General features: G+C 37.9%; 1 protein-coding gene and 1 long non-coding RNA gene across 2 annotated transcripts; both read right to left on the bottom strand.

Annotated features, from left to right (window-relative positions):
* Positions 1-1980: 1980 nt before the first annotated feature.
* Positions 1981-65856, bottom strand: LOC128046960 (uncharacterized). The gene is made up of 3 exons (XR_008199278.1): positions 65806-65856; positions 51506-51552; positions 1981-2035 (listed from the first exon to the last, which is right to left on the bottom strand). It is a non-coding gene; the product is annotated as an uncharacterized LOC128046960 (long non-coding RNA).
* LOC128046959 (40S ribosomal protein S15a-like) lies at positions 14965-15381 on the bottom strand. Its single transcript, XM_052639148.1, has one exon. The coding sequence runs from the start codon at positions 15355-15357 to the stop codon at positions 14965-14967; it is 393 nt and encodes a 130-aa protein (XP_052495108.1). The 5' UTR covers positions 15358-15381.
* Positions 65857-144179: the final 78323 nt, after the last annotated feature.

Genomic DNA, 144179 nt, shown 5'->3' on the forward strand with positions numbered 1-144179 from the left:
GAAGAATGGATAAGATTTGGAGAGTGGCAAAAGAAAATCAGATTCCTTTAGCTGAGGGGAACAGCAGGAGAAACAAAGACAAGGTTCCAACTGAGAAGGACCTCCTCAAAGGACTGTGAAACCAGTTTCCTTTGGGAGAAATCCAGTTTAAAGTATATAGGCTTTCTCTTGAGTTCAATGGGAAGTCAGTGGGAGATTGAGCAAGGAATTAATGATTCTTAAGAAATCTAACTTTGAGACCATGTGTACAGCTCATGACTTTCTTTCTCACTCCTTTCCAAATATGCAGCCCTACAATTGCAAAAATTCAAACCAGGATCTTAATACATGACAGAGCCTGAAGGGTGAAAGTGAAAAGTGAAAGTGTTAGTTGCTCAGTCATGTCCAACTCTTTACAACTCCATGGACGGTAGCCCACCAGACTTCTCTGTCCATCTGATTCTCCAGGCAAGAACACTGATTGGAGTGGGTGGCCATACCCTTCTCCAGGAGATCTTCCCGACCTGGGGATCAAACTCAGTTCTCCTGCATTGCAGGCCGATTCATTACCATCTAAGCCACCAGGGAAGCCCCTAATTAGGGTAGTTCTGGTATAAATAGCTATACGTGGCAGGTAGTTAAAATTTCCACATCTAAATGACCAACACTTTTAGCAAAACTATTGTTGAGTGGCCCATACTAATGCTTTTTTTTGGTGCTATTGTTAGTTTTGATGTTAGTTTTTCATCACTACAATTTCTACCAGCATCTCTGACAAAATTTCATTCAAGCTCAACTCTTAAGAATTCCTAACAGGTGGCCAAATATCTAGCAAAAGCATTTTTTAAGTACCACAGTTTCTTAGTAGTTGCCCATTCTTTTATCCTCATCAAACCTAAACTTTGTGTCTCTAGGCTTCTGGACCTTATAAAGAGTGTCAGAACTAAAATATTCTTGCTGAGGTATCTCTCCTCCTCAGGAGGCTTGTTTTGTGTTTTATTTCTAATGCTTTCAGGAATGGTTGTCTTGTGAGAGTAGGAGAAGGTAAACATAGCTGTTTACCTACATCTTCTATCCTAAACTACCTAAAATGCCTATGTTTTGCTGAAAGTTTAATTTTTGTTTTAGGTTTGAAAGATTCATTAACAAAAGAAATCACTTGTCACGAACAATAAACAATTTCAATATTTAACAGAGGATTAATTGACTTAATTTCAGCATACAGTCATTAAAAGAAAAGAAAGAAATTAGAGAAAAGTAACAGCATATACATACATCACCAAATTGGGCTGACCAACATCCAGACTTAAACAGTGCTGAGAAGTCCCTTGTTAACAGCAATCTGGAGTCCCAATTAGGAAAAGGTCCCAAGCAGTGCATTCACCTCATGGGTGACACTTCAAACTGTAGTTTTGGGAGCACCCACTTATAATCTCAGGCCACAAGCTGATATCATCAGTTTGCATGCAAAAATGCAGCTCTGTTTTGTTTTTGTTTTAACTATTACAATGCCGATTGTTTCATTTGGTAAGTCATAGGATTTCTTTAGACTCCAGGGGCTTGGCCACACTCTCAGGGGCTCAAGAATTCCAAGACACACTCTCTTTCTTATCTAAAGTGCCACCTGACTTGCTGTGCTTGCAGGCAGGCATGGAATCCAAGCGGTGTCCAGGCAGGTCAGAAGCAGGTTAGAGGCCTGCTCTCCTGCTTCTGAAGCCTGAACAAGACTTCCTCCACTTTAATTTGTGTTTGTAGAAGAGTTATAGACCCAGACTATCATGGAGAAATCCAAGTAATATTACAAAATGAGGGAAAGGGTGATCTGTTTATAATAAACATGATCAAATCACCCAATTGCTGATTGTTCTGTGTGTAATTGGCAAAGTACAAAAAGAGAACCTCTTACCTTATTAACAGTTAGAGATGATGGAGGATTTCGATACACAAATGAAATACATGCAGTTGGAGTCTGGGTGAATGAAGCAGCCTCATGGTCCTCCTATACTTGCTCGTGTGATTGCACATGGGAAGGATAATACCATATTAGTGATGATTCCTAGACAGTAAAGATGGAAATGTGTTCCATTAACATATTGTTTTTATCATAAATTAAATTAAAAGATGCTTGCTCCTTGGAAGGAAAGCTATGACAAACCTAGACAATATACTAAAAAGCAGAGACATCACTTTGTCAACAAAGGTCCACATAGTCAAAGCTATGGTTCTTCCAATAGTCATGTTTGGATGTGAGAGTTCAACCATAAAGAAGGCTGAGTCCTAAAGAATTGATGCTTTTCAACTGTGGTGCTGGAGAAGACTCTTGAGAGTCCCTTGGACAGCAAGGAGATCAAACCAGTCAATCCTAAAGGAAATAAACCCTGAATAACCATTGGAAGGACTGATGCTGAAGCTGAAGCTCCAATAGTTAGGCCACCTGATGTGAAGAACTGACTCACTGGAAAAGACCCTGATGCTGGGAAAGATTGAGGGCAGGAGGAGAAGAGGGTGTCAGAGGATGAGATGATTGGATGGCATTACTGACTCAATGGACAGGAGTTTGAGCACGCTCCAGGAGATAATGAAGGACAGGGAAGCCTGGTGTGTGGCAGTCCTTGGGCTCACAAACAGTTGAACATGACTTAGTGACTGAACAACAACAACATTTTCATAAATAGACTATTCTTGGAAGCCTGACTGTAATGTGGATTGTCGTTCATACCTCAACCTCAAGGATATGTTACAGTAAAAGGAAAACATGAAGAAAGCTACTGGGTAATCTTCAGCTGGAGAAATATGAGTCAGACCTGAACTCAGGATAACTTCACCTGCCCGGCAAACAAGGCCTGTTCTTTGTTAACTTTGACATTGTTTGGACAGAATTTATCTGTTTGATAGATTACACAGCACTGGTAGAGATATGGTTCAAGCCTTGACCATTAATGCAAGTGAATGCCTACAACACTTAAAGCACATGAACTTAGCTTAACGTATGATAAAAACTTTCTGCAATTGTTTAATGCCTCAGTAATATTTCAGCTACACCAAACTAAATCCTTAACTGACATATTTGATTGGACTGTTTATGCAGGTATTATATGACCTTGCTCAAAAGGATAAGGCCCAAGGCATTTTTAATGTCTACTAATGTGTAATGAAATTAAAAGTCACTTACTCCTTGGAAGAAAAGTTATGAGCAACCTAGATAGCATATTCAAAAGAAGAGACATTACTTTGCCAACTAAGGTCCATCTAGTCAAGGCTATGGTTTTTCCTGTGGTCACGTATGGATGTGAGATTTGGACTGTGACAAAGGCTGAGCACCGAAGTATTGATGCTTTTGAACTGTGGTGTTGGCGAAAACTCTTGAGAGTCCCTTGGACTGCAAGGAGATCCAACCAGTCCATTCTGAAGGAGATCAGCCCTGAGATTTCTTTGGAAGGAATGATGCTAAAGCTGAAACTCCAGTACTTTGGCCACCTCATGCAAAGAGTTGACTCATTGGAAAAGACTCTGATGCTGGGATGGGTTGGGGGCAGGAGGAGAAGGGGACGACAGAGGATGAGATGGCTGGATGGCATCACTGACTCAATGGACGTGAGTCTGAGTGAACTCTGGGAGGGTGATGGACAGGGAGGCCTGGCATGCTGTGATTCATGGGGTCGCAAAGAGTTGGAGATGATTGAGCGACTGAACTGAACTGAATGTGTACAAATGGAAAAATTATTTAGAGAATAGATTTCTAACAATCATCCCTAATGGCTTACAAAGTGCCCTGACACCTTGTGCCGAGGAACATTATCATTATAGTGTAGTTAACACAAGTATCATGTGCCAATTTCATGTGTTACCTATTGTATTTAGAGAAGAATATTGTTCCCTCATTTCATTGGTAATTATTTGGACTTTGATAACCACACCCACTAACTGATAGATTGAGTTAAGGCTACCAAGGGACTGCTATGTGGACCAACTTCTTGCATTTGGGAATCCTACTTATTGGAGAACTCCATTAACTATTGTGAGAGGATTATCTTTCTTAAATCCTATGTTTTTTAAAAATAGCCCCCCTCAATTTGTATGTATTGTAACCAATGACATTCGGATGCCTAACACATGTTGATCTTATATTGGAAGGGGACCACCTATTACTTTCCCCCCCAGGAGAACTCAGGTATTGTGGACACAAATGTTACTCCTTACTCTCTCTAATCCCATATTAGCTTCCCCTTAGAACCCTTATGTAAGGTTTTGCAAGGAATCAAAGATTTACAAAATTTCATAGATAAATGCAATGCTACCTTGATAGAACATTCTGTTGTTACTACTATTGCAGGAGCTGATGTATAAAAACATACTTCTCATTCATGGTGGGGCTTTTTCTTTACTAAATCCCCTACTGCTCAAAAATTGTTTTCTGCTTTGTTTAATCCTTTACTTGTCTCCTTGATTATTCTGTTTCTTTTGACTATTTGGAATTGTTATATAAAATTAAGAAAGCTGCTTATGTAATTCTGCCTTATTCCTGTGCTCTTCAGCCTAAACAATCCTGAGGCTGACTGTTAGGAAATTAAAATGGAGGAAGTTTGTTCAGGTTTCAGAAGCAGGAGAGTAGACCTCTGACCTTCCTGTAAGCACAGCAAGTCAGGTGGCACTTCAGATAAGAAAGGGAGTGGGTCTTGGAATTCTAAAGCCCTGAGGGTCTGACCAAACCTCAGGGGTCTAAAGAAATCCTATGATTCACAAGGTGAAACAAACAGCATTATAAAATTAAAAGAACAAAACAGAGCCACATTTTTGTACACAAACTGATGATGAGAATCAGTTTGTGGCCTGAGATTATAAGTGGGAGCCCCCAAAACTGCAATTTGAGGTCTCACCCCAATAGGGACTCCAGATTGCTGTTAAGAAGGGACTTCTCAGCACGGTTTAGTCTGGATGTTGGTCAGCTCAATTTGGTGATGTAGGTGTACTGTTACTTTTTTCTTTTGTTTTTATTTCTTTTCTTTTAATGACTGTATATTTTCTTTTAATGACTTAATGAAATCAAGTCAATTAATCCTTTAATAAATATTGAAATTGTTAATTGTGTATGACAGGTGGTTTCTTTTCTTAAACAAATCCTTTGAACCTAAGATGAAAGTAAAACTTTTGGCAAAACAGTCTATCATTTCTAATATCTTGAACCAGGTAAGAATCGCATTAAGACCTTTTGAGGAGGAAAAGGAAAAGGATAGAAGAGGATACCATCCTCTCTCATTAAGTGAAAGTAGCCTTTCTCCTTGGAAGATAGAGATGTAAATACTAGGGTAAAAAAATACTAAAGGGAATGAAGTCAAAGCATGGCACAAACTTCAGGAAAGAGGTCCCCTCTGCAGAGGGAGACTATATTAAAATGAAATGCTTTTGGCAAGCAAACAATAGACTCTTGGCTGGCTAGGATAAAGTGATCTGGGTGTAGCAGCATTTTTTTTCCATGGATATATGTACTAGTTTTTTAATGTTGAAAAAAGGGATGCTTAATTTTCAAGGAGGATGTTTTTTGGAAATATCAGGTGGTTGGAAAAAGTCCATACTGGTTTACCCTTTTGGGAGACCATGGCTAAACCATCTACATCAGCCAGCTTCCAGCCTCACATGACCATATATTGAGAGTAAAAGGGGATGATTCATAATTTTATGGGATCCCAGCTTCCAGTGTTGGCCTCACCAACCATTTAATATCTAGAGTTCCTGCCATTTCCATCTTCTTATCCCTAGACATTTAGAAGAATATTGTTTACTAGATACAGTATTTTCTCATTAAGGATGGGGTTGTTTGCATATTATATAATTTCCATATTTTTACTTTAACTTATCTATATAATTATATTTGAATTGAGTTTCTTCTAGACAGTGTATTGTTGAGTCATATATTTTTATCCACTTTGACAATCTCTTTTGTGTGTTCAGACCATTTACATTTAGTATAATGATGGTGTTTTTGGATTTAGACCTGTCATTTTATTATTTGTTTGTTATCTCTTTGTTTTCTTCTCAAATTATTGTTTCTTCTGTTTACTTTCTTTTGGATTATGTGAATATTCTTTTTATATTAAATTTTACTTATGTTTTCTACTATATCTCTGCTGCTGCTGCTGCTAAGTCGCTTCAGTCTGACTCTGTGCGACCCCATAGATGGCAGCCTACCAGGCTCCCCCATCCCCGGGATTCTCCAGGCAAGAACACTGGAGTGGGTTGCCATTTCCTTCTCCAATGCATGAAAGTGAAAAGTGAATGTGAAGTTGCGCAGTCATGTCCGACTCTTAGCAACCCCATGGACTGCAGCCTACTAGGCTCCTCTATCCATGGGATTTTCCAGGCAAGAGTACTGGAGTGGTGTGCCATTGCCTTGAACTTTTTATAGGCTAATCTAGGAATTATAGTATACATGCTTAATTTTCTACAATCTACTTAAATCAGTATTTTACCACATCAAGTAGAAAATAGAAACAGTATTATAGACTTCTCCCTCCTCCCTTTGTGTTGTAGTCATCTTACGTATTATGTCCACCTACATTGAAAGCTCCATCAGACAATGTTAAAATTTTTGCTCTCAATCATACTTTAATAAATTCAAAGGGAGGGAAATTGCCTATTGGAAGCATCCAGATATTTACCACTTTTGTTGCTCATTCCCAAACTTTCAAGTTTCCTTGTAGTATTATTTTCCTTCTTTCTTAGCTATATTTAGGAATTCTTTTAGTGTAGGTCTGCTGGGAAGAAAATTTCTTAGTTTTCTCTCAGCAGAGATGTTTTACTTCATGTCTGTTTCCAAAAGATATTTTTGTTGCATATAAAATTCTGGATTTGAGGTGTTTTTTTTTTTTCCTTTCAGTACTTGAAATTTGTTGTGCCATTTTATTTGTGGTTTCTGATGAGAAATATAGTTATTAAAATCGTTGTTTGTTTTTTTATGACAAACTATTTGTCTCTGGCTATTTTAAAGATTTTTTTTGGTCTTTAATTTATAGAAATTTGATTATGTTGATTATGATTTGGGGGTTTATTTGCTTAGCTTTTTGAATTTGTATGTTTATGTTTTTCACCAAATATGCAAAGTTTTCCTCAAATACATTTTCTTCAGAAACTTTTTCTTTGTACTGCATTTTTCTCCCCTCTTTCTGGTTCTTCAGTGACATAAATGTTAGACTATTCTCTATTGTCACTCATGTCTTTGAGGGTCTGCAAATTTTTTCTTTTCAATTTTTTCCCTTTGTTCAACCTGGATAATTTGTTTTTCTACCTTCAAGCTCATTGTCTTGATCCTCTGTCATCTCCACTTGACTTGAGTTCATCCAGTGAGTTTTAATTATTATACTTTTAATTCTAAAATTTCCCATTGGTTTTCTTTTATATCTTCTACTTATTTTCTGAGAGTTTCTATCTTCCCATTCATTCTAACTTGTTCATTCATTCTAATTTGTTCTTACTTTCTGGACCATTAAAAAAAATAATCTCTGCCTTAAAAAGTCTGTCAGTTAGCTCCAATATCTGTGTCATCCCAGCACTGGCATTTATTGTTTTCCCACCTGAGTTGAGATTTTCTTGTTTCTTCATATGCTGAATAATTTTGGAGTGTATCCTGAACATTTTGAAAATTATATCATAAAACTCTGAGTCTTAATTAAGTTCTATGGAGAATGTTAACATTTTAGGCATTTGATCAATTGCATTCATGTTGCAAGGTCCAAGTAGATTTCCGTGGATGGTGATTTTGATGTCAGTTCCATTTTTAAATCCTTTGTAAAGCCATTTAGATCTATCCAGAATGTATGCCACCCAGTGGCCAGTCTGGGACCTGGGCAGTGGTCTCTCTCTTCATTTAGTTCTTAACTGAACAACTGTTCACTTGTTATTTAAGATCAGATCCATGTATGTGCAACTTGGGAGTGAGCCCAGGAGCTCGCAAGCAAATTTACAGAAGTCACTTAACCGAGTGCTTCCTTTTTCATCATCTGTTACTTTTTGGTCCCTATGGCTCTCCTTTCAGTCCTCTGGACAGAAATCCAGTGTTTTATCTACCCTATTCTGCTGCACACAGTCCACAGCTATATCTATGTTTCAACTAAGAGGAAGGAGAACAGGGAATAAAAGAGCAACCAGAGTTCACCCCACTCTTTTGAAATTACAGGTCCTCTGATTGGAGAGAAATAGTCCCATCCTACAGAATTTAAGTCACCTGCATGTCTTTGGTGCTGCTGTCCTATAGCCACAGCCATGGAGCTGGGATGCAAGAAAACCAAAAAATAAGACAAAAAGAAAGAAAAAAGTAAGAGATTTTCTCCACTTTTTCTAAGAACTCAGAGATCCCTTTCTCATATCAGGTCAGAACTAGAGGACTTCTCCAGTAGCTCTCTCTTTGACAGAAGTCAGTATCAATTCAATATTGATACTGAAGTGTCAATATCCACTTCTGGGTTTCAGGCTGGCTTGAGTCCAGGCTGGAGGATACTGGAGTCAAAAAATGTTAAACCCATTACTGGATCTGTAGTATTTCAAATGATGGTCTTCTTCAATCTGTCTGCTGTTTTTTACTTTCAGAATCTTCAAATAGCTGCTCCAGGTATTATGTAAAGGTTTTATGGGTCCATTCAGCTAGAGAGATAGGTTGAAACATACTGATTTTGCCTTAGTCCAATATTTTTAAAATAAATAAATAACATGAGAGCACAAAAGCAAGAATAAAGTGAACAAGATTGCATGTCAAATTTAGTTGCAAGTAAAAAGTTGATATTTTAGTACTGGGTGCTAAAACTATTCAAATGTTTGCCTCCTGCATGGTAACTGGTAACAAGAGTCAGATATGGATTACCTAGTTCCACACACCAATAGAATACTCAACAGAAGCCAGCATTCATTACTCAGGCTAACTAACATAGCTTATTTGCTTAGCTTTCCTGAGAAAATATCCTTGCTTCTGCTTTCTGCTGGATACATTTATATATCAGAAATCACTTAATAACCACAATTCCTTGGTTAGAGAGTGGGAATTATTTTCAGGTTAAGTGACTTGTCTACTAAGTGACAAACGTTAACTAGATGGATAGGGAGATGTGATTGGCCTGTTGAGTGGAACACTGGGAACTAATGGAAGTAGGAGGATAATTAAGCATTTTTTTCATTCATGGAATAAAGTTGGCATTTATTTTCTATAGTCGCGAGCTACTTACATACTGCAAGCGGTATAAAATGGATGGAGAACTAACCACCTCTAACAAAGACCAGTGTTGACTGACCTTGCTCATTATCCTAACTTTTCCTGAGCTTTCTCAACTTTAAACTCTACCTTTCTGCTAACTTCTGTCTACTTTAGCACAATCTGCCATTCTAGATGGTCTACTTCTCTGAAGCTAAATGTTACTCAGTACTTTTTCCCATTTCATTTATGCTAAAGTTTAATAAGAAAAAAACTACCCCTGGTTAGAATCAGATGCTTACAAAACTTTTGCAAGCCTGAAGTAGCAAAAGTCCCTCATTTTAGATTTAGCACTACAGAGAGATATAGTTGCAGACATCCAGAGTCAGCAATCTGCAGAAGTCTGCTGAAGCTTTCAGAACTCCTTCCTAGCATCCAGGAAGGTGGATGGTGTTAGAAAGCAGAATCTTCTGCAAAAACTCATGTCTAGGAAATCTATACTCCCACCTACTGTCATAGGAGAAAGAATATGTCTTTTGTTTCTCCTGCCTTGTTAGAGTATATGTCATTGGTGCAACACTGAACAAATTCAAAACCTAGGCAAGAGCATCTAGGAAGGAAGTATAGGAAGCTCCCTCCTAGGCCTTCTAGCCTTGACAATACAAGAAGAGGACTAAAGGGGGTATGAAGTATTCTTCATTACTAAATCATAACAAATTCTTCAATATTAAATGCCAACAGTTAATATTAACAAACTAATAATGTTTAATTCTGGTGTAAAAAAAAAACTAAACAAAACATGTTTTTCACGTGGCAAGTCAGACCTTGGTTGGTATAGACCCTTGTGAAAGAATTTCATTAGTCATAACACATTTGGTAATCATATAGATGCAGTGTTAAGTTTTGATTGTGCATGTAGTCTGAGACTGCTAAAAATGATAGCATTAAAAATATAACATAAAAGCAAACAAAATGTAATGTAATGACCCTCAATACTGAGATTATTTTAATTACCAGGAGAGGATGTCTCATTCTATTGTTGGTGTTGAATGATCTATTTGCTACAAATTGTAATGCAGAAAACCTCAGTGCCACAAGGAGTCTATAACTGGAATGAACATTTTGGAAAACATTAGAAAACATTTGAACTCACCGTAAATTGAGTTAATGTGGATAGTTGTGATAAACAGTCTTATTTAAAATTGGTTAAAGAATAGAATGCACCCAGAATTTACAGTAAAATATACTTATGTAGAACTGTAGAAAGCATGACACATTTTTTATGAATAAAGGCATTATTTTTTTTTCATTAAAAAGTCTGAGCAAAGTTAAGGAAAAAATATTTTAACTTGTGGGTATGTTATTGCTTCAGATGTGCATATTCCAATGGTTTCTTTTGAGAAATACTCATTTCACACTTGAATAACAATTTAAAATCTATCATTAGATTTAAAATAATTCTAATGGTCTCAAAATGAATCTTAAGATATTTTCTTAAGCTATGACCAACCTAGACTGCATATTAAAAAGTAGAGACATTACTTTGCCAACAAAGGTTCATCTAGTCAAAGGTATGGTTTTTTCAGTGGTCATGCATGAATGTGAGAGTTGGACCATAAAGAAAGCTGAGTGCCCAAGAATTGATGCATTTGAACTCTGGTTTTGGAGAAGACTCTTGAAAGTCCCTTGGACTGCAAGGAGATCCAATCAGTCAATTCCTAAACAAAATTGGTCCTGATTATTCATTGGAAGACTGATGCTGAAGCTGAAGCTCCAATACTTTGGCCACCTGATGTGAAGGAGTGACTCACTGGAAAAGACCCTGATGCTGGGAAAGATTGAAGGCAGGAGGAGAAGGGGATGACAGAGGATAAGATGGTTGGATGGCATCACTGACTCAATGGACACGAGTTTGAGCAAGCTCCAGGAGTTGGTGACGGACAGAGAAGCCTGGTGTGCTGAAGTCCATGGGGTTGCAAAGAGCTGGACATGATTGTGAATGAACTGAACTGAACTGAAGATACTTTCTCAGCTTTTCAAAATAGGACAACACCTCATCTTCTATTATCTCATATTTCAAAATTTCTATTACCTAATATATTCAGAATGAAAGAATTATAAATTAAACCACACACGTGCACATACATACACAGGCGTGTATACACATAAACACACATAAACACCCCCAAGTGAAGCATTTTGAAGTTAAATATCTTTTGGAGGATGTTAATGCTGAAAAAAAGATGGAATAATTTCATTTCATCAGAACTATGTAGAACAATATTTACAAATAATGGATATATTACTAAATTTATATGTACAGTGATTTTTAAAAGGGATTATAGTAAAATGAAGTGCAATTTTTGTCTCTATAGACCAACGCTGTATCCCAACAGTCTGCTATCCATCTACTCAATTGTTCAATTCCAGTATACTTGGATAGCAGCAGAATTACTGACTTATAACCCAGTAGGTAACAGCTTTATCAACTAGTGCCGTGCTGTGCTAAGTCACTTTAGTCCAGTCTGACCCTATGCGACCCTGTGGACTATAGCCTGCCAGGCTCTGCTGTCCATGGGGTTCTCCAGGCAAGAGTGCCAGAGTGGGTTGCCATGTCCTCCTTCAGGGGATCTTCCTGACCCAGGGATTGAACCCATGTCTCTTAAATCTCCTTCACTGGCAGGTGGGTTCTTTACCATCAACTAGAATACAGTTCTTCATGTGGGGCTCCTTTTGCCTTTACTCTTACAGTCTCCACTTATTACCATAGTTACTTAGATCAGCCCCTTTCCCCTCAACACCTGCAGAGAGGTTGTTTTATGTATTTCAGATATTCTTGTCATAGTCTAAATTCCTCCCTGGTATCCCCAAACCTCCTAAATGATTGTTTTAAATATTGTATACATTGATGTTCACTCTTTGTGCTATAAAGTTCCACAGACTTTGACAAGTGCATGTTCATGTGTCACGATTACATACAGAAAAGTTTTGCGCCTAAAACTCCCTTGTGCCTGATCTTATCCCAGAACCCTTGACAACTACTGCTCTTTTATTTCCTCTACAGTTTTGTCTTTTATAGAATGTTATATAATTGATTATACAGTCTGTATTTTTGCTACTTGGTAGCTCATTTTGTTTTATTGCTGAATAATATTCCTGAATAGTATTCCATTGTACAAATGTACTCCAGTTCAGCCATTCACCTATTTGAAGGATTTCTTCCAGTTTTGGTGATTATGAATAGGCTGCTATTAACATAAGTGTGCAGGTTTGTAAGTTTTTAACTCAACTGGGTGTAACCTAGGTAAATACCTAGGAGTGTGACTGCTGAACTGGATTATGAGACTACTTATGGCATTGCATGAAACTGCCAAACTCTTTCAAAGCAACTGTACCATTTTCTATTCCCAACAGGAAGAGATGAGAGTTCCTTTTGCTCTGCATTCTAAATATTGTCAGTATTTGGTATTATCTGTTTAAATTTTAACTTCTAATATGTATGTAGTGGTATTTCATTGTCATTTTAATTTGAAGTTCCCTAATCACACATGATGTTGAATATCTTTTTATAAATACTTGCCATTTGTATGTCTTTGGTGTGTTGTTTTTTCAGATCCTTTGCCCATTTCTTAAGTGGGTTGTTTGTGTTCTTATTGTTGAGTTTTAAGAGTTCTTTGTATATTTTGGAAACAAGTCCTTTATCAGATATGTATTTTACAAATATTTTCTCCTTTCTGTGGTTTGTCTTTTGATTCTCTTAAAAGTGTCTTTCACAGAGCAGAAGTTTTAAATTTCAATAAAGACAACATTTTATTTCATATTGTGGTTTTTATATTGTATCTAAAAACTCATCATCAAGCCCAAAGTCTGAGATTTCCCTCTGTTTTCTTCTAAAAGTTCTATAATATTGTGATTTATATTTAGATCTAAATACATTTTTAGTATTTTTTTGTTAAAGGTATAAGGTTTGTGTCTAGATTTATTTATTTTTGCTTATGGATGTTGAATTGTTTCAGGACATTTTCTTGAAAAGATCATCCTTTCTCCATTGAATTGCCTTTACTCTTTTGCCAAAGATCAGTTGACTGCCTCTGTGTGGGTCTAATTTATGTATCTGTTCTTTCATCTGACTTAACTTTTAAGCTTTGTAATAAGTCTTAAAGTTGGGTAGTGTCAGTCCTCTGACTTTGTTGTTTTGTATTGTGTTAGCTATTCTCAACCTTTTGCTTATCCACGTAGACTTTAGAATGGTTTCATTGATATCCACAAAACAGCATGATGGAATTTTGATATGGTTACAACAAATATATAGATTGGGTTGAGAAAAACAATGTATCAACAATATTGAGTCTTCCAATCTATGACTATCTTTATACTTCTTAAGATCTTCTTTGATTTCTTTCATTAGAATTTTATACTTTTCACATAGAGATCCTATACATATTTTCTTAGATTTATATTTAAGTTTTGTTTTGGGGGTGCTATCATTAATTGTATTGGGTTTTCAATTTCAAAATCCAGTTGTTCATTGCTGGCATAGAAGAAAACAACTGATTCTTGCAAACTAACTAGCATCTTGCAAACTTGCTCTAATCAGCTATAGTTCCAGGACTTTTGAAAATTTTTCTATAGAGAAGATCATGTCACCTGTGAACAAAAGATTGTTTCATTTCTTCCTTCTTAATATGTATACTTTTAATTTGTTTCTTTGTCTTACTGAACCACCTAGGACTTCTAGTATAATCCTGACTTCCTGGCAAAGCATCTTACTTCTCACCATTAAATATGATGTTAGTTTTAGGTTTTTGGTAGATGCTCATTATTACGAAGTTGAGAAAATTCCTGTCTATTGCTAGTTTGCTGAGTATTTTTTAAATGAATTATTCAATCTTGATTTTGTCAAGTGTTTTTTTTATTAATACAACTATATAATTTTTCTGCTTATACAGTCTTCATCATATGAACCTCAGGGGAGGGATCCTAGAGTAAAACCTCAGGCAACTCTGAGGGAAGCCACTAAGACTGGACTACCAAGATTTTTCAACTCTCAAATTGGTCCACACCCAGCCTCTAGCAATTCATTAAAATTAAAAATTTAATCTTCCAATGAGTACACAGCTTCTGTTCCTAGTGAATTGGTATTTGGGATTCTTTATATTCACCTGTCTCTCCAGATTTCAGAGTGGCAGTTTGCCCTCTGACGTTCTTTCTCTGATGAGTCTAATGAAAGTCAATGAATCTTAGTTTTCTGAGAATGAAGTCAATGAATCTTAGAATCTGAGTTTTTTTCTTGTTCTGAAAAGGGAAGTGGTGACTTCCATGCTCTTTACATGTCAAAGCTGAAACTGAAGGTAGACCTGAATCTCTTCTTCATGTCTACAATCAAGCAACAAGATTTCAAAACTTCTTGTCCAGTCCCTGCATGCATGCATTCTAAGTCACTTAAGTCATATCTGACTCTTCACAACACTATGGACTGTAACCCACCAGGCTCCTCTGTTTATGGGATTCTCCAGGCAAGAATACTGTAGTGGGTTGCCATGACCTCCTCTAGGGGATCTTCCTGGCCCAGGGATTGAACCTCCATCTCCTGCAAATCTTGCCTTGCATGTGGATTTTCTACCACTGAGCCACTGGGGAAGCCCAATCCAGTCCCTACTAGCCAGCTAAGGGTTGATATGCCATCCTATTCCCACTTCCTTGGTCTAACACTCTCTGTGGGCTTGTTATTGTTGCTATTCTATCTTTATTTTTATTTTTAAGGGAGCATTACAGTCCTCTAAGGCATTTTATTTGTATGTATTACATCCCTAGAAAAAGAATCCAAGGATTTTCCCTCCTGTATGTTTTTGTCTTGCTTCTTCATGATCCATGATGCCAGCTGAGGTTGTCAGTAAAATGAAACCAAACTGACGGGATGGGAGCAGGTTATTCTGCCATTTTTCTAGATCTTTGAGTTGCACATCAAATCTGGGGCTGATCACTCCACACTTATTCAGCCTGCCTGTGACGTTCACAACAATTTTCCCAGCCCTGTGATCATCAATGATTTCAAATTCGCCAATGTAACCATGCTTCATCATCACTGTTAGAAACCTGACGATGACTTTGGAGCATGGCCTAATAAGGACCTGGCATTTGCCTCTCTTTTTGGCATTGTTGATACTCTTGAGAGCATCAGCCAGGACATTCATGTGCACCATTCTGGTGGCATGGAAAGATGGTGGAAAGAGCTTTTCTATCTTTAAAGATATGACCTAAAATAATGATGACCACAATGATGACTTAGGAGGACACTCCAAAGGTTTGAGTCTAAGAAAACTTATGTCCTTTGGTTTTTCAGTGTTTTCATGACTGTTCATTAACCACAATGTAATTTTCACTGCTTTATAGATAAAAATCACAATGACATCCCCAGAACATGATTACCAGCTACAGTAACTGAGACGGGGCAAGCTATGTCTTATCTTTTAATGCTTCTGCTACTCAGGTTTTTTCTGTATATTTCTACTCCAGTTAAGACAAATTTGTATATATAATCTTTCTCAGATCAGTGAACTAGCACCAAGACACCAAATTTCCATTAATATTGTTACCTTTTTAGAGATAGCCTCTAATTAACCAGGTTCTGACTTGAGCAGCACTGTTCTGGTGAGGTATGTGCTTGTGTCTAAGTCAGTAGGTCACTTGGTATGTCCCTACCTACTTGCTAGAAATTATATTCTTTATCTCATAGCATATATTGGTACAATTGTCATCTTCTCTGGCCATATGATCTCATTCCATCACACTTGAAACTGATGAAAACATTTCTCATGTTTGGGAAATAGGCAAGATGGACACAGAGGGTCAAGCAAAATGAAGAAACATAAGAATATTTTCCAATCTAAAGAACAAAATAAAACTCCAGAAGCAGATGTTAATGAGACAGGTAAGTAATTTAGCTGATAAAGAGTTCAAAATAATGGTCATAAAGATTCTCACTATTGTCAGAAGAATAATACATCAATAAAGTAAGAATGTCAGCAGAGATAAAAATATAAGAAAGTACTAAAAAAAAAAACCCTACAAAGATGAAGAATACAATAACTGAACTGAAAATTTTAAATTGAGGAGCTCATCAGTATACTAGATCAAGCATAAGAAAGAATCAGTGAACCTGAAGATAAGGTGGTGGAATTCATCCAATAAGAAGAGGAAAAAGAAAAAAAGGAATGAAAAGAGTAAAGATAGATTAAGGAAATTATGGAAAAGGAGCAAGCAGCCCAATATATATATTGTAGGGGTCTCAGGAGGAGGAGATAGAGAAAAGGGGGCAGAAAGCTTATTCAAAGAAATAATAAATGAAAATTTCCTTAACCCATGGAAAGAAACAGATATCTAGATCTAGAAAGCTCAGAGAGTTCAAATAAGAAGAATCGAAAGTGAGCCACACTGTGACACATTATATTTAAACTGTTAGAAGTTAAATACAAGGAAAGAATCTTAAAAGCATCAAGAAAAAAAAAAAAACTTGTTACACACAAGGGAACCTCTATAAGACTGTCAGCAGATTTTTCAGCAGAACATTTTCAGGCCAGAGGGAGAGGCATAATATACTCAAAATGCTGAACGAAGTAAAAATTTCCAACAAATACTCTACCCAAAAAAGTTGTCCATCAGAATTGAAGGAGAGAAGGAATTTTCCAAATAAGCTAAAGCTAAAGGAGTTCATCATTACTAGACCAACTATGCAAGAAGGAAAATATTAAAGAAAGTTCTCCCAACTAAAAAGAAAGGACATTAATTAGATGCAGGAAAATATGAAAGTATAACTCTCACTGATAAAAGTATATAAAAACTTAAATTCAGAATACTTTAATGTTGCAATAGTAGGTAAATCACTTATAAATCTACTATAAGCGGATTTATATTTATTTATTTATTTGTTTTTTATAAAAAACCAAACATATATTTTCTTTAAATTTAACTATTACTTTGATAATTTGTTAATGGATACACAAGTAAAAAGATATAAATTGTGACATCAAAAACATAAAAGGTAGGGATAAAGAGTAAAATGTACAGCTTTAGTATGTGTTCAAAGTTATTATTAGCTTAAAACAGACTGTTATATATATGCAATATCTTATGTACACTTCATGATAACCACAAAGCAAAAACCTATAGTAAATACAGAAAAGATAGAGAAAAGAATGTATTTATGTACTATAGAAAATTATGAACTCACAAAGAAAGAGAGAGAAGAATAAAGGAGTTACAAAAGAGGTAGAAAACAAACAACAAAATGGGAATAGGATGTCCATAACTGTCAATAATTTTAAATGTAAATGAACTAAATTCTTTAATTAAAAAGAAAGAAAAAAAACAAGAATCAACTGTGTCAACTGTATCCTACAAACAATCTCATTTATAATTTCATCAAAAAGAATACAATATCTAGGGATAAATTTGATCAGCAGGTGAAAGATCTGTACACCATAAACTATAAGATATTGATAAAAGAAAATGAAGAATTCAAAATTAAATGTAAAGATATTCACCTTTCATGGATTGGAAGAATTAATATTGTTACATGTCCATACTACCCAAAGCAATCTATAAAGGCAATGTAATTACTGACAAATTTCTAAAGGCATTTTTCACAGGAATAGGAAAAAAATTCTAAAATTTGTATGAAACTGCAAAAGATTCTGAATAGCCAAAGCTATCTTGAGACAGAAGAATGAAACTGGAGACAGATTTTTAAATGACATCACAAAGCTATAATAATCAAAGCAGTATAGTATTGGCATGAAAACAGATACATAGATCTTTTATATTAGAAAGCCCAGAAATAGAATGGAAAGCCCAGAATAGAAAGCCCAGAAATAAACCCATATATACATAGTCAATTAATTTATGAGAAAGGAGCCAAGAGTATAAACTGGGGAAAGGATAATTTCTTCAATAAATGGTGTTGGGAAAGCTGGACAACCACATGCCAAAGAATGAAACTGGGGACTTCCCTGCTGGTTCAGTGGCTAAGACTCCATGCTACCAATGCAGGAGGCCTGGGTTTAACATGTGGTAAGGGAATTAGATCCCACATGCTGCAACTAAAAGATCCCGCATGCCGCAACTAAAGATCCTACATACTGCAATAAAGACTGAAGATCCTGTGTGCCACAACTGAGACCTGGAACAGCCAAATTAAATAAATGAATAAATATTTATTAAAAATAGTAAGTGCTTAACTAATATTAAAAAAAAGAATGAAACTGGACCACTATCTTAAACAGAACACAAAAATTAACTCAAAATAGACTAAAGACTTGAACATAAGACCTGAAACCATAAAATTTCTGGAAGGAAACACAGAGAGTAAATCCTTTGAAATTGATCTTGGCCATGACTTTTTGGATTTGACAACAAAAGCAAAAATAAACAAGTGGGACTACATCAAACTTAAAAACAAAATAACAACAAAAATTTCTGCAGGGCAAAGAAAACCATCAACAAAATGAAAAGGCAACTAACCTACAAAACAGGAGAAAATATTTGAAAAACACATATCTGATAAGGGGTTAATATCCTAAATATATAAGAATTCATACAACACAACAGCAAAACAAATAAACAAATGATCCAATTAAGAAGAGGGCAGGGAGGGCCATAAATCTAGCCTTGGTGAATTCAAAAAAACTGAAATCATTTCAAGCATCTTTTCTGATCATAATGCAGTAAGATTAGATGTCAACTACTGGAAAAAAAACTATTAAAAATACAAACATATGGAGGCTAAACAACATGCTTCTGAATAACCAACAGATCACAGAAGAAATGAAAAAGGAAATAAAAATATGCATAAAAATGAATGAAAGTGAAAACATGACAACCTCAAACCTGTGGGATTCAGTAAAAGCAGTGCTAAGAGGGAGATTCATAGCAATACAAGCCTACCTCAAGAAACAAGAGAAACAGCAAATAAACAGCCTAACTTTACATCTAAAGCAACTAGAAAAGGAAGCAAAGAAGAGCCCAAAGTTAGCACAAGGAAAGAAATCATAAAAACCAGGGGAAAAAAGGAATGAGAAAGAAACGGAGACTATAGCAAAAATAAACAAAACTAAAACCTGGTTCTTTGAGAAGATAAATAAAACAGACAAACCATTAGCCAGACTCATCAAGAAAAAAAGGGAGAAGAATCAAATCAATAAGAATAGATATGAAAATGGAGAAATCACAAAAGACAACACAGAAATACAAAAGATCATAAGAGACTACTATCAGCAATTATATGCCAATAAAATGTACAACTTGGAAGACATGGACAAATTCTTAGAAAAGAATACCCTTGCAAAACGAGGAAAAATAGAAAATCTTAACAGACCAATCACAAGCATGGAAATCGAATCTGTAATCAAAAATCTTCCAACAAACAAAAGCCCAGGACCAGATGGCTTCACAGGTGGAATTCTACCAAAAATTTAGAGAAGAGGCAACACCTATTCTATTCAAACTCTTCCAGAAAATTGCAGAGTAAGGAAAACTCCAAAACTTATTCTATGAGGCCACCATCACCCTAATACCAAAACCAGACAAAGATGCCACCAAAAAAAGAAAACTACAGGCCAATATCACTGATGAAAGTGAAACAAAGTGAAGTTGCTCAGTCGTGTCTGACTCTCTTTGCGACCCCATGGACTGTAGCCCACCAGGCTCCTCCGTCCGTGGAATTTTCCAGGCAAGAGTACTGGAATGGGTTGCCATTTCCCTCTCCAGGGGATCTTAAAAAATCCTCAACAAAATTCTAGCAAACAGAATCCAACAACATATTAAAAAAATCATACATCATGACTAAGTGGGCTTTATCCCAGGGATGGAAGGATGCTTCAATATTTGCAAATCAATCAATGTGATACACCATATTAACAAATTGAAAGATAAAAATCATATGATTATTTCAATAGATGCAGAGAAAGCATTTGACAAAATTCAACATCCATTTCTTCACAGTCCAATGCTTACATCCATACATGACCACTGGAAAAACCATAGCCTTGACTATACGGACCTTTGTTGACAAAATAATGTCTTTGCTTTTCAATATGCTGTTTAGGTTGGTCATAACTTTCCTTCCAAGGAGTAAGCGTCTTTTAATTTCATGGCTCCAGTTACCATCTGCAGTGATTTTGGAGCCTAAAAAAATAAAGTCTTACACTGTTTCCACTGTTTCCCCATCTATTTCCCATGAAGTGATGGGACCAGATGCCATGATCTTCATTTTCTGAATGTTGAGTTTTAAGCCAGCTTTTTCACTCTCCTCTTTCACTTTCATCAAGAGGCTTTTTAGCTCCTCTTCACTTTCTGCCAGAAGGGTGGTGTCATCTGTATATCTGAGGTGACTGATATTTCTCCCTGCAATCTGATTCCAGCTTGTGCTTCTTCCAGCTCAGCGTTTCTCATGATGTACTCTGCATAGAAGTTAAATAAGCAGGGTGACAATATACAGCCTTGACGTACTCCTTTTCCTATTTGGAACCAGGCTGTTGTTCCATGTCCAGTTCTAACTGTTGCTTCCTGACCTGCATACCGATTTCTCAAGAGGCAGGTTAGGTGGTCTGGTATTCCCATCTCTTTCAGAATTTTCTACAGTTTATTGTGATCCACACAATCAAAGGCTTTGGCATAGTCAATAAAGCAGAAATAGATGTTTTTCTGGAACTCTCTTGCCTTTTCCATGATCCAGCAGATGTTGGTAATTTGATCTCTGGTTCCTCTCCCTTTTCTGAAACCAGCTTGAACAACAGGAAGTTCACGGTTCACGTATTGCTGAAGCCTGGCTTGGAGAATTTTGAGCATTATTTTACTAGCATGTGAGATGAGCGCAATTGTGCGGTAGTTTGAGCATTCTTTGGCATTGCCTTTCTTTGGAACTGGAATGAAAACTGACCTTTTCCAGTCCTGAGCCCACTGCTGAGTTTTCCAAATTTGCTGGCATACTGAGTGCAGCCCTTTCACAGCATCATATTTCAGGATTTGAAACAGCTCAACTGGAATTCCATCACCTCCACTAGCTTTGTTTGTAGTGATGCTTTCTAAGGCCCACTTGACTTCATATTCCAGGATGTCTGGCTCTAGGTGAGTGATCATACCATTGTGATTATCTGGGTCGTGAAGATCTTTTTTGTACAGTTCTTCTGTGTATTCTTGCCACCTCTTCTTAATATCTTCTGCTTCTGTTAGGTCCATACCATTTCTGTCCTTTATCGAGCCCATCTTTGCATGAAATGTTCCCTTTGTATCTGCAATTTTCTTGAAGAGATCTCTAGTCTTCCCCATTCTGTTGTTTTCCTCTATTTCTTTGCACTGATTGCTGAGGAAGGCTTTCTTATCTCTTCTTGCTATTCTTTGGTACTCTGCATTCAGATGCTTATATCTTTCCTTTTCTCCTTGGCTATTCACTTCTCTTCTTTTCACAGCTATTTGTAAGGCCTCCGTAGACAGCCATTTTGCTTTTCTGCATTTCTTTTCCATGGGGATGGTCTTGATGCCTGTCTCCTGTACAATGTCACGAACCTCAGTCCATAGTTCATCAGGCACTCTATCTATCAGATCTAGTCCCTTAAATCTCTTTCTCACTTCCACTGTATAATCAAAAGGGATTTGATTTAGATCATACCTGAAATTGATGCTTTTGAACTGTGGTGTTGGAGAAGACTCTTGAGAGTCCCTTGGACTGCAAGGAGATCCAACCAGTCCATCCTAAAGGAGATCAGCCCTGGGTGTTCTTTGGAAGGAATGATGCTAAAACTGAAACTCCAATACTTTGGCCACCTCATGCAAAGAGTTGACTCACTGGAGAAGACTCTGATCCTCGAGGGATTTTGGGCAGGAGGAAAAGGGGACGACAGAGGATGAGATGGCTGGATGCCACCACCAAATCGATGGATTTAAGTTTGAGTGAACTCCAGGAGTTGGTGATGGATAGGGAGGCCTGGCACGCTGCGATTCATGGGATTGCAAAGAGTCAGACACGACTGAGCGACTGTAGTGAACTAAACTGAACTGAACATCCATTTATGATAAAAACTCTCCAGAAAGCAGGCATAGAAGGAATATACCTCATCATAACAAAAGCCATATACAACACACCCATAGCAAACATTATCCTCAATGAAGAAAAACTGAAAGCATTTCCTCTAAAATCAGAAACAAGACACGGGTGCCCACTCTTACCACTACTATTTAATATAGTTTTGGAAGCCCTAGCCACAGCAATCAGAGAAGAAAAAGAAATAAAAGGAATCCAGAATGGAAAAGAAGAAGTAAAACTCACTGTTTATAGATGACATGATCCTCTACATAGAAAACCCTAAAGACACCACCAGAAAATTACTAAATAATCAATGAATATAGTAATGTTGTAGGATATAAAATTAATACATAGAAATCCCTTGCATTCCTATGCACTAATAATGAGAAAACAGAAAGAGAGATTAAGGAAATAATTCCATTCACTATTGCAACGAAAATAATAAAACACTTAGGAATAACTTTACCCAAGAAACAAAAGACCTATACATAAAAAACTATAAAACACTGATGAAAGAAATCAAAGATGACACAAATAGATGGGAAAATATACCATGTTCGTGGATTGGAAGAATCAATATAGTGAAAATGAGTATACTACTCAAAGCAATCTACAGATTTAACACACTCCCTATCAAGCTACCAACTGAATTTTTCACAGAAATAGAACAAATAATTTCACAATTCATATGGAAACACAAAAAAATCCTCAAATGCCCAAAGAAATCTTGAGAAAGAAGAATGGAACTGGAGGATACATCCTGCCTGACATCAGACTATACTACACAGCTACAGTTATCAAGATGGCATGATACTGGCACAAAGACAGAAATATAGATCAAAGGAACAAAACAGAAAGCCCAGAGATAAATCCACGCACCTATGGACAGCATATCTTTGACAAAGGAGGCAAAAACATACAATGGATAAAAAATAATCTCTTTAATAAGTGGTGCTGGGAAAACTGGTCAACCATGTGTAAAAGAATGAAACTAGAAAACTTTCTAACACCATACAGAAAAATAAACTCAAAATGGATTAAAGATTGAAATGTAAGATTAGAAACTATAAAACTCATAAAGGAAAACACAGGCAGAACACTCTCTGATGTAGATCACAGCAAGATCCTCTATGGTTCACCTCCCAGAGTAATGAAAATAAGAGCAAAAATAAGCAAATGAGACCTAACTAAACTTAAAAGATTTTGCACAATGAAGGAAACTATAAGCAACATGAAAAGACAGCCTTCAGAATGGGAGAAAACAATAGCAAATGAAGCGACTGACAAAGAATTAATCTCCAAAATATACAAGCAACTCATGCAGCTCAATACCAGAAAAATAAAAGACCCAATTTTAAAATGGGCCAAAGAACTGAATAGACATTTCTCCAAAGACATACAGATGGCTAACAAACACAAGAAAAGATGCTCAATATCAATCATTATCAGAGAAATGCAAATCAAAACCACAATGAGGTACCATCTTATGCTGGTCAGAATGGCTGCCATCAGAAAGTCTACAAACAATAAATGCTGGAGAGGGTGTGGAGAAAAGGGAACCCTCTTACACTGTTGGTGGGAATACAAACTAGTACAGCTGCTATGGAGAACAGAGTGGAGATTCCTTAAAACTGGAAATAGAACTGCCATACAACCCAGCAATCCCACAGCTGGGCATACACACTAAGGAAACCAGAATTGAAAGAAACACATGTACTCCAATGTTCACTGAAGCACTGTTTACAATAGCTGGGACATGGAAGCAACCTAGATGTCTATCGTCATATGAATGGATAAGGAAATTGTGGTACATACACAATGGAATATTACTCAGCTATTAAAAAAGAACACATTTGAGTCAGTTCTAATGAGGTGGATGAAACTGAGCCATTATACAGAGTGAAGTAAGTTGGAAAGAGAAACACCAATACTGTATATTAATGTATACATATGGAATTTGGAAAGACGGTTAACAATGGCCCTATATGCAAGACAGCAAAAAAGACACAGGTGTAAAGAACAGACTTTTGGACTATGTGGGAGAAACTGAGGGTGGAACGATATGAGAGAATAGCATTGAAACATGTATATTATCATATGTAAAATAGATGACCAGTGCAAGTTCAATGCATGAAGCAGGGCACTCAAACTCGGTGCTCTGGGACAACCCAGAGGGATGGGGTGGGAAGGGAGGTGGGAGGGTGGTTCAGGATGGTGGGACACATGTACACTCATGGCTGATTCATGTTGATGTATGGCAAAACCACAACAATATTGTAAAGTAATTGCCTCCAATTAAAACAAATAAATTTATTTTAAAAAAAGAAGATGGCAAGGAAACTGACTAGACATTTTTCCAAAGAAGATATCCAAATGGCCAACAGACCCATAAAAAAGGTGCTCAACATCACTAATCATCATGGAAATGCAAATCAAAACTATAATGAGATACCACCTCACACTTGTTAGAATGGCTATTATCAAGAAGACAAGTGATAACAAATGCTGGTGAAGATGTGGGGAAAAGGGAGTCCTTGTGCACTATTGATGGGAATGTAAATTAATTGTCACTTATGGATAACAGTATGGAAGTTTCTCAAAAAATTAAAAATAGAACTACCATGTGTTCTAGAAATCCCACTTCTGGATCTATATTCAAAGGAAGTGAAAATAAGATAGTTAAAAGATACCTGCAGCCACATTATTTATTGCAGTACCATTCACAATTGTCAAATACAGAAACACCTTTTAAGTGTCTGTCAGCAGATGAATGGATGAAGATGTTGTTTACATACAAAATGGAATTTTGAAGTCATGAGAAAGAAGGAAATTCTGCCATTTGCAACATGAATGGCCTATGAGATATTATGCCATATGAAATAAGTGAGACAGAAAAAGACAAAAACTACACGGTTTCACTTATCTGTCGAATCTAAATAAAATGTCAAGCTCATAGAAATAGAGTGCAGAAGAGTGGTTGACAGGGACTGGGCAGTCGGGGGAACAGAAAGAGGCTGGTAAGAGTATACAAACCTTCAGCTCTGAGATGAATAAATTCTGAGTACCTAATATAAAATATGATGACTGTAGTTGATAACATTGTGTTGTACAAATGAAAGTTGCTAAGAGAGTAAAACTTGAATGTTCTCTCATATGCAAAAAAGATAAATATATGAGGTGATGGATGTGTTAATTAACTAGATGGGGGATACTTCTATGACCACAAGGCACATATTAAATATTTTATGGTTTTATATATGAATTACACCTGAATGAAGCAGAAATATTTTTAAAAGAAAAAGATAAAAAAGAAAATCAGAGAATCTGCAATGGTAGTGCTTTCTGGAAATATTAAGGAAGAGGTAAAATAACAAGTGTAAAGAATTCATTAGATATTCACAGCTGCAAAGGAATTCTATTAGTCATATTGAAAAGCAGAGACATTACTTTGCCAACAAAGGTCTGTCTAGTCAAGGCTATGTTTTTTTTCCAGTGGTCATGTATGGATGTGAGAGTTGGACTGTGAAGAAAGCTGAGCGCCGAAGAATTGATGCTTTTGAACTGTGATGTTGGAGAAGACTCTTGAGAGTCCCTTGGACTGCAAGGAGATCCAACCAGTCCATTCTGAAGGAGATCAGCCCTGGGATTTCTTTGGAAGGAATGATGCTGAAGCTGAAACTCCAGTACTTTGGCCACCTCATGCGAAGAGTTGACTCATTGGAAAAGACTCTGATGCTGGGAGGGATTGGAGGCAGGAGGAGAAGGGGACGACAGAGGATGAGATGGCTGGATGGCATCACTGACTTGACGGACATGTCTGAGTGAACTCCGGGAGTTGGTGATGGACAGGGAGGCCTGGCGTGCTGCGATTCATGGGGTCGCAAAGAGTCGGACATGACTGAGCGACTGAACTGAACTGAACTGAGGGTGATGTGTTGGGCTTTTGTCATCAATTCCAGCAGCCAACTATGAGTGAAGAGACTTACAGTCTTTCAAGGGTGGCCATGACTTTCTCCATCTAGAGCTGCCCAGAGTTGATCATTGTGATCTGGGGATATAATTGTGATGTTTCTCAGACTGCAGAACAGCGAAAATTACACTGTTTCTAATAAGCAGTCAGGAAAAGACCAGAGAACCAAGAAACATATGTTTTCTCAGGCTCAAACCTCTATAGATTCCTCCTGAATGGACAATGTGGTGATCATTCTAAACATTCTCATAGGTTGAAACTTCTGCCAAAAGTGGCTAGAGGCACATGGCTTGCATATCTTGATAAAGTTTCTAGAAATCTGAAGTTGTGATGATCTTATTAATCCCTTCCAATGTTATGATCTTTTCCAGTCATACCTCTTTTATTTAAAATTTGTATTTTCAGCTCACTTCTTCTCTAATTTTGTGTTACCCAGAGTCTAATTCACTTGTATCTTAATCATGTAAGAAAAGTTAAAGAGGTTAGTGAATCTCTAATGAACACTAAGGGGGATAGGGAGGTTGAGGTGAATTGAGAGATTGGGACTGATATATATACACTGAAGTGAAGTGAAGTGAAGTGAAGTGAAGTGGCTCAGTCGTGTCTGACTCTTTGCGACCCCATGAACTGTAGCCCACCAGGCTCCTCCGCCCATGGGATTCTCCAGGCAAGAATACTGGAGTGGGTTGCCATTTCCTTCTCCAGGGGATCTTCCCGATCCAGGATCGAACCCGGGTCTCCCGCATTGCAGGCAGACGCTTTAACCTCTGAGCCACCAGGGAAGCCCTATATATACACTAGTATGTATAAAATAGATAACTAATGAGAACCGTCTGTATAGCACAGGGAACTCTACTTAATGCTCTGTGGTGACCTAAATGGGAAGGAAATCCAAAAAAGAGGGTATATGTGAATCAGTTCAGTTTAGTTCAGTCGCTCAGTCATGTCCGACTCTTTGCAACCCCGTGAACTGCAGCAGCCAGGCTTCCTTGTCCATCACCAACTCCCAGAGTTCACTCAAACTCACGTCCATCGAGTCGGTGATGCCATCCAGCCATCTCATCCTCTGTCGTCCCCTTCTCCTCCTGCCCTCAACCCCTCCCAGCATCAGAGTCTTCTCCTATGAGTCAACTCTTCGCATGAGGTGGCCAAAGTCCTGGAGACTCAGCTTTAGCATCAGTCCTTCCAATGAAAACCCAGGACTGATCTCCTTTAGAATGGACTGGTTGGATCTCCATGCAGTCCAAGGGACTCTCAAGAGTCTTCTCCAACACCACAGTTTAAAAGCATCAATTCTTCAGCGCTCAGCTTTCTTCACAATCCAACTCTCACATCCATACATGACCACTGGAAAAACCATAGCCTTGACTAGGTGGACATTTGTTGGCAAAGTAATGTCTCTGCTTTTGAATATACTATCTAGGTTGGCCATAACTTTCTTCCAAGGAGTAAGTGTCTTTTAATTTCATGGCTGCAATCCTCATCTGCAGTGATTTGGGAGCCCCCCAAAATAAAGTTTGACACTGTTTCCACTGTTTCCCCATCTATTTCCCATGAAGTGACGGGACCAGATGCTATGATCTTCGTTTTCTGAATGTTGAGCTTTAAGCCAACTTTCTCACTCTCCTCTTTCACTTTCATCAAGAGGCTTTTAGAGCATTGGTCCTAAGATGGCAGAGGAATAGGACGGGGAGACCACTTTCTGCCCCACAAATTCATCAAAAGAACATTTAAACGCTGAGTAAATGCCACAAAACAACTTCTGAATGCTGGCAGAGGACATCAGGCACCCAGAAAAGCAGCCCATTGTCTTCGAAAGGAGGTAGGAAAAAATATAAATGACAAAAAAAGATAAAAGAGGTGGGGATGGAGCTCCGTCCTGGGAAGGGAGTCTTAAAAACAGAGAAGTTTCCAAATACCAGGAAACACTCTCACTGCTGAGTCTGTGGCAAGCCTTGGATGCACAGAGGGAAACATAACAGGTAGGATAAATAAATAAATAATCAAAACCTACAGATTACGTGCCCAACGGTAACTTCCCCAGCGGAGAAGCAACGCAGACGCCTGCACCCACCACTAGCAAGCGGGGGCTGGGAAGGGAGGCGAGGGCTGCTTTGCTTAGAGTAAGGATCTGGCCTGAATGCCCCGAGGGCAATCTGAGCAAACTAACTTGCGCTAGCAAACCAGACTGTGGGATAGCTACCATGCGAAAAGCCCTAAGACACCGCCAGGCCCACGCAGAGAACAAAGGACTGAACAGAACTAGCAGGCTGCAGACCATCCCCCTCCAGTGACAGGCAGCCAGAGCCGGAAGGGGCCAATCGCAGCCCCAGAGAGACATTACATACCAAACTGCAAGCAGGCTTCTTTGCTAAGAATTCTTGGGGTTCTGGACAGTCAACATCTGCCTGAGAAGGTGCGCCGGTTGTACACCCAGAAAACCAAGCGGCAGGAATGGGGGAAGCGATAAGTCGCAGTGACCATGCTCGCCAAACACCTCATCATCTGAGCTGCTCTGACCTGGGAAGGGCACAAAACGCAGGCCGAACTGAGTCTGCACCTCTGAGGACTACCCGAGTGCCTGAACCTGAGTGGCTTAGACCTGGGAGGTGCATGCAGCCCAGGGATGGCCTCGGACAGTTCCAGGTGGAGCAACCTAGAGCCTGAGCAATGTGGGCAGGGAGGGCACATGCTCCATGAGCGGGGACAGGCCCAGTGTGGCTGAGGAACTGCGAGCACACGCCAGTGTTATTTGTTTACAGCGTCCCTCCCTCCCCTCAGCGTGACTGAACAAGTGAGCCTAAAAAAAGTGTCCACCACCGCCCCCTTTGTGTCAGGGCGGAAATCAGACACTGAAGAGACCACCAAACAGAAGCAGCTAAAACAGAGGGAACCACCTTGGAAGTGACAGGTGCAATAGATTAAAACCCTGTTGTTAGTACCGACTACATAGGAAGGGGCCTATAGATCTTGAGAAATATAAGCTGGACCAAGGAACTATCTGAAAATGAACTGACCCCACAATACCCACAACACCACCAGAGAAAGTCCTAGATATATTTTTACTATTATTCTTTTTTTAATTTTTTTAATTTAAAGTCCTCTATTACTCCTTTAATTTTCACTTTTATAATCTACTTTACGAAAAAAAAAGACCCTATTTTTTAAAAGCAAACTTCATATATATATATATTTTTAAAAATTTTTGTGACTTTTTTTTCCCTCTCTTTCTTTTTTTTCTTCTTTTCTTTAATATTGTATTTTTGAAATTCCAAACTCTATTCTAGATTTTTCCTCTTTGCTTTTTGGTATTTGTTATCAATTTTGTACCTTTAAGAACCCAATCTTCAGTACCCATTTTTACTTGGGAGCGAGATTACTGGCTTGACTGCTCTCCCCCGCTTTGGACTCTCCTTTTTCTCCACCAGGTCGCCTCTGTCTCCTCCCTACCCCCTCTCTTCTCTACCCAACTCTGTGAATCTCTGTGTGTTCCAGACAGTGGAGAACACTTAGGGAACTGATTACTGGCTGGATCTGTCTCTCTCCTTTTCATTCCACACTTTTATCCTCCTGGCCACCTCTGTCTCCTTCCTCCCTCTTCTCTTCTCTGTATAACTCTGTGAACATCTCTGAGTGGTCCAGTTGTGGAGTGCACTAAGGAAGTGATTACTGGCTAGCTCGCTCTCTCCTCTATTGATTCCACCTCATCTCATTTGGGTCACCTCTAACTCTCTCCTCCCTCTTCTCTTCTCCATGTAACTCTGTGAACCTCTCTGGGTGTCCCTCAATGTGGAGAAACTTTTCATCTTTAACCTAGATGTTTTATCAATGGTGCTGTATAGAAGGAGAAGTCTTGAGACTACTGTAAAAATAAGACTGAAAACCAGAAGCAGAAGGTTTAAGTCCAAACCCTGACACCAGAGAACTCCTGCCTCCAGGGAACATTAATTGACAGGAGCTCATCAAATGCCTCCATACCTACACTGAAACCAAGCACCACTCAAGGGCCAACAAGTTCCAGAGCAAGACATACCACACAAATTCTCCAGCAACACAGGAACACAGCCGTGAGCTCCCATATACAGGCTGCCCAAAGTTACTCCAAACCCACTGACATCTCATAACTCATTACTGGACACTTCATTGCATTCCAGAGAGAAGAAATCCAGCTCCACCCACCAGAACACCGACACAAGCTTCCCTAACCAAGAAACCTTGACAAACCACCCAAACAACCCCACCCACAGTAAGGAAACGCCACAATAAAGAGAACTCCACAAACTGCCAGAATACAGAAAGGACACCCCAAACTCAGCAATATAAACAAGATGAAGAGACAGAGCAATACCAAGCAGGTAAAGGAACAGGATAAATGCCCACCAAACCAAACAAAAGAGGAAGAGATAGGGAATCTACCTGAGAAAGAATTCTGAATAATGATAGTGAAAATGATCCAAAATCTTGAAATCAAAATGGAATCACAGATAAATAGCCTGGAGATAAGGATTGAGAAGATGCAAGAAAGGTTTAACAAGGACCTAGAAGAAATAAAAAAGAGTCAATACATAATGAATAATGCAATAAATGAGATCAAAAACACTCTGGAGGCAACAAATAGTAGAATAACAGAGGCAGAAGATAGGATTAGTGAATTAGAAGATAGAATGGTAGAAATAAATGAATCAGAGAGGAAAAAAGAAAAATGAATTAAAAGAAATGAGGACAATCTCAGAGACCTCCAGGACAGTGTTAAATGCCCCAACATTCAAATCATAGGAGTCCCAGAAGAAGAACACAAAAAGAAAGACCATGAGAAAATACTTGAGGAGATAATAGTTGAAAACTTCCCTAAAATGGGGAAGGAAATAATCACCCAAGTCCAAGAAACCCAGAGAGTCCCAAACAGAATAAACCCAAGGCAAAACACGCCAAGACACATATTAACCAAATTAACAAAGATCAAACACAAAGAACAAACATTAAAAGCAGCAAGGGAAAAACAACAAATAACACACAAGGGGATCCCCATAAGGATAATAGCTGATCTTTCAATAGAAACTCTTCAGGCCAGGAGGGAATGGCAGGACGTACTTAAAGTGAAGAAAGAAAATAACCTACAGCCCAGATTACTGTACCCAGCAAGGATCTCATTCAAATATGAAGGAGAAATCAAAAGCTTTACAGACAAGCAAATGCTGAGAGAATTCAGCACCACCAAACCAGCTCTCCAACAAACGCTAAAGGATATTCTCCAGACAGGAAACACAAAAAAGGTGTATAAACTCGAACCCAAAACAATAAAGTAAATGGCAATGGGATCATACTTATTAATAATTACCTTAAACGTAAATGGGTTGAATGCTCCAACCAAAAGACAAAGACTGGCTGAATGGATACAAAAACAAGACCCCTATATATGTTGTCTACAAGAGACCCACCTCAAAACAGGGGACACATGCAGACTGAAAGTGAAGGTCTGGAAAAAGATATTCCATGCAAATAGAGACCAAAAGAAAGCAGGAGTAGCAATACTCATATCAGATAAAATAGACTTTAAAACAAAGGCTGTGAAAAGACACAAAGAAGGACACTACATAATGATGAAAGGATCAATCCAAGAAGAAATATAACAATTATAAATATATATGCACCCAACATAGGAGCACCGCAATATGTAAGACAAATGCTAACAAGTATGAAAGGGGAAATTAACAATAACACAATAATAGTGGGAGACTTTAATACCCGACTCACACCTATGGATAGATCAACTAAACAGAAAATTAACAAGGAAACACAAACTTTAAATGATACAATAGACCAGTTAGACCTAATTGATATCTATAGGACATTTCACCCAAAAACAATGAATTTCACCTTTTTCTCAAGCGCACATGGAACCCTCTCCAGGATAGATCACATCCTGGGCCATAAATCTAGCCTTGGTAAATTCAAAAAAATTGAAATAATTCCAAGCATCTTTTCTGACCACAATGCAGTAAGATTAGATCTCAATTACAGGAGAAAAACTATTAAAAATTCCAACATATGGAGGCTGAACAACACGCTGCTGAATAACCAACAAGTCACAGAAGAAATCAAAAAAGAAATCAAAATATGCATAGAAACGAGTGAAAATGAAAATACAACAACCCAAAACCTGTGGGACACTGTAAAAGCAGTGCTAAGGGGAAAGTTCCAGAGAAGGTAATGGCATCCCACTCCAGTACTCTTGCCTCGAAAATCCCATGGGTGGAGGAGCCTGGTAGGCTGCAGTCCATGGGGTCGCTAAGAGTCGGACACGACTGAGCGACTTCACTTTCACTTTTCACTTTCATGCACTGGAGAAGGAAATGGCAACCCACTCCAGTGTTCTTGCCTGGAGAATCCCAGGGATGGGGGAGCCTGGTGGGCTGCCGTCTATGGGGTCGCACAGGGTCGTACATGACTGAAGCAACTTAGCAGCAGCAGCAGCAGCAAGGGGAAAGTTCATAGCAATACAGGCATACCTCAAGAAACAAGAAAAAAGTCAAATAACCTAACTCTACACCTAAAGCAACTAGAAAAGGAAGAAATGAAGAACCCCAGGGTTAGTAGAAGGAAAGAAATCTTAAAAACTAGGGCATAAATAAATGCAAAAGAAACAAAAGAGACCACAGCAAAAGTCAACAAAGCCAAAAGCTGGTTCTTTGAAAGGATAAATAAAATTGACAAACCATTAGCCAGACTCATCAAGAAACAAGGGGAGAAAAATCAAATCAATAAAATTAGAAATGAAAATGGAGAGATCACAACAGACAACACAGAAACACAAAGGATCATAAGAGACTACTATCAGCAATTATATGCCAATAAAATGGACAACGTGGAAGAAATGGACAAATTCTTAGAAAAGTACAACTTTCCAAAACTGAACCAGGAAGAAATGGAAAATCTTAACAGACCTATCACAAGCGCGGAAATTGAAACTGTCATCAGAAATCTTCCAGCAAACAAAAGCCCAGGTCCAGACGGCTTCACAGCTGAATTTTACCAAAAATTTAGCGAAGAGCTAACACCTATCTTACTCAAACTCTTCCAGAAAATTGCAGAGGAAGGTAAACTTCCAAACTTATTCTATGGTATTCCCATCTCTTGAAGAATTTTCCACAGTTTATTGTGATCCACACAGTCAAAGGCTTTGGCATAGTCAATAAAGCACTATGTGAATACATAAGCTGATTCACTTCACTATATAGCAGAAACTAACACAACATTGTAAAGCAACCATACCTCAATTTAAAAAAAAAAAGGCAGGAAAAAATAATGTAGTCTCTACACATCAAAGCTTCTCCAAAATAAAAATCCTATATAATCCTACATACTTTCAGTGAAACAACCTATCTGGTGTCACATCCATTCTTTCAAAAACCTTAATTACCTCATGTATTAATAATGATCTGGGTTCGATTCCTGGTTGGGAAGATCCCCTGCAGGAGGGATGGCAACCCACTCCAATATTCTGACCTGGAGAAATCCATGGACTGTATATCCATTGGGTCACAAAGAGTTGGACATGACTGAACAACTTTCACTTCATTATTAATAATATTTATCCCTGAAGATTTGAGTAGACTATCTTCAGTCTGAGGTAGAACTTACATTTTGTTGCCTCATTTTGCAGCCTGTACATATTGGTTCAAAGAACTAACTCTGGAAATTTCAAGAGATATATTTAAAGAATCCCAAATAGTATCCTGTCACATTCTTTTATCATGTTTAGCTAAATGCCTACTCTGGCCTATCCATAATAAAGAAGGTAGACAATTTTTTTCAACAAAGATGAGTATGTTATTTTCATTTATCTTATCTATTTTCTTTCCAAACACACATAAGTCCTCTATTCACACACATCTCTTCTTTTGGAAAAAGAGTTATGGTACAGGGCGAGTTTGTACTGATATTAAGACTCAGAGGACCACTGAAATTCTCTCCTTGGTGTTTAGTGTTTCATTGGCTGTCTGACTCTATATTCCTGATGCTTTGTCAATGTATCAAGCTGTGTTTGGAAAAGAACTTGTCCAAATTCTCCTTTTCACCTCCATTTCATGTAACTGGTGATGGCATGGAAATTCTCTTCAAGGTAAACATGAAGAAACTCTAAGGTGGTAATACTTGCCCTTCAGTTGAAATAATTACCTGGTCTTTACCGACTGCAGACTTTTGGGTGTTGATAGAACACATTCGGCAGGTTCTTCTTAAAAATAGGTAATGATCCTTTAGAGGATGAAACCCCACTTCATAACATGCAATTTTGCTAACCACTCTGTTTAGAAAACTGGGCTCCCTCTGGTTTCCCAGCGCCGGTAGCTCTGCTTGACGCATGAGGTTGGAGCTGCGTCCGTCATGCCACTTTAGATTACTGGATCTCACAGGATGCTACAAGGCAGACACACCCCAGGCTGACTCACTGAGTGGGAAGTTTAAAAAGATGGTTTTCCTCAGCCATCAATTAGATAAACCACATTTTCCAGGAGAAAAACAGCATCTTGAAAAGTTCTTTACAAACAAAGCTCTCTTGCTCATAATGCTTTCGGTCATGTTTTCTTGTGAAGGGAAGTATAACTTTAACCTTAATTGCACTTACAAATTAGCAAGTAAAATATAATGCCACCCTTTCCCCCGTCCTTCCTTCCTTCCTTCCTTTCTTTTTTTTTCCTTCAAAAGGAGACCCTTTCATGATTTTAGCTCTGGTAAAATTAGAGCTTTCTTCCTCTTTGCCTCTTCCCTCAAAGTTGTGGTTTTGACCAACCACGTGGTGAATAAGTTATAGATGCCTGAGCTCTGTTTCCTCTGCCCTAGTTACTCTTCTTTATACATTTTCTTTCTACCTTTTTTGCAACCTCCTTGAAAATATAGTGGGGAAAGGACATTTTCAGATTGTGTCTTTTTGAAAATGGCAATTTGTATTTAAGATATTTGTTAGGAAGAATTAAGCACCAGATAATAATTTAAATCTCCTTGCCTCATGTTTCTCCAGTGCTGGCTCTGTGTTTGCAAAGTAATGGATAAGTGTCTCTCACTGTACTGTAGGATTCCAAAGAACAAAGGGCATGTTTGTGGCTTCTATCTCTTGGTATACAAAATACCTAATGCACATTAAGTTACATGTTAAAAAAATAGACCTTCTTTATCACATAAATGAATACATAAGAGAAAAATACATAATCAAATAATTTTCACAAAATATTTTGTACAAAATCTCTTGTTCTTACTCATCCAAAACTTGAGACCAAGATGACAATATTATCGCTTGGGATTCCATACTGATATTCTGGGTCTGAAGATCCTTTGTATATCCTTTTAATATTGATATCTAGACGTGAGACCAGCAGTTGATCATCTCCATCCCTTTACTGTCCTACTTTTGGGTATGTGAATATAAGGATCCAGGATCATTAAGGGATTCCCCTGCTTTCTGGTCTCTTGTGCCAAGTCACTTCAGTCAAGTTTGACTATTTGTGATCCTATGGACTGTAGCCCACCAGGTTCCTCTGTCCATGGGATTCTCCAAGCAAGAATACTGGTCTCTTAGATTGGTCTTTATTGGAGTCAATTTACAGCAGCCAATGGTAATATGTGCTCAGTAAATTCAGATGAAAGCAGTGCCAACAGGTAAGAATAATGTAACTAGGTTTTCTTGTGTGGATATGTGTGTGGGTGTGTGTCTGTATTATCCCATTTAGGTCTCAGAATAATTGAGAAAGTTATTATCTTCACTTCACAAATGAGAAAATAGCAGCTGGTTCAGATAAGTAGTTTGCTGCAAGTCAGAAAACAAGTTTTTCATTCTGGCTTCAAGATGTGTACTCATAAATATTAAATAATGCTGCTCCTACCAAATTATATTTCCTCTCTGGTATTAGATATTCTGCCACTCTTTTCCATTTGAATTACATTAGCTATTTTTGAAAATTTATTTTACAACAGAATAGTAGTAAAATAGACACCATGGAGATAAAGTCTGTGCCCTTTGATAGTGGTGTTATGATTCCTGTGTTATGGATGAAGGCATCACCACTGCTTCTTTAGGGGATGGGGCAGGTTAAAACCTGCCGCCCCCCACCCCTGGGACTAGGGGAATGGGGCAGGTGAAACAGGAAATACAGTTCTTAATATGGAATGAACAAAACCATCCAAAGCTTTCCATATCACCACTGTCTCCTTGGGTGTCCTGAGCTCCATCCTATATTTTGAGAGGCTTAGGAACACACCAGGCCTATGGGTTGGATGCCTACATATGGTAACTCAGACAAGCCAACATTCTTCAGACATAGCAGAGCACTCTCCTGTTGAACAATCAGAGGGCATACAGGCACCTGCAATGGGTGCTCACCTGGAATAAAAGAGATGGCCTCTGAGCATCACTGGCTCAGGTCCCAAAAGGCTTTGGGGTGCCGCATGGTGCTAACATAAGAAAAAATAAGAGCAGACTTTGTATATTGAGCCTGTTCCTCTCCTTTAAGCACAGAAGGTCTCTCCCAATCCTCCATCCTACCTGTCTACATTCTTCTCTATCTCCCAACCTATATATTCTACCAACTGTTTCTGGTCAAACATTATATGCTTTCATATAAGGCAGCTTTAGGATCCTATTCTGGAAGTCAGTGCTGAGCACTGTTTTCTATGAATGTTCCATAGGTTCCAAACATCCTAATGTTCTCACAGGTATCAGATGGAATAGGGGAAGTTTGTGAATAAGGAAAACAAGGGGGAAAAATCATATTAGTATGTTTCAAAATATAATATTGCACCTAAGACTCCAGAGGATCTTACAGAAGGTCTTAATGTATTTAAAGGCTTTTGAGAATCATCATATTAGCATCATGTTTTCAGAAGTTGTTTTTCAAAAACTGAAGTTGCCAAATGCTGAAAAATCAATCCAGTTTTGCTAAATTTATGCCATCTTTTCTATTGTAAATTGATAATTATATACTCTACTGACCCTGTCCCAATATATATGAATTTCAACGAGCCTTTTTATAAGAGAAAGTCTTTCTGATAGAAAGTTTCTATCATTAATCAAGGGTAACTACAGATGAGTAGGTGAGAAGATCATTAGTGAGCTTGATTCAGCTTGGAGAGGAGTTTCCAGAGTTGTTTCAGTTCAGTTCAGTCGCTCAGTTGTGTCCTACTCTTTGTGACCCCGTGAATCACAGCACACCAGGCCTCCCTGTCCATCACCAACTCCCGGAGTTCACTCAAACTCATGGCCATCAAGTCGGTGATACCATCCAACCATCTCATCTTCTGTCATCCCATTCTCCCACCTTCAGTCTTTCCCAGAAGCAGGGTCTTTTCCAATGAGTCAGTTCTTCACATCAGGTGGCCAAAGTACTGGAGTTTCAGCTTCAGCATCAGTCTTTCCAACGAATATTCGGGACTGATTTCCTTTAGGATGGACTGGTTGGATCTCCTTGCAGTCCAAGGGACTCTCAAGAGTCTTCTCCAACACCACAGTTCAAAAGCATCAATTCTTCGGTGCTCAGCTTTCTTTATAGTCCAACTCTCACATCCATACATGACTACTGGAAAAACCATAGCTTTGACTAGACGGACCTTTGTTGGCAAAGGTTTTTTAATATGCTGTCTGTTTTTAATATGTTTTTTAATATGCTGTCTAGGTTGGTCATAGCTTTTCTTCCAAGAAACAAGCATCTTTGAATTTCATGGCTGCAGTCACCACCTGCAGTGATTTTGGAGCCCCCCAAAATAAAGTCTGTCACTGTTTCCATTGTTTCCCCTTTTATTTGCCATGGTGATGGGACCAGATGCCATGATCTCAGTTTTCTGAATTCGTTGAGTTTTAAGCAAACTTTTTCACTCTCCTCTTTCACTTTAGTCAAGAGGCTGTATAGTTCTTCTTTGCTTTCTGCCATAAGGGTGGTGTCATCTGAGATTACTGATATTTCTCCCGGCAATCTTGATTCCAGCTTGTGCTTCATCCAGCCTGGCATTTCTCAAGATGTACTCTGCACAGAAGTTAAATAAACAGGGTGACAATATATAGGCTTGACATACTCCTTTTCCTGTTTGGAACCAATTTGTTGTTCCATGTCCAGTTCTAACTGTTGCTTCTTGACCTGCATACAGATTTCTCAGGAGGTAGGTCAGGTGGTCTGGTATTCCCATCTGTTGAAGAATTTTCCACAGTTAGTTGTGATCTACACTGTCAAAGGCTTTGGCGTAGTCAATAAAGCAGAAGTAGATGTTTTTCTGGTATTCTCTTGCTTTTTTGATGATCCAATGGATGTTGGCAATTTGATCTCTGCTTACTCTGGCTTTTCTAAATCCAGTTTGAACATCTGGAAGTTCAGAGTTCATGTACTGTTGAAGCCTGGCTTGGAGAGTTTTGAGCATTAAAATGATAGATTTATCTTAGAGGTTGCTTACTCTTTGTTGTAGCCATAGCTGTCAGAGACTAAAATTTCTTTACTGTCTTTGTTTACTTTAGTGACCCCTGTTGACTTTAAGTTTCCATAGAGATTCTTTCTTAAGTAGAGTCTGAGCTTTGCAGTTCTTTTAGCTATAATTCACTGTTATGTTGGAGCCCTATCCCTGTGGTGGTAAGATGTGGAGGAAGGGAAATGCTCTAGTGCTGTGATTAAGTCTTAGTCTTCAGGGAGCCTATGCCCTAAACTGACTTTCACAAGTACTTCTTAGGTCCCTGCTCCAGTCCTGTCCATTGATGTGACAGTAAGGCTAAAGGGGGCTGGAAGAAGATGTTTTTCCCCTTCTCCCTAGTCACTTAGGCTCTGGTAAATGGTTTACCTTGAGGGAAGGCCTTTGTTAAGGAGGGCCAAGAGTTCTGAGTGTATCTCAAAATGATTACTTTCCCTTCCCCCTGCCAGAAGCACTGGAGGCAAGGTGGGATGGGGTTTCCTCTGATATTCACCCTAAGAATCTGGTTAGGTCCTTGAGGTAAAACTTATAAAATGTGAAGTTTATCCATACTGAGCCTCCAGCAATCTATCAATGACAGTTTTAAGTATTCCTGTCTATAACATTCTGTTCCTGGGCTTCTGCTCCCATATTCTGTGATTCTCAGTTTCTACCACTTTCTAGATTTTGTGGCACCAGTTTGTCATGTGACCTCAGTTCTCAGATGGATCTAGAAAGAGTTGTTGATTTTTCAGTTTGTTCAGCATTTTTCTTGTTTTGAGAACAAGAGTGATGACTTGTTCCAATCTCTTTATATATCAGGCCAGAAACTGGAAGTCAGAAAGACAGATTTATTAATATATCTAGTTTAGAGAGAGAACAGTAGCCCTGATACAGACTAACTACATTCAAGAAGTGAACTTCAGGTGTAGTTAACTCACTTGAAAAATCATATCCAAATAATAGTGAAAGGGAAATAAAATCATCGGCAAATAAGGATTATTTAAAAATCTGAAAACTGGTATACCTCAGAATTAGTACCACACTGCTTGCTATACAGGAAATTTATCCATGATTGCTAAGCTATCCTAACCACTACTTTCGAGATCTAGATTTGTAAAACATATAGACAATATCAACAACTGATATTTTGTTACTTAGATATACATTGTAAAGTGATTTCTAACGAGGTACCAAGAATTCTACCACATAACAGAAATATTTGGCAATCTCCAGCCACTGTTGGTAGAAATTCAGTAGGTATATTCTTTCTCATAGATAATAATGCTATATAATTTGGTAAAGTAAAAGTACTATGATTCACCTGCCAGTGAATTAGTGCCTCAGAAAATACCATGAAATGCATATTAGATGATTCAAAGTCAATAAAAATTTTCCCACAAAGAAAACATCAGACCCAAACAACTTTATAGAGTAGTTCTACCACACATTCAAGGAAAAAAATAATTTCAAGTTTTTACAAAACTCTCCCAAGAGGATACAGAGAGAGAATATGCCCAATCTCATTTTATAAGTCTAGCATTTTGATGTTTAAACCTGACCAGAACAGTCAAATAAATGAAAATTATGCAATGATCACACTATTGAACAAATATATAAAATATAAATGTGTGCATCCTAAGTTGCTCCAGTTGTGTCCAACTCTTTGTGACCCTGTGGACTGTAGCCCACCAGGCTTCTCTGTCCATGGAATTCTCCAGGCAAGAATAATGGAGTGGGTGGCAATGCCCTCCTCCAAACAGAAGTAATTAAATAAAATATTAGCAGTTGGCATAAAGCAATATATGTTAATACCTCATCAGTGAGATAAGTTTATCCCAGGACTGCAATGTTGATAACAACAGAAAATCATTTAATATAACTTTTCATATTATTACAGGAAGAAAGGCAGATGATTATCTTAATAGATGCAGAAAAAGCATTTTTAAAATTCAATATTCATATATGATTTAAAAGAAATCTTAGCAAATTAGGTAAGCATGAAACTTCACTAATTTTATAAAAGGCAAACATAAACAGTCAAACAAAAATATATATTAAACATAAACCTAATGATGTCATGTTGAAGGCATTTCCATTAAGGTCAGGAAAGAGATCAAGATGGCTGTTACCATCACTTCTAGTCAACCACTGACTATGGGATCTAGCTGATGCAAACTAGTAGGAAGAAAAGAAACAAAGGAAATAAGAAAGCAAAAGAAGAACCAAAAGACTCATTTTTTACAGATGATATAATTTTCATCTTAATGTAACAAAAAAAATCTAAAAGAAATTTAAGAAAAATTAAGGCATTTAATAAGAAAGTTTGGCAAGTCTTGATATAAAAATCAGTTGTATTTATACATCAGGGATAGCCATTACAAAGCAGTTTTAAATAAGGACATTTTCAATGGCAACTAAAAATATAAAAATACTTAGGAATAATTCTATCAAAAGTCAGGCAAACCCTTAATGGAGGAAATTAAGAAATTTTGATAAAAATCATCAAAGATGATTAAACAAGAGAAATAACCTGTTCTTACAAAGACTCAATTTTGCACCTATTAAGCCACAGATTAAGTGACTTACAATAAAAATTCTCAAATGGTTGTAGAGAGCACTGCAGTGCTTCAGGGCCTGGTAATATGTATCAGCAGGAGGTGGTAGAGAATGCAGGGAACTAGATTCTGAAGGTGCTGGATCAACTGGGTCATATAAAATTGGATGAGAGAGTTTTTTTATTTGGAAACACATTTCTACACTATATGATTTAATCCCTTAGCAAGGATGCCAGGAGACAATGTTATCACACTGCTAGGACAGCTCTTTGTTGTTGTTTAGTCACTAAGTTGTGTGCAACTCTTTGTGACCCCATGTATTGTAACCTGCCAGGCTTCTCTGTCCATGGGATTTCCCAGGCAAGAATACTGGAGTGAGCTGCCATTTTCCTTCTCCAGCTTCCTGCAAGGGATCAACCCTGCATTTCCTGCATTGGCAGGCAGATTCTTTACCACTGAGCCACCAGGGAAGTCCCAAGGATAGCTCTTAGATGCCCGGGGAAACCAATAGTACTTACTAAGTGAAGTATAAGTGCTAGAACTGCAACAGCCAGGAGAGGATCAACAGTTCACAGAAGTGGACATTCCAAAGTGGATATAGCACATAAAGCAAAAAGCTGTCATCTGACTATATTCTACAGGAAGGCCTGAAAGAGCTTCCATTTATTAGAACAATAAATAATGTTCTGGTGAGACAGGGACCAACATCTCTGAGAAGCCCTTTAACTTGGGACTGTCATTAGAGAACTGGGCTTGCAGACAGCAATTGGGGGTCATCCCAATGTACTAGAGGCTAAGATGTGTGGCTTAACCATTAGAATAGAAGAGGACACAGTTATCACAAACAATAACAAATCAGAATGGCAGCCAGGAGCAACCATGGAGATATTTAACAGAATGCAGTCTTCCAAGTGGTCCAAGAGATGGACACTTTAATGATCCAGACCCACTGGGTTTAAGCAGAAACTGGGTGATTAGGAGGTAGGATCTTAGAACATCACAACATCAGGGCACTCTGGTAATTTTTCTAGTCTTTCCTCAAAGGATGTAAAAGCTATTATCAGAAGGGAAAGGGAAAATCCAAATATATTGAGAACTGTTGGCCATAGGGCCATAGGGGCTAAAGTAGCAAGTGGTATGCCTTACTTGGGATGAGGGCATGTAGAAGTAAAGTAATAAATAAAAGGAATTTTGACCCAGGTCTAGCTCACAGAGTGTCCACTGAGTGTGTGAATCCAGTCAATGGTCATTTCTCTCAACCCTGAATTTAAAATGTAAACAGTATACTTGGTAGATGGCATAACCTTCACATTAATCTCTTGATCTGTAAAATAACATCTGTCGCAATGGGGAAAGCCAGGTTGAAGACTCTGAAACTTCTCTCCTTCATGCAGCTAAAATAGTAAGTTACAAAGAATATTGCACCTTGGAGTGAGGAGGGTGGATTGCCAAAGATGAGTGCTACCATTAAGGTCTTAAAGTGTGCAGGGATAGTAGTCTCTAGAATATACCCATTTACTTCACTTGTGTGGCTCCTTCAGAAACTAGATAGATCCTGGTGGATAACAGTCTACTGCAAATTAAACCCAAGAATACTGTTGCTATGCCAGTTGAGGTATCTTTCTAGAGCAAATTATCACAGCTTTAGGTACATGGTATTTTGAATTCACATGATAACACCCATCAGTAAGCATTCACCATACAAGAAATGTTAAACAGTCAATAGAGAATATAGTATAAACAGCTGACCTCAGCCAGCCCCTGCCATGGTCTCCTCAGTACTAACACAATGGGCTTAAATATGAAGTAGCTGTGGATGCACCTGACAAGTGTTCCAACTCACCAAAGCTAATCTAGCTACTGCTGATACTAGATATTCAGTCTTCTGGAAACCAATTCTAGACAACCCAGTTTAACATAACTCTCAAGAAGAGCAAGCAGACACTTGGTGGCAGGTTGATTACACTGGACTTCTTAGTGACTGAATTGTGTCCCCCCCAAAAGATATGCTGAAGTCCTAACACCTGGTATCTTTGAATGCAAACTTGTTTGGAAATAGGTCTTTGAAGATGTATTTAAGATATAAGTTAAGATAAGGTGTCATACAGTGGGTTGGCCCTTAATCTGACTTGTATCCTTAGAAGAGGAGAAGAGACACAGAGACAGACACATAGAGAAGAATGACATGTGATGACACAGAACTGGAGGTAAGACAATCATGTGACCACAGAGGCAAAGATGGGAATGATGTAGCTATAAACTAAAGAACAGGAAGCACTGCTGACAACCACAAGACATGGTTAGGAGAAAGAGCCAGGAGAAAGAGCATGGTCCTGCCATCACCTTGATTTTAGATTTCTAGCCTGTGAAATTGTGAGAAAATAATTTTCTGTTTTAAGCCATTCAATTTGAGGCCATTTGTTACTATAGCCCTAAAAACTAATACAAGACGTTTCACCCTTGGCAAGGGATTTATTTCCTCTAAAACTGATACGTATTATGGGTATGGTTTGCATTGCCTGCCTGCAGGACATTGGTCAACACAACTGAAAGCTTACAGGGATTCACCAACACAGAGCACAGCATGCTACCTAACACTGCCTTGGACCAAGGGTCCCAAAACAGAGGCCTTCAGGGACTGAGTAATAGCCATAGTTTTACATTCAATAAAACTCCAGCTATTTTCTTAGTGAAAACACTCTCTGGGAACCAGGAGCTCTATACCTACAGGTTGCAGAGATATATCCTGGAAGATGGCATCCCATCTTTTCAGGGCATAATCTTCAAGTTGATGCCTCATTAGTACCTCTGAAAGGCCATCCAGTTGCTGTATTAGGCCAGCATATTCTGGATAGTATGTTTTGTGATAGGATCCATGGGTTCCATTGGACATGTGTCTACACGTTGTACCATCTTTGGCACATAGGCGATCCTCTGTGTTATTTCTTGCCACTCCCTTGCTGAATGGTGACAGTAAATAGACAAGTACAGGAGCCATGTCCTGAGAAGGGCAGAGAGTCTCAAACACTTAGGGATGAGGGTCTGGGTCATGCTTTGTATAAGTCACCTGGACCAGTAGAGGTGCTGGTGAAGGGTGAGGAGAGTCTACAAAGGGTGTTGGAGAAGTGGAGTTACAAGTTGTACCCTTGAGTAACTTGAATAATTAGTTAATTGCATAAATAGGTATGATGGGCAGTTAATTCAGTTAGCCTTCCTTTTATATATTTACCCGCAAAACAGAATAAACTGAATCCTGAAGGATCTCAACTGTGGTGGGTGCTATAGTATACCACCTGAATCTACCATGGCACTCGTTCCTCAAGCTGCCTGGACTGTTGACTGCTGACAATTTATAGTCAACTTTCTCTGTAGCAAAGAGAGCTGAAAGGGGTTGCCTTACTCCAACATTCTGTTCCCCTTGGAAAAGCAGTCTACATGGAACATTTGACTGATGTGGGGGTTAAAAGGTCTGGCTCCTTTAACTCAATTTAGGACATCTCTGAAGAGTCCATGTAGCTTCATAGCTCCTCATGATATCTATTGAGGCCTCTAATAAAATTGCATCATAGCCAAATGTCTCCTTCTGTTCCATCTTGCTTGTCTCACTCCTTTCTCAGGCGCTGACCGCATAGACTGCATAAAGGGCATAAACTGCTGCATATGAATCCCCATCTGAGTCTGTATCTCAGGGAACTTAAGCCAAGACAAAGTTTTACTATGGCATTTGAGAACCTGATCTTAAAATTTATATGAGAGAGAAAAATTCAAGAACGTCATGAAATTGCTAAAGAAGAAGAACAAAGGTGGGAAATGGGTGTCGTTGGTGGTGTTCTCTGCACTATCAGACGTCAAGACTTATTATAAAGATGTAGGAAATGAGACAGTATAATTTTGCTATGCCGCTAAGTCGCTTCAGCCGTGTCCAACTCTGTGCGATCCCATAGACGGCAGCCCACCAGGCTCCCCCGTCCCTGGGATTCTCCAGGCAAGAACACTGGAGTGGGTTGCCATTTCCTTCTCCAATGCATGAAAGTGAAAAGTGAAAGTGAAGTCTCTCAGTCATGTCCGACTCTTAGCGACCCCATGGACTGCAGCCTATCAGGCTCCTCTGTCCATGGGATTTTCCAGGCAAGAGTACTGGAGTGCGGTGTCATTGCCTTCTCCGAATTTTGCTATAGAAGCAGATAAATAAAAGAATAGAAAACTGGACATAGACTGAAACATACATGAAAACTTGAACCATGAGAATGAGTCTAAGGAAAGATGAAATGTTTAGTAACTGTGTTGCTAGAATTTGCTATTTCATACTATAGGTAGAAAAAAAATCCAACTGGATTAGTAAAATATAAGGAGAATATCTTTCTGACATCAAGATAGAGAAGGATTTTCTAAATAAGACACAAAAAGCATAAATTGCAAAGGAAAAGATTAATACATTCGATTGTATTAACATTAAGCACCTATTGTCCTCAAGAGTCACCATAAACAAAATAAAAACGTAATTCACAGACTAGAAAGATATACTTTAAATTCACACAGCTACAATAGAGTAGTATCCAGAATACACAGAAACCCTACAGATCAGTAAGAAAAACTAAAACTTCTTTTTTTGAAACAAAAGACAGAAGCAAATATCTTTTATAACATAAATAGAAATCTTTAAAAAAACATTTTATAATAAAATAAAAGTTGTCTAAAAATGTGTACCACCTAGATATACATGTTTAGCCAGGAGATGTACAGCACTCATGCCTTTTGCTCATCTCTGTACATTTCTTTATTCTTTCCAGTGACTTCAATCCTCATGAAAATCTCATCTTAAAAATATTCTTAACATATTCAATATTATAACTAGCAAGCAAAAAGTGGTTTTATCTCAACTAGATCTTCAAGCACAGTTCTTGAAACATTAAAATTCTTCATTATGCTTAAGAAGCACTATATAAACACACATATGTATATACATATAATAGCTGTCAACATGCATTTTATATGTTTAAACATTATAAATGGTAAAATTTATTTTTAAAATTAGCTGATGGGGAATTTCTCAACCAGTAGGAATTATGGTAGAAACTGCCTAGAAAATATCAACTAGAAATGGAGGATTTAACCATATCCCTCTCACTTTGCATTAGTCTAGAAATATTAAATATGTTACCATATCCTGCCTTTCCCCTCACACTGATTCCTTGGTGTTATCACCAACATTTAGAATCTTTTCCAGCAGAACATTAATTTTCTATTCCAATTCTCCTCCACATAGTGCTCCAGACAGCCACTATCAATTCTTCAGAGCTGGCAAAATAAATGACACTTATTTGCCATCTCTACTCTAGACCAAGAAGCATAATAAAATAGACATGTTTAATTTTAGCCTTCAGGAACATTTGTTCATACAAATAATATAGACAATATATTTTCCCTCATCGATGAGCACCCTTATTTGAAATCTGAAGCACCAAACCCAGAATCATAAGGACTTTGAACACTGGTACACATGCCATCTTTTAATGCTAGAAAAGTTTGTTTTCATAAAAGCCAATCTTATTTTTAGTCCTAGTCACTTTAGTCACTGTAACCAAAATTATGTAAACTTTCTAAATAGACTAAATATTCTAAAAATACAGTAGAACATCAGCCTCCACACCAACCAAGTCACAATATGGGTGTCTGGCCTAAACCCACAAAATGAGAATGATGGGAAGGTCATTTATCAAACTGCAGGGACCATAACACACTCCCACCCCTGTGTTGAAACAAGGCAATCAAATGGCTGTTACTCAAAGTGATTCCATTATCTTTGGGAAAGCATCACTGCATACCTGAAAATGCTGATCATATTAGGCTTATTATTTAAATTCCATGATTATATCCATGTGTGTTTTGAACACTTTTCCATACTTTGAAAAATAGTAACTATTTCCAACTTTGTTACTATGTTTTCAGAACCTCCCTTGAGGAAATAAGAATGTGACATGGGCTGTGGAAAAATAATTTGTCTCAATCTATTTGTTATCACTTATACTGCAGCCTTGGGTACTTAGATTGCTAAATGAACAACTGCTTTGACCATCAGGAAGACTTGGAATGATAACATCAAACATTATGACTTTATCATCTCCTCTTGCAGCTTTGGCTAATGGAGGTCCCATCACTGATGCCTTTAAATCACTGAAGCACATTTGGTAAAACAGAGAAATGTGTTTTCCTTTTTGTTGTCACTTGCTATTTGGAAAAGCAACAAAGCCAAGCTGCTGCCTTACACCTGCTACATAACTTCATTTACTTTAAAATATTTCAGTTAGGACAATGTCTGGTTTCCATGCTCTAGAAGCAAATTTTTAAAATATTTTAAATTGCAAGGTCTAAATCCTCACCTTTGTATTTCTTGATTAGAAATGTTTTCAGTGGTGAAATTAGTGGTGATCAAGCTCTGTGAGATTAGTGGGGGTGCGCCACCCTTTCAAATATAGCCTGTAAGAATTTGGTGAGTCCAAATTTCTAACACTTTTGCAGCAAGTAAAGCCTTAGCACTAAAACTCCATACCCTGCTATAGCCCAACCCCTCTACTGCAATGACTTAATGGAGGATTTTGTTATCTTTACTGACTGAAAAACAAATAATCTTGGTGTTGCCAAAATTTTTTTTCTTGCATTTCCCTTGCAATAAACCTTTAAAGAAAGGTGCTCTTAGAGTATAGTGAGGGCAGGGAGTAAAATTATTGCAACATTAAGTGTCAAAAAATAAAGTGTAAGCAAGATTAATGCTGATCAAATGGAAAATGTTCCATTTGTGGAATATTATGCAACATTAGAAACTATTATTAAAGAATAACTAAGCTATGTAAAAGTGACTTGGGACATGAGGGTATTCTAAAAAGTGTTATATGAGGAAAATGGTCTGTGAGGAAGAGCATTTAATATTCCATTATTATAAAGCAGTGTATAGTGTATGTGTGTATGTGTGTGTGTGTCTGTGTGTGTACATGAAATTACAAAACAATACATAACATGGGGCATTAAATGAGAGAGATGAGTGTAATGGGAAAGTGAGGTAAACAGAAAATAAAAGCTGGGAAAAGACTGTAATATGAAATTTCATTTTGTATGACATTATGGAAAAGGTGATGGCACCCCACTCCAGTACTCTTGCCTGGAAAATCCCATGGACGGAGGAGCCTGGTAGGCTGCAGTCCATGGAGTCACCAAGAGTTGGACACGACTGAGCAACTTCACTTTCATTTTTCACTTTCATGCATTGGAGAAGGCAATGGCAACCCACTCCAGTGTTCTTGTCTGGAGAATCCCAGGGATAGGGGAGTCTGGTGGGCTGCCGTCTATGGGGTCGCACAGAGTCAGACATGATTGAAGCGACTTAGCAGCAGCAGCAGCAGCAGCATATGTGCATATGTATGTTTACAGAAAGTGGAAGAATAAGGTGATTTTCTACCAATGACTTATTGTTCATGGTACACTAAGTAGAAAAAGTATCTTGTAATGAGTATCTTATGATCCTATTTCAGGATAAAGGGAATAAACCACACTTCTATGTGGATATATCTATGGCCATGTATGCTCGTATGAGCAAAAAATGATACACAATAAGATCTTTAGGGTCTGATCTTGGGTTGGGGTGGATTAATAGGATGTGAGGTGCTGGAGTGTGTGATTATTAGATCTGCCAATTTTTGAATTGCATTGTGTTGATTTACATATTACAACACAAATGCACTACTTCTGAAATTTGAAAATGGGCAAATCTGAGACTGTGGATATCTGAATGGTTTTCTAAACAAGCTTATTTATTTAAAGAATTTATTAAAAAAATAATAATAAAAGCAAAAAAAAGAAAAAAAGAAAAATAATAATAATTTATTTTAAACCATTAACTTCACTAAATTCACCAATGTACTGAGTCCTAACTGGAAATCCTTAACTTAGTTCCCTATTTTGGCCAAAGAGTGCTTAAAATTAATTCATTTGTAGTACTAAAATTTTTAAGCAACTACTTGACTAAAGCCATTAAAGCTGAATCATGTTCATTTCCATTTGATCATGTTTATTGTCATTTTGGGCTTCCCTGGTGGCTCAGCAGTGAAGAATTCACCTGCAATGCAGGAGACATGGGTTCACTTCTTGGGTCAGGAAAATCCTCTGGAGAAGGAAATGACAACCCACTCCAGTCTCTTTGCCTGAGAAATCCCATGGATAGAGGAGCCTGACAGGCTACAGACCATGGGGTTGCAAGCTGGACACTCACTAAACAACAACAAATTGTTGTTTTTGCATAGAAGTAATACTTCTGATTTTTAAGTGCTGACTAAGGAGAATTACTAAAAATTAGCATTTATGGAGCTGCTTCTATATGCCATACATTACAGTTTTTTTTGGATCTATAATTTATATTCAGTAAAATTTCCCCTTTCAAGTGTACTTTAACCATAAAAGTCCTCCAAGGAACAGATGCCAAGATGGGAATAAACATGTATTATATTGGCAAGTGTTTGCTTGTTTGTTTGATTGACTTTAGTTATTGTAATAGGAATTTAGTTGTTTCCCATTGATATCTTTTGCACAATCCTATAACCACAGGTTTAATTTGTAGAACAAATTTACTTTAAATAGCTTTTCCATGGCAACTCAGAGCTGGTCTGATCTTTAAAACGGTGCTTGTAGCCACATGTGACCTATTATTGCCAAAATCCTGAGTCTTCCTTGAGTGACAGTGGGTTGTGCACGTGGTTGCTCAGAAGCAGTGGAGCACGGAGTGTATTTCCTGGCTAGTTCCTCAGTTCAAGGATGTGATCAATATCACAAAAACTTTCAAAACCTTCTACTGACTTATCTTTGCATAGTAGGACTATGCAAAGAAAATATGGAAGAGTAGAAAATAGAGAAAAAAGTCACCCAAACACTATTTAGTAAGCACATAAATTTAAGTTGCAGTTATGGCAGTTGAGGGAAAAAATTATTGAAAGATAACATCAATAAAAAGCTGGGTGAGGCTACTGTAAAATGAGTTGTTTATTTATGTAAATTTTCTCTGTGCTTCATGTGTAGTGGTGACATTACTAAAAATCAATTTTTGGTTTTTAGCAACCTAGATGTCCATCAGCAGATGAATGGTAAGAAAGCTGTGGCACATATACACAATGGAGTACTACTCAGCCGTTAAAAAGAATACATTTGAATCAGTTCTGATGAGATGGATGAAACTGGAGCCGATTATACAGAGTGAAGTAAGCCAGAAAGAAAAACACCAATACAGTATACTAACACATATATATGGAATTTAGAAAGATGGCAATGATGACCCTGTATGCAAGACAGCAAAAAAGACACAGATGTGTATAGTGGACTTTTGGACTCAGAGGGAGAGGGAGAGGGTGGGATGATTTGGGAGAATGGCATTGAAACATGTATACTATCATGTAAGAATCGAATCGCCAGTCTATGTCCGATGCAGGATACAGCATGCTTGAGGCTGGTGCACGGGGTTGACCCAGAGGGATGTTGTGGGGAGGGAGGTGGGAGGGGGGTTTATGTTTGGGATTGCATGTACACCCGTGGTGGATTCATGTCAATGTATGGCAAAACCAATACAGTATTGTAAAGTAAAATAAAGTAAAAATAAAAAAAATAAAAAAAATTTTTGGTTTTTAGGACCACAGTATAAAATTCAGAAGAAATAAGAACATGTAGACAATATTCAATCTTCTACCTTTATGATTCAGATTTTTGTAAAATTAGTGGAATGATTTGACTGAAAACTAGCATTATTAATCATAATATGACTTCTAAAGAATTCACTTGATGGAAGGTGGTAGGGAAGGGAAGTTAAACAAAATCTTTCTGATGTTGTCTTTAATGTTGTTTTGGTCTTTTATTTTCAGCAGGGATTAGAGTGCCATTAAGGAAGTAAGAAATGTAGAGAAATGAAATTGTGTGATTTATGGATAAATAACTCAGTAATATGACCCCAGTGAGACCAAGGGGTTGGGATTTGAGGGTAGGTTTGAGAGAATATGATTTGAAAGCTATCATTTTTTTTTCTGTATTTTTTGCTTTTTAAATCTAGGGTTACATTTATTCCTGAAGAAGGTTATCAGTAGAATACAAAAACACAGAATCAAGAACACAGAAACTAGTCTTTATTCCAGACCCCTTGTGTGTATGTATGTGTAAACTAACAAGTTATAAGCTCTAGAGAGCTTAGAAAAGGCATCCTAGCCTCTATCTAACCAGAACACCAATGTTTATCTACCTCTCCCATAATTAAAATCACATGTCTGACCATATGCTCTGGGTGAGGGTTTGCTTACCTTAATGACTGCTTGTAAACTACTTGGCCACTTAAGTGTCATTGGCTCTGTGAATTGAATCAGAAGGGAGAAAAGTGTCAATGTCAGAATCCACTTTAGGCATTTAAGCTGATTCCACAACTTATAAAGCCGTTCATATAAACAAATTCCAACCTCAAATATTTTTTTCCTCACCTCAGTCCATCAAATTGCAAGTTAAGTACTAATTCTGGTTGGTTAAATAACTCAACAGACCGAAAATATGTAATCATTACCTTAAAGTGCAAATGATTTGCAAAATTTCACCTAGATGTTTTTATTCATGTCATGGAAAATTATGTATATTACCATTATTCAATATTTAGTCATCAGCCACTTTCTAAACAATTTGAAATGTCAAGTCAAATCTAAACTTTCTAAATTTTTAAGTGTTTAATTACACTAAGAAAAGAAAAATAGGATGAAATTATTCAAAGCTTAATTCTTAGACTGTTGAAAGGAAAATGTAAATTTCAACAATTTCCAATAAGTTCAAAATCAGAAGTTAATTTTATTTTTCAAGTGAACCAAATTCTTCTGTTTAAATGTCAATCTATTCATAGAATTACAAACTTACTGTATTCTAGAAAAGACTTAGATAATTGATACAAATATTTAAAAATAAATCATTGATATTAATAACATACAAAATGTATGCATTCTAGATAAGTGATTCCATTCAATTGTACATTTAATTGAAACATGTTAGATTTCCAAACATAAGTTTAATTTTTTCTTCCCAAGTTTGGTCAACTTTGACTTAACAAGTAGTGCATGCCTGCCTGGTTCTACCCTTTTACTCTACTGCTGCTGCTGCTAAGTCACTTCAGTCGTGTCCGACTCTGTGCAACTCCATAGACGGCAGCCCAGCAGGCTCCCCTATCCCTGGGATTCTCCAGGCAAGAACACAGCAGGGGGTCACCATTTCCTTCTCCAATGCTTGAAAGTGAAAAGTGAAAGTGAAGTCGCTCAGTCATGTCTGACTCTTCGTGACCCCATGGACTGCAGCCTACCAGGCTCCTCCGTCCATGGGATTTTCCAGGCAAGAGTACTGGAGTGGGGTGCCATTGCCTTCTCTGTTTTACTCTACTGGAATAGATAAATACCATATTAATGAAGTTTTAGTATTTGTTTTAATTCTATAACATACTTTATCTTACAATATCTTTTGTCTTTACTTTTCAAGTAAGGGAACTATTTGTAGACCTTAATTCTTGACTAAGTAGATGGAAGCATTTCTTCACAGGCATCTGAGATATAGTAATATGACTATGACCAACTTGATAAATGTACACCAAAAGACCACAAGACATTTACCCATGTAAATTTAAGAAAACAGAATGCAAAGATAGGAGGAAGAGAAACAGAGAGAGTAAAGTGAAACTAGCTTACGTAGAAATAATAAGTGACTTTACTAAAGTGGTTTGTGTCTTGACCTACTTTATTTTTTATTTATTTATTTTTTAATTTTTATTTTTACTTTATTTTACTTTACAATACTGAGGAAGCTATTTAGAATGATCATATATTATGCCAAACTTCTTATAAAAGTTAGTGAACCCACTGGAGGAATTTTTAGGAAAAGGTTTAGCTTTTTTCCTTCCCCTGTATATATGATCTAGACTTGTAAATGGCATGACTGGATTTCAGTGACTGGCATCTGCACTGTAAATTCATCAGTTCATTATTAATTATATTTTGTCAACATTTTTTTTTAAAAACTTATAATGATCCCCTAAGTAAACCATTCATTTTGATAGTTACTGAGATTTTAAAATTAAATTGGAATGGAAGCTTCAGTTTTATAAATAAAATAAAATAATTAATTCAAGAACAATAGTTTTAATATCACATATACTCTTTTAGAATCAGCATCTGATGAAGTGTTCTGACTTTCCATGAAAAAATGAGCATTCAAACTAAATTTTGTATACAATTTCTCTGCAAGCTTGTATTTTGACATGAAAGTTTAAAATTTTTAAAGTAAAAGTTGGGATCAAGTTAAAGAATATATGCATGCAATAAGATCTCTGAGTGATTATGTTTATCATTGCAAGACTGAGCACAATTTGGCCCAGATTCTTAGGAGCCAGGAGAAAATAGAAACCCTAGCTATGATGATTCTTATAATAAAAAAAAAATGAAACATAGCTCTTACGGAAAATGAAGTTATGCCTAGTAATAAAGCATAAACAGCTCCCTCTGGGACTATTTTGTAAACTTTACTTTGGAAGCTGCATAATCTTAAATTTAATAGTAAATTTCATACAATTTATTATTTTGGCCATTTAATTAAATAAGAGAGCATAAGATTAGTAGGAACCAGGAAGCCTATTGATCATCTGAATCATAGAGAACAGGCATTCAACTCACCCAGTTGTTAATCACTTTTATTCTTGGACTATGTGCCCTAAAATTATACTTCTTCCTCAAAGTTGGGCTTTTATAGGTGTAATTCAGATATCAGCCCTCTGAAAATCTCTGCTACATCTAGCCTATGGAAGGTAGGTAAAGATGAAATAAAATATGTATTTTAAAAAGTCCCGAAGAAGAAAACCAAAACAATAAAATTAGATATAAAAATTGACAAACTTTTCTAAAATTTAGGATATACCTATATATATTTAAATATGCTCTGAACGTACACATTGAAAGGGTACATTATGTGCCTGGGAAAATAGACTGAGAACACTGAGAAAATCTAACAAAATTATAGGTCATTCAAGAAAGTGAGTAAATTCTTTTGACATCTGGATTAAAAGTCTAAATCATGTAAAAATGAAAGAAAAGCAAATTGTTAAGAATCCAACAGCAAAATTTTATGCCTTCTGGGGTAAACCAAAAATGAAAATCTGAGCCAAGTATTTTATATTCAGATAAATTGTTTTCCAAGTGTAAAGTCAAACTCTTTTCAATATCCCATGAGTTAGTCCTGAGGTATCTACTAGAGAATTAACCTTCAGACAACTAAAATGACTGATATAAAAAAAAAAGTAAAAAAAAAAAAAAGTAAAAAATAAAATAAAATAAAATGACTGGTAATATATAAGGACTGGTGGTGAGCATTAGCATACAGTTTTAATTGTAGCACTATGAATAAACAATGATAAAAAAGAAAGTACATAATGCTTGCTCTTGAACAGGTCTCAGTAATTGATGATCTTAAAGGTAGTGGTGGTTTAGTTGCTAAGTCTGTCCGACTCTTGTGACCCCATGAACTGTAGCCTCCCAGGTCCCTCTGTCCATGGGATTCTCCAGGCAAGAATACTGGAGTGGGTTGCCATTTCCTTCTTCAGGGGATCTTCCTGACCCATGAATTGAATCCAGGTCTCCTGCATTTCAGGAAGATTCTCTACCAACTGAGCTACAAGGGAAGCTCTACTACGTAATGTACCAATTCTAAAGCTGACATCTTCCCCAGGAGTATACAGTAAATGGCAAGAAGGAACAGGGACAGAACATAGACTGCTTTAAACATTGACTTTGAAACCATGCAAGCATTTTATGGGCTTCCCTGGTGGCTCAGACGGTAAAGAATCCACCTGCAATGAGGGGAGGCCTGGGTTCGATCACTGGGTTGGGAAGATCCCCTAGAGGAGGGCATGGCAATCCATTCCAGTATTTTTGCTTGATGAACCCTCATAGACAGAGGAGTCTGGCAGGCTACAGTCCATGGAGTCACAAAGAGTTGGACAAAAAAGTTAAATCTCTAAACACTGAAGTTAAAATGAGATAAATGAATCTAAATGGGTAACTAGTTACTGGCATAATAACACAGAAACTAATCAAAATAACTTAAAAAAAAAGTTTTGGGCTGTATATCCCTAACAGTATAGGCCCTAAATGACAAAAATTGCTGGAAAAATTTAAACAGTTTTTTTAGGTGAGTCAGAGTATTTGCCTGCCAGTGCAGGAGCTGTAGGAGACACAGGAGATGCTGGTTCAATCCCTGGGTGGGGAAGATCCCCTGAAGGACGAAATGGCAACCCACTCCAGAATTCTTGCCTGGCCACGGACAGAGGAGCCTGGAAGGCTGCAGTCCTTTGGGTCGCAAAGAGTTGGACACAACTGAGCACACACGTATATATGTTTTTTCAGTCATATTATAGATAGTAGTGATTGTATTGCAATTGAAAAATGGTAGGTATGTAAAGTATAATTCTGTGATCTTGTAATTCTGTAATTCAGTGTCCTTCACAAGCAAGATTCTTGGCAAGGGAGAAAGGAAAAACAGATGTCAGAAATAAGAGATTAAGTAAAGACCTTTTAGTCCTGAATTTGAAGTATCAATATGAATCAATGATATTTTTACTTGAAAAAAACTATTTTCTAAATTTTTCAACTGAAAATTCCCATAAATACTGATGCACCCATTAACAACGAGTACCTCCAGCACCTAGAATTTAGTGCTAAAATCTACTTTCTTTCTGAAAGGAGCCAGAGCTCCTTGGAGAAACAGCTAATTCCAGGACCAGGACAGGAAATGTACAGATCATGTTGTATGCTCTTGTCACATCAAATAATAAGGAAGCTATCAAAGATTACTAGGTTTATGTCAAAGATTTGGGAACCAACTTGCAGAGACGGTCAAAGATGAGACAATACAAAGACCAATGAGAGGAAAAAATACTTCAAAAGATTGAAATATATCAAATAAGTTTAAATCCAGGAGTTCATAATGATAATTAAAAATTTATCAGCAATTGAAAGACACTAGTGAACCAACTCATTATCTTGAAAACTTATAAACAAAGAACTACTGGATAATGAAATAGAAGAGTAAGATTTCCTTTTTTTTGTTGTTATTTTGGCAAATAAAAAAAAAATAACTGATAGAATTAGAATATCACTGTCTTGTAACCCAAAATGAAAGCAGGGGTCCTCAGGCTTTTCGGCACCAGGGACCAATTTCGTGTAGACAATTTTCCACATACCAGGGATGGGGTGGGAAGGTTTGGGGATGATTCACGTGCATTACACATATTGTGCACTTTATTTCTAATCTAATGCTGCTGCTGATCTGAGAGGAGGTACCGTGGATGGCTGGGAGGTTGGGGTCTCCTGAATTAATGGATCTAGGCATACAGTTACTGCTAATATCAGAAAGAGCAAGATAACCAGATAGGTGTCTCCTGATGGAGGAAAAAAGTGCCTCCTAAAAAAAAAAAAGTATTTTCAGAAAATCAAGTCTGAACCTGGTCAATCCTCCAGATTCAAAGACTAATTTATAAAAAATTCAGAAGGAAGAGGAACACATTAAACTATACTTTGGGGATATAATCAGCAAAATCCTATAGGACATGCAATCAAGTTTCTTCAGCAAATACATTACAAAGAGAAAAAAAAAAGACGGAGTCAGAAACCAATAGATGAAAAGCAACTTAAAATGAATATATTAACCAATCACTACATGTGAGCCTTGTTTGGATCCTGATTCAAACTAGAAAAATTTGTGACATTAAAGTGATAATTGGAAATTTGAACACTGAATATTTGATAATATTCAGGAATTATTAATTAAAAAAATATGATCATGATATTGTGTTATATAAAATAAGTCCTTTTCTTTTAGAGTTACATACTGAAATATTTGTTCATAAAATAAAGTGTTATCTGGAATTTGGCACAAAATAATTTGGCAAGATAAATATAGGGTAAGGGTACTTTGTTGAAGCTGGATAATGGCACATAGGGAGTTTACTACATTGTTCCCTATATTTTGGGGGCTAAATGTTCAAAAATAAAACATTTAAAACAAAAACCTGCATGGCACTGTCATGCCCTGAAGGCACTTGAAATATCTGCAATTTTCTCTGTTAAGGAGTTATTTCTTTTCCGCTGTGTCTGAAAAAAGCAGCCAGTGCTGCATGCGAGACCAGCGAGGGTTAAAGAGAACAAGCAGCTGATACATCTGGGGAGCATTAGCTTTGTAAAGGACAAGCCAGCATGAAAAGGTAACCGGAAGAAGCAGCTGAATATTCTCTGGTCAAGCCTTGAGGTCATCTGAATTAAGGGACTGTGGTTTACAGTCTAGCAGAGGACATTTATCATTTCAGCACTTTGTTTCAAACCCCAGCACAAGAGTTCCTTTGGTTTGGAATTGTATCAAAACCAAGTAAAAGACTTTTTTATTCTCCATAAGCAATTTCAAATGTTTTGTATACCTTTCAGGAAAGAAAAGGCAGGATTTATAATATAGTAACAAAAATTGAATGTCTCTTAGAGTTTTTTTCTACATTACAAAATTTTTCATTAGCTATAAATGTGAATATGATAAATACTTCTTTTGACTGTCCTATCAGTTTATGATCTACAGTATGTATTATATGTGGCACTGTGAAAAGCATGGTAGTTACAGGGTTATTGCAATTTCATGGAATATAAGACTGAAATAAAACAAAATTATCTAAAATATTGACTCTGCCATTTCTCCGCTTGTTGGGTTGGAAAGTCTATTTTGGTTTCCTCATCTGTAAAATAGGATATTTTGTAGTAAGGTTTAGAGATAATGCATAAAGCACCTCAACCATAGTTTCAATATGTGGAAGAATTGTCATTTTCAGGTTTGCTTTCTTATAATCAACGAATTCTGCCACTTGCCTTTGAGTAAGGGCATCTTTCAGTATGACATCTTTCTCTTTTTATAAACACCACTACTAGGTGCTGCTGCTAAGTTGCTTCAGTCATGTCTGACTCTGCGACCCCAGAGACGGCAGCCCACCAGGCTCCCCCGTCCCTGGGATTCTCCAGGCAAGAACACTGGAGTGGGCTGCCATTTCCTTCTCCAATGCATGAAAGTGAAGAGTGAAAGTGAAGTCGCTCAGTCGTGTCGACTCTTAGGGACCCCATGACTGCAGCCTATCAGGCTCCTCTGTCCATGGGATTTTCCAGGCAAGAGTACTGGAGTGGGGTGCCATTGCTTTCTCCAATAGGTGCTGTCCGATGCTATCAGATCAATCTCTTCTGAAGAAAAAATTGAAATGAGTCAATGCTCACAGATTCATTTTTCTCTTATGGTAAAACAATGTTTCTTAAAAGTTAAAGACTTTTGGATAACAATGTGCAATAAAGACTCAAGTACAATATCAGTTTTAATCTTCTAATACTCTGATAACTAATACTATGAAAGATGCAAAAGTGTGTAGTGGATTACACAACTGGAGAAAACACAGCTCTGCCTGAGTCAAAATGGAAATTGAAGACTAAATGTGCTATACTTCAGCCATTCATAGCTTGAGCTGCAACATGGCCTCTCTTCCTGGTCTCTTGTCTTTTCTTATTTAAAAACAGCAGTGAATAATTAAGATGTATAAACTGTTTTGATGCAATTTTAATGCATATAACTTCATGATATGCTTATAATCAGCCACATCTATATTGTAAATTTCATTCAAACTACATGATAAAATAAGTCCCTTTCACTTACAGCAAAAGCTAAGACTAGCAAGTGTTTTCTATCAACTTATGTGTCATTTAATGTAGGACAGAAGTTTACAAAGCAAGAAAGCTGGTAGTTTAAGCAACAGTTAGAAAGGCCATGAAGCCACTCTATAATGCTATGGGCCTACTTTCATTCCTACTAGTTACATCATTGACTAGAGACTGAGACTCTGGGAAATACTATACTTTTTATTGTCCTCAGCATATTTACTATATAATCAATCCAAATCCATCGCAGAAAGATTAGACGTAGTAAAGTTAAAAAACAAAACAAAACTAATATCTCCCATTCAGAAGTAATTACCATTATTACAGACTTAAGCATCTCTATCCATATTTTGTATGAACATAAGAAAAATGTAATTTTACAAATATTTGGCCAACTAGGCATGTTTCATAACTTATTTGTCCACAAAACTTTTGATATTCTTTTGCAAATATTTTCAATGATACTTAATACAGATCAACATTAAGAACTGTTATAACACAGCATTTTGTGATATGGAGGACATATACTTAACCAATTTTCTGTTGCTTTTTTTTTTTCTCTTTTTCTTTTATATATATATATGTCTTGGATATAGATCTTTATACTAAGGAAATATAATGTGTGAAAATTCCCAGAAGTGAATTTTAGTATGTTTTGAGTTCTTCTTCCTAATCTCCCAGTTTGTGCTTCTTAAAGAAAGTAGCTTATTCACTTTCCATGGCATACTTTTCTGTTAGCAACACAGCATGTAATGGAAAAAGCCACAGAAGGTGGATAGGAATAGGTTTATTTACTTATTTATTTATTTTGGTTTGCAATCCCTCTGAAACAGGCTTGCTGTCAAATGAGAAAAAAATTTCTCAGATATCTGATCTGACCATTGTTGATCAAGCCAAGGAATGTACAAAGGCATTAAGAGGAGACATATGTGATCTGAAACTGTGGCCCTATAGGTGCAGCTGGAACCATCCCTGAGTTTTAGAATAAATCCATTTAAACAGGTACTTTAGAAAGTTTTTGAACAGTTAAAAGTTTAACTTAGATATAGCTTAGTTCCTTACAAAGTCAACACTATAATATCCTTTGGCTACTTTTAATTTTATAGATAAAATCTGACTTATCAAAGTGCTTTGTGCATTATGGTTCTTCTTCATAAGCTTCTAAATTTCAATTTTCTACTCTTTTAAAGTCAGCCATTTCCCATGAACAAAACCAGAATAAAATGTCCTGTTTCAAATGCAGAATTGGGTTACATTTCTGGTTTCAATGATTATGCATAAGAAATACATTTTGGTGACTGAAGCTCTGTAATTTTTAGTGACTAACTATAAAGAAAATATTTACAAAGAAAAGTTTTAGTCAGTGTCTATGTGCTTATACACATTGATATCCCCTCAGGGTCCATTCTGTGAATGTTCTCATTTTATAATACACTGTTAGCACTACCTACCTCAAGCACCTAATTTAGGAGCATTCTGCACACAAGAGGAGTCAGCTTGTGGCCAAAATTAGAATGAAGCCAATCTTCCCAACAGATCACTCATTTATGCATCTCTGCTCATGGCTTGGGTTTGTCTGCATTTGGTAGAAGATGAATACTGCTAATCCTGGCAAGTGAAAAGGTTGCTTAAGACTTGAATCCAGAGAACAGAAAAATGTTAGGACTCAAGAAAGTAAGGACAAAACCAGAAATGAAGAAACACTCATGAATAAGGCTGAGGTACATGCAAGTGCAATCAAGATCTGGGATCAGTACAACTGCTTAGATAAATGGTACCCTTTATTAAAAGAAAAAAAAGTGCTTTCCCTAGGTCTACCCTGTCTTGTTATATTAATACCACACCTACGCTTGGGGAAAGTCTGACCAACCACGTGTTGACCATGTGCAAATTGTGTTCAGATTGGTTTAAGTATGTCCCATTTGTTAGTTGTGTTAAAATTAGTTGCGTATGTCACTCTGACAATTACTGCTGAGTCATAGTAAGAAATCGGAAAGCGTAAGTAGAACAATAAACAAAACAGAACAAATAATCAGGCTTCTTTTCTACCCTGATTTGGCAGTGTACTGGTGAGCAGCTGGGGAAATGATTTGCTTGGCAGTAGAAGCCTCCAGGTCTACAGGGATACAGTTAGTAGGAGTTTCACCAGGAGAAGGAGTTTCAACACAATGAGGATTTTCATCAGGTAAGGTCAGTTACCTAAGCAGCCTTTGCAACAGAGAGCCACTGGTCACACTGCCCATGACCCACAGCCTCACTCCTAGCTTAGTAGGTAAGCAGCAACTCATACCAAAGAAAAAGTAGGAAGAGATTCGATGTATAACATGGGTAGGTGTAGTACTAGGAGTGGGGAAGCTATCTCGATGCATACAGTGTCACAAGTCCTCATGGTGAGGGCCCCAGTATCAAGCATATGGCAAATCCATTAGTCAGGGAAATCCCAGCTAGCTATGGGATTGGAGGCTGCAGCCCCCATAGTTTGTTGAGTTAATGTCATCACAGAATTCTCTAACAGACTAGAGACTGCCAGTTTTGTAACTGGTACACAACACCATGTTGGTCCAAGAAAGGAGGTAGTTAAGGGGCAGAAGTGACAACTAGATTAAAGCATGGATGAGGAATTTGAAACTGACAGATAATCCAGGCAGTGCTCCTAAAATAGATAGTGAACTGAAGTTCCAAACCCAATCAGGACCTTCAATCAGCCTTGATGCCAATTTTGCATCTGGAAAATCCCCCAGGACCTCTAGTTCAATTCAGTCACTCAGTTGTGTCCAACTCTTTGCGACCCTGTGGGCTGCAGCACGCCAGGCTTCCTCTAGCAAGTCGATCACCAACTTCTGGAACTTATGCAAACTCATGTCCATCAAGTCGGTGATGCCATCCAACCATCTCATCCTCTGTCATCCCCTTTACCTGCCACCTTCAATCTTCCCCAGCATCAGGGTCTTCTCTAATGAGTCAGTTCTTCGCATCAGGAGGCCAAAGTATTGGAGTCTCATCTTAAGCATCAGCTCTTCCAATGAATATTCAGGACTGATTTCCTTTAGGATGGACTGGTTGGATCTCCCTGAAGTCCAAGGGACTGGGAGGGAGCCTTATGCTGAGGTGACCACTCACTTCATGGTCAGTACTAGAAGTGAGTCCAGAACAGCCCAAGTAAAGAAGTTGAAGTATATACACAGGACTTTAGAAAGACCAAAACTGCTGCCACACAGGTTGGGGACAGATCTTGCACTACCATCCGTGTAGTGGTGGTGAGTGAACACTATTACATATTAATAATAGGAATAGACTCAATTCAGCCTAGAGGAAGCCTCTGTTAGGACAAGTCCCAGGAAGCCACAACCTCTCTGAGCAGGGAAGGAAAAGTGGAATCTGAGTCTGGTAGTCAATCCTGAATGATGATGGAGTTGGAAAGAAAGAAGCACTTGTGACAACAAAAAAGTGAGGGTCATCTGTTATATGACTTCTCCCCTATTACAGCGGTCATATCTCAAAGGGAATGGTAGAGCCACCTAGCCAGGCATTTTGGAAATTTTAGGAAACTTCTCCACTTTTTGGCACACTAGTTGGGAAACCTTATGGGCATTCAGTAAGAAGGTTCAGGGATACATAGTGTCCTGCAATTAAATATTTGTCTTACACCTGCACAACTCCCAAATTGTCTCACTGGATATTTATATAGAAGAAAAAAAAAATCTATCTAGAGACTAATTCCTTTTATAGAGAACACAAAAAAATTCTATGCTATTCCAATATACATTGAATCTTGTAATAAAGACTGTAAATTGAGGAGGTATTTGACTTGATTATAATGGTTCCATGAGGCATTCACCATCTCAGAAAACCACATCCCTGAGAGTAATGCTGCTAATGATGTTTGGGCAACCTGCATAACACACCTGGACTGTTAAGAGTCTGTAGCTATCACATTCACATAGATTCTACACCTAGTTGCCAACACTGGGATGCTTGATTGTCTGATGATACAGTCATATCTGAGTTATTAAGAATTAAAACTAATTAAACTAAAACAAATATATAACTGTTATTATTGTGCAGTTGCTATAAAGAAAATAAATAAAGCCAAAAGTTAGCTATGAAAAAAGATTAATAAAACAAATAAACTCCTAGCAAGATTAATGAAAAAGAGAAAAGGCTCAAACTACCAATATCAGAAATGAAAAAAGGAGACATCACTAGAAATTATGCAGGCATTGAGAAGGTAATAATAAGATACTATTTAGAACTGTGGTTCCCAATCTTTTTGGCAACCAAGGACCAAACAGTTTTCAATGGATTAAGAAACAGGGGTGATGGCTTCATGATGACTCAAGCTCATTACATTCATTGTGCCTGTATGCCCAGTCGCTCAGTCATGTCTGACTCTTTACAACTCCGTGGACTGTAGCCCACCAGGCTCCTCTGTCCATGGGATTTCCCAGGCAAGAATACTGGAATGAGGTTTCTACTCCAGAGGATCTTCCCAACCCAGGGGTCAAACCCAAGCCTCCTGTTTCTCCTTTACTGGCAGGCAGATTCTTTACCACCGCACCACCTAGGAAGCCCTAATCTAATGCCACCACTGATCTGACAGGAGGTACTGGTCCACAGCCTGAAGGTTGGAGACCCCTGATTTAGAAAATTACAATAATTACCTTGAAAACTTATTTTTAAAAAAGTCAAATTTCTAGAAAATCTCAAATTACCAAAGTGCCACTTAAAGAAAAAGAAGATATAAATAGTTCTACATCTATTAAAGAAATTGAACTTGAAATTCCAACCTCCCCACAACTTTAAATAACGTACATTTTACTCAAGGTCTTCCAAAGATTAAAAAATCCCTGTTGACTTCTATAATGAGCTGAGCACTTCCTTGACCTCTACAACCCAGCAAGGGCATTTCTTTCTCCAAAAAGGAAAGCTAAAAACTAAACTCTCTCTTCAAACTAGGTAAAATTCTAAAGAAAATAATTGCAAACATAATTCAAGCTCTATACAGAAAGGATCATATATCACAACCAAGAAGGATTTATTCTGAGAATATCATGTTGGATTAACATTTGGTAATGGGGTAATGTAATTTAGTAATTAACAGAGAAAAGGAAAAAAATATGGCTTACAATAGAGGCAGGAAAAGCATTTGGTAAAATTCAATACTTGTTCATGATAATAACTTAAAATACTCTAGAAATAGAAAGATATTTATCTAATGATAAGCATCTCAAAAGAACACAAATAGTACAAATACAAAAAAATCATTTCAAATTTAGAGGTAAAATTTCAAGCTTTTATCATAGGATTGGGAATGAGACATGGATGCTTACTATCACCACTTACTGTATAGAGCAGGCATCACAAATCCAAATGCCTATACGGGTTATGATGACAGAGAAAGGAGGGATCTATGGAATTTGAAAGAGAAGCTTCTGCCAAAAGTCATTCAAATTCAATTACAAAACAAGACCAAACAAAACCAAGACAAAACAAAACAAAAATCACTGGCCCAGCCAAACAAAATATCTGCAGGCCAGATTTAGTCTGGAGTCTGCAAATTGGCGAACTTGGTTGAGGTTATTTTGGGCCCAGCCTTTAAAGATTCTTTCATATAACCAGCTGATAGGACAGGATACAAAACTTCACATCCTAAGTGAAAACACTAATAAGTATACTACTACCTGAAGAAGATCTTATGTATTAGTAGATGTCAAAGCCTAAGCTAAACTGTCTTATTTGGAAAAGAAAGCTGAAAAGGCAAATCACATAACAGAAAGAATAAACAATACAAAGGATATTATATGAAAAGGGAGGCTTAGACTGTGGGCCATCAGGAGTAGTGATATAATAGCAAAACCAGTTGGTTATGAATTATTCTAAGATATCCCCAGGGTACCTCTGACTGAATTTGTCATATTGTGCAAGTGTGAAAGTGAATAAAAAATCCATTATAGAGTTGGCTGTTTTCATTTGTTAAACCCTTCCCTACACTTTACTATTGGAAGTGTTCTGCATGTAATAGCCACTGGTGAAGACTTTGAATAGTTTTCTCTCCTGCTGTCTTTGATGTTCACAGTGACTGGGAATGGTCCTCTATGTCCCTAGACTGGTGTCATCAGCTTGCTCCTGGGCTCACTGTTGCAAACACAGGAAGGCAGAAGGAAGGCAAGCCATTTTGCTCAGGAAGAGCAACCTCTTGGGTGGTCCATTTTGCACATGTGTTAAGATCTAGCTTGACCCAGAACCGCCTCTCATTTTGCAGGGAGAGGTTCATGGAATCTTTGGTGCAGTGACTTTCTGAATCTAAACTGACCTTGGCTTTTGTGTTTCCTTGGAAAATCTTCTCTCAGCTTTGCAAAGGGATGAGCTTTTTGCCTACTTCCCAGAACGAGGTGGAGATTGCATGCAGATGGCCAAAAGTCTAAATCTGATCCCCTCTGGTGCCTTTGGCACTTGGTGTGGGTTTCCCAGGTCAGCCAGTTAGGCAGCTCCAAGAGTTCACCCAGAGTCCTCAAAGGAAATCTCATCCTTGAAGCAAGATGTGCATCAGTGGACAGAACTGACCACCCTCACAGAGGTCAGTCTGGGCTGTCACCCACATGCCCCCTGCCAGGCTTGGCACATGGCTACAACTGCTTTCAGAAATGCCAGCATTTGGAGGAGGTCTTGACTGTGTTGGCATTTATGATCACAGCTCTACATTTCAGATGATGTGACTTGGATTCTTCCAGTTTGTCTTCCAGCTTTCTTGTCCTTCAGATAACTAAACTACAATGGCTGCCACCAAAAGCCTAAGCCAGTGACACCAGGAACCAGGGGAGAAAATAAAGCTATTTCCTACAAATTCTACTTACCTTTCTTTGCACTCCATCCTTTTAAACCACCTCCAGTTGTCTCCTCAGTTCACTAAATCGCCTTTAGTTTTTTCCTAAAAAAGAAGGATAAGAGGAAAAAAAAGTTTTTCTTTTATCATATGTTGCTTCTAGAGCTTCTGACATATAAGCTAGTTTTCAGGAGTTTATCACATTCACTATTTTATTTTTTGCAGAAACCTTGCCTGAGGGTCAGAGTTCATACACATATTTTATTTACTCAAACTGCAGCTGGGTTGTTACCCTTTGCTATGAATGGCACCATTTGTACCAAACAATAATTATTGGAATATCCCTTCAAATATAGCTTTGGTTTACATGAAATATCAAGCTTTTGTTGAAAAAAAAGTAGTTTGTTACCTAGGGCAAGTCTAAGCTCAGATAGAGGAGAGATTTAAATTTGGGTAAATTAGATTCATTATGCTGGATCTTGTGGACAGAGATCCTAATTTATTACCTTATATGTCTTGTGCCTAAATGGGGCTTTCCAGGTAGCTCAGTGGTAAAGAATCTGCCTGCCAATATAGGAGACACAGGAGACATGGGTTCAATCCCTGAAACAGGAAGATCCCCTGGAGCAGGAAATGACAACCCACTCCAGTATTCTTGCCTGGAAAATCCCATGGACAGAGGAGCCTGGCGGGCCACAGTCCATAGGGTTGCAAAAGAGTCAGACACAACTGAGCACACATGCACATTACACATGCCTAAATAGAGTATAACTGGCAGGCACGCAATCAATGGCTGTTGAATGACTTTGTGGGAGGAAGTTTACTATTGGAATTTAGATATCTCATTAAGAACACTGGTGGGGATAGAAGTGTCTCAAAATATGAGCCAAATAATTATAGACCACATCTTTTAAATTCATATATATTAAGTACTTTATTAAATGGAAAAACAATGACTTGAAAAATACCACTGATTTTAAATCATTAAAATTCGTATGGGGAAAAAACATGGTATACCACAGGTTCCAGTGGTCTCTGTCCATCTAGAAGTGTGAACAGCTAAAAGGAAGCAGACTTCACTAGTAAAGACAACCTGACTGTCTTCTAAAAGCTAGGCAGGCATATTGGCAAGACCAGTGATGTCAGAAGCATGACAAATACTTCCTAAGCAATAGATTTGGCAGTGAAAAAAATTTTCATCAACACGGTACCACATTGGGAAAACTCCCTTCCACATTTTTGTCTGTGTGACTTAGGTTGGACTGGCTCCAACCCCAATTCTAGCCCCCAACTCTAGACTAGAGTTGATCCAAAGATTTTGAATAATGCCATCAGAAAAGGTATGCATTTCCTTTGGTAGAGTTATGAAGGTGATAAGCATGAGGACTGAGTTATTCTGTCCATCTTTACCCCTAGGTGGGAAGAGTCTTTCAGAGAATGAAGATAATGCAAAGAAACTCAGAAATAAAAGATCAATACAGATAGTTTTCTGGTCATCACAATCCAGCTATACCTGAAGCTGCTATCTGTACTGTTTAGTGGAAAATTTTTTAAAGTCCATTTCCCCTCAGCATATCTCCCTCCATTGTTTTTCCTCAGCTCTCAGCCAACAAAGTAATATTTTCCTTAAAAAAATAGGTCCCAAATAATTTTTTATAATTAACTAATAAATGACCTATGTCTCTATTACATATCCTAATGCTCTATTTTAAAAGTATCTTTCCAAGCATAAAACTATTTGAGACCTTATCATCTTAATATAATTTTTGAGAAAAAACTCAAAGAACTCAGAATATAGTAGTACATTGTATTCTGAATATAGAATACAGTAGACTTTCTAGCTATTGGTCTAGCTCTTTTCAGAAGGCAGAAGAGCTATTTGTAAGAATAAAAATGATTAACCTGCATGTAAAAGCAGAATTTTTCTAAATTAAGAGCAATAACATAGGCACTATAAATTCTGCTTAACTTGTATTCAACCTCTGTATTTTTAGCCCCTTCTACACAGAATTGGGTCAGGGAAGCTCCATTCTCTCATCTTTATGCATCCACACTTCTGGCACTGATTTAATTTCTAATTGAAAAGTCACCACTGCTAGTCTGGTAGGCACTTGAGAGAGGTTCAGACCTTCCTTCTTCCCAACGTTATCATGCTAGGTTCCCAGAGGTGGAACTTTCACTTGTGACACGTGGACCACAGTTTTGTCCTCCCTTTGCTATTTTTTTTTTTTTTCTGCCTTTGCTATTTCAACTGCCTGTGATGACTTTAATCATTCTTACAAATTGGCTGGCTTACGCTCCTAGCACTCAGCTACCAGGACGGGGAGCTACAGGGAATCAATCTCCTGCATGTATCACATTACCTCTCTATTCCTAAAGCCCTACCATTTGAAATTAGGGATTTAGTAGAGAGATTCAGCTTACATGATTTGCCCATAAAAAGCACCTCTAAAGATCCAACAGCTTTTTGTTGTTGGGCTGTTGTGTCTAAACACAACATACTTTGGTCCCCCTTCTCTCTTTGAGAATCTTGGCACTTGTCCCCAGTTCTAGTTTGGTTTTCACCCCCAAAACATCTGAAACAAGTGTCGGATGAGCTACAACAAATTAAGTTTCTAGAGAAAGGCACTAAAACTTAATGGAAACTCGGTGGCCACATTACCCAGAAGTGTGGTGTTATCACAGCACAGCTTTCCCTGGCCCCCAGAGCCCGTAATCAAGAATCTGCCCATGCAAAGCGCAGTCCAGGCAGACCTTAGAGCTACATTTTGCAGTGGCAACTGTTCCCATATGCAGCAGATGATTTCTGATTCCCTTGGTCTCTTTCAGATCTACATTCATCTATTTGCCTATTCATGACCAACACTACACTGTCTCAATTAATGTAGCTTTATAAGCTCTGGCATCTGAGAATAAGTCTTCTCATCTCACATTTCTTCTTTAAGAAAGTCTTGGCAATCTTAAGTCCTTTGCATTTCCTTATAAACTTTACTATCAGCTTGTCAAATTAAAAAAAAATCCATAAGAGTTTAGATTGCAGCATTTCATAGACAATAAGATTGAGTTTTCCAATCCATTCAAATTTCTTAACACTATTTAGATTTAGGCTTTCTTTAATTTCTCTTAATGTTTGCCAGGTTTTTTGTATAGAAGTCTAGCAGGATTTTATTTAGATTCATTCCTAGGTATATAACATTATGATGCTATTATAAAAGCATACACTAAATTTTGTTTCCTTTTTGATATATAGAAATGAACTGATTTTTAAATATTGGTTTCATGTACAGAAATCTTGCAAAAATTTCTTTAAGTCTTATGATTTAACTATGAATTATTTTTTACATGTTTATATATTTCACAGTATCTGAAAATAGTAGAAGTTTATGTTTATTTTTTATTTCTAAACTTTAGACCTTTTCTGTCTTTTTTGGTTACCTGCTGTATTACTATGAACTTGAGCAATTGTAGAATAAGAGGGATGACATCTTTGCCTTATTCCCAGTTTCAAAGAAAATAATTTCATTGTTTCATCACTAAGTGTATTTGCTGATGTTTTGTTGTTTTGTTTGTTGTAGATATTCATTATTAGATTACTGAATTGCCTGTTTGAACCTCGTTTGCTGAGTATTTTTTATCATAAATGAATGATGTATGTTTTCATCATTATGTTCATTTTTACTGCATCTGTTGAAATTGTCATGATTTTGTCCTTCAGTTAGTTAATGCAATATATTACTAGCAGCCAAATACCACTGAGTGCTAAGGATTAGAATTAAAACATTCTGTGAAGGCCAGGAGCTCAATTTTGTCCACGAATGTCACATTGCTTATACTAATAGCACTTATAAATGAGAGCAGGTAAATCAGAGGATAGGTTACAAGGTACTTTTCGAAGACAAAAGACCTGACAGGAAAAGTAACCAAAGCAAAGTGATATAATATGTTGTGAGAGCCATGAGATTCCCAGGTGGCACAGTGCTAAATAATCTCCTCGCCAATGTAGGAGACACAGGTTCAATTCCTGGGTCAGCAAGATCTGCTGAAGTAGGAAACAGCAACGGACTCCAGTATTCTTGCCTGGAAAATCCCATGGACAGAGGAGCCTGGTGGGCTACAGTCCATGGAGTCACAGAAGAATGACTGAGCACACACACATGAAAGTCTTAGTATTAATGAGGCTTGGTGAGCACTTACCACATGCAATATCTAACATATCCTGAAAAAAATCCAATCACTTCTACTTGAGAAAGAGAAAACTGAAGCTTATTTTGGTTAAGTGATTTGGCCAAAGTTACACTGCTGATAAGGGCATTCCAAAGGGCTCCAAACTCAAAATTTCAAGTTTCTTTTGGAGAAGGAAAGGTAACAAATTGGGTAAGAGTTTTACAGTGTCAGTTTTGATAAACAATGTTTTCAAGTCATATTCTCATAGAAGAAATAAAATCAAGTAAAACTGTACTCTGAACCATTTCATAGAGATTACTCCTCAAGTGAAAAACTATAAAATCTGATATTATTTTATTCTAGATACTCTCACATAAGTTTCCCTAAATGAAAAAACTTAATTATGTGTCTTCAGGACTGTGGGTTGAGCAAAGGGTTGAACACTTGCTTGACTTGTGGTAAAATAAATTCTTCTGTTCCCTTCATTCCTTCCTTTGTAAAAACTTAGTGTTCTCATAATAGTCCCTGAAGCAGTGTCTGTCACTTTTAACACTGCTAACTACTCCAATACTTTGATGATGCTCTATGATAACATCACATTCTTCCATTTTCCTTCTGTCTTTCAGTTCTTTTTTGTAATCTGTTCCATCCATCTCTTAAATGTTGATATTCATATTCACTTTTTGGAAATCTCATATCTTAGGACCATATCTTACATCTTATCTACCTAGTGGCTCATGCTAGAAAATAAAAGTGATAAGTGACTTATACATCATTAATACTTCAATATAAATATACAATATCAGTTTGATTATTGGTATTTTCTTTTTGCTAATCAAGCTTAACTTTTTAAAAGACTTAAAAAATTAAGACTTTAAATTTTTAGTCATTTTAGGTTCAAAGCAACAGCAAGAGGAAGGTAAGAAAACTTCCATATACACTTTGCCCCTCCACATGTATAGCCTCCCCCATTATCAACATTCCTCACCAGACTGGCCCACTTGTTACAACTGATGAGCTACACTGACACATTATAATCACCCAAAGTCCATCATTTACCTTATGTTTCACTTTTGGTGTTTTATACTCTACAGATTTGGACAAATGTATAATGACAAGTATCCATCATTATAGTATCATACACAATATTTTCACTGCTCTAAAAATCTCCTGTGCTCTGCCTATGCACCCTCCTACCCCCCAAACCCTGCCAACCACTGATCATTTTACTGTCTCCATAGTTTTACCTTTACAATCATGTCATATAGTTGAAATCACACAGTATGTAGCCTTTTCAAATTGGCCTCTTTCAGTTAATAATATGCATTTAAAGTCCCTCTATATCTTTTCATGGCTTGATAGTGCATTTCTTTTTAGGTATTGAATAATTTCCAATGTCTGACTATACCACATTTATTTATGCATCGAGGTACAGAAGGACATCTTGTTTCTATGTTTTGACAATTATAAATTAAGCTTCTATAAACATTTGTGTGTAGATTTTTGTGTGGACGTTAAGTCTTCAACTCCTTTAGGTAAATACCAACAAGTGTGATTATTAGATCCTATGGTAAGAGTATGTTTAGTTTTATAAGAAACTACCAAACTGTCTTTCAAAGATGCCATATCATTTTGCAATCCCTCCAGCAATGACTAAGAGTTCCTGTTGCTCTGCATCATCACCAGCATATTGTTAGTGTTCTGGACATTGACCATGGTAGGCAGCTGTGCTTATGTGGCAGTATCTCATTGTTTTACTTTGCATTTCCCTGATGGCATATGATGTAGAGCATCTTTTCATCTACCAACTTGACATCTGTACATGTTCTTTGGAGAGATGTCTGTTGATGACCTTGGCCCATTTTCAAGCCAGTTGTTTGCTTTGTTGTTGAATTTTAAGGGTTCTTTGTATATATTGAATAATAGTGCTTCATCAGATGTGTCTTTGGCAAATATTTTCTCTTAGTCTGTGGCTGGTCTTCAGCATTATTTTGTATGTTCTTCATTATACTGAATTCCAACATTGCAGAAAATACAAAGATAAAAATTACAACAAAAAGCTTAAATGTACAAAGTATATTACACATATACTTGGGATAATTAAATATGATTTTAAAACATTAAAACATGGAAGTGGTGAATAGCAAATGAGAAGAATGGTTAACTCTGAGGAAGGAGACAGAAGTAGGATCAGTGAAGAGTGTACAGAGTTCTAAAATTCAGATTAAATAGTTGTTGATTAAAATATGGTAAAACTTTATATCAAGAATTATGAACCATGTTCTACGTTTTTATGTATTCAAAAGATTTCATAACTTACAGAGGGAAAAATATAAATCAGAATGTGTTCTATTATTTGATACATATGATGGTGAATCTTTTAGTCTAACCTCATTTTATGGTTGAGTTTCTTTATTTAGAAGTTTCCCTGCCATTCCAAAATTTGGGAATGCCTTTATTCCTTTTCTAGGTACACCTTAATTTACAAATGTGAAACTCCAAATGTTTGCTTGAGCAACAGCTTATAATGGGAATGTAAACACATTGTTACCCTATTGTTTAAAGTGCTGAAACAAGTACCCTCACTTGAATCTGGACTCTTCTCTTAACTGAATAAATAATAAACTAGGTAAATAGTCAGTAGCTTATATAAGCATCACTGGTCTAAATATAGGATGTGTTATATCATGCCCACATTGGATCAACATCAAAAGGAGGTATGTGCTAAAGAATTTTTCCCACTGCTTTGGGAAAAGCACATATCCATTGAGTTCACAGATCAGGGTCTCTCATATGTAGTGCATTTAATGCTTAGCTAAAATTTTTAAAAAAGAAAAAAAAAAAACATGTTTCTAAAATGATTTGACAAATCACAACTACTATGTTTCTAAGTGGTCCCTGGAGTGAACCTAAAAAAACATGGGCTTTTGGGCTCTCTCTGACTGAGGTCTCTGGCCGTATTCCAGAGCAGTTAGAGCAAGGATCTGACATGCACCAAGCCATAATCATCTATAGCAGTTGAATCCTTTAAAAATATTCTCTGAAAGTGAAAGTTTACATAATAAAGCTGGGACTAGAAATATCCGCATAGGCCCTAGATATGAGGAATTAAAGAACTTTGGACCCCGTTCAGTTTCTTAGTGGATAAGCCAGTGTCAGGACCTCCAAACATGAAGAAGGAACTTCAAGATTCTTATTTGCCTACATGAAGGAGGTCATTGAGGATACTTAGGCTGATGAAAGGGAGAATGAGCAGTAAGAGAGAGGCAATGGCCCGGAAACCAGAAGGATGCCTTCTCCTCTGTTCCCCATGTTTACACTCACTCCAGCATGGATCTAAGACAGCTGATGTGTGGACTTCTATTGATAATACTGTTTGTTCATCCTCTAAGTAGCAACAAGTCCTTTTGAAGTCTCCTTGTTTACCTTTTCATTTTATTCTCTACTTCCTAAAATCCTCAAATGTTGACTCTATCAGAAGTTTGGAGTGCCATAGCAGTTCGGGGATCTGTGGCAGGAGAGTCTGCCTTACTTCTTTTGAATTGGGGCTGGAAATAAGAAAAGGCAAAGATATGACGTTGGTGACATTGAGACAGAGGCTGAAATATTTGGGTATGCTATATATATATATTTATTTATTTTTACTTTATTTTGCTTTACAATACTGTATTGGTTTTGCCATACACTGACATGAATCCGCCATGGGTGTATATGAGTTCCCACATATATATATATATATATATATTTATATATATATATGTATATTTATATTTTTTAATCATTGTAAATCCAAAAATTTGAATTCTAAGCATGTGGAACTTGATTGAACTTTATATGGTTGTCTGTCCCCAGGAGCTATTTTCTAGGAAGGCTATACCTGAACTTCTGATAGGAGGTCATTTTTATCAGACCTCAGTGTGTGTGTGTAAGGTGAGATGCATGAAAAAAAACAAAAGCAGCACAAGTTCTGATATATCTGGAATTTGGGGCAGGGGGGATGTGGGCATTGGATTGAAGAACAGAAATGAAGATGAAGTGAAACTATCAGTCAGCCAGCTTGACAAATAGCAAAAAAAAAAAAATCAATGTTTTTTTTTTTTTCAAAGAACACTGTCAACATGAACTTAGAGAGTAAAAAGAACTAAGCTCTGGAGAGATCAAGGATAAAGATTGTGACAGAGCTTAGAAGGGGAATATATGAAAAACCAGACCTTTCCATGAGGAAATATGGCCAAGAATAGGAGAAAACATGACCCAGGAGGAGGACAGTGGAGCCCTGCTTAGAGGAGGCACCTGAAGGGGAACAGAAGATGCATATGAGTTAAGAGCTGGTCTGGCCTGTGCAAAAAGAAATCATCATTTATCTTGGGCTGAGCCAACAACTGCAGAGCCCACTACATTTGAGACAGCTGTACACACCATTCTGAGTACATTGGTTGTTCTCCTGGTTATCATACATGAAACCTTCCGTTTGGAGATGCCTATCACCTGTTGATCCTTCAGCAGGAAGAAGTGTCTGTGTTCTGAGTTTATACAGTCTCAACTGAAGTGTCCTCAGTAGGACTTCCCTCTTTTAGATGGCTCAAGACAGCCATAAGACTCTTTAAGAACAGGCTGAATCCCTGACATCAAGAACAGAGAATGTTGGAAGAGGAACACCTCTGCGAGTGTACATGTGTGGTGCTAAAAAGAGTGAGCTCCAGGTGTACATCTGAGCCGAGAGAGAGAGATGAAACTCCATGCTCCATCTACAGAAGATCTTTCATCCTTCCTCCAGACATCCATCACCTCACCAAGCTTCTCGATTCAACTCATGGTTCCTTGGGTTTCTCTACATGGACTATCTTTGGTGTATAAGTAGTTAACTACATTTAGGTCAAACAAACAAATCTGAGCATTTCTATCTCCCTTGAGAATACCAGCTTGTTTTTTAATTCTTTCTTGGGAGTCTATATAACTTTCCTCCCAAAAGTAAGTAGTGTAAAAAAACATTCTGTGAAACTCAGCTAATTGGTGTCTTTAAGACGTCCCACAGGATAACTGTGAATGTAGCCTGACTCTATTTTTCAAAAAGATGATTCTATTTCTTAAAATATTACATAGAAATAATTCAGTAATTCTTCCACTACCACCTTTTGCCTCTGTTCATTACTGCTTTTACTTCCCTTCCTCTGTTCTTTCTTGTCTCTGATTTCACATATTCATCCCAGCAGCTCCTAGCAATTTCTGTACTGACAGTTGGTCTCTGACTCTGACTTGCCTTCTTATTCTTGACCTGCCTTTCGAACTGGTCCTAGTGTGTGTTCTCTAGCTCAGCAACAACTCCTGTCGGACTCCTATTTTAGAGCTTCTGGTGTTTTGTGGCCAGTACATCAGTATAATTTTAGCAAAGGCAGAAAGGGGAAATGTTGTGCAATTCTTTTTTTCTTCCTAATCTCTCCCTTGGGAGAAATAAATCTGGGGAAAAGGATAGGGAGGTGCAATGGAAAAGGTCAGAACAGACTGCTATGCTTCTGAGAAGAGGGAGGATTATACAGACAGCTGGACTGGGCTCAATAAGGTGGCCCCAGAGCTACCCATAAAGAGACAACAGCCCCTTCCCTGTGACCCCTCACCAGCCCACTGCCCTCAAACTGCTACTAGTATTGACTGATAGAATTGAAGAGATCAATTTAGGAACTCCATGGCCCTAGTCAATCATATTCCACCATATGGCACTGTATCAGCTAAGACCAGAAAGCATAAACAGATTAATAGCTTCCTTATATTTCTTTGGGAAGTAATATTCTTAGTTGGTTGTATTAAGTTATTTAATGCTCACAGTAACCCTGTGAGGAAGATACTTTTATCATTCTCCTTTTAGAGAGGAGAAAACTGAGCAGAGAGGTTAAATAACCTCCCAATATCTTGCCATTAGTCAGCTGTGGAGCAGAAATTCAAACTGAGTTAATGTAATTCTGAAGCCTAGGCTTCCAATCATTAAAGCATGAAATTGTCTTTACACAGTCATCAGTGCTTAAAACAGCATTAAATAAACAAATGATTAATAAAAAATATCCAAGTTCATTATTCAAATCAGGGATGTTAAGTAAAGTGCTTCAATATTTTAAGTATTTTATTTAATACATTTTCCACCCACATTAGGAAAAAGAGAGTTTAGGAACCCGGACTTTTTGGTTGGAGCCAGGATTCAAAATTATCTGACTCCATATTCAGGTCACTGCCTACCTTGCCAAGTGATCTTTCTACTCACTCTTGGAACTGCACAATTGGATCACTTGGTCCTCTTGTAGCTACAAAAGTTCTCTGAAGCTCTCATACCAGTGGATCAGCAAGGGACCTCACTAGATTTTTGTTTTTTTGCACAGCCAAGAATAAATGTGGAGGGAGATGTGTGATATCCATGGAACCGAGGTGTTTACTGGCCTTCAGATGGCCCTGCCTAGCTTTATTCAATAGCTTGACTGTCAAATCAAAAATTGTCAAGCCTAGGTTCTGTTCCTGTGTCACCAAGAATCCTGTGCTATTGAATCACTTCCCTTCTGTGTACAAAAAGGGAGAGAAAAATCAGGGCTGGCTCTTAGTCTCCAATCCTGTTTTCCAAGAACCAGGAGCTGAACTACATGGGTTACTCAGGAAGGCCTGAGCACAGAAGGTGAGATGCTCTTTCTTCTCTTGGGATCCTCCTGAAGACCAAAGAGGTAGATGTCTATTTAGAATAGTTCTTCACCTTTTGGAGGATTCCCTGGTGGCTCAGACGGTAAAAGCATCTGCCCACAATGCGGGAGACCTGGGTTGGGAAGATCCCCTGGAGAAGGAAATGGCAACCCACTCCAGTATTCTTGCCTAGAAAATCCCATGGATGGAGGAGCCTGGTGGGCTACAGTCCATGGGGTGGCAAAGAGTCGGACAAGACTGAGCGACTTCACTTTCACTTTTCACTTCACCTTTTGGTCTTAATAACAAATCCCACCACACCTAGAATTAAGATACAACTTTTCAAAAATGTTTTAAATACAGTAACTGTTAAGCATCCTCAACAGACATAATAGGGAGAGGTTTGGCTTATGAATAGGAGTACAAGGGTTCTGGAGAAGGGAATGGCAAACCACTTTAGTATTCTTGCCTTGAGAACCCCATGAAGTTCAAACTACCTCACAACTGCACTCATCTCACACACTAGCAAAGTAATGCTCAAAATTCTCCAAGCCAGGCTTCAACAGTATGTTAACTGTGAACTTCCAGATGTTCAAGTTGGATTTAGAAAAGGCAGAGGAACCATAGATCAAAATGCCATCCACTGGATCATCGATAAAACAAGAGAATACCAGAAAAACATCTACTTTTGCTTTACTGACCACACCAAAGCTTTCGACTGTATGGATCACAACAAACTGTGGAAAATTCTTAAAGATACTGGGATACCAGACTACCTGACCTGCCTCCTGAGAAATCTGTATGCAGGTCAGGAAGCAACAGTTAGAACTGGACATGGAACAACAGACTGGTTCCAAATAGGAAAAGGAGTACATCAGGCCTGTATATTGTCACCCTGCTTATTTAACTTATATGCAGAGTACATCATGTGAAATGCTGGGCTGGATGAAGCACAAGCTGGAATCAAGATTGCTGGGAGAAATATCATAACCTCAGATATGCAGATGACACCACCCTTATGGCAGAAAGCAGAGAACTAAAGAGCCTCTTGATGAAAGTGAAAGAGGAGAGTGAAAAAGTTGGCTTAAAGCTCAACATTCAGAAAACTAAGATCATGGCACCCGGTCCCATCAATTTATGACAAATAGATGTGGAAACAATGGAAACAGTGAGAGACTTTATTTTGGGGGGCTCCAAAATCACTGCAGATGGTGACTGCAGCCATGAAATTAAAAGATGCTTGCTCCTTGGAAGGAAAGTTTTGACCAACCTAGATAGCTTCTTAAAAAGCTGTGTGGTCAAAGCTATGCTTTTTCCAGTAGTCATGTATGGATGTGAGAGCTGGGCTATAAAAAAAGCTGAGTGCTGAAGAATTGATGCTTTTGAAGTGTGGTGTTGGAGAAGACTTTTGAGAGACGCTTGGACTGCAAGGAAATCAAACCTGTCAATCCTAAAGGAAATCAGTCCTGAATATTTATCGGGAGGACTGATGCTGAAGCTGAAACTCCAATACTTTGGCCACCTGATGTGAAGAACTGACTCACTGGAAGAGACCCTGATGCCGGGAAAGACTGAAGGCAGGAGAAGGGGATCAACAGAGGATGAGATGGTTGGATGGCATAACCAACACGACGGAGATTAGTTTGAATATGCTCCAGGAGTTGGTGGTGGACAGGGAAGCCTGGCATGCTGAAGTCCATGGGGTCGCAAAGAGTCAGACATGACTGAGCAATTGAACTGAACTGAACAAGGGTTCTAAACTACCACATTTCATGATTTTTGCAGTCATGTCACTTAATTACTCCAGTGAAACTAAAATTTATCCAGTATATTTCATGTGACTTTAAAGACGATATGATGTGCGGCATTTAGTTAGTTATCCTTTCACATAAACTCAGGTTTTCCTTCTCTCAGCACTCTTTCTTCTCAATTGCCTTTAGTAAAATATTCCACTTTTCTTTACCCTGTTCTCCCTTGGAAACAATAAGAGGTTAATTCAGAATCTTTGTAAAGTAGAGAAAAAATAACTTTGGGGGATTTTACAAGGTGGCTTTCTAATCCAGGCACAGGACTCCAGTCTGAGTCTTTGTTTAGAGAGGAGTTTTTCACAGGCTGTTTCTCCACAGACGGCACTTTGGTCACTTTACAGTAACCAAACCTCTCTGTAACCAATCTCTGTGGGGAGACAATCACGTCCTGGCTCTTCCAGCCAAACAGTTACATTTCTGTTCTTCCCTTTGATTTCAGGGAAGGAGGCTCATGTTATAGCTCAGTGTTTTCTTTTCAATCTCAGCCCCTTACAGTCCCATCACATGCAGTCTAATAATAAAAAAGGGTAAATTTTTAGTTCTTGAATGTTGATTATATAGCAGCCAGAAACTATGAATGTGTAAAAAGTTAATCATCCAAATTCTGCCACAGATGGGATATACTGTTACACTGTTGATGATTACCCACTTAGATAAATTTCTATGTAGCTAGTACTTAGTGGTTATATTTAGTGTATATATATATATATATTACATATGTGTGTGTGTGTGAAAGTGAAAAGTGTTAGTTGCTCAGATGTGTCCAACTTTTTGCGATCCCATGGACTATAGCCAGCCAGGCACTCTGTCCATGAAATTCTCCAGGCAAGAATACTGGAATGGGTAGCCATTCTCTTCTCCAGAGGATCTTCCTGACATAGGGTTTGAACCCAAGTCTGCTGCATTGCAGGCAGATTCTTTATCGTCTGAATCACCAAGGTAGCCTTCGTGTGTGTGTGTGTGTGTGTACATATCAATATAAAGAGTATATATACTATAAAGTGTTTATAGAATATATTAAAAGTGGTTATGTATATATAACCAACAACATAATCTCAGAGATCCATACTGTGATATATCTTTGTGACATATACATGTATATATATGTATTTTTTTGAGTGTCTACATTCTTTACAAATACAAAACCATATGAACTACTTTGTTTTGCAGGTTTGTTTGTTTGAGAGAACATCACATGTTTTCTAACTCAGGTGACCATAAGACATGAGACAAGATAAACCATGGTGCTCTTACAGAATGGAATAGTACTCAGCAATAAAAAAGGAATGAACCATGTATACACATAAAAATATGGATGAATCTCAAAAATAATACTGGATGAAAGAAGCTTTATCCAAAGCAGTATGTATTGTATGGATTTATTCATATGATGCTTTAGAACAGGCAAAGCTCACTTAAGAGGAAAAAAATCAGAAAAGCGGTTGCCTTGACAAAACTTGAGGCAGGTAGTGAGGGGGGGATAAGAATGAGGGTCGTTGTAATGTTCTACTTCTTGATAGGAATTTGAGTTACACAGGTGTATGCATGTGTCAAAACTTATCGAATGGTCCACTTAAGATTACATACATTTCATTTTATACAAATCTTACTTAAGAACAACAAATATCAAACTCTAGTTAATAGTGTGCATGCTAAAGTATTTGGGGGAAGTGAACTGTTGTCTGCATCTTACTTTGAAATGAATTTTAAAAAAAGACAGTTGGAAACAAGGAGGGATAGGTGAATAGATGAGTTATAAAGAAAGCATAGTAAAATGTAAATTATAGCATCCAGTAGTAGTTATGTGTGTGTTATCTGTATAATTTGTTTAACTTTTCTGTATGTTTGAAACTTTTTCATATTAAAGTGTTAGTGAGAAAAAAGACTACATAACATGTTTCTGTGTCAAATATGCTTTCACAATATTTTTAAGGACTGATTAAATCACCATCTGTAGTGGAATACAGTTTGCTCACCACTGAACATTTAGGCTATTTAAAACTTTGCAGAATAAGCTATAATACAACTATCCTTATATGTAGACACTTAGACTCTTATTAGATCCTTAGGACAAAATCCTCTGAGCACAGTTGCTAAGTCAATAAAGAATTAAGGATTTGGGTCCTATTTTCATCCAGAAGACTTGGGACAATTTTATTAAATAGAAGACATTTACTTCATATTTCCTTTTAAGATTTCCATAAAGATTGCATTTTGTTCTTTTTCCATCTTTGCTTAAAAATTTTATAACATTAATGGAATATTGTTTTAATTTTTTTTTTTGGCTGTCTCCATCAGCATTTCAGAATCAAGGAAAAAGGGACTTAAAAAAGAAGAGAGACTGTTCAACACCCAATGTTGAACTAACAATCTGAATCTCAGAGATCCAAAAAGAAATTTGCCTGAAATCTATTTTTGTGGTTTGAAATGGATGCCGTGTTCAATCAGAGATTGTCTGAATGAATAAAAAAATCAATTTCTAGGTTTTCTATATAATCTTTTCTCTCTGTGAACACCCAAAGAATGTGCACTAAATATAAGACTATGGGAGGCATTTACGCTTCTTATCATGATATCACTATGTTTTGAAAAATCATAACTTGGAGTGGTATGTGCTAGCACCTTTGGGTGATCAGCAAGCTGTATAGAAAGCCAACTAATGCTAAGGTTGGATCACTTATATTTAAATGACGATTAAAAGCCCATGCAATCTGTGCAACGATTCGGTGTGCCAGAAGAGGCAGCACAGAAACAAAACATTCACTTGGCTGCTGGTCCCACTCATTGTGGTGTGGATTACAGTCCTGTTTTACCCCTTTCTCTTGGCTCTTTCAACAACAGATGAAACCGCTAAAGCCACTCAGCAGACAAACACGCCAGCTCACGGGCCAGAGGACAATTTCCCTTTCCCAGCAGCATCTAAGGGCCCTTCCCTGGACTTTCCAGATGATTTTTATAGCAGCTGCTGATTTCTTGAATAGTTTTTATTTTGATGGTGTAGAGTAAAATAATGCAACACTGCCTCATGAAAAGCCTGGGCTTCAAACTCTATGTCTATGTCTTTTGGTTTTGACTTGAATACGAGAGATTTTTAAAAGGCAACAACAGTGAATATGTATATATATTTACTTCTCTTGGAGGTTTAACCAGTTGCTGAGCAATAGGTGTATTTTACAATTTCCAAAAATGATATTGTCAAACAAGTTCTCTACAGTATTTTAATATCAGCTTTCAAAGGGGTCAGGCCCATTTCATCCATTTGAAAATTATGTTCATTGATTCTCTGTGGAAGTTGACAGACTTGACATCTTGCTGGAATTTCCTCTCTGATTTTATTGATACTACACCTTCTAGTTATCCTTCTACTTCTCTGAAAGTTTCTTTTCTCTCTTGACTGGCTCATTTCATTTATTTCAGACCCTATAAATAGTTATCACTCAAACTTCAGTCTTGATGCTTTCAAACTGTGGTCCTGGAGAAGACCCTTGAGAGTCCCTTGGACAGCAAGGAGACCAAACCAGTCAATCCTAAAGGAAATTAACCTTGAATATTCACTGGGAGGACTGATGCTGAAGTTGAAGCTCCAATGTTTCGGCCACCTGATGCAAAGAGCCAACAAACTGGAAAATACGCTGATGCTGGGAAAAATTGAAGGCAAAAGGAAAAGAGGGCAGCAGAGGATGAGATGGTTGGATGGCATCGTTGACTCAATGGGCATGAGTTTGAGCAAACTCTGGGAGATAGTGAAGGACAGGGAAGACTGGTGTGCTGCAGTCCATGGGGTCACAAAGAGTCAGACTCGACTTAGTGACTGAAGAACAAAACTTTTTCTTACAACATTAGGAGAAAAAGTCAGTTCCAAAAGTTGGATGGGTTCCAAAGAGTGGAATCAAAATTTAAATTCTGGTAATATGTATCTCAGTTTGGTTCAGTTCAGTAGCTCAGTTGTGTCCGACCCTTTGAGACCCCATGAATTGCAGCACGCCAGGCCTCCCTGTCTATCACCAACTCCCAGAATTCACTCAGACTCACGTCCATCGAGTCAGTGATGCCATCCAGCCATCTCATTTCTGTCATCCCCTTCTCCTCCTGCCCCCAATCCCTCCCTGCATCAGAGTCTTTTCCAATGAGTCAACTCTTCGCATAAGGTGGCCAAAGTACTGGAGTTTCAGCTTTAGCATCATTCCTTCCAAAGAAATCCCAGGGCTGATCTCCTTCAGAATGGACTGGTTGGATCTCCTTGCAGTCCAAGGGACTCTCAAGAGTCTTCTCCAACATCACAGTTCAAAAGCATCAATTCTTCAGCGCTCAGCCTTCTTCACAGTTCAACTCTCACATCCATACATGACCACAAGAAAAACCATAGCCTTGACTAGACGGACCTTAGTCGGCAAAGTAATGTCTCTGCTTTTGAATATGCTATTAGGTTGGTCCTAACTTTTCTTCTTAGGAGTAAGCGTCTTTTAATTTCATGGCTGCAGTCACCATCTGCAGTGATTTTGGAGCCCAAAAAAATAGTCTGACACTGTTTCCACTATTTCCCCATCTATTTGCCATGAAGTGATGGGACCAGATGCCATGATCTTCGTTTTCTGAATGTTGAGCTTTAAGCCAACTTTTTCACTCTCCTCTTTCACTTTCATCAAGAGGCTTTTGAGTTCCTCTTCACTTTCTGCCATAAGGGTGGTGTCATCTGCATATCTGAGATTATTGATATTTCTCCCGGCAATCTTGATTCCAGCTTGTGTTTCTTCCAGTCCAGCGTTTCTCATGATGTACTCTGCATAGAAGTTAAATAAGCAGGGTGACAATATACAGCCTTGACACACTCCTTTTCCTATTTGGAACCAGTCTGTTGTTCCATGTCCAGTTCTAACTGTTGCTTCCTGACCTGCATACAGATTTCTCAAGAGGCAGGTCAGGTGGTCTGGTATTCCCATCTCTCTCAGAATTTTCCACAGTTTATTGTGATCCACACAGTCAAAGGCTTTGGCATAGTCAATAAAGCAGAAGTAGATGTTTTTCTGGAACTCTCTTGCTTTTTCCATGATCCAGCGGATGTTGGCAATTTGATCTCTGGTTCCCCTGCCTTTTCGAAAACCAGCTTGAGCATCAGGAAGTTCATGGTTCACATATTGTTGAAGCCTGGCTTGGAGAATTTTGAGCATTACTTTACTAGCGTGTGAGATGAGTGCAATTGTTCGGTAGTTTGAGCATTCTAAATTGGTATAATTGTCTGGTATAAACTGTCGCTTCCCACCTCTTGAAGATAATAGCAATTTTCTTGCATACTTGTTAAGCAGGTCCCATCCATGCCCAGTGTTGGATAGACTGATGGGTGAGAAACATGACATCTTATCCAGCCAGTCCTATGGATGTCCATGTTTCTTGTCTGTTTTTAAATAATAGTATTTATCTTTTTCTTATTTATGTCTGTTTCCTTTTTATTACAAATAAGCAATTGTCTTATGAATATTACAATTTTTTTCAGTTTCATTTACATTTTAGTTTTCAATGTGTTCCTGTTCCATGTGAAGAACGTTTCATATAGTCAACTCATCTGCTATTTTCTATGAAATAATGGATAAACATAGAGCCTAATGAGTAAAAAAACTCAAAGGTGAGCATATGAAGTAATTATTGTGGATATGAGAAGAGATAATTAACTGGAAAATGTGGAAGAAATGGCAGACAATATTGAGACCCCAGATGACCAGAGAGACCCTGAACTGAGCACTACTCTGTATGGATTATTTTTAAACAGGTAGAGTCATTAGTCTAAGTATATAATTATCAATTGTACACATTTGTGTTGACCAAAAGTACAGATTTTGGAGAAGAAGGATTAGTAAGTGAGGTAATTGAAAATGTTAGCAAGGTAATTTATATAACAGATTATGAAGTCTGATATATACTACTGAATTAGATGCTGTTTCAAAATACAGAGCAATATGGGGTAAGTGACAGATGGCCAGATTGTGACTAAAACAGACTAATGTCAGTTGACCATCTAGATGAACATCTTAATAGACTATTCTTCAGAGTTAAAATTTTTTCCATTTCATTGAACTTCTTGTCCATGAATCTAGAAATTAATGATAAATAACCAGGAAAATCAATGATGACAGTGGTGAGAGGGAGTAAGTATGCTATAATAAGAGGCAAAAATCTCAGAGAATGGATGTTTACCAAAAAAAAAAAAAAGAGGAAAAACATTAGTTTTTAGGTGTGCTTATGAAACTAGATCACCCAAATCTTTTGGGATCTGGAACAAAATGTTTGCTGAAGTAGAGTTCTGAGGTGAGAGAAAGATTTAGTTAAGGCAAGGAAGGAATGGAGTGGTTGGTGGAAGAGGTATGTATGAAGGTTAAGGACAAGATATACGGAGAAGTTATACTATCGAAAAATGTTTTTAAATGATTTTTAATCTCTGAATGTCAGTTTTGCTTTAATATGATTTACCCAGTTGTAGTTTGTTTTAATTTGTCACATTTGAGCCTCAGCAAAATCTTTTATTCCAAAAATTCATGCCTTTATTCTGGAAATTTCTCCTTAATTAACCTTTTGTATACAGAGTATAGCATCCTTTCTATTCTTTCTTCATGAAATACTCTGGCCACCTGATGCGAAGAGCTGACTCATTTGAAGACTCTGATGCTGGGAAAGTTTGAGGGCAGGAGGAGAAGGGGATGACAGAGGATGAGATGGTTCAATGGCATCACCGACTCAATGGACATGAGATTAGCTTGTCTCATCTTTAGCTTTTCTCATCTATTTAATTATTCCACTGAATATTTTTATTTCAATGACTGTATTTTGCAGTTTCAGTTTTCAATTGTTCATTCTCCTATTGCATTTATTGAATCTCCCTCATGGTGATGTGTTTCCAAATGTAGTTTCTAATTTTGGACTGAGAACCTCTCCAGCAGAGGTTGTTCCATAGGTTTTAGAGGTACTCTCAAAAGTCACTGCTTTTATTGGGATCCCCTGTAGGTCAAGTGCAGAAGAGTCAGACATACTTAGGAACTAAAGAACAATGACAATAGGTCAAATAGTTTTAGTGTATTTCAATGTTAACTTTTTGGTTTGAGTTTATATAGGTAAAGTATTTTTGTACTCAACACCCTAGCATGGCACAGATTTGGTGTTTTATTGCCTTAGGTAAATGTTTATTCCACAGGCTTCCCTAGTGGCTCAGATGGTAAAGAATCTGCTTGCAGTGCAGGAGACCCAGGCTCAATCCCTGGGTCAGGAAGATCCTCTGGAGAAAGGAATAGCTACCCACTCCAGTATCTTTGCCTGGAGAATCCATGGACCTGAAAGGCTACAGTCCAAAGGGTCGCAAAGACTTGGTCATGACAGAGCGACTAACACTTTTACTTGTTTTCAGGCTTTGGGAAGCTGATAAGAATACTGCAGTCTCTCAGGTTAAATAAAGTAAAATTCTTCTAAACTTTAGCACTTGAGAGAGATGGCCAGCATGAATCTCACCTTTATGTAGGAAATTCAGTTCTGGCTTAAACTCCTACTTATCACTCTAACTTTGTGTTTCCATTTTTGGTTCAGGCACCTAAAATTTTTCATTTCTTGTTTTAGAACTTTACTATGTATTTAAAAAATATCTATTATTCCAGGCCAATGTAAAACTGGAACAGTTTCCAAATAATTTTATGAATCCAGGATAACCTTAAAGCCTGATAAAGACAGTATCCAAAAAAAGATATAGATTGATTTCACTTATTTAGATAGATACATAAATTGCACTATATGTTAAAAAATAAGTCTTTTTTAACATGGAACTACCAGTGTAGTCCTAAAATAAATCCTATTTAATTTACATTTACTATTATTTTGATACATTGCTAGATTTTGATCAATATATTTTATTATATTAACAGTTTAAAAGGGAAAATCATGTGAATATAATAACTGTTGTGAACATAATAAAAAATATAATATATTATAATATAATAACTGATGGTGAAAATAGTAACATTCAACAGTCATTTCTCATAGAAATTCTGTGTAAACTTAGAATGCATGGAAAAACTTAAATATGATGAACTCTTTACCAAAAAAACCATTAGCAAAACATGAAAGTATTTTATTTAAAAATCAGGATCTAGTTAGGGGTAGTGAATGTAATAACATAAAATTTAAATGACTGGTTCTGTTATTTGAAATAAAGTGATAAAACTATTAATCTTGCAAATAATATGATTATACAACTAGAACTTTCAAGGGCCTTATAGTTACAATAGAAGAAAAAAGGTCTGTGAGAATATTAACAACATAGCTAAATGAAAGCTAAGTATATTTTATCATTAGATTTACTCTATTTTAGCAATTAGCACCTATACATGAAACCAGGGAGAAATATTCCACTTTTAACAGAAATAACTATAAAAATGTTAAAAACAAACATAATAAAAAGTCATGCAATCAATATGCAGAAAACCATAGCATATTAGTAAAAGACATGTCAAGATTTGAGCATATGAATATATTCTCAGATTGGAAGAACTGCCGTCATAGAAATGTTAATCTTGCTAAATATGAAATGTACCAAATTTTCACTAGAATTCTAATAGTTTCTTGTTGGAATTAGGTTAAGTTAGCTTAAGGTTTATGTGGAAAAAAGGTTCAAATAAAATAGTCATGACAGTTATAAAAAAAAGAACAAAGAAGGGGAGACTTGTTTTTTAGGTTATCAGAACTTAGCACAAAGAGACTAGGAAAAAAAATATGATATTGGCATAGCTATGGAATGACTTTACTCAATGGAGCAGGTCACAGAGTACAGAAATAGATTTTAGTAAATAAGATAGTTTTAATACTTGGCTAAAATTTTGGTTTTACAAGTGTAAAAAGGCAAGTAATTTAATACATGGTGCTATTACTGTGTGCATGTGTGCTAAGTCAATTCAGTTGCGCACAACTCTTTGCAACTCTATGGAATATAGCCTGCCAGGACCCTTTATCCATGGTATCCTCCAAGCAAGAATACTGGAGTGGGTTGCCATGCCCTCCTCCAGGGGATCTTCCCAACCCAGGGTGTGAACTTTCATCTCTTAGATCTCCTGCGTTCACAGATGGTTCTTTACCACTAGCGGCACCTGGAAGCCCTTTCTAGCTTTCAAAATAGAAGAAAATAAAATTGGATCCTACTCTTAACCATTAAAAGAAATCTTCTAGATGCAGTAAAAATAAATACAATAATAATTGCTTTACAATACAATTATGTACAACTGTACAATTGAGACTATGTGTTCAATCTAAGGCAGGGGAGATCTCAACTCCCCTATTGGAGTTAAATATTGGAAACCCAGAAACTATTAAGAATACATATTTGCACTTTCAATATTAAAATTTTATGACCATAAAACCAAAGATAAGATTTTAAAAGTCATATAATGACATTTCAAAGATTAATAGCTACAATATTTAAAAAAAATGAGCTCTAACAAAGAAAAGATAAATAATTGAAAAAATATTGATGATGGCAGTAGAAATAGTTGTAAACTTTCTAGAAACAAAACACTGAATAACTACTAAAACTACTGGAAATATATACTATATTTGTAATTTTCAAATTGTAATTACATATGTAAATTATTATGTTTATGTTTATACATTTTCAAACATTTATAATGCACATTAGAAAAATAAAGTATGTGGTCATATACTAGTGTCAGACAAGACAGGCTTTAAATCAAAAAGTTTATAAAAGACAAAGAAGGACATTATATATTAAAAAAAACTTCAATATAGAAAGTATCACATTAAACATTTATGCACCCAATACAAACTAACAAAATGTATAAAATAAAAATTGATAGAGCTGAAGGGAGAAATAGAAGAAATAAATATTTCTATAATAATAACTGAAGACTTCAATATCAGACTATCAAAAATGGATAGAAAAATCAAAGATAAGAAAAGAGATAATCTGAACACAATAAACCTATTAGATCTAATAGACATATACCAAACTCTATCAACAACACATTCTTCTCAGTTCTACACAGAACATTCCCAGGACAGACCGTATATTAGGACATAAATTAAATCTCAGTAAGTTTTGAAAGGTAAAGATCATACAAAATATCTTCTCCAATTACAAGGATCAGAAACAGAAGGAAAACAAAATTTCACAAATTTGTCAAAATTAAACAACACATTCTAAAAAAAATGAATAAAAGAAGAAATCACAAGGGAAATTTGAAAGTGCTAAGATATTAATAAAAATGAAAGCACAACATACCAAAATTTATAGAATTCAATGAAAGCAGTGCTAATGGGAAATTTACAGCTATAAATGTTGGCATTTAAAAAAAGAAGAAAGATCCTAAATCAACAGCCTAAATGTACAAACTAAGGCACTAGTAAAAGAAAAAATAAATCAAGTGCTGGTCTAGCAGAAGGAAGGGAATAATAAAGATTAGAGCAGAAATAAATAAAGTAGAAAACAGGAACAAAATAGAGGAAATCAGTGATCTTCAGAAAGATCAACCAAACTGTCAAACTTCAGTTAGACTGACTATGGGAAAAAAAACTCCAGGTACTAATATCAGAAATGAAACTGGGGCAAGGTAATGCTCAAAATCCTTTAAGCTAGGCTTCAACAGTACGTGCACAGAGAACTTCCAGATGTTCAACCTGAATTTAGAAAAGGCAGAGGAACCAGAGATCAAATTGCCAACATCTGCTGGATCACAGAAAAAGTAAGGGAATTTCAGAGAAAATCTACTTCTGCTTCACTGATTATGCTAAACCTTTTGTGTGGATCATAACAAACTGTGGAAAATTCTTAAAGAGATGGAAATACCAGACCCCCTTACCTGCCTCCTGAGAAACCTGTATGCAGATCAAGAATTAACAGTTAGAACTGGACATGGAATGGACAACAAACTGGTTCCAAACTGGGAAAGAAGTACGTCAAGGCTTCCTTCACCCTGCTTATTTAACTTCTAGGAAGAGTACATCATGGGAAATGTCAGGCTGGAAGAAGCTCAAGCTGGAATCAATATTGCTGGGAGAAATATCAGTAACCTCAGATATGCAGATGACACCAACCTAATGGGAGAAAGCAAAGAGGGACTAAAGAGCTTCTTGATGAAGGTGAAAGAGGAGAGTGAGAAAGCTGACTTAAAACTCAACATTCAAAAAACGAAGATAATGGCAACTGGCCCCATCACTCCATGGCAAATAGATGGGGAAAAAATATTTTCTAGGGCTCCAAAATCACTGCAGATGGTGATTTCAGCCATAGAATTAAAAGATGCTTGCTCCTTGGAAGAAAAGCTATGACAAACTAGACAGTGTATTAAAACACAGAGACATCATTTTGCCAACAAAGGTCCGTCTAGTCAAAGCTATGGTTTTTCCAGTAGTCATGTATGGATGTGAGAGTTGGACCATAAAGAAGGCTGAGCACCAAAGAATTGATGCTTTCAAACTCTAGTGTTGGAGAAGACTCTTGAGAGTCCCTTGGACTGCCAGGAGATCGAACCAGTCAGTCCTAAAGGAAATCAACCCTGAATATGCATGGGAAGGAATGATGCTGAAGCTGAAGCTCCAATACTTTGGCCACCTGATGCAAAGGGCCACTTAATTGGAAAAGACTCTGATGCTGGGAAAGATTGAAGGCACAAGGAGAAGGGGATGAGGATGACAGAGGATGAGATGGTTGGAAGGCATCATCGAAGCAATGGACATGAGTTTGAGCAAACTCCAGGAGATAGTGAAGGACAGGGAAGCCTGGCATGCTGCAGTCCATGGGGTCACAAAGAGTTGGACACAACTGAGTGGCTGAACCACAATAAGACCTAAATGGAAAGGAAATCCAAAAAAGTGGGGATGTGTATCATTCCAATCCCAAGGAAAGGCAAACCACCGAACAATTGCACTCATCTCACACGCTAGTAAAGTAATGCTCAAAATTCTCCAAGCCAGACTTCAGCAATATGTGAACCGTGAACTTCCAGATGTTCAAGCTGGTTTTCGAAAAGGCAGAGGAACCAGAGATCAAATTGCCAACATCCGCTGGATCATGGAAAAAGCAAGAGAGTTCCAGAAAAACATCTACTTCTGCTTTATTGACTATGCCAAAGCCTTTGACTGTGTGGATCACAATAAACTGTGGAAAATTCTGAGAGAGATGGGAATACCAGACCACCTGACCTGCCTCTTAAGAAACCTATATGCAGGTCAGAAAGTAACAGTTAGAACTGGACATGGAAAAACAGCCTGGTTCCAAATAGGAAAAGCAGTATGTCAAGACTGTATATTGTCACCCTGCTTATTTAACTTATATGCAGAGTGCACCATGAGAAACGCTGGGCTGGAAGAAGCACAAGCTGGAATCAAGATTGCCAGGAGAAATATCAATAACCTCAGATATGCAGATAACACCACTCTTATGGCAGAAAGTGAAGAGGAACTCAAAAGCCTCTTGATGAAAGTCAAAGAAGAGAGAGAAAAAGTTGGCTTAAAGCTCAACACTCAGAAAACGAAGATCATGGTATCTGGTCTCATCACTTCATGGGAAATAGATGGGGAAACAGTGGAAGCAATGTCAGACTTTATTTTGGTGGTGGGGACGGGGCTCCAAAATCACTGCAGATGGTGACTGCAGCCATGAAATTAAAAGACGCTTACTCCTTGGAAGGAAAGTTATGAGCAACCTAGATAGCATATTCAAAAGCAGAGACATTACTTTGCCAACAAAGGTACGTCTAGTCAAGGCTATGGTTTTTCCAGTGGTCATGTGAGAGTTGGACTGCGAAGAAAGCTGAGTACTGAAGAATTGATGCTTTTGAACCGTGGTGTTGGAGAAGACTCTTGAGAGTCCCTTGGACTGCAAGGAGATCCAACCAGTCCATTCTAAAGGAGATCAGCCCTGAGTTTTCTTTGGAAGGAATGATGCTAAAGCTGAAACTCCAGTACTTTGGCCACCTCATGCGAAGAACTGACTCACTGGAAAAGACTCTGATGCTAGGAGGGATTGGGGGCAGGAGGAGAAGGGGATGACAAAGGATAAGATGGCTGGATGGCATCACCGACTCGATGGACATGAGTTTGAGTAATCTCTGGGAGTTGGTGATGGACAGGGAGGCCTGGCGTGCTGCAACTCATGGGGTCGCAAAGAGTCGGACACAACTGAGCAACTGAACTGAACTGAATTGATATATATATATATATATATATATATATAGCTGATTCACTTTGCTGTACAGTAAAAACAGAATATTGTAAAGCGACTATATTCCAATAAAAATTAATTAAAAATAGAAATTGAGCACCAGCAAATTATATAATCTACAATGAATTGGACATTTTCTAAGAAACATAAATCCTATCAAGACTGAATCTCTAAGAAATAAAGAATCTGAACAAGTTTATAATTAGAGAGGAGATGAATTAGTAATTAAAAAACCTTCCAATGAAGAAAAATATTGGAACTGATGATTTCACTAATGAATTATACCATTTAAAGAACTAATACCAATCCTCCTTATACTTTTCCAAGAAACTGAAGAGTATGGAACACTTAATTTATTCTGTGAGACCAGCATTACCCTAATACCAAAGCCACTCAGAGATGCTATAAGAAAACTACATAACAATAAATGTGATTATTGATGTCAAAATACTTGACAAAATTACTGAATACGTTCCCTGTGCTGTATTTACATCCTTGTGATGTATTTATTTTATAACTGATACTTTGTATTTCTTAATCCCCTTCACCTATTTCATGCATCTTCCCACTCCCCTTCTCTCCAGGAACCACTAGTTTTTTCTGTTTCCGTGAGTCTGTTTCTGTTTCATTATATTTGTTCATTTGTTTTGCTTTATAGATTCCATGTGTAATTGAAGGAAGGTGTTTTTTAAATTATTTCTACTCAATACAGAGACAAAATCAACCATACTGAAACTTGTTTAAACAGTGAATATTATGCAAATATGTCCCTTCCTAGTCAACAAAATTGAAATAAAATTTTATTGGAAACAAAAAAAATCTTCAACAAAATATTAAGAAACTTAATTCAGCATTATATTAAAATAATTGTACATCATGACCAAGTCTATTTCCAAGTATCTATGAAAAGATGCTCTATGTCACTAATAACTAGGGAAATGTAAATTGTAACCACAGTGTGATACCATCTCCCACCCATTAAGATGGTTACTATCAAAAAAGAGAAAACAACTGATGTTGGCAAGAATGTGGAAAAACTGGAACCCATGCACAAAACTGTACAGCTGCTGTGAAAAAGAATATTGTGCTTCTTTTAAAAATTAAAGTTAGAATTACTATTGTAATTGTTGTTGTTTAGTCACTAAGTCATGTCCGACTCTTTTTGACCACATGAACTACAGCCCACCAGGCTCCTCTGTCCATGGGATTTTCCAGGGAAAAATACTGGAGTGGGTTGCCATTTCCCTCTCTGGGGATCTTCCTCAACCAGGGATCGAACCTGAAGCTTCTGCTGCATCTCCTGTACTGTAAGCTGATTCTTCTACCACTGAGCCACTGAGGAAGCCCTAGAATTACTACTCCATCCAACAAGTTCACTTCTGGGCATATACCCAAAAGAACTGAAAGTGTGGTGTTGAAGAGATAGCCAAACTACCATGCATAGGAAGCAAAACAAGTGTCTGCATAGAGATGACTATAAAAACAACATGTCATATATGCCCACAATGGAATATTATTCAGCTTTAAAAAGGAAGGAATTTCTGGCACATACTACAACACAGATGAACCCTGAGGACATTATACTAAGTGAAATAAACCAGTCACAAGAAGACAAATACTATCTGATTTCACTTACATGAGATACCTAGAGTAGTCAGAATCATAGAGTTGAATGGTGGTTGCCAGGGGCAAACACAAAATAATTTCCTATAAATTGTTGTGATTGGATTAAAATGTTAGGCACAATTTTAACTGTCATCTTTTACAATACTTAGCAAAGGAACACATAAAGTAACTTCTGAGAGAAAAATGTCCCATTAGGCATCTTCTTTTGGGATATCTCAAATATTCAAATTCCTTCAACACAAATATACCAATGCATCTTCAAAACAGTACTGTTATAAGATTAAAGGGTTAAGCATTTCATAGGATATGGTTGATCTGAGTTTGTTATTAATGGCTGGTCACATGGTCTTTGGCAGGCCAAGTGGTAACACTGGCTTCCAGGAGAGAGGATGTTTTGGAAAATGATAATGTATGTGACTATCTGTTCCAGTCCACCCTGTGTTGGCAGAGCTTCCCATTCTACCGTCTGTTTCCTTTGGTTTGGTTTAACCTATTTTTTAGTATTGTCAGTTTAAATTTTTTCCTGGGCTCTGGAAAGGGAGTTTCATTCTTGCTTAGGATCATATGAGATTTTATTGCAAAACCTCAAACCATATTAAATTTGATTGTTTTGAAATATGCCATTGACTTTGAGTTCCAGGGATCTGCTTAAATATTGCCTCCTGGTCCAAATTTTTCTTTAAGGGAAGTAGATAAGCTTTCAGCCTCCAAAATACCAGACCCAAGTGGCTAAATTTTTATGAAGGGGCTGCTGTTTAGAGTTCTTCCTGTAACCCTAAGATTTCTGTTACTCAGAGACATGGTCTTTGAGTATAACATTCCAATCACCACATTGTAATTTGGAATGATAGGACAGAAAATGCAATATTTATAAGACCTTGAAGTAATTCCCATGTCCTTTATTGCCCAGGTTCATAGGAGACATGGAGGAGAATCCATGAAGCCAATATTGGATTGATCATCTGTAAAGTTTTCACTCACTAACCTAATAACAACATGTACTGGTACCATCAGCATAAAGAAATAAGAAGTGTATAATTACACCTCAGTAAAAGCCCCAACACCTACAGTTAACCAGCAGGGTTAACTTATTTCCCCACAACTGTCATCTAGCTTTGATGTTAATAATGACAAATGCTCTCTATCCGGAGAAGCCTGGTAGGCTGCAGTCCATGGGGTCGCTAAGAGTCGGACACGACTGAATGATTTCACTTTCACTTTTCACTTTCATGCATTGGAGAAAGAAGTGGCAACCCACTCCAGTGTTCTTGCCTAGAGAATTACAGGGATGGGGGAGCCTGATGGGCTGCCATCTATGGGGTCGCACAGAGTCGAACACGACTGAAGTGACTTAGCAACAACAACAGCAATTAAGCGTGACAGGCCAAGGCAGGGACTGTTATCTTTGGGTAAGCTGCTTTACCTCTATGGAATCTCAAGTTCTTCCACTGTGATGGTACCTGTCATTCAAACTTTTAAAAAGATTTGGAAAAATAAATGAGTGATATATGTGTGGGTGTGGGGCATCTTGGCTTGAGTCAGAGACTGACATGTATGTATGATTGCTCCTGATGAATATGTGGGGTAGGACCACAATAAACCCACTGAAGCAGGACCACAGTGCCTTAAAAGATTCTTAAAGAATGCTTCAAGAATAATGAACGTGATCCCATAGGGCAGACTCAAGAACACCACAATTTTCTAATTTAGAATCACTGAAACATAGCTCCCATACTGAACTCAAATCTCAGAAATACTCTGAGATGAAGGGAGAAAATTCAAAATAAACTCTAAATGACAATAGGAAATAAGTTTCTGCTGTCTCATGTATATTCTAGGATGCTAAGTTGCTTCAGTCGTGTCTGACTCTTTGCGACCCTATGGACTGTAGCCCACCAGGCTTCTCTGTCCATGGGATTTTCCAGGCAGGAATATTGGAAATATTGGACTGAAACTACGTCTCATGTCTTCTGCATTGGCAGGTGGGTTCTTTACCTCTGGAGCCACCTGGAAGGTATGTATATTCTGCTCCTGAAATACAAGTAGAGTACAGTACAAATATGAAGTAGGCTGATTGTGAGTGCATCTGGGACACTCTGAAGACTCCCCAGATTACTTGCCAGAGAATTTGGATAGTACCAGATCCTGTGTTAGAGAAGTAGGGCCATTAGGTAATGATGTGAATTTACACTGTTTAATATGGGCATCTTCCATCTGCTTAATCCCTTTGTTTAAACTTTATTCAGATCCTCATAATTCCAAGATCAACAAGGACTGCTAATGAAGCAAAGGGAGAGGAAAGCCATATAAACATTTCTTAAATGAGGGTCTAGGTAGTTGGCACTTCTGCTCTGCTTACCATTATACCTAATGTAGCAACTTACTACTTTTTCCTCTTTTTGTGTATTTTAAATTGGTTTGTTAAACTGAATGATTCAAGCATCTTAATTTAGCCTATGAGACTCTGGAGTAGCCTGATGGTAACTTGGACATTACCACTGCATCAAGGCAGCTTCATACATAAAAATTAAGTTTTCTGATATGCTTCCGTACTTATGAAGAAGTCCAGATATGTCTTCTAAATATTTACACTATTTAACTAGTATGTTAGAGAATGAACTACAAGCAATGAAAATCATAACAATTTGAGGTGGTATCTTTGGAGTTGAGAAAAGATAATACATGTGGATTGTCAATACAAGATCAGATATGCTTCTTTAAATACATATTGTAGGTTTGTGCTTGTAGAAGAGTCTTGGCGAAAGCTTGGGGTTCTTATTTGATTTAGAAAAGAATCCTCTGATTCTATTTCCTTTTCACTCATTCCCCCTCAGTTAAAGGCAAGCATTATTTATATGTATCTAATAACATATTATAGTAATCTAATAGCACATTATGACAAAGCTAGTGGAGGTGATGGAATTCCAGTTGAGCTATTTCAAATCTTGAAAGATGATGCTGTGAAAGTGCTGCACTCAATATGCCAGCAAATTTGGAAATCTCACCAGTGGCCACAGGACTGGAAAAGGTCAGTTTTCATTCCAATCCCAAAGAAAGGCAATGCAAAAGAATGCTCGAACTACCACACAATTGCACTCATCTCACACGCTAGTAAAGTAATGCTCAAAATTCTCCAAGCCAGCCTTCAGCAATATGTGAACCGTGAACTTCCAGATGTTCAAGCTAGTTTTCGAAAAGGCAGAGGAACCAGAGATCAAATTGTCAACATCCGCTGGATCATGGAAAAAAGCAAGAGAATTCCAGAAAAACATCTATTTCTGCTTTATTGACAATGCCAAAGCCTTTGACTGTGTGGATCACAATAAACTGTGGAAAATTCTGAGAGAGATGGGAATACCAGACCACCTGACCTGCCTCTTGAGAAATCTGTATGCAGGTCAGGAAGCAACAGTTAGAACTGGACATGGAACAACAGCCTGGTTCCAAATAGGAAAAGGAGTACGTCAAGGCTGTATATTGTCACTCTGCATATTTAACTTATATGCAGAGTACATCATGAGAAACGCTGGACTGGAAGAAACACAAGCTGGAATCAAGATTGCCGGGAGAAATATCAATAACCTCAGATATGTAGATGACACCACCCTTATGGCAGAAAGTGAAGAGGAACTCAAAAGCCTCTGGATGAAAGTGAAAAAGGAGAGTGAAAAAAGTTGGCTTAAAGCTCAACATTCAGAAAACGAAGATCATGGCATCCGGTCCCATCACTTTATGGCAAATAGATGGGGAAACAGTGGAAACAGTGTCAGACTTTATTTTTTTGGGCTCCAAAATCACTGCAGATGGTGACTGCAGCCATGAAATTAAAAGACACTTACTCCTTGGAAGGAAAGTTATGAGCAACCTAGAGAGCATATTCAAAAGCAGAGACATTACTTTGCCGACTAAGGTCCGTCTAGTCAAGGCTATGGTTTTTCCAGTGGTCATGTATGGATGTGAGAGTTGGACTGTGAAGAAGGCTGAGCGCCGAAGAATTGATGCTTTTGAACCATGGTGTTGGAGAAGACTCTTGAGAGTCCCTTGGACTGCAAGGAGATCCAACCAGTCCATTCTAAAGGAGATCAGTCCTAGGTATTCTTCTGAAGGAATGATTCAGCTAAAGCTGAATCTCCAGTACTTTGGCCACCTCATGCGAAGAGTTGACTCACTGGAAAAGACTCTGATGCTGGGAGGGATTGGGGGCAGGAGGAGAAGGGGACGACCGAGGATGAGATGGCTGGATGGCATCACCGACTCGATGGACGTGAGTTTGAGTGAACTCTGGGAGTTGGTGATGGACAGGGAGGCCCGGTGTGCTGCAATTCATGGGGTCGCAAAGAGTTGGACATGACTGAGCGACTGAACTGAACTGAACTGAACTGCATAGCATATTAGAATGGGCAACAAAGATGAAATCATTACTATACATTTTTAAAATGAAGTCATTACAGCTACTTGAATTTATTATTTTTTGTAGGCCCCTAGTTGATATTCTTAGGGCTTTCCTGGTGGCTCTACCTCTAACCAAAAAAATGATTTATTTGGCTTTAAAATTGAGGTGAAATTCAGATTTTAAAATCATCCACTTAAAAATGTGCAACGCAATGTCATCTGATTGTGTGCATGCTCAGTTGCTCAGTCATGTCCAACTCCATAGGCTTGGGCTTCCCAGATGGCGCCAGTGGTAAAGAACCCATTTGCCAATGCAGGAGACTTAAGAGATGTGGGTTCAATCCCTAGGTCAGGAAGATCCCCTGAAGGAGGAAATGGCAATCTACTCCAGTATTCGTGCCTGGAGAATCCATGGACAGAGGAGCCTGGCGGGCTACATATAGTCCATAGCGTTGCAGAGTCAGACATGACTGAAGTGACTTAGCAGGCACACTTACACAGACTGTAGCCCACCAGGCTCCTCTGTCCATGGGATTTCCCAGGCCAAAATACTGGAGTGGGTTGCCATTTCCCACTCCGGGGGATCTTCCCTATTCAGGAATCAAACCCATGCTTCTTGTATCTCCTGCGTTGGCAGGCAGATTGTTTACCACTGAGCCACCTAGGAAGCCCCCAGCATCATTTAGTGTAGGCAGTGTTGTTCAACCACTACCTCTATCTATGTGAATGTATTTTTATCACCCCAAAAGAAAACTCCATACCTGTTAAACAGTTACTCACTTTTTTCCCCTTCCCCTAGCCCCTAGCAACTATCAGTCAGCTATATGTCTCTATGGATTAACTATTCTGGATATTTCATATAAATGGAATCATATAATATGTAACTTTTGTGTCTGGCTTCTGTCACTTAGCTTAATGTCTTTGAGTTTTATCCATACTATCTATACTTCATTCCTTTTGTATGGCTATTTACAGAATAGTATTCTATTGTGGGCTTCCCTGGTAGCTCAGTGGTAAAGAATCCATCTGCCAATGCCGGAGGGCGAACTCAATTTCTGGGTTGGGAAGACCCCCTGGAGAATAAAATGGCAATTCACTCCAATATTCTTGTCTGGAGAAACCCATAGACAGAGGAACCTGATGGGCTATATATAGTCCACAGGCTTGCAAACAGTCTGACACTACTTACCAACTCAACCAAACTGAACCGCATAGTCTATCGCATGTTCAGTTCAGCTCAGTTCAGTCGCTCAGTCGTGTCCAACTCTTTGCAACCCCATGAATTGCAGCACGCCAGGCCTCCCTGTCCATCACCAACTCCCGGAGTTCACTCAGACTCGCATCCATCGAGTCAGTGATGCCATCCAGCCAACTCATCCTTTGTCATCCCCTTCTCCTCCTGCCCCCAATCCCTCCCAGCATCAGAGTCTTTTCCAATGAGTCAACTCTTCGCATGAGGTGGCCAAAGTACTGGAGCTTCACCTTTAGCATCATTCCTTCCAAAGAAATCCCAGGGTTGATCTCCTTCAGAATGGACTGGTTGGATCTCCTTGCAGTCCAAGGGACTCTCAAGAGTCTTCTCCAACACCACAGTTCAAAAGCATCAATTCTTTGGCGCTCAGCCTTCTTCACAGTCCAACTCTCACATCCATACATGACCACTGGAAAATCCATAGCCTTGACTAGACGGACCTTAGTCGGCAAAGTAATGTCTCTGCTTTTGAATATGCTATCTAGGTTGCTCATAACTTTCCTTCCAAGGAGTAAGTGTCTTTTAATTTCATGGCTGCAGTCACCATCTGCAGTGATTTTGGAGCCCCCCAAAATAGTCTGACACTGTTTCCACTGTTTCCCCATGTATTTCCCATGAAGTGACGGGACCGGATACCATGATCTTCGTTTTCTGAGTGTTGAGCTTTAAGCCAACTTTTTCACTCTCCTCTTTCACTTTCATCAAGAGGCTTTTTAGTTCCTCTTCACTTACTGCCATAATGGTGGTGTCATCTGCATATCTGAGGTTATTGATATTTCTCCCAGCAATCTTCATTCCAGCTTGTGCTTCTTCCAGTCCAGCCTTTCTCATGATGTACTCTGCATATAAGTTAAATAAGCAGGGTGACAATATACATTCTTGACATACTCCTTTTCCTATTTGGAACCAGTCTGTTGTTCCATGTCCAGTTCTAACTGTTGCTTCCTGACCTGCATACAGATTTCTCAAGAGGCAGGTCAGGTGGTCTGGTATTCCCATCTCTCACTATTGCATGTATACACCACAATTTGCTTACCCATTCGTCAATTGCTAGATACCTGTGTTGTTTCTATTTGGGGGATATTGTGAATAGAGCTGCTGTGATTACTCACATACAAGTATTTGTTTGAGCGCAATTCTCAATTTGGGGGGATATATACCTAGGAAAGAAATTGTGAAATTATATATCAATTCTATATTTAACTTTTTAAAGAACTGCAAAGTTGCTTTCTACAGTGATTGTACCTTTTTACATTTCTACCAACAATGTACAAGGGTTCCAATTTTTCCACCTCCTTGTCAACATGTATTCTCCTTTTAAAAAATTATCGCCAGTCTAGTAGGTCTGAAGAGGTATTTTATTGTGATTTTGATTTGTTTTTCCCTAATGACTGATAATTCTGAACACTTTTTCATGTGGTTGTTGGCCATTTGTGTATTTTTTCCTGAAGAAATGCATTTCAAATGATTTGTATATCTTAAATTGGGTTGTTTATCTTTTTGTTTTTGAGTTATGAGTTCTTTATATACTCTGGATACTAGGCTCTCATCACATACACAATTTTTAATATTTTCTCCCATTCTTATCTTTTTACTTCCTTAATGTTGTTCTTCAATGCAAAAAGTTTTTAATTTTTATAAGATCCCCCCCAATTTATTTATTTTTAAATTCTGTTGCTTATGCTCTTGGTGTCATTTGTAAGACTACATTGGGAAATGCAAGGTTTGGAATGAGGATTTACCCCTAAGGTTTCTCTTAAGAGTTTTACCACTTATCTCTTATATATTAGATTATTTATCACGATGTTTGGGTTATTTTATGGATTCTCAATTCTATTCCACTCATCTATATGTTCATATTTATGCCAGTACCATGGTCCTCACAGGTGGCTCAGTGGTAAAGAATTCACCTGCCAATGCAGAAGCCACAGAAGATGTCGGTTCAATCTCTGAGTCAGAAAGATCTCCTGGAGGAGGAAATGGCAACCCACTCCAGTATTCTTGCCTGGAGAATCCCACGGACAGAGGAGCCTGGAAGGTTACAGTACATGGGGTCACAAAGAGTTGGACACAAGAGAGCACACACTCTGCCAGTACCACACTGTCTTGATTACTGAAGCTTTGCAGCAAGTTTTGAAATTGTGAAATTTAATCCCTTCTTTTTCAATAATGTCTTGGTTATTGAGAGCTCCTTGAAATTACATATGAATCTGAGTTTGGGCTTTGCCATTTCTGCAAAAGAAGACCATTGGAATTTTGATAATGTTTGCACTGACTTTATAGGTGGTTTTGCATATTATTGCCATCTTACCAATATTAAGTCTTTCAATAAATGAACAAGGGATATATTTCCTTTGTGTTTTCAATTTCCTTCAGCAATGTTGTAGTTTTTCGCGTACAAGACTTTCACCTTGGTTAAATTTATTCCTAAGAATTTATTCTCTTCGATGCCAGTATAAATAGAATGGTTTTCTTAATTTCCTTTTCAGATTTTTCACTTGTAGCTTATAGAAATAAAACTGATTTTAATGTTGATCCTGTAGGCTGCAATTTTACTGAATTCTTTAATTAGCTCTAGTATTTTGTGCATGTCTTGTCACTTGCAAATATAGTTTTACTGCTTCCTTTCCAATTTGGATAACTTTTATTTCTTTTCTTGCCCAATTTTTCTAGCTAGAACTCCATGTACAATCGTGAATAGCAATGGTGAAAGTAGGCATTCTTTTCTTGTTCTTGATCTTAGGAGAAAATTTTCAGTCTTTCACCATAAAGTATGATGTCAGCTGTGGGTTTTTCATAAGTGCTCTTTATCGCAATTAAGAATTTCCTTTTTATTCCTAGTTCTCTGTTTTGTTTTTTAATCATGAAAAGGTGTTGAATTGTGTCAAATACTTTTTCTGCATCAATTAAAATGATCATCTAGTTTTTCCTCTTTGTTGTATTTATGTAGGTATACATTACACTGATTTCCTTATATTGGTATGCCTTTGCATTCCTGGAATAAGTCCCCCTTGGCTACGGTTTCTTTCAATATGCTGTTGAATTCAATCTGTTAGTAGAGTAATTTGGAATCCATATTTGATTTTGACATCTATATTCATAAGGATCATTGGTACTTTGTACTTTCTTTTTTGTAATATCTTTGTCTGAGTTTAGTTTTAGAATAATTTTGGCCTCACAGAACAAGTTAGGAGGTGTTCTTTCTCTTCTATATTTGGGAAGAGTTTGAGAAGGATTTAATTTTGAGAAGGTGTTAATTCTTTAAATGTTTGGTAGAAGTTACCAGTGAAACCAGCTAATCCTGGGCTTTTCTTTGTTGCAAAGTTTTGATTACCCCTTCAATCTGATTGCTTGATATTGGTCTTTCCAGATTTTTATTTCTTTCTTATTGAGTCAGTTTTGGTAACTGTACATTTCTGTCCACTATTTCTATCTATTATTGGAAATGAGGTAAGGAGTCTCCAACTAATATTGTAAAACTGTTTCTCCCTTCATAAATCACATTTTTCTTTATGCATTTGGAGACCTTATTGTTTGGTGCATATATAACTTTATGTCTTCTTGATGAAATGAACTTTTAGTCAATTGATGATATCTTTATCTCTTGTAACAATTTTTATTTAAAGTCTTTTCCCTGTTATTAGCATACCATTGCTTTCTTTTGGGTACTATTTGTATGAGATACATTTTTACACCCTTTAATTTTCAATTTACTTATGTCATTGGATCTAAAGTGAATCTCTGTAGACAATACATTTTGGATCTCCATCCACAAAAATTATTTTTTTTAATTTATTCTTTCAATTTCTGTCTTTTAATTGGTGAGTTTAATCTATTTGCATTCAAAGTGATTATAGACAAAGAAGGACTGTTATTTTGCTATTTATGATCTATATGTCTTATATCTTTTTGTGATTAAATCCTCCAATGGTGCCTTATTTTACATTACATCTTTTTCTTAGTTTACTCTTTTGATCTCTCATTTCTCTTTTTGTGTATATTTTTAGTTATTTTCTTCATTGTTACCCTAGGGTACTAGTAAGTTTTTTAAGACAAATCCCTCCTTTTGGAAATATTGTCATTTTTTGGCATTCATTATAACGTGCCTTTCAATCTATTTATTTTCTTTCTCTTATAGCAACTGTTTCTTAATTGAAAATTTCATTCACAACAATAATAGAATATTATCAATTAAGAATTATGCTAGACAATAATGAAGATCTGTTTACAGTGGCTTAAACACATAAAGGCTTATGTTTATTTATTTTTGTGTATGTGTGATGAGAAGTCTAACAAGGTTTGCAATGTTTTCTGGCATGATTCAGTAACTCAAATATATCAGAATCAAGGGGTCTTCTCTACTTTTGCTCTTTCCCTCAGGATCCACGAGGGTTCCTGTAGCTCCAGTCATGATGACTTTATTCTATGAAAGGAGAAGGAGGAAAAGAAAAGAAAAAGCATTCCAACTAGCCAAATCATCCCTTTCAAAGAACTGTCATAAACTATATCTACTTACATTTATAGATCATTTGCCAGCCACATCAATTAGGGAGATTTGGAAATGTTGTTTTTCTTTCAGCTGAGAACACTGCCATCCCTAATAAATGAAGGTTTCTGTCACTAAGAAAGAAGGGCACAATGAAAATCAGCAAGGTAACTGTCACATAATTAGTTGTTAGCATTTATATAGTAGGTATTATGTACCAGATACTATTATAAATTCCATATATATATATATTAATAAGGGTTTGTTAAATCATGACAATCTTAAAGTGCCGTTATTATCTCCATTGTACAGATGACAAAGCTGTGTTGTTGTTGTTCAGTCACTAATTGTGTCCTACTCTTTGTGAGCCCATGGACTGAAGCATGCCAGGCCTCCCTGTCCCTCATTATCTCCCGGAGTTTGTCCAAGTTCATGTCCATTGAATCGATAATGCTATCCAACCACTTCATCTTCTGCTACCCTCTTCTCCTTTGGCCTTCAATCTTTCCCAGCATCAGGGTCTTTTCCAATGAGTCAGGTCTTTTCCAGTGAGTCAGCTCTTTGCATCAGGTAGCCAAAGTATCAGAGCTTCTGCTTTAGCATCAGTCCTTCCAATGAGTATTCAGGGTTGATTTCCTTTCAGTTCAGTTCAGTTCAGTTCAGTTCAGGCGCTCAGTTGTGTCTGATTCTTTGCGACCCCATAAATCGCAGCACTCCAGGCCTCCCTGTCCATCACCAACTCCCGGAGTTCACTCAGACTCACGTCCATCGAGTCGGTGATGCCATCCAGCCATCTCATCCTCTGTCGTCCCCTTCTCCTCCTGCCCCCAATCCCTCCCAGCATCAGAGTCTTTTCCAATGAGTCAACGTTTTGCATGAGGTGGCCAAAGTACTGGAGTTTCAGCTTTAGCATCATTCTTTCCAAAAAACACCCAGGACTGATCTCCTTTAGAATGATCGGGTTGGATCTCCTTGCAATCCAAGGGACTCTCAAGAGTCTTCTCCAACACCACAGTTCAAAAGCATCAATTCTTCAGTGCTCAGCTTTCTTCACAGTCGAACTCTCACATCCATACATGACCACTGGAAAAACCATAGCCTTGACTAGACGCACCTTAGTTGGCAAAGTAATTTCTCTGCTTTTGAATATGCTATCTAGGTTGGTCATAACTTTCCTTCCAAGGAGTAAGCGTCTTTTAATTTCATGGCTGCAGTCACCATCTGCAGTGATTTTGGAGCCCCAAAAAATAAAGTCTGACACTGTTTCCATTGTTTCCACATCTATTTATCATGAATTGATGGGACCAGGTGCCATGATCTTCGTTTTCTGAATGTTGAGCTTTAAGCCAACTTTTTCACTCTCTTCTTTCACTTTCATCAAGAGGCTTTTGAGTTCCTCTTCACTTTCTGCCATAAGGGTGGTGTCATCTGCATATCTGAGGTTATGATATTTCTCCCGGCAATCTTGATTCCAGCTTGTGCTTCTTCCAGCCCAGCATTTTTCATGATGTACTCTGCACTGAAGTTAAATAAGCAGGGTGACAGTATACAGCCTTGATGTACTGCTTTTCCTATTAGGAACCAGTCTGTTGTTCCATGTCCAGTTCTACCTGTTGCTTCCTGACCTGCATATATGTTTCTCAGGAGGCAGGTCAGGTGGTCTGGTATTCCCATCTCTCTCAGAATTTTCCACAGTTTATTGTGATCCACACAGTCAAAGGCTTCCTTTAGGATTGACTAATTTGATCTCTGAGACGTCCAAGAGACTCTCAAGAGTCTTCTCCAGCACCACAATTCCAAAGCATCAATTCTTCAGCGCTCAGCTTTCTTTATGGTCCAGCTCTCACATCCATACATGACTACTGGAAAAACCACAGCTTTCATTACAACCACATTTTGTTGGCAAAGTTATGTCTCTGTGTTTTAATACACTATCTAGGTTTGTCATACCTTTCCTTCCAAGAAGCAAGTGTCTTCTAATTTCATAGCTGCAGTCAACATCTGCAGTGATTTTGGAGCCCAAGAAGAGAAAGTCCATCACTGTTTCCACCTTTTCCCCTTCTTCCTCTGGTCTCATCACTTCATGGCAAATAAAATGGAAGAAAGCTGATTGAAATAACAAATACCAATTCTTTTAATTTCTCACACTTACTAAATATTAGAGCCATTTACAACCTGGTTATCTTTCAGATCTCATTTTTTCTCTTTCTCTCTTTTGGCTGTGCTGCTCAGCTGTGAAATCTTAGTTCCCTGACCAGGCATTGAACCCAGGTCCTTGCCAGTGAAAGAGCCAAGTCCTAATCACTGGACTGCCAAGGAATTCCCAGATCTCATTTTCTAAACCACCCTGCTATACTAAACAGAAGTAAATAAGTGCTAGTTGCACAGGCATACCTTACTCTTTGTGACACTATGGATCATAGCCCATCAGGCTCCTCTGTCCATGGGATTTCCTAGGCAAGAATACTGGAATGGGTTGCCATTCCCTTCTCCAAGGGATCCTCTTGACCCAAGGATCGAACCCACATCTTCTGCACTGCAGGAAGATTCTTTACCATCTGAACCACCAGGGAAGCTCATTCAACACAAAACAGACCTCGATCTATATACATATATCTTTTGCCTTTTTCCTTCCATAATCACTTGCTAATATTTAGATGCCACGTTAAATTCAATAAGATCAAAACTAGCCTTTATAGCTGGTTCCTGAACTGGCTTACTAGCATCTCCAGCCTCCATTGCTATTCTCCATTACCATCAAGGTTTGCTGCTCATGATGCCTGCAAGCAATAGGAAACTCATTTTAATGAAAAAATGAGCAAGAAGGTATAGTTCTTTGGTTCTTTACTGCCATTGTATCTCTAGTGTCCATCTTCATATTTGATCACAGAGACAGCTTCCCACTAGGTACACTCACCTCCATTCCTTGACACTGATGTTTAGAGCAGTCTGATGTAAATAGATTAACTGGTGGGTAGTGGGAATTGAAAGATAAAAGATGGTGAAGGATTCAATTTTTCTAACATATTGTGAAAATCTGTTTTTACTCCTTAGTCAAAAATCCTTGGATTGAAATTCAATGTTCTAAACTAGGTTCAATCTCCTTACAACTTTATTTTCATGTATTTCTTTATCTGCAACACATTTACAGTCTCTTAGCCATTCCTAGCAAAAGCAAAAATGTAGAAATAAATAATAACAACCTCCCTGTTTCCTCCTTCCCACCAAGTTATCTTCTGACCCTTTCAAATCTTATTAGTTCAGCTCATGGCAAAACAACTTTGATAGAAATGACTAGAAAATCAGAAGGCATATATTTTCACACTTATGGAAAAATTATTAACAATAAAAAGCAGAATGAATTTTCTTACAATAAAAGAGATTTTATTTTTCTCTATACCCTCACTAAAAATACAAGTTTCAATAAGAACTATGTTTGTATTGATTGTTTAAATTTAAAACAAGCCATTTCAATTATCTACTGCTGCATAACAAAGACCCCTCCTCAAAAAGCTTTGTGAGTTAAAAGCAATAATTTATTTCATTATAATTCTTCAACTTGAGCAGAGCTTGGCAGTGATAGCTCCTCTTGGCTGCATGTAATTTTGACAACGGTAGGTTAGCTGGAGTATAACTCACATGATTCCAACTAGGGTGGTTAGAAGCGCATGGATTAACCATCTTTCCCTTTTTCTGTTTGTAATCTCTCTTCTTCCAGTGCCTCTTTGTGTCAACATGGCTTCTTTCTTTTACAGTATACTTGACTTTTTCAAGTATACAAGATAGCTGATATCCAAAGGGGTAAAAATGGATGCTGCAAAAACCTAAGACCTATTTCCTTGAGTCATATAAAATAATTTCAACCACATTTGGCTGATCAAAGTGAGTCTCAAGGGGAAGAAAAAGAGACTTTTTAAGGGATGGGAGTAATCACTGATAGCCAACTTTGCAAACAATCTACCACACAAGTTTTTGCTTTTGTTTTGCTTCTGTAGGATATAACCAAAGTGTTTTCCAACAAAAGTATGGTGTGGAAACCATGATCTTTGTTCTTTTCTTCTCCTGTAGCTACAAAACTACACCCCACTCTATGTTTCTCAAAATTCCAAATGTGTAAAATTTTAGTGAACACTAAATCAGTTAGAAAGGATTCTGAGTTATGAAAGATAACTCATCATCTTTCATGCTAGCCCCTAAAATTATGTGTCTAAACCTTAACCCTAAGAACCCATGAATATGATCTTATTTGGAAAAAAAAGTCTTTGCAGATGTAATTAAGTGAAGGCTGAGATCAGTGGGCTCTAAATCTAATGATGAGTGTCTTTACAAGAAGAGGACTCGGACATACAGAAAGAAGAATGTCATGTGAAAAAAGAAGCAGAGATTGAAACTGCTACAAGCCAAGAAATGCCTGCAGCCTCCAGAAGCTAAAGAGCAAGCTAGAATTCTACCCTAGAGTCTTGAGAGGGAATGTGACCTTGCTAACACATTTATTTCAAACTTCTGGCCTTAATAACTGTGAGAGCATACACTTCTACTGTTTTTAAGCCAAGCAGTTTGTGATAATATGTATGGCAACCCAAGGAAACTAACTGGTAGTTTATCAAACTGGTCAGTTGGGCACTCAGCATTGGCTGTAGCCAGGTTGGCCTTAGTGAATGAAAGTCCATGCTATTTCCAGGGATTACAGACTTCAGATCTTTGAGATAACTAACTAGATTTCTTACTTATGAATATGCTGAAGATATCTTTTCCCAATTGATTTCTTTTTCAGATTTCCTTTCCTTTTTAACCTGCCTCATCTAGCAAGTGTTTTTACTAAGATGGCTGCTGTCCAACATCTGGGTCTGAAAGGAAACTACAGAAATCCATCAAAACACATTTGCTTGATTCCTGTGGGTTTTTGGGTGGGGAATAAACTTAAACTCTGGGTGAACCTAATGAGGGTAAAATAAGCAAGGACAGAAGAATGAAACATTGGTTTAGAACTATAGAAAACCAAAACTGTTACATTTATGCCCTGATCTGCTCTTCTATGACAGCCATACTGCTGGGTCCAAAGGAATGGTCTTCTACACAACCTCTCTAGCACTGCAAATACAGGTATTCATTATATCAGATATCCTGAAAGCATCATTGAAATCTTTCTTATTTCCACTTTAAAGTGGGAGAGCTACATTATTACGAACTGACTTAATCCTATTCTGGCACAGTGTGCAAGAGACTCTCTCTCTCTCTTCTCAATCCTTATTCCCTACTCAAGGAATGAGACATATGGCAGAATTTAATAGAGGTTATTGCATAGAAGTATGACAAATTTACTAGAAATTCCAGAATAGTCAACCAACAATGTGAATTATAGAATTTTTTAAATCTTTCAACACTATAGTCTCAGTCTAGCTGCTCTTCTTATAAGACGATGTATGTGGAACTCATATGCTTGAAGAAATGAGAGGCTGGAAATAGGAATTTATCACTGCTGCTGCGGCTGCTGCTAAGTCGCTTCAGTCATGTCCAACTCTGTGCAACCCCATAGGTGGCAGCCCACCAGGCTCCTCTGTCCTTGGGGTTCTCCAGTTAAGAATAGTGGAGTGGGTTGCCATTTCCTTCTCCAGAATTTATCACTAAGCACTCAGTAAAATAATACCTGATTCTTTCCAAAGATTGCAAGTTAACTGATGTTTAGTAACATGTTAATAGCTTCCAAGTCCATAGCAAAGAAAAAGCACTTCATACTTTTTAAGTTGCCACTTTATGTGGCAAATTTTATGAACCATATTTATAATATTATCAATTGTAAAATGTATCATTGTATATATCATCAGAAGAAAACAGTTGCCAATTGAGTCATCTTATGTCTTTATTTTATAGTCATTCAAAGAGCTCCTTTAGACATATTTAGATCTAGATTTTTATTATATAACTATCATGCTCTTATTAAAAGAAAAAGTTAGCAAAATATTAGGGGCTTAATAGTCTTAAAATTTCTTCCCAGAGTTCAATTTTTCTGAATTAGAGGTGTTGATGCCCAAGTGTTCCCCCATGATACTACCTTGGGGGCATCAGGAGATATAGTCACATCAGGTATTTAAAAGAGTGCTCCCCTCCTATCTCCAGGCTTTTCTTCCAAGTTCCTGACATGTGCTCTTTAAGTTTTGGTGCTGACACTAAAAAGCCTATCAGAAAGTTGATGGAAGGTTTTAAAACAATAAAGACTCACATTACTTTTTAATGAGACTTAGAATATTGTTGACTAAAATGTTCAGAGGTATAGTTGTTCAGTTATGACATTAGAAATAACCACAAAGTCACTATAATTATTGATGAGCTTTTCCTTTAACTCTTCCAATTCATGTCCACAAAATGAAATGAGAAGTAGCATATTTGGAACTAGTGTAGGACTCCTATCATCAATTTCTTTTTTTAAAGGTAATGATCTTCTTTTATTATTTTCTAAAATACGTATTTATTTATCTGGCTGCCTCGGGTCTTAGTTGCAGCACACAGAATCTTCGCTGTGGCAGATGGACTTCCTAGTTGTGGTATGTGGGATCAGTAGTTGTGGCATGCAGGTTTAGTTGCTCTGAGGCACATGGGATTTTAGTTCCCTGACCAGGGACTGAACCCATATCCCCTGAGGTTAGCTATTCCAGGAGATTTGCAAGATAATCAACTCTTCCCCCTCTTAATTCTTCCTCAACTCCCCCAGCCTCTGTCCCATAAAAGAATCTGGCATCCAGACAAGAAGGTTATTTTGAGACATCAGTCTGCCATCTTCTTGGTCAGCCAGTTTTCCAAATAAAGCTGTAATCCTTGCCTCAACACATCATCTCTTGGTTAAATGGCCTGTTGGTCAGCAAGCAGACTAAGCTTGGACTCAGTAACAGAACTACTAATGAGTAATCAGATAAAACACAAAGACAAGTAAAGAGAATGCTAAGGAATAAGTAGATGTAAGGGGCAGCAGGTTGTGGGAGAACACTCAAGAAAAGAACAGACTAGGAAAAGCATGCCTGCATCAGCACTGACTAGACCTGCCAGGAAGCCACCCACTGAGGTTCACATCACTATTCCCCAGCACAGCTTCCCAACAAGGAAGCCAAACTCTGGCAGATGCACCACAGAATCAAGAAGAAAAGCACCACCACAAGGATATGAAGTCCTCTCCTCTTATAGTGTCCCTCCAGCACTCTCTACTGACAAGTCTTAATATTGTGTCAACTGGCTAGGAGAAATGTTTACAAGGTCCATCTCCAGTACTGCAAAGAGGGAAAGAAGGGTGGATTTGGAGTTGAGAGACAATAAATTGACAACTGGCATAATTAATTTGGCTTCCCAGGTAGCGCAGTGGTAAAGAATCCACCTGCCAATGCAGGAGATGCAAGAGATGCAGGTTCAAATCCTGGGTCTGGAAGATCCCCTAGAGTAGGAAAAGACAACCCACTCAAGCATTCTGGCCTGGAAAATTCCATGAACAGACGAGACTTGCAGGCTACTGTTCATGGGGTCGCAAAGAGTCAGATACACTATAATTAACTTACCCCCCTTTTCACCTACAACTGTAACAAAAACTCTAACTTTAGAGATATCCAATGGTCAGCACAAAAAGACCGCTGGAGGAGAGGGGGGAAAATCACTGCTTCATAGTTCATTGTCACCTCAGATTAATAGTATCTCATTTCGCCTGATCCTTAAGCTATACAGTAATACTGTCATGTTCATGACCATGTACCTATCCTACATTCCCTAAAAATATCCATTTAAAAATTATTTCCTCAGTTCTCTACTTTTTAGTATATTTTAGGTAAATTATTTTGCTGCTTATTTTAAAGAGATTAGAAGAAACCTTTAGAATAAAACTCATTCATTTTTGTGTAATTAGTACAAATATATGTGCACCTCAAGCTCCTTCCCACCTATCAGCATAAGTTACTTAGTTCAGTCCCTCAGTTGTGTCCGACTCTTTGCAACCCCATGAATCACAGCACACCAGGCCTCCCTGTCCATCACCATCTCCTGGAGTTCACTCAAAATCATGTCCATCGAGTTGGCGATGCCATCCAGCCATCTCATCCTCTGTTGTCCCCTTCTCCTCCTGCCCACAATCCCTCCCAGCATCAGAGTCTTTTCCAATGAGTCAACTCTTCGCATGAGGTGGCCAAAGTACTGGAGTTTCAGCTTTAGCATCATTCCTTCCAAAGAAATCCCAGGGTTGATCTCCTTCAGAATGGACTGGTTGGATCTCCTTGCAGTCCAAGGGACTCTCAAGAGTCTTCTCCAACACCACAGTTCAAAAGCATCAATTCTTCGGCGCTAAGCTTTCTTCACAGTCCAACTCTCACATCCATACATGACCACTGGAAAAACCATAGCCTTGACTAGACGGACCTTAGTCGGCAAAGTAATGTCTCTGCTTTTGAATATGCTGTCTAGGTTGATCATAACTTTCCTTCCAAGGAGTAAGCGTCTTTTAATTTCACGGCTGCAGTCACCATCTGCAGTGATTTTGGAGCCCAAAAAAATAAAGTCTGACACTGTTTCCACTGTTTCCCCATCAATCTCCCATGAAGTGATGGGACCCGATGCCATGATCTTAATTTTCTGAATGTTGAGCTTTAAGCCAACTTTTTCACTCTTCTCTTTCACTTTCATCAAGAGGCTTTTGAGTTTCTCTTCACTTTCTGCCATAAGGGTGGTGTCATCTACATATCTGAGGTTATTGATATTTCTCCTGGCAATCCTGATTCCAGCTTGTGCTTCTTCCAGCCCAGCGTTTTTCATGATGTACTCTGCATAGAAGTTAAATAAGCAGGGTGATAATATACAGCCTTGACATATTGCTTTTCTTATTTGGAACCAGTCTGTTGTTCCATGTCCAGTTCTAATTGTTGCTTCCTGACATGCATATAGGTTTCTCAAGAGGCAGGTCAGGTGGTCTGGTATTCCCATCTCTCTCAGAATTTTCCACAGTTTATTGGGATCCACACAGTCAAAGGCTTTGGCATAGTCAATACAGCAGAAATAGATGTTTTTCTGGAAATCTCTTCCTTTTTCGATGATCCAGCAGATGTTGGCAATTTGATCTCTGGTTCCTCTGCCTTTTCGAAAACCAACTTGAACATCTGGAAGTTCACGGTTCACATATTGCTGAAGCCTGGCTTGGAGAATTTTGAGCATTACTTTACTAGGGTGTGAGATGAGTGCAATTGTGCAGTAGTTTGAGCATTCTTTGGCATTGCCTTTCTTTGGGATTGGAATGAAAACTGACCTTTTCCAGTCCTGTGGCCACTGCAGAGTTTTCCAAATTTGCTGGCACATTGAGTGCAGCACTTTCACAGCATCATCTTTCAGGATTTGAAACAGCTCTACTGGAATTCCATCACCTCTACTAGCTTTGTTCGTAGAGATGCTTTATAAGGCCCACTTGACTTCACATTCCAGGTTGTCTGGCTCTAGGTGAGTGATCACACCATTGTGATTAACTTGGTTATGAAGATCTTTTTGTACAGTTCTTCCGTGTATTCTTGCCACCTCTTAATATCTTCTGCTTCTGTTAGGTCCATACCATTTCTGTCCTTTATCGAGCCCATCTTTGCATGAAATGTTTCCTTGGTATCTCTAATTTTCTTGAAGAGATCTCTAGTCTTTCCCATTCTGTTGTTTTCCTCTATTTCTTTGCATTCATTACTGAGGAAGGCCTTCTTATCTCTCCTTGCTATTCTTTGGAACTCTGCATTCAGATGCTTATATCTTTCCTTTTCTCCATTGCTTTTCACTTGTCTTCTTTTCACAGCTATTTGTAAGGCCTCCCCAGACAGCCATTTTGCTTTTTTGCATTTCTTTTCCATGGGGATGGTCTTGATCCCTGTCTCCTGTACAATGTCACGAACCTCCATCCATAGTTCATCAGGCACTCTATCTATCAGATCTAGTCTCTTAAATCTATTTCTCATTTCCACTGTATAATCATAAGGGATTTGATTTAGGTCATACCTGAATGGTCTAGTGGTTTTCCCTACTTTCTTCAATTTAAGTCTGAATTTGGCAATAAGGATTGTATAGAGCTTTTCCATCTTTGGCTGCAAAGAATATAATCAGTCTGATTTCAGTGTTGACCATCTGTTGATGTCCATGTGTAGAGTCTTCTCTTGTGTTGTTGGAAGAGGGTGTTTGCTATGACCAGTGCATTCTCTTGGCAAAACTCTATTAGCCTTTGCCCTGCTTCATTCTGTATTCCAAGGCCAAATTTGCCTGTTACTCCAGGTGTTTCTTGACTTCCTACTTTTGCATTCCAGTCCCCTATAACGAAAAGGACATCTTTTTTGGGTGTTAGTTCTAAAAGGTCTTGTAGGTCTTCATAGAACCGTTCAACTTCAACTTCTGCATTACTGGTTGGGGCATGGACTTGGATTACTGTGATATTGAATGGTTTGCCTTGGAAACAAACAGAGATCATTCTGTTGTTTTTGAGACTGCATCCACGTACTGCATTTCGGACTCTTTTGTTGACCATGATGGCTATTCCATTTCTTCTTTTTCTTTTTTCTTTTTAATTTTTTTTTAATTTTTATTTCTACTTTATTTTACTTTACAATACTGTATTGGTTTTGCCATACATTGACATGAATCCACCACGGGTGTACATGTGTTCCCAAAGATGAACCCCCCTCCCACCTCCCTGCCCATAACATCCCTCTGGGTCATCCCCGTGCACCAGCCCCAAGCATGCTGTATCCTGCATCAGACATAGACTGGCGATTCGATTCTTACATGATAGTATACATGTTTCAATGCCATTCTCCCAAATCATCCCACCCTCTCCTTCTCCCTCTGAGTCCAAAAGTCCGCTATACACATCTGTGTCTTTTTTGCTGTCTTGCATACAGGGTCATCATTGCCATCTTTCTAAACTCCATATATATGTGTTAGTATACTGTATTAGTGTTTTTCTTTCTGGCTTACTTCACTCTGTATAATCGGCTCCAGTTTCATCCATCTCATCAGAACTGATTCAAATGTATTCTTTTTAATGGCTGAGTAATACTCCATTGTGTATATGTACCACAGCTTTCTTATCCATTCATCTGCTGTTGGACATCTAGGTTGTTTCCATGTCCTGGCTATTATACATAGTGCTGCGATGAACATTGGGGTACATGTGTCTCTTTCTATTCTGGTTTCCTCGGTGTGTATGCCCAGCAGTGGGATTGCTGGGTCATAAGGCAGTTCTATTTGCAATTTTTAAAGGAATCTCCACACTGTTCTCCATAGTGGCTGTACTAGTTTGCATTTCCACCAACAGTGTAGGAGGGTTCCCTTTTCTCCACACCCTCTCCAGCATTTATTGCTTGCAGATTTTTGGATCGCAGCCATTCTGACTGGTGTGAAGAGGTACCTCATTGTGGTTTTGATTTGCATTTCTCTGATAATGAGTGATGTTGAGCATCTTCTCATGTGTTTGTTAGCCATCTGTATGTCTTCTTTGGAGAAATGTCTATTTAGTTCTTTGGCCCATTTTTTGATTGGGTCATTAATTTCTCTGGAATTGAGCTGCATAAGTTGCTTGTATATTTTTGAGATTAGTTGTTTGTCAGTTGTTTCATTTGCTATTATTTTCTCCCATTCAGAAGGCTGTCTTTTCACCTTGCTTATATTTTCCTTTGTTGTGCAGAAGCTTTTAATTTTAATTAGATCCCATTTGTTTATTTTTGCTTTGATTTCCAGAATTCTGGGAGGTGGATCATAGAGGATCCTGCTGTGATTTATGTCGGAGAGTGTTTTGCCTATGTTCTCCTCTAGGAGTTTTATAGTTTCTGGTCTTACATTTCGATCTTTAATCCATTTTGAGTTTATTTTTGTGTGCGGTGTTAGAAAGTGATCTAGTTTCATCCATTTATGATAAAAACTCTCCAGAAAGCAGGAATAGAAGGAACATACCTCAACATAATAAAAGCTATATATGACAAACCCACAGCAAACATTATCATCAATGGTGAAAAATTGAAAGCATTTCCCCTAAAGTCAGAAACAAGACAAGGGTGCCCACTTTCACCGCTACTATTCAACATAGTTCTGGAAGTTTTGGCCACATCAATCAGAGCAGAAAAAGAAATAAAAGGAATCCAAATTGGAAAAGAAGAAGTAAAACTCTCACTGTTTGCAGATGACATGATCCTCTACATAGAAAAACCTAAAGACTCCACCAGAAAATTACTAGAGCTAATCAATGAATATAGTAAAGTTGCAGGATATAAAATCAACACACGGAAATCCCTTGCATTCCTATACACTAATAATGAGAAAGTAGAAAAAGAAATTAAGGAAACAATTCCATTCACCATTGCAACGAAAAGAATAAAATACTTAGGAATATATCTACCTAAAGAAACTAAAGACCTACATATAGAAAACTATAAAACACTGGTGAAAGAAATCAAAGAGGACACTAATAGACGGAGAAATATACCATGTTCATGGATCGGAAGAATCAATATAGTGAAAATGAGTATACTACCCAAAGCAATTTACAAATTCAATGCAATCCCTATCAAGCTACCAGGGATATTTTTCACAGAACTAGAACAAATAATTTCAAGATTTGTATGGAAATACAAAAAACCTTGAATAGCCAAAGCAATCTTGAGAAAGAAGAATGGAACTGGAGGAATCAACTTGCCTGACTTCAGGCTCTACTACAAAGCCACAGTCATCAAGACAGTATGGTACTGGCACAAAGACAGAAATATAGATCAATGGAACAAAATAGAAAGCCCAGAGATAAATCCACACACATATGGACACCTTATCTTTGACAAAGGAGGCAAGAATATACAATGGAGTAAAGACAATCTCTTTAACAAGTGGTGCTGGGAAAACTGGTCAACCACTTGTAAAAGAATGATATTCCATTTCTTCTAAGGGTAGAGTAGGGTAAGTGTATTCTTCCTTTATAATACTCACTCTACCATCTATTCTCTAGACCCCATACCCTCCCTATCTCTGTGGACTAGGTTTTCTCAGTTTTATCCTTGCTTATTTCCTCTTGCTTACTGCAGTATTTCTTTGCAATACCTACCTTACATTCACCTGGGGAACTTGGTAAACACAGATCCACTCAAACCTACCCTATTCAGTAGCTCTGTAAGGCACAACTCAGGAGTCTGCCTTATCTGAATGTCTTCGACAATACTTATTGCATGATAAATTTTGAGAACGAGTGTGATATGCTATCTTTTCTGCATGCTTACTACTTCTCACTTGTTCAAAATAACTTGTGACTCTTCCACTCTGTTTTTATTCCATCTTTCTTTGCCCTTTCAAAAGTTCTTTGAAGGCATTGTTCATAGTGGGTTGCAGAGGAGACTAAAAATCACCATCTTTAGAAAGGCTTTCCTTTCTAAGATACTAGAAATGTTCTCTCAGGTCATGATGACTTCTTGGTTATAACTCAAAAGACTTTTTAAGCTTTTCAACTCTTCTGTAACTAGATTCTGCAACGTTTGCCTCTGATCTTTACTCACTTGGCTTTTATTTTTCTTTTTAGATTTCTTCTTACTGCTTTATCCTATCCCTCAGTCTTTGACACAGACTTATCTGGCTATCTCTTAAATACTGATATATCCATGGCTCTGTATCTGACAGAATGAGTTCAGCTTTAGGCTTGGCTTTCTTCATCGAAGCCCCACTCTTTCTTTCTCTCTCTTTGTGAACAATACTATAATGCCTCTAGATGTCAAAGTAATCATAAATTCTTTCCTTTCTCTCAGAATACATACAAGACTATTTTATATCTACTTTTTATTTTTGCCATAGCCACAATTTTAAGCAATAGCACATGCACTATGCATAAACCTACTAAATTGTCTTGTTCCCCAAGCCTGATCCTTTTCTAATGTTCTTCTCTATGGTCAACAAACTTTTGTTTTAAATATCAAATGTGATTATGTCCCATCCCCTTTAAAAACACACAAAAAAAACAAAAAACTGTTGCCATATACCAACAAGTAGAAGATGATGTTTTTGAAAACATATAATTTAAAATATCAAATGATGTGCAATATCTCTACAGAGAAAACCATTATTTAGAGAAAACAGATAAGACATAAATAAATTAAGAGTGCATGAGTGCTAAGTTGCTTCATTCACGTCTGACTCTGTGCAACCCTGTGGACTGTAGCCTGCCAGGCTCCTCTGTCCATGGGATTCTCCAGGCAAGAATACTGGAATGGGTTGCCATGTCCGCCTCCAGAGGATCTTCCCAACCCAGGAATTGAACCTGCATCTCTTATATCTCCTGCATTGGCAGGCAAGTTCTTTACCACTAGGGCCACCTGGGAAGCCCAAATTAAGAGTATACCATGTTATTGGACTGGAAAATTTAATACTTTACAAATTTGTCATTTCTCCTCAAATTGATCCATTCTCTGTCTTCTTCCCTTGTGGGAATCCCAATTTTTTATATAGTAGACCTTCACTGAAACATCTTTTAAAAGGTATGCTTCCAGAAAATGAAATGCAACCTAAAGGAAGGACTGCAAAGCAAGAAACAGTGATAGCTAAAGGAACTGACAAATGACAAACATCAGGGTACAAACAAATAAGAATTTATTACATAAAATATTATAATTGTTATTTAAACTTATTTAGTTAGACTAAGGAGATCAGCCCTGGGATTTCTTTGGAAGGAATGATGCTAAAGCTGAAACTCCAGTACTTTGGCCACCTCACGCGAAGAGGTGACTCATTGGAAAATACTCTGATGCTGGGAGGGATTGGGGGCAGGAGGAGAAGGGGACGACAGAGGATGAGATGGCTGGATGGCATCACGGACTCGATGGACGTGAGTCTGAGTGAACTCCAGGAGTTGGTGATGGACAGGGAAGCCTGGCGTGCTGTGATTCATGGGGTTGCAAAGAGTCGGACACGACTCAGCATCTGAACTGAACTGAACTGAAAGAGGGAAACATTAGATCTGAGGAAATATGATATTTAAGTATTTTAAGAATTTGTATGTTTCAGGTGAGGAATAAACATATTGATTAACACTGGACTTTTCAAAGTAATGTGTGTTTTTCAATTTAAGAATATTTAAAGAAAAGAATGAGAACACAGAACTTTCAAAATATTATTGGAGAAATAGGATTTTTAAATAAAACTCAATCTACTAAAAGTTTGAATGGAGGGGGAAAATGGAGTATGGGAAAAAAGCAGGATAAACAAAAATCACAAGATAGGATGGCAAAATGGATGATGAATGCATCAGTTTAACTGAATCTGAGAGTAAATTAAAAATTAAGCTTGGTTTAAATAAAATGCAGCAATACTCTGTTTTAAAAAGACATACTTAAAACATAAGCATACAGAAAGATTACAAGCCAATGGAGAATAAAATATTTCTTACACGTGCCATAATCTGAAAAAATCTTTTATTGCAGTGGTCAGGGCTTCCCTGATAGCTCAGTTGGTAAAGAATCCGCCTGCAATGCAGGAGACCCCAGTTCAATTCCTGGGTTGGAAGATCTGCTGGAAAAGGGATAGGCTACCCACTCCAGTATTCTTGGGCTTCCCTGGTGGCTAAGCTGGTGAAGAATCCACCTGTAATGAAGGAGACCTGGATTCGACCCCTGGGTCGGGAAGATCCCCTGCAAAAGGGAAAGGTTCCCCACTCCAGTATTCTGGCCTGGAGAATCCATGGACTGTATAGTTCATGGGGTCATAAAGACTTGGACATGACTGAGTGACTTTCACTTTCAGCAATATCTTTCTGTAAAGGGCCAGAAAATATATATTTGGGGCCATAAGTCACAGCTACTGAATTCTGTCATTGTAGCAAGAAAGCTATCACAGACAATATGTAAACAAACACACATATATACATTGTAAGAAAACTTTATTCACAGAAACAGTTGGCTTGCTATATTTGACATAGTTTGCTGATTTTTGTTCTATTGAAAGGTCATAATCATGGGCCTAATAGATGTGCAAATAAATAAGATACAACGATAAATCAGGACATCATGATTTTGCAGGAAAAGTCAATCTCAGAAGATTGAATAGGTATTCAGAAAAAATAGAGAAGGAATTGGACAAAGATGGTAGATAATTTGATTTTTTTATTATCCACCATTAACCCATACTTCTTTGTTTACCCCTCATTCCACCTTATACTTGTTCTAGACAAGGTAAAAATTAAGACATAGGCTCGAAAGAGTGATTTCAGATAGCAGATGATCCAGAGTTTATGAGAATAGAATCCTTGGAAACTGCAGGATGGAATGGAAGTGATGTTATAGCTACATTATTGGAGCCATTCTTCTGTAGACACCTTTGCTACGAGAGTGAGATAAGAGTATGGGATCACTGCTTAGCTTTCTCAGACTAACTATTCCCACTAGCATTTATGAATAATTATACAGGAAATGATTAAAAGATACCAATCACCTTTTATATTTTAGTATTATAATCATAAACTAAAATAGCATGTAAAGCAGCTTGCTGCTGCTGCTAAGTCACTTCAGTCATGTCTGACTCTGTGTGACCCCATAGACGGCAGCCCACCAGGCTTCCCCATCCCTGGGATTCTCCAGGCAAGAACACTGGAGTGGGCAGTTTATTATTACTTAAACTGTAATTTGTACCACTAGGTGGCACACATCTTAAATTGTATCTACCTAGGATGGTGACAGAGAGGTTGCAAACTGAGAGGGTCTGACTCTGGCCCACGTGTGTTTTGATTGGCTAATCATGTTTTCAATAATGTTTAGGATTATAGAATTCCACATTATAAAGCTGTATTTTTTGTTTCAGTTGGAAAAAGATAATTTAACACTGAAATGTATTTTAGAAATATAGATGTAAAGTTAAAACAGAAGAAATACAATAGGAATCAGGAACTGGTTTCTGTATTATAGAATGAATTCTTGAATTAATGAAATAAAGGAGTCTTAAAGAAAGATAGCAGCAAGATAGTATAAAAAGATTAAAAAAAAATAATAATGCCCAGCAAATGTCAGCTGACTGGGTCTACCAGTGGATTAAACACTTTCTGCAGATTCATGCATTAAATTCTCAAAATCATTCTATGAGGTGTGTTGTTTCCCTCCTATTATACAAAGATAAGAAAAGCAAGATCCAGAGTTGAATAACTTCCGAAGTCACAGACAGTAAGTGGCATGGCTGGGTTTAACTCTAGGGGAGTTCAAGGCAAAGTCCAAGATTTTACCATCTACTCTAATAAGGCTTTTGCTGCAGAAAGATTATTTGGTGATTGGCTTGAGATGTAGTTTGGTTTGCTTTTCCAGGTCTTATCAAATCTTTCTGAGCCCTCAAGCTGACTAGTCCTGATTTTCCCTGTTGAGTGAGAAGATAACTCCTGCCTGGAGACAGTAGATGAGCACATCTCCTCCTCCTCCATTGTGACCAGGAGGGAAGTACTGGTTCCCTCTCAGACAATGGCTTGGTTAATACAGATTGCAGTCATCCTTGCCCTTCTCTTTGAAGGATTCTCCTTCCTCTGAGACCCCTAAACTCCCAGGGCTGCTTAGTCCATCCACAGAGAACCAGAAAACCTGCTCCCTCAGTGGTGAAGGCCTTTCTTTTTCAGTTGCTGCCACACGGTGTCGCTGTTGAAACGCAGGGAACACAGCCACCCAGGTAGAGTCCCTCCTGCACACTGAGACCCAGGTCACTACTGTGACTGGTGACCACTGCAGAAAATCTTGGTGACCTACAAGCACTGCCGCCATTCATCATTTATCTGTCAACAGTTTTTCCACAGGAAGAAGGAATCTCTCCTTAGTGTCCCTGTCAACTGATAGTTCTATGCAGGCGTGAACCCCTCACAAAACTGGTCTAACTGGAAAAGAATGTGCTTGCAATGTGGGAGACCTGGGTTTGATCCCTGGGTTGGGAATATCCCCTGGAGAGGGGAAAGGCTACCCACTCCAGTATTCTGGCCTGCAGAATTCCATGGACTGTATAGCCCATGGGGTCACAAAGAATCAGACACAACTGAGTGTCTTTCACTATCAAGAGACTATTTGAGTCTAGATTTAAAGCCATTTTTACAAGATCCATGCTTAATCCCCAGAGTAGTTGAATTTGGAAGGATTTTCAGTCTCAGCCATGTAATTGCTCAGAATTACCCCTCCTCCCTCCCATTTTCTTTAACCAATCTCTAATATGAAAGAACTTCCTCTCCATTTCTGACTCAATGACCACCTCCATTTTTATTCAATGAAGAATAACATTCCTTTATGATAACTCCAGTACTCTTGCCTGGAGAATGCCAAGGACAGATGAGCCTGACAGGCTACAGTCCATGGGGTCACAAACAGTCGGACACGACTGAGCAACTGAGCACGCATGATAACCCCTAACCTTGCCGCAAAAGCAAGGTACAATGTAAATCCCTGAAAATCTTTCAACACTCAGAGAATTACTCTGCGTGGATTAGATCACTCTGTAGGATTAGAGCAGAACATTTTGGTTTCAGACACTTGGATGTGGACCAACTGTGTGAAGCATACTCAGCAGCTCATGTCAAGACAATGGATCCTCCAAATCCCTTCTTGTTAGAAAATAACTGGTGTCATTATTATGCTAGGGATGCATGCAGTTGAACAACAAATGATATCCAAAGTTTCCAATTCAGTAAAAAATATATCTTTTAATTCTACCGTATACCAATGTTCTTTTTAATTTTCTTTATCTTTAAGTAGAGATTTGAGATGAAGAATAAACATGAAGAGAATGCTAAAGATGGATTTGAGGATTATGACATGATCACACCAGAAATGACACTGAAAAATTGTCCATTAGGTTCTGGTCATATAGTATTATAGATACACAGTCAACTCTCAACCAACCAGAGAAGAGAGAAATTCACAAATAACCCAGACAAAGGTGAAATAAACTATGCATCATCTTCTATTGCTTCCCAATGGCCTGATTTCCACCATCCTGTAAGCAGCCTTCCCTGGGTTCGGTTCTGATTCATCTAAACCTGCCATGCCTGCTCTGGCCCTCTACGGGAGTGGGAAGGGTGTTCTAGTGAACATCAGTGGCAACAAATAACAGCCATTACCTAATTTCTGAGTCCTGTTGCATTGTTACCATAGCTAGTTAGGGATTTGATTTACTCTATCCCAGGGTGATTGAAAAGTGCCTGTATTTTAGTGTCTAAAATCTTCTAGGAGATGGAATTGGATAGCCTTTCTTGCCAATCAGTCCTAGAGGTAATTAGCCAGGAAAGCATTTTTTAAATTAGTACAATATCAATTAATTTCTCTATTTAATTAAAAAACATGATTTCCTGAGAGGCTATTTATCTTTAAAATAGAGGGTATTAAGTAAGCAATATTTTTTACATCAATGATGGAATCCATTCCAAAACAAAAAGGAAAAGTTTAGAATTATAGAAAGGTCTACAGGTAGTGAGATTCAAGCTTTTGGTATTTTTACTTACATATAAGGAAGCTCATTGCATTCAACATTAATCCTCTCATCTGTTAAATGAAGGGCTCCAAGTGATTTGACCTCAATTGAAGAGTTAGTTACTTGGGTGAAAGAAAAAAAAAAAAAAAGCTAAAATTCCTATCTAAGGCACTTTCTGTTACCCCATATTGAATTAGAACTAATCAGTCACTGTCTTCTAAAACCACCCCTCCGCCCCCCTCCCCCACCACAGAAACCCAATGATATTCCACATTATAATTCCAGGATACAGCTTTTAGAACACTTGGCTGGAGCTTAGAAGGAAAGTTGCTGGAATTGTGGCTATTCTCTTGTGGTTTAAAGGCAATCCAAATATCAGTTGTGTGTTGTTATATTTCAGTTCTCAAAGACTGTGATGGGATCCCATGTTATGGTATGCTTCAAATAAAAACAGAGAGACCTCCTTTCTGAGGCTGTGGGATGACACGCAGTTTTGTGCCACTTCATCAGAACTCAGTCTTTTGGCCAGAGTGCTTATTACAAAGTGCAGTAAAGCAGAACAAAACCACAGAGAAACATTAGAGCTCTCCCTCCCTTTCTGAATTAGTCTGAGGAGAGGACTTTCCTTCAGAAACAAACATTTCTGCCTCAGTGCTCACTATGCCCAATAGCTCTGTCTCACTAGATGAATTGCCCATGGATTTTACAAGGAAGACACCTGACTGAGTTTCAGAACTGTTTATACCTTCTTTCATTGAATGTCCTCCCTTCTTTGAATGGGAACTGTATTATCAAGTTATCTTTGGTTGTGGGAACTGAATGGGCAGAGAGGTATTCAGACTTAGCCTAAGTGACTTCAAGGGGTGGTACAGAATATAAAACGAAGGTGTCCTTTGACAACTAGAAAAAATAAACTGAGCAAAACTAGAATTCTGGAGTCAGAAAAATCAAAATAAGGGAATTTATTGTGTGTGGAGTTAACTAACATACGCAGACAAGAATTCTAAAAGTTCATCCCAGCATTCCAGTCAATTCCTATTGGTTTGGGTTCATCTTGTTACCATTCTACTGGTTGTCTTTCCATCATTCTGTGATCCTGAGATGGTTAAAATGCTAAGAAGGATTTCAACTTAACTTTTAAAATTTCAATCTTTATTTTCCCTTATTCTTAAAAAAAAAACAAATATTTAATTTGGCTAGAACTTCTATTACATAGTTGCCTGAGGTCTTGTTGGAGCTGGAAAGTTGTGGAATAAATCAAAGCAAGCTGTGCTTTCCCGTTTCTGAATTATTAAACATTTACATCTGACTGGTCACATAGTATCGTTTCTCTAAAAGTACACACCATTGATTTGAGCAACAGAGTTTGGTGTCAATAATTTGGAGGATGCCTCATTCTATCAGAAGGCATATTTTAGGTCCAAATCAGCTAAACTTTGCCAATAAGATAGAAAATTTAAGTATAAGGGTTGACTTTTTTAAAAGCTTACTTAGACCCATAGAGTACATAAACACTCTAAGCCAGCAAAGAAAATGATGTGTTTATGATGCTATTATTGAACTTTACCAGCCCAGTTTAAGATATGTTAAAAAGTCACTTAGACTGGCAATGGATCTTGTTTCAGTTAAACTTTCACCTTATTTTACCCTAAGTTTAGAGCATCAGTCCTGAAGGAAGAGCCTAGAAAATCCTAATGATATTATGAAGTGATCCAAGAATAAAAGAATACTACCATAACTCCTACTCTTTTGGGATCCAAAGGCCACATACTTTTAGGGTTGAAAAAAGTTCATAAAGGTTTCAAAGATAACAGACATGTAACCAAAACAGAAACCAAGTACAGTGTACTCTAGCTTCTGGGAGAATTGTTGGTAATAATATTTAAGGCTACAATGGAAAACCAAGGTAAGCTCTAATAGTCCACTCTAGAAGAAAGATCATTTATGTGTTTTCTTGTTGCCACTTTCCAAAGACCTTTTCATGAATATTCCACAATTTGCATACTTGGCAGATTGGGAAATACAGTGGTTATCCACAGTAGCTAATTAGAATGGCCCAAGATTTCCATTTTTTCCACAGTGCTTCAAAACCTCTAAGCTAAGTCATCCTCTCTTTGACGTATCTTTAAACACTGCACCTAGTATCAGATTATTCCATCACATAGCATTTTGTTAAAATATACTGAAGCAAGTATATAATATGATATTTCCTGTGGTACAATATTCCCACCTTGCAAATATCTCCACTAGTGGTTGCTCATCATCACATATGTTTGAATGGTAATTGAGGGCCTGTCTAATAGATTAGCTTTCCCATTTTTCTGCATAGTCAGCTCACCCCAGGCTCCCAGAGATAGCTGCTTTTAACCAGATTTCCCTTAAATAATAAGATAAAAGGGGCGGGAGTCAGAAAAATTGTGAATTAATAACCACTGTGCTGCTTTTTACCCAAGTACTGATCTGGGGCATTGATGAAGAGATAGTTATATGTGATAGGAGTAATCCTTTGGGTCTTCATCTTCTGTCCTTAAGCCCAAAGACAAGTCTGGTTCCATTTTGGCCTCAAGAATGTGTTTAGGCCTCAGAAACATAGATTCCAATATTCCAGACCCTCACCACCACCTCCTGACCTTCCACTTTTCCAAAGATCTCCTTGTCTTTACCCCCACAGACCTCCCTCCTTAGTTCCTCATCTCCCCTCTCTCAAGGGTATGTGCCCTCATACCAGCAACTTGACTACCTACTCCAAACCTCAGGCTTGGTCTGCTCTCTACCTTCTCACCAGCAACTCAGTTTACTTACACTCTATCCTGCTATACCCAGTACGCATGTTCCCTGACCTCTGGATAAAAGACAAGGAATAATCCACCTTTTCTCCTACTCGTTGCAGGGGCTGAGGCACACAAGTCTGCAAATTGTGGAAACCACACTTTGAGGCATGGTTTCGTAAGACCTGGGCACCTCCTATCTGCACTCATGTTAGCTAATGGAAGTTGGTTATGGACAGGGAGGCCTGGTGTGCTGCATGCAGTCCATGGGGTCACAAAGAGTCGGACACAACTGAGTGACCGAACTCAACTCAACTGCAGTTCCTGGTTCACAGTAACCCAAACCCTTCGAATTTGCCTCCCAGGTGACTCAGTGGGTAAAGAATCTGCCTGCAGTGCAGGAGATGCAAGAAACATGGGTTCGATCCTTGGGTCACAAAGATCCCTTGGAGGAGAAAGTGGCATCCCACTCCAGTATTTGTGCCTGGAGAATCCCATGGACAGAGGAGCCTGGCAGGCTACAGTCCATGGGGTCACAAAGAATTACTTACTTACTTTAGCTCCCTACTCTATCACTGTTTTGTATCATACCTTTAACTTAATCATTAGTTATATCTCAAATGTTCTGGTTTCTGGAACCTTCTGCTTCATCTGCACTAAAACTTCCAGGCATCAGGGTGTCATCATAACACTCTTGAAGATACAGAAAATGATTACATACATTCTCTGATGTGATTTTTGTTCCTCTAAATTCATTCTCCACAAAGCTTGCAATCACTTTTCTTAGATTTAACACTGGTTACATCATGTTCATGTTTAATACCCACCAATTGTTATCTATAGAATAACGTCTGGGCAACTTATTATGTTACTCCTTCATGATCTAACACTCACTACCCCTTCAGTTATAAATGTCATGATCCCCTGCCTCAAACTTGATATCACTACAGCAACATCAAACAGATGGTATTCCCCAGATTCTTGAAACTGTTTCTTCCCTTGTTGCTTTTGTTCATGTGATAACTTTTTCCTTTTTTGTTTTTGAAATGAAAGGTTTATAGGGGGAGTATCTGGTAGAAATTGTGATTGTGGAAGCTTTTAATAAATAGTAGGAATTAGAAGTTTATCTCCTCTGATAACTTTCTTCAATTTTGTCCTCTAGGATTCAATTATATACAATCCCTCTTTTACTCTGTTATTCTTTTTCTAGAAAATGAAGTTATTCAGCTGTTCTGAGATGTCTGGTAAAGTCCAGATCCCTTAGCATTTGTGGAAAGATGATAAAAATTACAAGGAGTAAAGAACTAAAGGAAACTATGGCAGATTTCCACGGACAAACATCCCTGCTGTAGTAGCATGTGCTACTAGTGACCCTCACATCACCCTCTGATGGTCTACTTTCCCACTGCCATATGAATTATTACAGTGTTGGGTGCATTGTGAAATTAGGAGCCAATGTCAAAAAGTGGCAATGGGAAGAGGGTTTGGGGTGATTTTTATACATCTTGATCTAAACATATTCTTTCAACCAAGTCTGAAGTGTTGTGAGGAGCTGGTGTCACCTGGGGCTCATTTTCAATCCTAAATATTCATTGGATGGACTGATGCTGAAGCTGAAGCTCCAATACTTTGGCCACCTGATGTGAAGAACTGACTCATTAGAAAAGACCCTAATGCTGGGAAAGATTGAAGGTGGGAAGAGAAGGGGACTACAGGGGATAAGATGGTTGAATGGCATCACTGACTTGATGGACATGAGTTTGAGCAAGCTCTGGGAGTTGTTGATGGACAGGGAAGCCTGGTGTGCTGCAGTCCATGGGGTTGTGAAGAGTCAGGCACGACTGAGTGACTAAGTGAACTGAACTGGGGTTCATTTGAATATGCCATTGTCCTTGTAGAACCAGATAACAGGTAACTGCAAGTTGGATCTGTCTTTCCTTTTATGAAGTTTCTCTTATGTCTCATAGGGATCATGACTTTGGAAGGAGTCTGTCTAACATCTTTTGTCTGAAACTTCCTACCTCCTTTTCTGTTTCACATGCCGTTAGTACCTGTCTTAGGGAGTGATTGGGAGCAGGAAGAGAAGGGACAACAGAGGATGAGATGGCTGGATGGCATCACTGACTCGATGGACATGAGTTTGAGTGAACTCTGGGAGTTGGTGATGGACAGGGAGGCCTGCTGCTGCTAAGCTGCTTCAATCGTGTCCAACTCTGTGTGACCCCATGGACGGCAGCACACCAGGCTCCCCCGTCCCTGGGATTCTCCAGGCAAGAATACTAGAGTGGGTTGCCATTTCCTTCTCCAATGCATGAAAGTGAAAAGTCAAAATGAAGTTGCTCAGTCACATCTGACTCTTAGCGACCCCATGGACTACAGCCTACCAGGCTTCTCCGTCCATGGGATTTTCCAGGCAAGAGTACTGGAGTGGGGTGCCAGCCTGGCGTGCTGCAATTCACGGGGTCGCAAAGAGTCGGACATGACTGAGCGACTGAACTGAACTGAACAGACTGTCTCAGTCTTACTCTTGCTTCTGTGGCTGTGGCAAAAGTCTCTAAAGACTTTGTCTTGTGTCTTACTAACATAACTAACACTTCAAGTGCCTACATCTTCTGTCCAAGGCTTCTTATTGCTATAGCCCAGGACACAAATGACTCTGCATGCCTGCATTTGCAGCTTAGAAGCTCTGGCGCTTTAGTAACCAGTTGGGGAACTCTAAACTAATGAGGGTCAGGAATTGATGGATGATCACTTCTACTACTGCTCATTGGAAGGATAATTCTGAGAGGCACCTATCTGCACTTCCTTAGGGGTCCAGCCCCAGTAACTCATGGAGATGGATCTACACCATTTGAGCAGGCAGCAGTAGTATCTGTGCCTAGCAAGAATGAGTGATAAGAAACAATTAAAAAAAAAGAATAAGTGGTGAGGATTTCTGCTAAGAATTAGGTTGGTGCCACACCCTGTTTAATGTTCTCCCCTTGAGTGTGGGCTGGGCCTAATGATTTGGATCTAATGAGTAAAATACTTCCATTGATTAGGTTATAAAATTGTGACTTCTGTATTGTTGCTAGACTCTATTGTGAGCCTAAACAACATGTCTGAGAGACCCACATGACAAGGAACTGAGTGCAACCTTTGGCCAACTACCAGAGGCTGGTGAGGAAGTGAATTCTACTGGCAAGCACCAAACAAGCTTGGAGCAAATAAACCACTAAAGAATATTTAAGTCCCTTTATACTATATTTTGACATAAAAAACTGAGAGTTTGTTTCTCAAGAAATTTTCCTACAGATTTGCTTTTTGTATTATTTTGTGGGAACAGTGTTGATTCATTATTTTTTTGCTATAGTTAAAACTTACTCATCACCCTTGTGGATGATGGAATTCAATCCACTGTCTGTGATTTCACCAATGTTCTATAAACAATACAATTGCCAATGCAAAAGCAGTGTGCATTTTCTGGGAGTTAAAATAAGCACTTGTAAGCTTTTCCTTTCTTCTATGGGTTATGGCAGATTTATTTTTGAAATACAACATGAATTCTCAAACTTTTCATTTCTGCTTAGTTACTGATCTAGCTTTCCTAAAAAATTATCTGGATTGATATACTGGCCCACCATATACTCTGTGGTCATGGGAAAGCCTCTCCACTTTTCTAAATCTACTTCTTCATAAGTAAAATAGAAACTGTGCTCAGATTTGAAAAGTTGTATGGCACAGTGGCATAAAATTCTTGATAAGTGCTCAAAATAATACCATTTCCTCCCTTCTATAAGAGGCAGGTTAATTTTTCTTTTATTTCTATAGAACTGTTTTTTAAAAACAAATAACATAGTGTTTCGTAAGCAATTACTTAGAATTCTGATTTAGTTAAAAGATGCTGATTGGGCAATTCATTGTGATGATGTTATTATTATAGAAGATGAGGCAGAGGTGAAATCTCAGGGTTGTGAATCTGAAAAATCATCCTCCTCAAACTCTGAAAAGACTTGTGATCTCACTTGGATATTCCTTGCTTAAAAACTGTGTTTAGTCAATGGGGTAGTTATTTCCAAATATATGTTATGATAGTTATCAGTGCTCTATTATTTTCCTTCTCAGAAATATTTCCCCATATTTGCTAAATGGTTCCAAACTTGCCTGATCAAGAGGCTTTTCTTAAGAATAGATGTTCAGAGCCCCTCCCCTGGAGAGGCTGATGCATAGGGGCTGGGGCAGAAATCTGGACATTCAACTATTGCCTCAGGTGGTTCTTATCATAAGACAAATATAGAAAATGGTGCATCAGCTGATCTACCCACTTTGCTGATAGGGAAAAAGTATATACATGCAGGTCAACCACTAAAATTATATTTTTTCCTAAGTCATAACATGCTTAAATTCAATCATTTTTCTCTCAGAGTTAGCAGCTGGTTAGTAACCTGAAGGACTAAAAAGTTAATTACAGTCAAGGGTGAGAAGGTGATTTTGCTGAACAGCCTTTTTGAGCCAGGATTTTATTTCAGTGGGCTTCCCGGGTGGCTCAGACAGTAAAGAATCTGCCTTCAATGCGGGAGACCCAGGTTCAGTCCCTGCGTTGGGAAGATCCCCTGGAGAAGGGAACAGCTACCCACTCCAATGTTCTGGCCTGGAGAATTCTATGGACAGAGGAGCCTGGAAAGCTACAGTCCATGGGGCCACAAAGAGTCAGATACGACTGAGTGACTTTCACTTTCACTTTATATTTCAGCATTAATCTGTGTGTTTTCCAAATAATTTCCTCCCTACCCCATTTTCTCTCTGGTACACTAAGGATCTCTGTTCTTCCTTGCCACCTTCCTTCTTTCTTTCCTTCTATCAAACACCAAAGCAGAAATGAAGACTGAAAGAAGCTGTCTTAGTCCACATGGACTGCTATACCGAAAACCATAGACTAGATGACTTATAAATGACAAGAATTTCTGTCTCTCAGTTCTGGACACTGGATGTCCAAGATCAAGGCACCAGCAGATTTGATATATGGTGACAGCCCCTTCCTCATAGATAGTCATCTTCTTACTATAACCTCACATGGCAGAAGGTACCAGGGAGGCTGATAGGATGTCATTTAAAAGGACACTAATCACACTCAATGAGGGCTCCACTCTCATGATGAAAACATCTCCCAAAGGTCTTACCTCCTAATACCATCATATTGGGCATTAGGTTTCAACATGAATTTTGTGGAGAACACAGGTATTTGGTCTATAGTAATGTCAGTAAGGTTGGAAGATGTGCTTGCAAAGATCAGATCAACATAAAAGGAAGTGAGGAAGGCAGAAACCAAAAGCAGATGGGGGAAAGGAGTGGTGGGCTGAGGGACAGAAACATATATCCTCTTTGTCAAAATCAACTCATGTCTCCCCCCATTTAATAACCCACTTTATGCATCAATTTCAACCTGATTGCCTCATATCAGTAACATATGTGTATACAGTTGACCTTTGAATAACATGGGCTTGAACTGTGCAGGTCCACTTATATAAGGATTTTCTTCCAATAAATACACACTACAATACTACATAATCCACTGTTTGTTGAATCCACAGATATGGAACCTCAGATATGGAGAGCAGACTGAATTTATACATGAATTTTCTACTGCACTGGGGTCAGTGCCACTGACCCCTACATTATTCAAGGGTTAACTGTAAATGCCATATGTGTATCTGGGCAAAATACTAGATAGCCCTAAAGGAGACACAGTATCTACCATCACTGTATCTGTCTAGCTACTTGGCAGAGGACCTGGTACATAAAAGATAATTTGAAAAACTTTAAAGGGCTATTCAAATTAATTCACAGGACAAAATGTGAAATACAAATGTTAATGATTATCTGTACTTTTCTGACTTCCAATTTCCATAACCCTCCTCTCTATACCTGGCCCCAATATTATAGTTCAAGAAGAAATCTTAACCTTAGTCATAATTCCTTATCTCTTTTTGCTAATAGACTGCTTTGGCAGTAAGTTAGTTTCTTAGTTTCATTGATCTTAGTTACTTTCTGACCTTTGTTCTGATTCTCATAACTGAACTTCTGTCTTATTCTTTGTTCTTTATAACATTTCTAGGTAATCTGACCACTACTATTCTAGTACTTCTACAACTGGGTTTAGTCAATGTTATTGATTGAATTGTGTGCCTTGCAAAAATACACTGAAGTCATAACCCCCCATACCTCAAATGTATCACTTCCAAATGTGATTTTATTTGGGAACAGGGTTGTTGCAGATGTAATTAGATGAGTAGGATAGGCACTTAATCTGACTAGTGCCCTTATAACAAAAGGAAGACAACGAAGGACAGACACACACAGAGAACACCATGCGATGACAGAGGCCGAGAACGGAGTGATGCAGCTACAAGCCAAGAACTGGCAGGGATTGTGGCCACCATCAGAAGCTATACAAAGGCAAACAAAAACATCCACTAAAGCTTTCAGAGACAACATGGTCCTGCTGATACTCCTAACCTCAAGAAGTGTGAGACCATACGTTTCTGTTGTTTAAGTCAGTTAGTTTGTGGTACATAGTTAAAGAAGCCCTAAAACTCCCTAAAACTAATGCAATCTTGTTGTCACTTTCTTTCCAGAAATGTTATAGACAAATTGTTACAGACAATTTCTTAGTATTAGTAATGACTATGCTTACTTCCCATTACACACACTCAGAACACCCATTAACGAATGGAATTTGGGTTAGAAGCTCACATTTGTATATATACTAGACATATACTTGTTAACATATTCTTTCTACAATTTCCACATGATTCTGTCCTCCAATTATCTGAGAAATTCCACAGCAGAAAAATCAAATTCTAAGTCCTATAAAATATTACAACAGTGACTAACCATGTATCAACATATTTTTCTTTCACTTTGCTAATCAGAGTAAATGCTCCAATCAAAATATACACTGACTGAATGGATACAGAAACAAGAGCTGCATATCTGCTGTCTAAAGAGTCATTTCATATCTACAGATATATACAGACTGACAGTGATGAGATGGCAAAAGGTATTCCATGCAAATGGAAATCAAAAGGAAGCTGGAGTTGCAATACTTATATCAGACAAAATAAACTGTAAAATAAAGACTGCAAAAGAGACAAAGAAGGACACTACATAATGATCAAAGGATCAATCCAAAAGGAAGCTATAAAATTGTAAATATATATTCACCCAACATAGGAGCACTCCAACATACAAGGCAAATGTTCAGTTCAGTTCAGTTCAGTTCAGTTCAGTTCAGTCGCTCAGTTGTGTCCAGCTCTTTGTGACCCCATGAACCACAGCACACCAGGCCTCCCTGTCCATCACCAACTCCCAGAGTTTACTCAACCTCATGTCCACTGAGTCGGTGATGCAATTCAACCATCTCATCCTCTGTCGTCCCCTTCTCCTCCTGTCCTCAATCTTTCTCAGCATCAGGGTCTTTTCCAATGAGTCAGTTCTTCACATCAGGTGGCCAAAGTATTGGAGTTTCAGCTTCAACATCAGTCCTTCCAAGGAACACCCAGGACTGATCTCCTTTAGGATGGACTGGTTGGATCTCCTTGCAGTCCAACGGACTCTCAAGAGTCTTCTCCAACACCACGGTTCAAAAGCATCAATTCTTCGGCACTCAGCTTTCTTTATAGTCCAACTCTCACATCCATATATGACTATTGGAAAAACCATAGCCTTGACTAGACGGACCTTTGTTGACAAAGTAATGTCTCTGCTTTCTAATGTCTAGGTTGGTCATAACTTTCCTTCCAAGGAGTAAGTGTCCTTTAATTTCATGGCTGCAATCACCATCTGCAGTGATTCTGGAGCCCTCAAAAATAAAGTCAGCCACTGTTTCCACTGTTTCCCCATCTATTTCCCATGAAGTGATGGGACCAGATGCCATGATCTTAGTTTTCTGAATGTTGAGCTTTAATCTAACTTTTTCACTCTCCTCTTTCACTTTCATCAAGAGGCTCTTTAGTTCTTCTTTACTTTCTGCCATAAGGGTGGTGTCGTCTGCAACAAGCATAAAACAAAAAACTGACAATAACACAACAATAGTAGGGGAGTTTAACACTCCACTTACATTAACAGACAGATCATTCAGACAGCAACTCAAAAAGGAAACACAGACCTTAAACGACACATTAGACCAGAAGAACTTAATTGATATTTATAGAGGATTCCATCTGAAAGCAGAATACACATTCTTTTCAAATGTACATGAAACACTCTCCAGGACAGATCACATGCTGAGCCATAAAGCAGGCACTGATAAATTTCAGAAAACTGAAATCATATCAAGCATATTTTCTGACCACAAAGCTATGAAACTAGAAATCAACTACAAGAAAAAAAAACAAAAACAAAAACATGTGGAGATTAAACAATTTGCTACAAAATGACCAATCACTGAAAAAATCTAAGAAGAAATAAAAAAATACCTACAGATAAATGAAAATGAAAACACAACAATCCAAAACCTATGTAAATCACCAAAACAGTTCTAAGAGGGAAGATTACAGCAAATCAAGCTTACTTCAGGAAACAAGAAAAATCTCAAATAAGCAACCTAAAGCAACCAGAGAGGGGACAAACAAAACATAGTGAGTAGAAGGAAAGAAATCATAAAATTCAGAGCTGAAATAAATGAAATAGAGACTAAAAATAATAGAAAAGTTTATGAAATTAAAAGCTGGTTCTTTGGAAAGATAAACAAAATTGATAAACCTTTAACCAGATTCCTTAAGGAAAAAAAAAGAGAAAGGGCACAAATCAACAAAATCAGAAAAGAAAAAGAAGTTACAACCAACCTCACAGAAATACAAAGGGTCACAAGAGACTACCACAAGCAAATATAGGCCAATAAAATGGACAACCTAGAAGAACAGTCAAATTATACGAAAGGTACAATCTCTCAAGACTGAACCAGGAAGACAGAAAATATGAACAGACTAATTAGTAGTACTGAAATTGAATGAGCAATTTAAAAACTCCCAATAAGCAAAAGTCCAGGACCAGATGGCTTCTCAGGTGAAGGGACACTTTTGAACTCATTTTACAAGGCCACCATCACTGAGATACCAAAACCAGACAAAAATATCACAAAGAAAGAAAATTACAGGCCAACAGCACTGATGAACATAGATGCAAAACTCCTTAACAAAACATTAGCAAACTGACTCAAAGAATACAGTATAATGATCATGCATCATGATCAAGTGGGATTTATTCCAGGGATGCAAGGATTTTTCAATATCTGTAAATCAATCACTGTGATATACCACATTAACAAATTATAAAATAAAAACCATATGATTATCTCAATAGATGAAGAAAAATTTTATATAAAATTTAACATCCATTCATGATTAAAAGTCTTCAGAAAGTGAGCATAGGGGGAACATTATAAAAGCCATATATGACAAATCTAGCTAACAAACCAAGCCAAGATCATACTCAAAGGGAAAGCATTATGTCTAAGATCAGGAACAAGATAAGCATGCCACTCTCACCATTTTTAATCAACACAGCTTTAGAATCTTAGCCACAGCAATTAGAGAAAAAAAAAATTCATTAAAAAAAAAAGGTAAACCTGTCACTGTTTACAGATGACATGATGCTATATAGAAAATCCTAAAGATGCTACCAGAAAACTACTAGAGCTTATCAATGAACTTGGTGAAGTTGCTAGATACAAAATTAATATACAGAAATCTGTTGCATTTCTATACACTAATAAAAAAATACTGGAAAAATAAATTCAGGAAATAAGAGATTATCATATTGAGTTAAATAAGTCAGATAGAAAAAGATAAACATCCTATGCTATCACTTATATGTGGAATCTAAAAAAAATGATACAAATGAACTTCTTTACAAAACACAAATAGACTCACAGAAATAGAAAACAAATTCACAGTTACCAAAGGGGATAATGGGGGCAGAGGAGAGACATGTTAGAAGTTTGAGATTAGCATATATATATACTACTTTGTTTGAAATAGGTAAACAACAAGTACCTACTATATAGCACGGGGAACTATACTCAATATCTTATAATAATCTATAATGGAAAATAATCTGTAAAAGAATAAATAAATAAAACTTAATCACTTTGCTGTACACTTAAAACTAACACAACATTAATTGTATTTTGACAGAAAAGATGCTAGATAGCAACATGAAAGTATACAAACATATAAAACTCTCTGGAAAAGGTAAATATAGAGACAATCATAAAATATTCAAGTATTTATAATGTTAGCACATGAATTACTGTTAGTCCTGGAATAGAATTTAAGTAGCAAAAGAGTTTTAAACAGCTATAAATCTATGTGACTAGATACACAATATAAAACATGTAATTTGTAACATCAATAAAATAAAGTTGGGGGGTAGGTAAGGGTAAAGAAGCAGCATTTTAACATGCAATTTAAGTTGTTATCAGTCTAAAACAGATTGCTATAACTTTAAAATATCTTACGCAGTCTCAGTGGTAACCACAAATAAGACATACAGAAGATGTATAAAAGGAAATGAGAAAGGAGTCAAAGTTCAGTTCAGTCACTCAGTCGTGTCTGACTCTTTGCGACCCCAAAAACCACAGCATGCCAGGCCTCCCTATCCATCATCAACTCCCGGAGTTTACCCAATCTCATGTCCATTGCGTCGGTGATGCCACTGAACCATCTCATCCTCTGTCATCCCTTTCTCCTCCTGCCCTCAGTCTTTCCTAGCATCAGGGTCTTTTCCAATGAGTCAGTTCTTCGCATGAGGTGGCCAAAGTACTGGAGTTTCAGCTTCAACACCATTCCTTCCAATGAACACCCAAGACTGATCTACTTTAGGATGGATTGGGTGGATCTCCTTGCAGTCCAAGGGACTCTCAAGAATCTTCTCCAACACCACAGTTCAAAAGCATCAATTCTTCAGCACTCAGCTTTCTTCACAGTCCAACTCTCGCATCCATATATGACTACTGGAAAAACCATAGCCTTGATTAGACAGACCTTTGTTCACAAAGTAATGTCTCTGCTTTTTAATATGCTGTCTAGGTTGGTTATAACTTTCCTTCTAAGGAGTAAGCGTCTTTTAATTTCATGGCTGAAATCACCACCTGAGTGATTTTGGAGCCCCCAAAAATAAAGTCAGCCACCGTTTCCACTGTTTTCCCATCTATTTGCCATGAAGTGATGGGACTGGATGCCAGGATCTTAGTTTTCTGAATGTTGAGCTTTAAGCCAACTTTTTCACTCTCCTCTTTCACTTTCATTAAGAGGCTCTTTAGTTCTTCTTAATTTTCTGCCATAAGCATCAAAGTATATTACTATAAAAAAAATCAATGAAACACAAGGAAGGTAGCAAGAGAGAAAAAGAGACAGAATAGCTGCAAGACATATGGAAAACTATTAATAAATGGCAATAGTAGGTCCTCCCCTATCAATAATTACTTTAAAATGTAAATAGATTAAAGTTCCCAAAGATTTGTTAAATAGATTAGAGAAAAACCCAAACAGATCCATCCACATGCTACCTGTAAGAGACTAAATTAAGAGCATACGTATGCTAAAAGTGAAAGAATGAAAAAAGACACACCATGCAAGTAGTAACTGAAATACAGCAGGTGTGGCCATAATTATAATAGACAAAACAGACTTTAAGTCAAAATCTGTCACAAGAGACAAAGAAGGATATTTTATAATGATAAAAGTGTCAATTAACCACAGAGATATAACAATTATAAATATATAGGCACCTAACACCAGAAATCCCAAATATATGAAGCAAATATTGACAGAATTATAGAACTGAAGACCGAAATATACAGCAACCCAACAACAGTAAGAGATTTCAATACTCCAGTTTTAATAATGGATAGAACAACTAGACAGAAGTTCAGTAAGGAAATAGAAGAGTTGAATGCTACAAACCAATTAGACCTAACAGACATAGAGAACACTCCACCCAACAGCAGCAGAATACACATTCTTCTTAACTGTACATGGAACATTTTCCAAGATAGACCACATGTTAGACCACAAAATTAAGTTTTAACAAATTTAAGAAGATTGAAATCATACCAAGTATCTTTTCTGGCCACAGTGGGATGAAACTGGAAATCAATAGCAAAAGGAAAACTGGAATATTCACAAATATGTAGAATTTAAACACCACACTCTTAAAGAATAAATGAGTCAAAGAAGAAACAAACAATATTTTGAGGAAAATAAAGATTAAAAAAATCAACATATGAAAACTTATGTGATACAGTGAAAGTAGTACTAAGAGGAAGTTTATGGCAGTAAACACTTAAAAAACAAGGAAGTGTTCACATTAATAACCTAGCTTTACATCTCACTCATCTCACATGCTAGTAAAGTAATGCTCAAAATTCTCCAAGCCAGACTTCAGCAATACGTGAACTGTGAACTTCCTGATGTTCAAGCTGGTTTTCGAAAAGGCAGAGGAACCAGAGATCAAATTGCCAACATCCTCTGGATCACTGAAAAAGCAAGAGAGTTCCAGAAAAACATCTATTTCTGCTTTATTGACTATGCCAAAGCCTTTGACTGTGTGGATCACAATAAACTGTGGAAAATTCTGAGAGAGATGGGAATACCAGACCACCTGACCTGCCTCTTGAGAAATCTGTATGCAGGTCAGGAAGCAACAGTTAGAACTAGAAATGGAACAACAGCCTGGTTCCAAATAGAAAAGGGAGTACGTCAAGGCTGTATATTGTTACCCTGCTTATTTAACTTCTATGCAGAGTACATCATGAGAAACGCTGGACTGGAAGAAATGCAAGCTGGAATCAAGATAGCCGGGAGAAATATCAATAACCTCAGATATGCAGATGACACCACCCTTATGGCAGAAAGTGAAGAGGAACTCAAAAGCTTCCGGATGAAAGTGAAAGAGGAGAGTGAAAAAGTTGGCTTAAAGCTCAACATTCAGAAAACGAAGATCATGGCATCCGGTCCCATCACTTCATGGCAAACAGATGGGGAAACAGTGGAAACAGTGTCAGACTTTATTTTGGGGGGCTCCAAAATCACTGCAGATAGTGACTGCAGCCATGAAATTAAAAGACGCTTACTCCTTGGAAGGAAAGCTATGATCAACCTAGATAGCATATTCAAAAGCAGAGACGTTACTTTGCTGACTAAGGTCCGTCTAGTCAAGGTTATGATTTTTCCAGTGGTCATGTATGGATGTGAGAGTTGGACTGTGAAGAAGGCTGAGCACTGAAGAATTGATGCTTTTGAACTATGGTGTTGGAGAAGACTCTTGAGAGTCCCTTGGACTGCAACGAGATCCAACCAGTCCATTCTGAAGGAGATCAGCCCTGGGATTTCTTTGGAAGGAATGATGCTAAAGCTGAAACTCCAGTACTTTGGCCACCTCATGCGAAGAGTTGACTCATTGGAAAAGACTGTGATGCTGGGAGGGATTGGGGGCAGGAGGAGAAGGGGACGACAGAGGATGAGATGGCTGGATGGCATCACTAACTCGATGGACGTGACTCTGAGTGAACTCTGCGAGTTTTTGATGGACAGGGAGGCCTGGCGTGCTGCGATTCATGGGGTCGCAGACAGTCAGACACAACTGAGCGACTGAACTGAACTGAATTATAACAGTGTGGTACTTCCTAAAGATAGACATATAGATTAACTGAACAGAACAGAAATAAACACTCACATATATGGTTATATGATCTTGGACAAAGGTATTAAGCTCACAAAATGGGAAATGGAGAGTATCTTCAACAAATGGAGATGGCAAAACTGGGTATTGATGTGCAAAAGAATGAAGTTGGATCTTTATCTTACAGCATATACAAAAAAATAACACAAAATGGTAACAGTTAAAGGCCTCACATAAGATCTAAGAAAACAGGGAAAGAGCTTCGTGAAAATGGATTGGCATTGATTTCTTAGATATTACATCAAACACACAGACAGAAAAAGGAAAAAGAGACAAACCTGAAAACCTCTGCACATCAAAGGAGATAATCAACAAGTGAAAAAGCAACCTACAGAATAGGAGAAAATATCTGCCAAATCATATATATGATAAAGGGTTAATATCCAAAATAGTGAACTCAACTCAGCAACAATAAAAAACCAATTTTAAAATGTGCAATGGACTTGAGTAGAAAATATACAAACAGCCATGAAGCATATGAAAAGATGGTTTATCATTACTAATCATTAGAAAAATGCAATGAGATATCACACACACACATAGACACACAAACAAATAGACACAGATAGACTTAGAAAATGGCAAGTTGGTGAGGATGTGAAGAAACTTGAAATTTGTGCACTGTTGGTGAGAATGCAAAATGATGTATCACTATGGAAAACTATATAGAGGTTTCTCAAAACGATAAAAATAGAATTATTATATGATCCAGCAATCTCACTTTTGGGTATGCAACCAAAAAAATTGAAAGCAGGATGGAAGATATTTTGCATAACCATATTTATTTTAGTATTATGCCTAATACCCAAGAGGTGGAAGCAACCTAAATGTCCATGGAAAAATGAATAGATAAAAGAAAATGTGGTAAATATGTACAATGGAATATTATTCATCCTTAAAAAAGAAGGAAATCCTGTCATATGCTTTAACATGGAAGAAACTTAAGGACATGTTAAATGAAACTGGAAATAAGTTATTCACAAAAAGACAAATAGTATATGAGTCCACTTACATGAGGTATCTAAAGTAGTAAAATGCATAGAAACAAATTAGAATAGTAGATGCCATGATTTGGAGCAAGGGGGAGATAGGGAGCTATTGTTCCATGGATACAGAGTTACAGTTCTGTGAGATAAAAAAGCTCTAGAGAGCTGTACAACAGTGTGAATATAGTTAACACTACTGAATATAATTAACATTCATAGCAATGTGCATATAGTTACGACTACAATTAAAAATGGTTAAGAAAGTAAATTTTATCTTACGTGTTTTTAAAAAAGTTAAAATCATACAAAACTTCCAGGCCCAGAGATCACAGCATCATCTTACAAAATTACAATTAATGTAATATAATGTAAGTTACATTTCCTACCTGCCTCCCATCCCATCTCTCTTTCTTCTCCATTTTCTACCCCTTTCCCACCTGTCTCCCATCCCATCTCTCCTTCTTCCCCATTCCCCACCCCTTTAGCTCCAACTCCAGCAGGGTCAAAATTACTATTATAAATTTTAAACAAACTAATTTTCTAAACAGAAAAAATAACTCACTAACTCTATCAGTTCCTGGTAATAGTGAATGAGTTCACCAAGACTAAACACAGTGTTATAGCGCTGCCTGTATTCTTTTATTAAAAAAAAATTTTATGGATAGCATAGTTTTATAGATAAATCTTACATCAAGCACATAGTGCTTCCAAAAGTTAAGGATTACTAACAGTGCTTTTTACTTGAATTCCTTTTTTAACATAGCAAGAACATCAGACTACAGAGGCTTACAAAAAGACTAACAAAACCCCAAAAAGTCAAAAAAGAGATGTGGAAAACTTTCTTTGAAAATAACTAATGATAATGACAAACATTGTTTTCCTGGATATTCTGCCATTATTTTGGCCCTTCCTCACATGTTACCACTAGAATCTTATAGGAGCTGCCTCCTGCCAACATAAGCATTGTGTGAAACTTTACAAACATAGCTGGGAAGAATAGACCAATGACCTCTGTGTGACTTCTTAGCAACTTTGCAATATGGAGGCCTAATTTGATATGTGGATTTGGTGGTTTGACCAGCCTTGGCTAACATCAAGTCCACATGCAAGGGAGGGTGCAGTGGCTCCCTGCTCCAGAGCACCAACTCAGTCTCATGCTCTGTGAGTCACAGTGGCAGAAGAAAACCTCCTTCCTGGCTGTCTTGACTCACTCTGGAGCAGAAGAGGATGCTCATTGGGATTGTGGTCCTGTATTACGTGAGAGACCATGGTGAGCTAAACAGATTCACCAAAATGCAACCAAATCCCTCAAATTAGGAGAGAACAGGATGAGAATGACCAAATTCACTCATGTTTTGGGTTGGCAAACTTCTACGAAGTTCTAACATTAGCTCTGGTCCCATAAGTCAAGTTTTACTTAGTCTTTTAGACTTCTAATGCTTAAACTGCTACAACTGAAGTTGTATCTTCAATAAATTCTATAGGAATTTATATTCTATTTTAAGAGTAAATTAGTATTTAAAGTCTATCTTGGATCAGAGCCAAATATCCCAACTTGTCTCAGAACTTATGTCTTTTTAGATGGTATAGATACTGCTCTTCCTAACAGGTATCCACTATTTCATTCTTCTCCAAGATTGGTGTGTTTTTCTTTTTTTAAGTCAAAATCACCTATCCTAGGTTTTTCACTTATTTATATATTTAGTAGTAACATTTACTGGGAACTAAATTGCAATGTACATCAGTGATTTTGAAACCAAGCAGGACCTTGCTGGGCTTTCTAGAGGACAGATCCCTACCTGTCCCCCACCTTCTGTCCGCAGAAAAGCTTTAGCCTCATCAAGTTCTAAAGGGCAAATTTAATCAGAGAGGTGAGAAAATGCTGAAACAAACGAACAAACAAAGACAGTCAAGCAAGACAAAACAATTATAATTTACCCATAAAACAAGATCAAAGACCTTTCGTTCCTCCTCAAAGGCCATAGATAACCAGTTCTGTTAGGTTCAGTCACTCAGTTCAGTTCAATTCAGTCGCTCAGTCGTGTCTGACTCTTTGAGAACCCATGAATCACAGCACGCCAGGCCTCCCTGTCCATCACCAAATCCCAGAGTTCACTCAGACTCACGTCCATCGAGTCAGTGATGCCATCCAGCCATCTCATCCTCTGTTGTCCCCTTCTCCTCCTGCCCCCAACCCCTCCCAGCATCAGAGTCTTTTCCAATGAGTCAACTCTTCGCATGAGGTGGCCAAAGTACTGGAGTTTCAGCTTTAGCATCATTCCTTCCAAAGAAATCCCAGGGCTGATCTCCTTCAGAATGGACTGGTTGGATCTCGTTGCAGTCCAAGGGACTCTCAAGAGTCTTCTCCAACACCACGGTTCAAAAGCATCAATTCTTTGGCGCTCAGCCTTCTTCACAGTCGTATTCTCACATCCATACATGACCACTGGAAAAATCATAGCCTTGACTAGACGGACCTTAGTCAGCAAAGTAACGTCTCTGCTTTTGAATATGCTATCTAGGTTGATCATAGCTTTCCTTCCAAGGAGTAAGCGTCTTTTAATTTCATGGCTGCAGTCACCATCTGCAGTGATTTCGGAGCCCCCCAAAAATAAAGTCTGACACTGTTTCCACTGTTTCCCCATCTATTTGCCATGAAGTGATGGGACCGGATGCCATGATCTTCGTTTTCTGAATGTTGAGCTTTAAGCCAACTTTTTCACTCTCCTCTTTCACTTTCATCCAGAGGCTTTTAAGTTCCTCTTCACTTTCTGCCATAAGGGTGGTGTCATCTGCATATCTGAGGTGATTGATATTTCTCCCGGCAATCTTGATTCCAGCTTGTGTTTCTTCCAGTCCAGCGTTTCTCATGATGTACTCTGCATAGAAGTTAAATAAGCAGGGTGACAATATACAGCCTTGACGTACTCCTTTTCCTATTTGGAACCAGGCTGTTGTTCCATGTCCAGTTCTAACTGTTGCTTCCTGATCTGCATACAGATTTCTCAAGAGGCAGGTCAGGTGGTCTGGTATTCCCATCTCTCTCAGAATTTTCCACAGTTTATTGTGATCCACACAGTCAAAGGCTTTGGCATAGTCAATAAAGCAGAAAGTCATGTCCAAGTTTTTGCAACCCCATGAACCACAGCACACCAGGCCTCCCTGTCCATTACCAACTCCCAGAGTCCACCCAAAACCATGTCCATCAAGTCAGTGATGCCATCCAACCATCTCATCCTCTATTGTCCCCTTTTCCTCCTGCCCTCAATCTTTCCCAACGTTAGGGTCTTTTCCAATGAGTCAGCTCTTCACATCAGGTGGCGAAAGTATTGGAGTTTCAGCTTCAACACCATTCTTTCCAATGAACCCCTAGGACTGATCTCCTTTAGGATTGACTGGATGGATCTCCTTGCAGTCCAAGGGACTCTCAAGAGTCTTCTCCAACACCACAGTTCAAAAGTATCAATTCTTTGGCGCTCAGCTTTCTTTATAGTCCAACTCTCACATTCATACATGACTGCTGCAAAAACCATAGCCTTGACTAAACAGACCTTTGTTGGCAAAGTAATGTCTCTGCTTTTCAATATGCTGTCTAGGTTGATAATAGATAGATAATATCCTGAGCCATATCCTTGAGTTGTTTTACAGATAATAAAATCTGCACCAGCCAGGAGAAGTTAACTGTGTGCTGACCAGCAACATGTCAAAACTAGACCAGCTGGAATCAGAGGTAGAGGATTTCAGTGCCCAGAACTGTATTTTATCTTATCATCAACCAATCAGAGAATTGTGCTCAAGTTGATCACACACTGCAACCCTTTCCCTCAGGCTATCTTTAAAAACCCTTCTCTGAAAGCCACTGGGGAGTTCCAATTTTTTAGCACAAGCTGCATATTTTCCTTGCAA

The sequence above is a fragment of the Budorcas taxicolor genome, chromosome 4 (assembly GCF_023091745.1).
Source record: "Budorcas taxicolor isolate Tak-1 chromosome 4, Takin1.1, whole genome shotgun sequence".
Lineage (NCBI taxonomy): Eukaryota > Metazoa > Chordata > Mammalia > Artiodactyla > Bovidae > Budorcas > Budorcas taxicolor.

Coding starts and splice junctions, on each gene's coding strand:
- LOC128046959 (XM_052639148.1), bottom strand. CDS start 15,357: ATGGTGCACATGAATGTCCTGGCTGATGCTCTCAAGAGTATCAACAAT.